At 40.5% G+C, this 135,604-nt stretch overlaps 3 protein-coding genes and 1 non-coding gene across 8 annotated transcripts; 2 read left to right on the top strand and 2 right to left on the bottom strand.

The window, feature by feature from the left end:
• The first annotated feature begins 16,593 nt into the window (after positions 1-16,593).
• Positions 16,594-17,938, top strand: LOC101050060 (actin, cytoplasmic 2-like). The gene has a single exon (XM_010350841.3). The coding sequence runs from the start codon at positions 16,594-16,596 to the stop codon at positions 17,719-17,721; it is 1,128 nt and encodes a 375-aa protein (XP_010349143.2). The 3' UTR covers positions 17,722-17,938.
• A 31,335-nt stretch (positions 17,939-49,273) lies between these two features.
• CSTF2 (cleavage stimulation factor subunit 2) lies at positions 49,274-72,340 on the top strand. Of its 4 annotated transcripts, XM_074392229.1 has the most exons (16): positions 49,274-49,598; positions 50,740-50,818; positions 51,157-51,326; positions 52,197-52,333; positions 52,802-52,921; positions 53,036-53,173; positions 55,561-55,684; positions 56,539-56,613; positions 59,572-59,634; positions 62,318-62,377; positions 63,025-63,166; positions 64,236-64,411; positions 64,676-64,968; positions 68,822-68,932; positions 69,701-69,826; positions 72,133-72,340. In XM_074392229.1, exons 1-15 carry the CDS (start codon positions 49,541-49,543, stop codon positions 69,821-69,823), a joined length of 1,869 nt encoding a protein of 622 aa, XP_074248330.1. In that variant the 5' UTR covers positions 49,274-49,540; the 3' UTR covers positions 69,824-69,826; positions 72,133-72,340. The 4 variants fall into 4 exon arrangements, with proteins under 4 accessions (XP_074248330.1, XP_003940178.1, XP_074248331.1 ...); XM_003940129.4 differs by lacking the exon at positions 56,539-56,613 and having other exon boundaries at positions 49,277-49,598; XM_074392230.1 differs by lacking the exon at positions 62,318-62,377 and having other exon boundaries at positions 49,280-49,598.
• Positions 51,527-51,659, bottom strand: LOC120361954 (small nucleolar RNA SNORA9). Its single transcript, XR_005577979.1, has one exon. It is a non-coding gene; the product is annotated as a small nucleolar RNA SNORA9 (small nucleolar RNA).
• A 2,414-nt stretch (positions 72,341-74,754) lies between the features above and the next one.
• Positions 74,755-110,208, bottom strand: NOX1 (NADPH oxidase 1). 2 transcript variants are annotated; one of them, XM_074392231.1, is made up of 14 exons: positions 108,614-110,207; positions 101,911-102,554; positions 98,643-98,738; positions 92,739-92,849; positions 92,414-92,498; positions 91,917-92,068; positions 91,640-91,821; positions 91,419-91,551; positions 81,874-81,966; positions 80,164-80,399; positions 79,785-79,947; positions 79,292-79,438; positions 78,972-79,096; positions 74,755-75,486 (listed from the first exon to the last, which is right to left on the bottom strand). In XM_074392231.1, exons 2-14 carry the CDS (start codon positions 101,953-101,955, stop codon positions 75,360-75,362), a joined length of 1,695 nt encoding a protein of 564 aa, XP_074248332.1. In that variant the 5' UTR covers positions 101,956-102,554; positions 108,614-110,207; the 3' UTR covers positions 74,755-75,359. The 2 variants fall into 2 exon arrangements, with proteins under 2 accessions (XP_074248332.1, XP_039319842.1); XM_039463908.2 differs by lacking the exon at positions 101,911-102,554 and having other exon boundaries at positions 108,614-110,208.
• Between the last annotated feature and the right edge of the window lie 25,396 nt (positions 110,209-135,604).

The following is a 135,604-nucleotide window of genomic DNA, read 5'->3' as shown; positions in this document are numbered from 1 at the left end:
AACAAGGTGAAACCCTGTCTCTACTAAAAATACAAAAAAACTAGCTGGGCATGGTGGAATGCACCTGTAGTCCCAGTTACTCAGGAGGCTGAGGCAGGAGAATCACTTGAACCTGGGAGGCGGAGATTGCAGTGAGCTGAGATCATGCCACTGCACTCCAGCCTGGGCAACAGAGCAAGACTTTGTCTCAAAAAAAAAAAAAAACTATTGAAATAATAATACTTTTAAAAAAGAATATAGTAGGCTTGCCAACTATTTCACTTCTTTTTTTAATTTTTTTAAATTTTTTATTGCATTTTAAGTTTTGGGGTACATGTGAAAAATATGCAAGATTGTTGCATAGGTACACACGTGGCAGTGTGATTGCTGCCTTCCTCCCCATCACCTATATCTGGCATTTCTCCCCATGTTCTCTCTCCCCAACTCCCCATCCCCCACTATCCCTCTCCTATTTTCCCCTGACAGAACCCAGTGTGTGATGCTCCCCTCCTTGTGTCCATGTGTTCTCATTGTTCAACACCCGCCTATGAGTGAGAACATGTGGTGTTTGATTTTCTGTTCTTGTGTCAGTTTGCTGAGAATGATGGTTTCCAGGTTCATCCATGTCCCTATAAAGGACATGAACTCATCGTTTTTGATGGCTGCATAATATTCTATAGTGTATATGTGCCACATTTTCCCTGTCCAGTCTATCATTGATGGGCATTTGGGTTGGTTCCAGGTCTTTGCTATTGTAAACAGTGCTGCAATGAACATTCGTGTGAACGTGTCCTTATAGTAGAACGATTTATAATCCTTTGGATATATACCCAGTAATGGGATTGCTGGGTCAAATGGAATTTCTATTTTTAGGTCCTTAGGAATCACCACACTGTCTTCCACAATGGTTGAACTAATTTACACTCCCACCAAGTGTAAAAGGTTCCTATTTCTCCACATCCTCTCTAGCACCTGTTGTCTCCAGATTTTTTAATGATCGCCATTCTAACTGGTGTGAGATGGTATCTCAATGTAGTTTTGATTTGCATTTCTCTAATGACCAGTGATGACGAGCATTTTTTCATATGTTTGTTGGCCTCCTGTATGTCTTCTTTTGTAAAGTATCTGTTCATATCCTTCGCTAACTTTTGAATGGGCTTGTTTGTTTTTTTCTTGTAAATCTGTTTTAGTTCTTTGTAGATTCTGGATATCAGCCCTTTGTGAGATGGGCAGACTGCAAAATTTTTTTCCCATTCTGTTGGTTGCCGATTCACTCTAATGACTGTTTCTTTTGCCATGCAGAAGCTGTGGAGTTTGATTAGGTCCCGTTTGCCTATTTTGGCTTTTGTTGCCATTGCTTTTGGCGTTTTGGTCATGAAGTCCTTGCCTATGCCTATGTCCTGAATGGCTTTGCCTAGATTTTCTTTCAGGGTTTTTATGGTGTTAGGTCTGATGTTTAAGTTGTTAATCCATTTGGAGCTAATTTTAGTGTAAGGTGTCAGGAAGGGGTCCAGTTTCTGCTTTCTGCACATGGCTAGCCAGTTTTCCCAACACCATTTATTAAACAAGGAATCCTTTCCCCATTGCTTGTTTTTGTCAGGTTTGTCAAAGATCAGATGGTTGTATGTGTGTTGTGTTGCCTCTGAGGCCTCTGTTTTGTTCCATTGATCTACATCTCTGTTTTGGTACCAGTACCATGCTGTTTTGATTACTGTAGCCTTGTAGTATAGGTTGAAGTCCAGTAGTGTGATGCCTCCCACTTTGTTTTTTTTTTGCTTAGAATTGACTTGGCTATGCGGGCTCTCTTTGGGTTCCATATGAAGTTTAAGGTGGTTTTTTCCAGTTCTGTGAAGAAGGTCATTGGTAGCTTGATGGGGATAGCATTGAATCTGTAAATTACTTTGGGCAGTATGGCCATTTTCACGATATTGATTCTTCCTAACCATGAGCATGGAATGTTTCTCCATCTGTTTGTGTCCTCTCTTATTTTGTTGAGCAGTGGTTTGTACTTCTCCTTGAAGAGGTCCTTTACGTTCCTGGTTAGTTGTATTCCTAGGTATTTTATTCCCTTTGCAGCAATTGTGAATGGCACTTCGTTCTTGATTTGGCTCTCTTTAAGTCTGTTATTGGTGTATAGAAATGCTTGTGATTTCTGCACATTGATTTTGTATCCTGAGACTTTGCTGAAGTTGCTTATGAGTTTCAGGAGATTTTGGGCTGAGATGATGGGGTCTTCTAAATACACAATCATGTAACCTGCAAATAGAGACAATTTGACTTCCTCCTTTCCTATTTGAATGCCCTTTATTTCTTTTTCTTGCCTGATTGCTCTGGCTAGAACTTCCAATACTATATTGATTAGGAGTGGCGAGAGAGAGCATCTTTGTCTAGTGCCAGATTTCAAAGGGAATGCTTTCCATTTTTGCCCATTCAGTATGATATTGGCTGTTGGTTTGTCATAAATAGCTTTTATTATTTTGAGATATGTTCCATCAATACCTAGTTTATGGAGGGTTTTTAGCATAAAGGGCTGTTGAATTTTGTCAAAGGTCTTCTCTGCATCAATTGAGATAATCATGTGGTTTTTGTCTTTGGTTCTGTTTATGTGGTGGATTACATTTATAGACTTGCATATGTTGAACCAGCCTTGCCTCCCTGGGATGAAACCTACTTGATCATGGTTGATAAGCTTTTTGATGTGCTGTTGCAATCAGTTTGCCAGTATTTTATTCAAGATTTTTGCATCTATGTTCCTCATGGATATTGGCCTGAAGTTTTCTTTTCTTGCTGAGTCTCTGCCAGGTTTTCGTATTAGGATGATGTTGGTCTCCTAAAATGATTTGGGAAGCATTCCCTCTTTTTGCATTGTTTGGAATAGTTTCAGAAGGAATGGTACCAGCTCCTCTTTGTATGTCTGGTAGAATTCGGCTGTGAACCCATCTGGACCTGGGCTTTTTTTGGGTGGTAGGCTCTTAATTGCTGCCTCAACTTCAGACCTTGTTATTGATCTATTCAGGGTTTCAACTTCCTCCTGGTTGAGGCTTGGGAGGACGCAAGTTTCCAGGAATTTATCCATTTCTTCCAGGTTTACTAGTTTATGTGCATAGAGTTGTTTGTAATAATCTCTGATGATGCTTTGAATTTCTGTGGCATCTGTGGTGATATCCCCTTTATCGTTTTTTATTGCATCTATTTGATTATTCTTTTCTTTTTTATTAATCTGGCTAGTGGTCTGTCTATTTTGTTGATCTTTTCAAAAAACACGCTCCTGGATTTATTAATTTTTTGAAGGGCTTTTTGTGTCTCTATCTCCTATAGTTCTGCTCTGATCTTAGTTATTTCTTGTCTTCTGCTAGGTTTTGAGGTTTTTTGATCTTGCTCCTCTAGCTCTTTCAATTTTGGTGATAGGGTGTTGATTTTAGATCTCTCCTTGCTTCTCATGTGGGCATTTATTGCTATATATTTTCCTCTACAGACTGCTTTAAATGTGTCCCAGAGATTCTGGTATGTGTGTCTTTGTTCTTGCTGGTTTCGAAGAACATCTTTATTTCCACCTTCATTTCATTGTTTATCCAGTCAACATTCAAGAGCCAGTTGTTCAGTTTCCATGAAGCTGTGTGGTTCTGAGTTAGTTTCTGAATTCTAACTTGATTTCACTGTGGTCTGAGAGACTGTTTGTTATGATTTCCATTCTTTTGCATTTGCTGAGGAGTGATTTACTTCCAATTATGTGGTCAATTTTAGAGTAGGTGCGATGTGGTGCTGAGAAGAATGTATATTCTGTGGATTTGGGGTGGAGAGTTCTGTAAATGTCTACTAGGTTTGCTTGGCCCAGGTCTGAGTTCAAGTCCTGGATATCCTTGTTAATTTTCTCTCTGGTTGATCTGTCTAGTATTGACAATGTGGTGTTAAATTCTCCCACTATTATTGTGTGGTAGTCTAAGTCTCTTTGTAAGTCATTAAGAACTTGCCTTATGTATCTGAGTGCTCCTGTATTGAGTGTGTATATATTTAGGATCGTTAGCTCTTCTTGTTGCATTGATCCTTTTACCATTATGTAATGTTCTTCTTTGTCTCTTTTGATCTTTGTTGGTTTAAAGTCTATTTTATCAGAGACAAAAATTGCAACTCCTGCTTTTTTTTGCTCTCCATTTGCTTGGTAAATCTTCCTCCATCCCTTTATTTTGAGCCTTTGTGTATCCTTGCATGTGAGATGGGTTTCGTGGATACAGCATACTGATGGGTTTGGCTTTTTATCCGATTTGCCAGTCTGTGTCTTTTGATTGGGGCGTTTAGCCCATTTACATTTATGGTTAATATTGTTATGTGTGAATTTGATCCTGCCATTTTGATGCTAGCTGGCTGTTTTGCCTATTAGTTGATGCAGTTTCTTCATTGTGTTGATGCTCTTTACCATTTGGTATGTTTTTGGAGTGGCTGGTACTGGTTGTTCCTTTCTATGTTTAGTGCCTCTTTCAGGAGTTCTTATAAAGCAGGCCTGGTGGTGATGAAATCTCTGAGTAATTGATTGTTTGCAAAGGATTTTATTTTTTCCTTCACTTATGAAGCTTAGTTTGGCTGGATATGAAATTCTGGGTTGAAATTACTTTAAGGATGTTGAATATTGGCCCCCACTCTCTTCTGGCCTGTAGGGTTTCTGCTGAGAGATCTTCTGTGAGTCTGATGGGCTTCCCTTTGTGGGTAACCCGACCTTTCTCTCTGGCTGCCTTTAGCATTTTCTCCTTCATTTCAATCCTGGTGAATCTGACGATTATGTGCCTTGGGGCTGCTCTTTGTGAGGAATATCTTTGTGGTCCTCTCTGTCTTTCCTGGACTTGAATATTAGCCTGCCTTGCTATGTTGGGGAAGTTTTCCTGGATAATAACCTGAAGAGTATTTCCCAGCTTCGATTCATTCTCTCCATCACATTCAGGTACACCTATCAGATGTAGATTAGGTCTTTTCACATAGTCCCATATTTCTTGGAGACTTTGATCATTCCTTTTTACCCTTTTTTCTCTAATCTTGCCTTCTTGTTTTATTTCATTGAATTGATCTTCGACCTCTGATATCCCTTCTTCTGCTTGGTCAATTCAGCTGTTGAAACTTGTGTATGCTTTGCGAAGTTCTCGTGTTGTGTTTTTCAGTTCCATCAATTCACTTATATTCCTCTCTTAAGTTGTTTATTCTCATTAGCATTTCGTCAAATCTTTTTTCAACGTTCTTAGTTTCTTTTCATTAGGTTAGAACATGTTCTTTTAGCTCACAGAAGTTTCTTATTACCCACCTTCTGAAGCCTGATTCTGTCAATTCATCAAACTCATTCTCCATCCATCCTTGTTCCCTTGCTGGTGAGGAGTTGTGATACCTTGTAGGAAGTGAGGTATTCTAGTTTCGGGTGTTTTCATCCTTTTTGCACTGGTTTCTTCCCATCTTTGTGGATTTATCCACCTGTCATCTTTGTAGGTATTGACTTTCAGATTGGGTCTCTAAGTGGACGTCCAGTTTGTTGATGATGAAGTTATTTCTTTCTGTTTCTTAGCTTTCCTTCTAACAGTTTGGCTCCTCTGCTATAGGACTGCTGAGGTCCACTCCAGGCCCTGCTTGCCTGAGGATCACCTGCAGCAGCTGCAGAACAGTAAGGGTTGCTGCCAGTTTCTTCTTCTGCTATCTTTGTCCCAGAAGGATACCCACCAGATGTCAGTCTGAGCTCTCCTTTATGAGGTGAAATCTTTGGATATATGGGGGTCAGGGAGCTGCTTGAGGAGACAGTCTGTCCTTCATAGGAGCTCAAGTGCTAAGCTGTGAGCTCTGTTGTTCATTCAGAGCTGCTGGACAGGTATGTTTAAGTCTGCTGTAGCAGAACTCATAAACGCTCCACCTTTTTTTTTCCCCAGGTGCTCTGTCCCAGGGAGTTAGAGCTTTATTTATGAGTTTCTGTTGTGCTGCTGCCTTTTTTCAGGAGGCAGCCTACTCACTGTCTGCCTGCAGAGGCTCTGCTGAGCTGCTGTGGGCTCCGCCCAGCTGCTATGTGAACTTCCCTGCAATCCTGTTTATATGGGTGTAATTAGAACTGCCTCGGCAATGGTGGCTCACCTCTATAAGGGTGGACTCTCTCTGTAATGGTGGGCTGCCTCAGCAATGGTGGGCTGCCTCAGCAATGGCAAACTACCTCCATGGTGGTGAACTGCCTCAGTAATGGTGGACGCCCCTCCCCCGCAGAGTTGGACCATCCTGGGTTTAGCTGTGCTTGCTGTGAAACTCTCAATCCAGAGCATTTCCAATTGCTGTTTTTTTGTGGGGATGGGACCAGCCAAGCCTGATCACCTGGCTCCCTGCTTCAGAGCCTTTTTTTTTTTAAGTTGAACAGTCAACTGTCTCCCAGGTGTTCTAGTCACCTGTTGAAAAGGCGCCGAGATCCATGTGATTTCCCGTGCAGTGACCCACTGTGCCAGCTGAAACAGTGGCACTGAGATTTGTGGCACTTTTTTGCCTGGGAATCTCCTGGCCTGGCTCCCTGTTTCAGTCCCCTTTTTAATCAGATAAATGGGTGACCCTGCCTTCCTGGAGCTCCAATCACCAGTTAAAATGGTGCCCAGACCTGCGTATTTTGTACAGAGAACCGTCGCGCCAGGGTGCTGGCAAAACAGCTGCACTGGCCAAAGCAGCTATGCCGGCCAAACCAGCTGCACTGGCAACCTGTGGGGCTCCTCCTCCTGGGAATCACCTGGTCTGTGGACAAAAAAAAAACCATCTGGAAATGCAGCGTCCACTCACCCTCCGTGCTTTCACTGGGAGCTGCAATCCTGAGCTGCTCCTAATCGGCCATCTTGGATCCCTCCCCATCTATTTCACTTCTAAGAACACCATAATTCATGGCCAGTGCTGTAGTCTATACAAGTCAGAGTATTCTGATGGTTGCTTTGACTCTGCCATTCATTGTGATAACTATGCTCACCCTGCCTTTGGCAGTTGAGTGCTGCCACTTGGCACATGCTACCCTGGGATCCAGTTACTCTCAAGGCATTTAATTTTACCAATTGAGTGACTGTGGTTCCTACTGCAAGGTCTGGCCTACAGAGAAGAGCAATCACAGAGCTTTTCAAGGATGTTAGGGCTCCACTTAAAAATCTATGACTTGGAACCAATTCAAATGCCCATCAAGGATAGGCTGGATAAAGAAAATGTGGTACGTATACACCATGGAATACTATGCAGCCATAAAAAAGATGAGTTTATGTCCTTTGCAGTTGCATGGATCAATCTGGAAACCATCATTCTCAGCAAACTGACACAAGAACAGAAAACCAAACACCACATGTTCTCACTCATAAGTAGGTGTTGAACAATGAGAACACATGGACACAGGGAGAGGAACATCACACACTGCTGTCTGTTGGGGAGTGGGGGGCTAGGGGAAGAATAGCAGGGGTGGGGAAATTGGAGAGGGATAGCATTAGGAGAAATACCTAATGTAGGTGATGGGGAGTAGGGGATAGAGGCAGCAAACCACCATGGCATGTGTAACAATTCAGCAAGATCTGCACATGTACCCCAGAACTTAAAGCATAATAAAAAAAAAAAAAAAATATATATATATATATATATATATATATATATATATATATATATTTCTCAAAGTATTGGTGAAGGCTGTATCTTCTGAACTCTCCCAAAGTGGGTAAGTAGGTCTTAAATGACAAATCTACCCTAATTACATTCCAATCTCTTTAAGCCTCTCAAGTTCCTCCTGTATGTTAAATCAAGAGATAATAGGCATCTCCAACTTACCCACCATGAGTCATCTTTTGATCCATCTTTTAGCTCACCAACTAAACAATTAGAGCCCTATCTCCCTGAGTTGCAACATTAAATGAAGGCTCTCTGCTTAGTAGGTCAATATCAATAAATTCAGCCTGATTCAACTTTATGTTCCTTCGATTACTATCCCACACCCTCAATATCTATTCCAATGCATGTTCCCCAAATTTCTTCTTATATAAATGGAAAAATTTAAGTGTTTTTTTTTTTTGGAATGCAGTGCACCTCCTCATGGGTCATTACTTTGTACTTCACCTTTAGGGGCCTATTGGGGCTTAAGTCTAGTTATAGGTCTAGAAGTAAAGAGGGGTGGTGAGGGATAGGTCCTGAGAAGAATCTGAATTGTCTTGCTTGACAGCTGCGTTAGGGAATGTCACTACCATTTCCTCAGGCAATGCAAAGTCAATCCCCTCAGACAGAGGTGGAAAGGTAAATGCTGCTGTGGGTAGGGGAGGCCACTGCTGCTAGGGGTGAAGAGGCAACTTCCACTGGCTTCAAAGACTCATGCAAATTTAGGAGCTCAACGTCCCCAGCTTCATCAATCTTCCCACACATCCACATCCAAAATTACGGAATCCCATTCATTCCCAATCAGTGCTCTCACTTTAACAGTAAATACTCTGCAAGACTGGGAGTTCAACCTTTATTGTAATTCAGCCAATTACATAATGAAAATTTGATTTTTAGCAATTTTAGCCCTGTGACTACAGGACATAGGATTCGCCCTCAGGATACACCTAGAAACTCTTAGCTCATGTATGCATTGCTTGAGCCTAGAATTTGAATCTCTGAGCTCATCCTTTTCTTTCATCACTTTGTCCAGTGACATTGGGAGCAACCAACCAATATCATTGTATTCCTTAGTTTTCCACAAATGTTTGAAAGTATCATATACAGAGTCACTAAGTTCTTTGCCCTCTTATAAGTAGTTAATTAGGTATATCCAATACAGACATTTTGATTATCTCTATAAACAGTTCATGCCATGGACCAGGCGTCCCCAAACTTTTCACACAGGGGGCCAGTTCACTGTCCCTCAGACCGTTGGAGGGCCGCCGCATACTGTGCTCCTCTCACTGACCACCAATGAAAGAGGTGCCCCTTCTTGAAGTGCGGCAGGGGGCCGGATAAATGGCCTCAGTGGGCCGCATGCGGCCCGCGGGCCGTAGTTTGGGGATGCTTGCCATGGACTATCATATCAGTGCTTTCTGTACTATTGGAAATAGAGTTTTTAGCATACTCAAGTCTAATCGGATTAATGAGTCAATTCCCCAAACCCGAAAACTGATTCAGGAGACTCATCCTTAAACTTCTCTTCCTCGGGCCAGGCGTGGTGGCTCATGCCTGTAATCCCAGCACTTTCGGAGGCTGAGACATGGATCACCTGAGGTCAGGAGTTCAAGACCAGCCTGGTCAACATGGTGAAACTCCATCTCTACTAAATATACAAAAAAATAGCTGGCGTGGTAGTGGGTGCCTCTAATCTCAGCTACTTGGAAGGCTGGGGCAGGAGAATCACTTGAATCCAGGAGGAGGAGGTTGCAGTGAGCCAAGATCATGCCATTGTGCTCCAGCCTAGGCAACAAAAGCAAAACTTCGACTCAAAAAAAAAAAAAAAAAAAAAAAAAAGGCCAGATGAGGTGGCTCATACCTGTAATCCCCAGCCTGACCAAGGTGGTGAAACCCCATCTCTACTAAAAATACAAAAATTAGCCAGGTGCGGTGGCAGGCACCTATAATCCCAGCTACTCAGAATGCTCAGGCAGGAGAATCACTTGAACCCGGAAACTCCAGCCTGGATGACAGAGTGAGACTCTGCCTCCAAAAAAAATTCTCTTCCTCTAGAACCACTCTTGGCATCAAAATCTATGTTAGTCAGAGTTCTCCAAAGAAACCAAGCCAATAGAATGGAAGGATAGATAAATGATTGATAGATAGATAGATAGATAGATAGATAGATAGATAGATAGATAGGAGTGTTTTGTTTTGTTTTTTTGAGTCTCGCTCTGTCGCCAGGCTGGAATGCAGTGGTGCAATCTCAGCTAACTGCAACCTCTTCCTCCCAGGTTCAAGTGATTCTCCTGTCTCAGCCTCCCAAGTAGGCGAAACTATAAGTGCGTGCCACCACGCCCAGCTAATTTTCATATTTTTAGTAGAGATGGGGTTTCACCATATTGGCCAGGATGGTCTCAATGTCTTGACCTTGTGATCGGCCTGCCTCAGCCTCCCAAAGTGCTTGGATTACAGGCATGAGCCACCATGCCTGGCCGAGGAGAGATTTAATAGGGGAATTGGCTCCTATGATTACAGAGGCTGAGAAGTCCCACAATACGCTGCATATAAGCTGGATAACCAGGGAAGCTGGCAGTTTGGCTTAGTCCAAGTCTGAAGGTTTGAGGACCAGGAGAGCCAATATAACTCTCAGTCTGAGGCCAAAAACTTGAGAACACAGGGAATCGCTGGTATAAGTCCCAGTGTCTGAAGACAAGAGAATCTGGAGTTCTGATGTTCAAGGACAAAAGAAGATGGGTGTCCCAGCTCTGGGAGAGAGAGAGATAGCAAGTTCACATTTTCTCTTTGTTGTTGTTCTAGCTGTGGCTCCGATGATTGGATGGTACCTGCCCATATTGGGTAAGGGCAGATCTTCTTTACTCTGTCCACTGATTCAAAGGCAAATCTCTTCCTGAAACAGCCTCACAGACAAATCCAGAAATAATGCTCTACCAGCTATCTGGATGTCCTTTAATCCAGTCAAGTTGACACCTAAAATTAACCATCACAATATGTCAAACAGCACTTTAGTAAGCTGAGTATCTATTCTGTTTCTAGTGACCCAGTGGTCAATTAGCCATTGTCATAGATTCATGTGGGTCAAAACACTCAGATTACCATTCAGTTGCTGTGTGCCACTGTGATAACAATCCCTATCTTGTCCACCTGACCTTTACCACGCTGGGATCCCATTATTTCTATTTGAGGTCAGGGGACCTAATTTTATTACAGTATCCCTTACCATTATTTCTGGCCTTTAGAGTATAGCCACCATTGAGCTTATCAAGGATGTGGGTGCTCCACTTGCCAATGCATATTTTTATTAATGTGTTTCTATTTTGAAACAATTACAAGTATACAGAAAACTTATGGAAAAGTGGTAGATACAAATGACATTTTTTTCTGGAACCTTTTTAGAATAAATTGCCAACGTGCTGCTCATTCACTTCCAAATACTTAAATGTGTATTTCTGACAAACAAGAACATTCTCTCATATAATCACAAGTCAACCATCAGTATCAGGAAATTAACACTGCTACATTATCACCATCTAATCCTCAGACCCCATTCAAGTTGTGACAATTGCCCATCAGAGTAAAAGGATTCAAGACAGAATTATAAATTGCATTAAGTTGTAATGTACCTTTAGTCCCCTTTAGTCTGGAATGTTTCCTCAGTCTTTCCTTAACTTTTCTGATCTTGAAACTTGTGAACATTATAGTTATTTTGGAGACTGTCCATGAATTTGAATTATTCTAATATTTCTTCATGATTAGATTCATGTTATGTATCTCTGGTGGCTTTGTAATATTTGTCAACTGCATTTTCCAGAATTCTCTTTTCTCTATGCTTCTTGTTAGGGTGGACCACAAAAGATTCCTGTGAGAGATCTGGAGGATGGAAGTGAAGCAATAGCCATTTTGTAGCCCACACATTTGCTGCTTATCTGCTGGCTCACCTTCTTTGTGTGGAGCACATCTGGGCCTACAACTGCTCCACCTTCCCCTAGGTCCTCCTTCAACTCCTTGGACTCCTGAGCCAGGTATGTGTGTAACTCCCAAGTGAAGGGCCTGGCTTCTGCAGGATCTCCACACTACTAAGGTTAGAGGCAACAAGAACTGCCAGGTTGGGCTTGTGTGTTGTAGTTGTCTCTGTTCTCCCCTACTTTACATTTATCTTTCCCTTCCAATGGCCTGGCCTGTGGACTTCAACCTCCACCATCAGATATGAGGATGACAGCTTTGTGTAGACTGCTTAATCATCTCCCACAATAGTAGATGATCAAATATCTGTAACAAATTCCTTGTGACTGCTTCTCTCATGGAACCCTGACTGATAGAGCATCTGTTTTAGGCTGTTCTTGTGTTGCTATAAAGAAATACCTAAGGTTTTGTAATTTATAAAGAAGAGACGTTTCATTGGCTCACAGTTCTGCAGACAGTACCTATAGCATGGTGCCAGCATCTACTTCTGGTGAGGGCCTCAGGAAGCTTACAATCATGGTGGAAGGCAAAGAAAGAGCAGGCATCCCACATGGTGAGTGTGAGCAAGATAGAGAGGGGGATGGTGCCTCATACTATTTTTTTTTTTTTTTTTTTTTTTGAGACAGACTTTCGCTCTCATTACCCAGGCTAGAGTGCAATGGCGCAATCTCGGCTGACCGCAACCTCTGCCTCCTGGGTTCAGGCAATTCTCCTGCCTCAGCCTCCTGAGTAGCTGGGATTACAGGCACGCACCACCATGCCCAGCTAATTTTTTGTATTTTTAGTAGAGACAGGGTTTCACCATGTTGACCAGGATGGTCTCGATCTCTTGACCTCGTGATCCACCTGCCTCAGCCTCCCAAAGTGCTGGGATTACAGGCTTGAGCCACCGCGCCCGGCCCTGGTGCCTCATACTTTTAAACAACCAGATCTCATGTGAACTCAGAGTAAAAACTCATTTATTACCAAGAAGACAGTGTTAAGCCATTTATGAGGGATATGCCCCCATGATCCAAATGCCTCCCACCAGACCCCACTTAAAACACTGGGGATTACATTTTAGCATGAAATTTGGAGAAGATAAATATCCAAACCATATCAGCATCTTTAACAGAAACATCACAGAAGTGATGCTACATCCTTCCTTATCCTATCAGGTGGTGAATACTATTTGTCTCATTATTAATGATGTCCACTTTTACCACTTGATTAAGATGATATCTGCCAGGCTTCTCCACTGTAAGGTTACTCTTTTCATCTTTTGTAATTGATAAATATTTTGTAAGCAAATACCTAGAAATTTACAATAATCATTTCTCATCAAAATTTGGTATTTGCTTATACATATACCTTATGTTCCCAGCTTGCTAAGAGCTTTCTTTCATAGAAAGATGTTGAATTTAATGAAATGTTTGCTCTACATTGCTTGATTAAATATTGAACCAGTATTGAATTTCCAGGACAAATCACATGTGATCGTAGTGTATTACAATTCTTAAATATTGATGGATGGAATTTGCCAATATTTTGTTAAGGATTTTCATGTCTATGTTCATGGAGGATATTGGTCTGTAGTTTTCTCTTTTTGTACTGTCTTTATCTAGCCTTGGTATCAGGGTAGTGCTGGCCTTATAAAAAGAGTTGGGATTTGTTCTTTCCACTTCTATTTTCCAGATGAGATTGTATAGAATTGGTGTTATTGCTTCTTTAAATGTTTAGTAGAATTAGGTGTGCTATGGTTTGGATGTGGTTTGTTCCTACCAAAACTCATGTTAAAATTTAATTGCCAATGTTGGGAGGTGGGGCCTTTAGAGATGATTAGGTCAATAAGGTAGATTAATGTTTTCTCATGAGACTAAGTTAGTTCTCCTGAGACTGGATTAGTTTTCATGGGACTGGGTTAGATCTCAACAAGAGCAGGTTGGTATAAAGTAAGGTTGCGTCTCACATTTTGCCTCTTTTGGATGCCTTCTTCCCCTTCCACTTCACGTGGATTGAGTCCAGGAAAACTATGGGTGCAGGGCTGCCTGACACTAGAGGACCAAACCTCTAGTGTGTCCGGGAGATAGAATGTGGAATGAAAAATTACTTTGGATCTGTAATGTTTGCAGTCTGCTCTGCTGAGTTTCAGACTTGCTTTGGGCCAGTTACTTCTTTCTTCCTGCCTATCTCTTTCTTTGGGAATGAGAATGTTTATCCTATGCCTGTGCCACCATTATATCTTGGAAGTAGATAACTTTTTATTTTACAGGCTCACAGCTGGAAGGAGTTTGCCTTGAGTCTCGGATAAGGTTTTGAATTTTTGAGTTGGTGCTTGAATGAGTGAAGACTTTGAGACTATTGTAATGGAATGATTATGTTTCATATTTGAGAAGGACATGAGTTTTGGGAGTCCAAAGGCAGAATGCTATGGTTTGGATGTGGTTTGTTCCTGCCAAAACTCATGTTGAAATTTAATTGTCAATGTAAACAGTGTTGGGAGATGAAGCCATTTAGAGGTGACTAGGATAATAAGATGGATTAATGTCTATCTCACAAGACTCAGTTCTTCTGAGACTGGATTAGTTCTTGAGGGACTGGGCTAGTTCTCAAAAGGGTGGGTTGTTATAAAGCAAAGTCATGCCTTGAATTTTATCCCTTTAGCATACCCACTTCCCCTTCCACTTCTTTGACAATTGATGATCCAGTATGAAGCCCTCACAAGAAGCTAACCAGATGTGGTTGCCTGATCTTACAATTCCCAGCTTCCAGAACCACGAGCCAAAATAAACCTCTTTTTCTTGATAGATTACTCAGTCTTGGGTATTTTGTTATAGCAACAGAAGATGAACTAACACCAGGGAAACTATCTGAGCCTGAAGATTTCTTTTCTTGGAATGTTTACAGCATAATTCAATTTATTTGACAGCTATATGACAAAGCAGGATATTTATTTCATTTTGGATGATTTGTGGTAGTATGTGGCTTTTGCAGAATTCATTAATTTAGTTGTAAATGTATGTGTGTACAACTACTAATTTAGTTGTAAAATGTATGTGTGTATTATTGTTGATAGTATTTCATTATTATCCTTTTAATATTTGAATGTCTATAGTGATATCCACTCTTTCATTTTTAATACTGATAATTTGTGTCCTCTTTATTTCTTTGTCAGTCATGGCAGAGGTTTACTAAATATATTGATCACGTCAAATAACTAGAATGTGATTTCTTTGGTGTGTATATTGTTTTCTATGTTTAATTTCGTTTGTTTCTGTTCTTATTATTTTCTTCATTTTGTTTGCTTTAGGTTTGTTTTGCATTTGTTTTTCTTAAGGTAGAAGTTTAAGTTTCTTAAGGTAGAAGCTTAGATTGTTGTTTTGAGATCTTTCCTCTTTTATAATATAAACATTTAATGCTGTAAATATCACCCTCAGCACTGCTTTAACTACATACCACATATTTTGATACATTGTACTTTCATTTTTTCAGTTCACAATATTTTATAGTTACTCTTGAGATTTCTTCTTTGACCCATGGATTATTTAGAAATGTGTTGTTTAATTGTCAAGTGTAGGATACTTCCTTGCTATCATTCTGCTATTGACATCTAGTTTATTTCCATTATGGTCAGAGAACACACTGTGTATGATGTTTTATTAATACATGATAATTGTACATATTTTGGGGGTATGTGTCATATTTTGATACATGCATCCAAAGTATAATGAGCAAATCAAGGTAATTAGAGTATCTATCACCTCAAACATTTATCATTTCTTTGTAATGGCAACAGTTCAGATTTTGTCCTATAGTTATTTTGAAATACACAATAATTTGTTGTTACCTATAGTCACTCTACTTTGCTGTTAAACACAACTTATTGATTCTAATTGTATTTCTGTACCTATTAAACAACTACTGTTCATCTGCCCCCACCCTTCCTAGCCTCTGATTACCATCATTCTACTCTCTACCTCCATGAAATCAAATTTTTTAGTTCCCACATATGAGTGAGAACATGAGCCATTTCTCTTTGTGTGCCTGGCTTATTTCACTTAATATAATGACCTCCACAAAGTTTCATTCTCTCTTATAGTTGAATAGTATTTAGCATTCCATTGTGTATATATCTATATATCACATTTTCTGTATCCACTCATCCATAGATGGAAACTTAAATTGATGTTATATCTTGGCTATTGTGAATAGTGCTGTAATAAAAAGGGACATGCAGATTGTTCTTTGGTATACTGATTTCCTTTCTTTTGGCTATATACTCAGCAATGGGATTGCTGGATCATATGGTAGATTTATTTTTAGCTTTTTGAGGAAGCTTTACACTGTTTTCTATAATGGCTGTACTAATTTACATTTCCACCAGCAGTGTAATAGCAGTACCATTTCTCTGCATTCTTATCAAAATCTGCTATTTTTTGCCTTTTTGATAATAGCCATTTTAACAAGGATGAAATGATATTTCACTGTGGTTTTATTTGCATTTCTCTGATGATTAGTGATGTTGAGCATTTTTTCATAAGCCAGTGGTTTCCACTGGCATGAAATATCTTTTTCATACCTTTATTTTTAGTCTATGTGTGGCTTACAAGTGAAGTATGTTTCTTGTAGGCAGCGGATCAGTGAGTCTTGTTTTTTCCTATTCACTCTATGTCTTTTGATTGAAGTATTTAGTCCATTTACATTCAACGTTACTATTCATAAGTGAGGACTTACTCCAACAATTTTATTTGCTTTCTGGTTGTTTTGTCGTCGTCTTTTCCATCTTTCATTTCTTCCTGTCTTTTCTTAGTGAAGGTGATTTTCTCTGATGGTGTAATTTAATTTCTTGCTTTTTATCTTTTGGGTATCCATTGTATGGTTTTCAATTTGAGTTTAACATGAGGCTTGCAAATACTATCTTATAACCCATTATTTTATGTTAATAACTTAACAATGTTTGCATAAACAAATAAGAAAAAGAAAACACTCAGTCGCCACTGCCAGCTCGCCTATGCTCTTGTCTCGCCGCTCAGCTGCCCTCCTCCTCCGCCAGTCGCAATGGAAGAAGAAATTGCTGCGCTCATCATCAACAATGGTTCTGGCATGTGCAAAGCTGGCTTTGCTGAGGACGACGCCTCCCGAGCCGTGTTTCCCTCCATTGTCGGGTGCCCTCAGCACCAGGGCGTGATGGTCGGCATGGGCCAGAAGGACTCCTATGTGGGCGACGAGGCCCAGAGCAAGCGTGGCATCCTGACCCTGAAGTACCCCATCAAGCACGGCACTGTCACCAATTGGGATGACATGGAGAAGATCTGGCACCACACTTTCTACAATGAGCTGCATGTGGTCCCGGAGGAGCACCCTGTGCTGCTGACCGAGGCCCCCCTGAACCCCAAGGCCAACAGAGAGAAGATGACTCAGATCATGTTTGAGACCTTCAACACCCCGGCCATGTACACGGTTATCCAGGCCATGCTGTCCCTCTATGCCTCTGGGCGCACCACTGGTATTGTCATGGACTCTGGAGACAGGGTCACCCACACAGTGCCCATTTACAAGGGCTATGCCCTTCCCCATGCTATCCTGCATCTGGACCTGGCTGGCCGGGACCTGACCGACTACCTCATGAAGATCCTCACCGAGTGCGGCTACAGCTTCACCACCACGGCCGAGCAGGAGATCGTAGGCGACATCAAGGAGAAGTTGTGCTATGTCGCTCTGGACTTCGAGCAGGAGATGGCCACAGCCGCATCCTCCTCCTCTCTGGAGAAGAGCTATGAGCTGCCCAACGGCCAGGTCATCACCATTGGTAACGAGCAGTTCTGGTGTCCGGAGGCGCTGTTCCAGCCTTCTTTTCTCAGCATGGAATCTTGTGGCATCCACGAGACCACCTTCAACTCCATCATGAAGTGTGACGTGGACATCCGTAAAGACCTGTACGCCAACACTGTGCTGTCTGGCGGCACCACCATGTACCCAGGTATCGCCAACAGGATGCAGAAGGAGATCACTGCCCTGGCACCCAGCACCATGAAGATCAAGATCATTGCACCCCCAGAGTGTAAGTACTCCGTGTGGATCGGCGGCTCCATCCTGGCCTCACTGTCCACCTTCCAGCAGATGTGGATTAGCAAGCAGGAGTACGATGAGTCTGGTCCCTCCATCGTCCACCGCAAATGCTTCTAAATGGACTGCGAGCAGACGCATAGCATTTGCTGCATGGGTTAATTCGGAAGTATAAATTTGCCTCTGGCAGATGCATACACCTCATGCTGGCCTCATGAAACTGGAATAAGCCTTCGAAAAGAAATTGTCCTTGAAGCTTGTATCTGACATCAGCACTGGATTGTAGAACTTGTTGCTGATTTTGACCTTGTATTCAAGTTAACTGTTCCCCTTGTTATTTATTTAATACCCTGTACATATCTTTGATTTCAACCTTAGTACATGTGGCTTGGTCACTTTGTGGCTGAGGTAAAAACGTGCTTGTGGGCAGACAAGTCTGGCTTGGCAAGTCTGCATGGCCAGCAGTCTCCTATCTGTGCAGGGTATTGATGTGTCAGGGCTGAGTGCTCTGGGATTGCTCTAGAGGCTGGCAAGGGCTGCCAGTCTGTCAAGGTTGGAAAGTCCAAGCCATGGGACCCAGTTTCCTTTCTTCGCTGCTTTCCTGCCAGGGCACCGTGGGCTGTGACTTGCCTTGAGTTGGAAGCGGTTTGCATTTACACCTGTAAATGTACTCATCCTTTTAATTTATGGAAGGTTTTTTTTTGTACACAATTCTCGATTCTTTAAAGAGATGACAACAAATTTTGGTTTTCTACTGTTATGTGAGAACAACAGACCCCAGCAACGTGTCATTGTGTAAGGAAAAATAAAAGTGCTGCCGTAAAAAAAGAAAAAGAAAACAAACAAAACTTTATGCCTAAACTTTCTCCCGAAACTTTTTATTGTTTCTATTAACAACTTACTGTACTGCCTATGTCTTTAAATGTTGTTGTAGTTATTATTTTTGATTGGTTCATTGTTTCATCTTTCTACTTAAGATAAGAGTAGTTGGCTGAGCATGGTGGCTCACACCTGTAATCCCAGCACTTTGGGAGACCAAGGCAGGTAGATCACCTAAGGACAGGAGTTCAAGACCAGCCTGACCAATATGGTGAAACCTCATGTCTACTAAAAACACAAAAACTAGCTGGGCATACTGGTGTGTGCCTATAGTCCCAGCTACTTAGGAGGCTAAGGCAGAGGAATTGCTTGAACCCAGGAGGAGGAGGTTGCAGTGAGCTGAGATTGCACCACTGCACTCCAGCCTACGTGACAGAGTGAGACTTCATCTCAAAAAAATATATTATATAAGAGTTTAGAGTTTACACACCACAGTTACAGTGTTATAATATTCTAGTGTTTTTCTGTATACTTACTATTATCAGTGAGTTTTGTATTTTTATGTTATTGCTCAGTAATGCCCCTTTATTTCTGATTGAAATACCCTCCTTAGCATTTTTTTTTTTTCAGGACAGGTCTGATGTTGAAATCTCTCAGCTTTTGTTTGTCTGGGAAAATCTTTATTTCTCCTTCATATTTGAAGGATATTTTCACCAGATATACTATTCTAACGTAAAAGTTTTCTTCCTTTAGCACTTTAAATATGTCATGCCACTCTCTCCTGGTCTGTAAGGTTCCCACTGAAAAGTCTGCTGCCAGATGCACTGGAGCTTCATTTGACATTATTTGTTTATTTTCTCTTGCTGCTTTTAGGATTCTTCATACTTGAGCTTTGGGAGTTTGATTATTAAATGACTTAAGATAATCTTCTTTGGGTTAAATCTGCTTGGTGTTCTACAACTTGCATATTGATATCTTCCGCCAGGATACTGACATCTTGTACTTGGATACTGATATATTTACATGGATATTGACATCTTTCTCTAGGTTTAGAAAGTTCTCTGTTATTATCCCTTCGAATAAACTTTTTATCTCTATCTCTATCTCTATCTCTACACCTTCTTTAAGGTCAACAACTCAAATTTGCCCTTTCGAGGCTATTTTCTGAATCCTATAGGTGTGCTTCATTTTTTCATTCTTTTTTGTTTTGTCTCCTCTGTGTGTTTTCAAATAACCTGCCTTTAGACTCACTAATTCTTTCTTTTGCTTAATTTTGCTATTAATAAACTCTGATTCACTCTTTAGTATGCCAATCTCACTTTTCAGCTCCATAATTTCTGCTTGATTTTTTTTTTTACCTATTTCAATTTCTGTTAAATTTCCCTCATAGAATTGTGTATTCCTTCTCTGTATTACCTTGAATTTCTTTGAGTTTCCTCAAAACAGCCATTTTGAATTCTCTGTCTGAAAGTTCAAATAACTCTGTTTCTCCAGGATTGGTCTCTGGTGTCTTATTTAGTTCATTTGATGTCAGGTTTTCCTGGATTGTCTTGATACTTCTAGATGTTTATATGTGTCTGGGCATTAAAGGGTTGAATATTTATTATAGTCTTCACAGTTTAGGCTTGTTTGTACCCGTCCTTCTTGGGACAGATTTCCAGACATTCAAAACAACCTGGGTGTTGTGATCTAAGCTTTATCTACTTTAAGGGGCACCCCAAGCTCAGTAACACTGTGGTTTTTACAGACTCTTAGAGGTACTATCTTGATGGTCTTGGACAAGATCTGGGAAAATTCTCTGGATTACCAGACAGAGACTCTTGTTCTCTTCCCTTACTTTCTCTCAAACAGAGTCTCACTCTCTCTCTGTCCTGAGCCACCTGAAGCTGGAGGTTGAGTGACACAAGCACTCCTGTGGCCACTACCACTATGACTGCATTGAGTCAGACCTGAAGCCAGCACAGCACTGGATCTCACCCAAGGCCTGCTATAACCACCCTCTGGTTACCACCTATGTTTGCTCAAGGCCCTAAGCTATACAGTCAGCAGGTAGCAAAGCTAGCCAGGCTTGTGTCCTTCTTTTCAGGGCCATGAGTTCCCCCAGACCCTGGGCACATCCAGAGGTACTGTCTCGGAGTTAGGGACTAGGGTCAAAAACTGCAGACATCTATTTGGTGTTCTACCGTACTGCGACTAAGCTGGCATTCAAACCACAAGATGCAATCCTTCCTACTCTTCCCTCCTCTTTCCAAAGGCAGAGGTTCCTACTCCATTGCCACCACCAAAGGCCTATGGGGAGTATCGCCAGACTACCACTGATGTTTACTTAAGGCCAAAGGGCTCTTCCGTCAGCTTGTGGTGAATGCTGCCTGGCCTAGGACTCACCCTTCAGGGCAGTGGGCTCTCCTATGGTCCAGGACAGGTCCAGAAATCCCATCCAAGAGCCAAGTCCTGGAATCAGGGACCCTAAGAGCCCACTTGGTGCTCTACTCCCTTGAGGCTGAGCTGGTACCTAAGGTGCAAGACAAAGTACCCTTTACTTTTCCTCTGCTTTTCTCAAGAAGGAGTCTCAAAAACCAGTCTCATCCCATAGCCATCACACCTGGGAATGTGCTGAGTCTCACCTGAAGCCAGCAAATCTCAGAGTCTCAGCAAAGGCCCTCAATACCTTACTTATTTATTTATTTATTATTTTAAGTTCTGGGTATTGTTGCTGGTCATTCAGGGCGGAAGAGCTCTTCAGTTAGCAGGTGATGAAACCTGCCAGGAGTGTGCCCTTCCCTTTAAGGCAGTGGGTTCCCTTCTGGTATAACATATGTCTAAAAATGTTATCTGGGAGCTAGGGTCTGAAAAAAGAGCCTCGTTGCTCTGACTCATGCCATATCCTGCTGTGGCTGAGCTGGTACCCAAGATGCAAGACAAAGTCTTCCCTACTCTTCCTTTTCCTCTCCTCAAGTGGAAGGAAGGGGTCTCTTTTGGAGACACAAGCCGTGCAGCCTTGGGTTAGGAGAGGAGTGAGGCCAGTACTCCTTTAGCCACCCTGACTGGTGTCTCAGTAGGTTACATGATCCCCTGCAGCCCACTGTCTCTGGGCCCAGTTAAGCACTAGGGCTTTCCTAGGAGTTATAGCCCTTGTGGCCCAGACTACCTTTCAAATGTATTTAGAGACCCAGAGCACTTTAGTCCACAGTGGTGAGGCTTGTTGAGACTCAAGTTCCAACTGCTAGGATCAGCAATTACCCTCTGGCTAGGACTGGTTTAAATGCTCCCTCTGTGGGCATACATCAAACTGAGTTTGGTCTGGTTTTCCTTTCTGCTCTAAAAGGATAACACTGAGTTCAAAGCCTCACAATTGCTGTGTTCTTCCTCCCCCAGCACCCAGAGATGCTCCCTCACCACACATCTGCTGCCAGGAGTTGGAGGAGGAGAGGCATTGGCAATTCAAGACTGTTTCTCCTATCTCTTCAGTGCCTCTTTCAGCAATATGAAGTTAAAACCAGGTACTGTGAGTGCTCGCCTGATATTTGGTTCTTATCAAGGTGCTCTTTTGTATAGACACTTGTTAAACTGGTGTCCTTGCAGAAGGAATGATGGTGGAGCCTTCTATTCTTTCATCTTGCTCCACCTCCCTCCTCTGATCTCTATAGGTATTTTCTTTGTGGTTGCCGTTCTAATTACATAAAACAGCTTAAAGTCATAACAATCTATTTTGAATTTACAAAAACTTAATTTCATGACACAAAATATCTCTTTAATATTGCAAATCAATTAACATAGATTTAAAAATACTTTTTCTGCTCGTTTTTAAATGCTAGATAAGATTTTTAAAGTGATCATGTACCTATATTAAAATACTACCTACAAAATTCTACATTTATCTATATACTAGCTTTACCAAGGAATTTTATATTTTCATATGGCTTCACATTGCTGTTTAGTGTCTTTTTTTCTTCAACTTGACAGACTTCCTTCAGCATTTCTTACAGGACAGGTCTAGTGGGATTAATTCCCTCAGCTTTTGTTTATCTCAGAAATTCTTAATTTCTCCTCCATTTTTGAAGGACAGCTTTGTCACATATAGTATTATTGAGTAGCAGTTTTTTATTTCAGAATGTTGAATACATCATTCTACTCTCTTCTATCCTGGAAGGTTTCTGCTGAAAAATCTGCTGACAATCTATTAGAAGTGTACTTTTAAATGACAATTTGTTTTTCTTTTGCTGCTTACAAGATTCTCTCTCTGTCTGTGACTTTTTATAGTTTGATTGTAATGTGCCTCAGTATAGGTCTCTAGATTTATCCTAGCTGAATTTCTTTGAACTACTTGAATAGATATGTCTTCCTCTCCTCTAATAAAGGTAGTTTTCAGTCATTCGTTCTTCAAATAGGATCTCTGTGCGTTTCTCTTTCTTTCCCCCTCAAGGACTCTCATAATGCCCATATTGTTAGATCTGATAGTGTCCCATAAGTCCCTTAGGCTCTGTTCAGTTTTATTCGTTCTTTTTTTCTTTTGGCTCCTCTGTCTAGATAATTTCAATTTCTTGTCTTCAAGTTCACTGATTTGTTCTGCCTAGTCAAATCTGCTGTTGGACCTCTGTGGTGAGCTTTTCAATTCAGTTCTTGTATTCTTCAGTTTCAGAATTTCTGTTTGGTTCTTCTTCATGGTTTTTATATCTGCTGATATTCTCATTTTGCTCATTTTCCTGATTTTATTTAGTTGTCTGTGCGCTCTTTTAATTCACATTGAACATCCACATGACGGTTATTTTTTAATTCTTCCTCTGATAATTTACTTGTATTTACTTCTTTAGGGTCAGTTCTGAATATTAACTTGTTCTTTTGTTGGATCATGTTTCCTTTTTTCTTTGTATGCCTTGTTATCATCTGTTGGGACTTCAGCATTTATGAAACAGCCACCTCTTGCAGTCTTTGGAGTCTGGTCTCATACAGGGAGGATTTCCTCCAATCAGATCAAATAGAGTTCTGGAGGCATGTAAAGCTTTCTGAGGATCCTTCCTGCCTGGGCTTTTGTATGTAAGCTACCAGCTGAGTTTACTGGCTTCTACTCAGGAGCGCCACCTGGTGGCTATCTGTAGTATTGCAGTCTCTCTGGTGGTTTAGTAAGACCTGGGACTGGAGCGCCACCTAGTGTCTATCTGTGATACTGCATACTCTGGTGCATATTTATTTCCTTTTTTCTCAGCGTCCCTCAACCTATTCTAATTTCTGGCAATAATGAATAAAGTTGATATAAAAATTTTGTGAAGGATTTCGTGTGGACATATGTTTTCAACTCATTGAGATAAATGCCTAGGAGCATAAGGTATATTTAGTATTGTAAGAAACTACCAAACTGTCTTCCAAAGTATCTGTACCATTTTGCATTCCCACCAGCTATGAATGAGAGTTTCTGTTCTACATCTTCATAAACATTGGTCTTATCAGTGTTTTGGATTTTAGCCATTCTAATTGGCGTAGAGTGGTATCTCATTGTTGTTTTAATTTTGCAATGCCCTAATTACATATATGTTGAGCATATTTTCATATGCATATTTACCATCTGTATATCTTCTTTGGGCAGGTGTCCATTCAGGTCTTTTGCACGTATTTTCATTCAGTTGTTCATTTTCTTATTGAGTTTTAAGAGTTGTTTATATTTTTTTGATAACAGTCCTTTATCAGATATGTCTTTTGCAAATATTTTCTCCCAGTCTTTGGCATGTCATTTCATTTACTTAACAGTGTCTTTCATAAAACAGAAGGTTTTAACTTTGATGAAGTCTAGCTTATCAATTTTTTCTTTCATGGATTGTGCTTCATGTGTCTTATCTAAAAACTCATTGCCAAACACAAGGTCACCTCTATGTTCTCCTATGTTATCTTCTAGAAGCTTTGTAGTTTTCTGTTTTACATTTATAGGGCCTATGAGAAGGTGATAGAGGTTAAATGAGGTCATAAGAGCAGGACCCTAGTTGAATAAGGCTAATGCCCTTATAAGAGGAAGAGACACCAGTTTTCTCTCTCTTTACCATATGAGGACACAGCAAGAAAGTGTCTATCTACAAGTCAAGAAGTGGGCCCTCACTGGAAATCAAATTGCTGGCACCTTGATCTTAAAATTCCCAGCTTTCAAAACTGTAAGAAATAAATTTCTGCTGTTTAAGCCACACAGCCTACAGTATAAGTTTTAGCAGCCCAAGCAGACTAAGACAGACCCCTTGGCATGTTAATTACAGTTACTTTAAATCTTTGGTCCCATAATTCCAAAATATCTGCCACATCTGAGTCTGGTTCTAGTGCTTGCTTTGTCTCTACAAGACTATGGGTTTTTTTTTTTTCTTTTTAGCATGTCTTATAATTTTTTTGTTGAAAGCCAGGCATAATGTACTGGATAAAAGGAACTGATGAACTGAGGTTGATAGGTGTCTAGAATGAAATTCAGAGGCAACTTAAGAAAGTACTCAAAAAACAAAATTATGGGGGCATGCCAAATGGACACAGGAGCCAGCCTGAAAGAACTTCCAATGGACAAAGTTGTAACAATTTGAGCAATAAAGTAAGTTATTATTCCTTACAGAATAATTCAAAATAATTTACGTATATACTTACCTTCCAGAAAGTGCCACTTAATCCCCCTCAAGCCCTCATAAGTGTGGGCTGGATTTAGTAACTTCCTTTCAAAAAATAGAGTTATGGAAAAGGGGTGAAGTAACTTTACAGTGGAGAAACCTGGCAAACACTACATTGGTTAGCTGAGCAAAGCCTTGATATGGTGTGATTAGAATGGAATATTACTGGGCTGGGCGCAGTGGCTCACGGCTGTAATCCCAGCACTTTGGGAGGCCGAGGCGGGTGGATCATGAGGTCAACAGATCGAGACCATCCTGGCCAACATGGTGAAACCCCATCTCTACTAAAAATACAAAAAAAAATTAGCTGGGCGCGGTGGCACGCACCTGTAGTCCCAGCTACTTGGGAGGCTGAGGCAGGAGAATTGCTTGAACCTGGGAGGCGGAGGTTGCAGTGAGCCAAGGTCGCGCCACTGCAGCCTGGCGCCTGGTGATGGAGTGAGATTCTGTCTCAAAAAAAAAAAAAAAAAAAAGAGAGTGGAATATTACCTTTATGATCTTCCTCTCAAACACTTATAACTCCATTCTAATCATGAGGAAGGCATAAGACAAATTCCAATTGAGGGACATTCCACAAAATACCTGAGCAGTAGTCCTCAACAGGTCATCAAAACAAGTCTGAGAAACTGTCACAGTCAAGAAGAGACTACGGAGAAATGGCAACTAAATATAATGTGGTATCACGGACAGGCTCCTAGAACAGAAAAAGACAAAAGATAAAAATGAAGAAAATGTGAATGAAGTATAGACTTTAGTAATAATAATGTATTGATATTGATTGGTTAATTACTTGTAACAAATGTGCCATACTAATCTACGAAGATAATCTAAAAACAATAACTCTGTGTAGGACCAAAGGAGGGGAAGTAGGCTGATATGGAAACTCTCTGCACTATCCGTGCAACTTTTTGGCAAATTTAAAATTACTCCAAGATACTAAGTTTAAAAAAAAGTCACAAAACCTGGAACAGTTTTATTGTAAAAAATTAAAAATTAAAAAAATGCTTAAAAGAGTCAAATCCCAGTTGTATTCCTTACTGATTGTGTAATCTTGTACAACTCACTCTCTGAGCTTTGGTGTCCTTGTTCGCAAAAGTGATCGAATACTGTTTTTGAGTGACATCTGAAAGAGCAGAGTAGGAAGCTCCAGGCCCTTGTTTCCCCATGGAAACTGTGAAAGGAAATTAAATTTTTGGGACACCAAACTCGTTTAGCCAAAAGAAAAAGTGAAACTGGTAACAGGGTCATGCAAACCTACCTCCCACTTTTGATTCCTCAATAAGTTGGCTACAAGATGAAAAGCTACATGCCTCCCCCATATTTTGCCCACAAGAAATTCCTAGTGAGTTGTTAAAATTTCACTGTGGTAATGCAAAGTGATAGCTTGTCTTTACAGGCACAGTCACCCCTGGCCCACTAGACATAAATGCATATCTGAGTGTTCCCCGCCTCATTTTGTCTGTTATCTTACGTAAAGTGCAGATTCCCCACATTTTTCCTCTGCCCCTTTTATGTCATCTTATTAATGCAGATTCCCTGAGCTAGACAAGGCATGACTATTTTTCCCTACCCTCTCCTTACATGAAAATTGTGTAATTCTCAATAGCCCACCCTTTCCCCTTTAAATTTGGAGCCCTCAAAACGCATCTTCAGAGAATGGTCTCTGGGGTGCATTCTTCATTTTGGCAAATAAATCTCCTAAAACGATTGAGACTTGTGATTTTCTCAGTTGATATCCGGTAACCACGGAGGGATCCTGAGTGAAAGTGACCCGGCCTGAAGTAGCTCACCTCTCAGTGCTTGGCAGTGGCTTAGGCACCTTTTAACCAAGTATCTCTGATCTTCCAGCGTTTTCCAGTTGGGGGTCTGAGGTTTATTTGCTGAAAAACACAACACTCCTTTTTTGTGGGAGTTTGCACTCACTTCCATCAAGGAAGGCAAGCTTGTTTACTTCAGCATCTGTGGAGAGCAGTCTTCAGCTTGGGCCCCCATCACTAGGTAAGAAACTGGTTTGGGATTCTGTGTAGCAATTACGTTAAATGACTGAAATTAGCATTAACAACCAGCTGGTGTTAATTTCCTGCTTAGAGTGCTCAGAAATCATATAATTTGCTGATCATTGTAAGTTTCGCTTGTTTTGTTTCTGTGGGTGTGTGTGTTTATGTGTATGTTTTGGCGCTTTCCCCTATTGGATTTGACGAACTCTGAACCCTCCAGCTGATGACTGTGAAATCTTTCACTCTGAAGAAATAGAGCACCTTGCTCCCCTCAGCCTTTTGAGGCATTCTCAGGCAACTGAGAATCAATCACATGGGGGTGTCTGGGAGAAATGTTCCCTAAGATGTGCAGCAGCTCTAAATAGGTTTACTCCTCAGAACAACATACTTAGCTTCTAATCTCAGCAAGCAGGTGCATATTAAGAATTGACCCCTCCCAAACCTTGAGCCCCTGACATATTGCATGAGGTAGCCGAAACCAGAAACCAGGTCAGAGTGTAATGGTCCTGAAAAGCCAGGTCTGCAAGCAACAGATTTTGGGTCTGACACACATCCCAATTTAGTTAAACCCAAAGGGGAACTCTTAATTATGGAGAACAAGGCCTCTAAGACCCCAGAAGCTACAGAACATAAGTTTCCCCTTTAGAAACTCTAGCAGAGTATATGCAAAATACTTATGGCAAATCATCATGCAAATATTTAACCAAGTGGACCGCTATAACTAAAGCAGATTCTGTTACAATGACCTAAATGAGGATCTTTTGAGATGCTGAAATTAGTGAACCTGCGAACCAGGATGGAAAACAGACACAAAAACCTATTTTCAGTGGTAGGTGGAAAGTAGCAAAACGGGGAAAGATCACCTATGGGAGGGCAACAAGCAACTTAGAAATACCAATCAAGAACTCTCTAATCTTGTATCTTTCTTAAAGAAAACCTCAGAATTCCTTACTTCCTCCTTGGCACCTCCCCACTTCCACCTACGCCCCCACTCTACCCTGACCTCTCTGAACTTCCTGGACTAGATCTGTCCCGTTTCTCCTGCATGTCTAAAGGACGTATTCAACAGAAAGGAGTTGGGAGTCTGACTGCAAAGACCCCACTGCCTGATGATTCCCTGACAGCCCCAATGGCAACATCTTACCTGTAAGATGTGGAAAAGAGGGACCCTGCAGGGACATCTCTCATGATCACCCCATTTTGGGAACAACTGCTAACAGGTAGGGGAACCCTGGTGATTGTTTACCAACCCTGGTCAAAGGTTGAATTCTGAGGCATAAAAAATTTCCTGATCCCCATAAAGATCTAACTGGGTTTAAGAATTGGAGCTCATTATCAGAACCTATAACCCAGGTCATGCAGACTTTTATTGGCTAGTTCACATGTTGGTCTCAGCAGCTAAGGAATGGCTGGAAAAAGCACAACAGTCAGACCCTATAACAGATTTGATCCCTGAAGGCCCAATAGAGCCACAACAACCAGCCCCGCAAAATCCAGAAGACAGGCACAAAGACATGTGAGAATGAGCAACTACTCTATTAAATATCGTTCTTTCAGTGTTCCAAAGGATTGTGGATTGGAATAAAATCCAACAATGCCGCCAAAACCCAAATGAATCAGTTTTAGATTATTTCACACATTTTGATAAAACTTTAAGACAATATCGCAGGATGTTAGCTGATTGCTTTCAAGACAATAAAAATGATACATTATTAAATGCAAATTTCTTAAATTAACTAGATGATGATTTAAGCACTCTTGTAAAATGTAAGTTGAACCACAGTCAGAACTAATGAACTAGTTAACTTAGCTGACCAATTATCCTGCACTATGATAAAAAAGGAAAAACAGAAGATGGCCCAAGTTATGCAGTTACAGCTAAAGCAATTAACTTCTCATGCCTCTCAGTCCCAGAAAGATTTTAAGCTTCCTAGGTCTGAGGACTCTTCCCTCTCAGTCTGTTATGTTTCCCTAAATCCATCTTAAGAGGGACTGCCTTAGGCTGAAACAAAAGAAAAGGCAGAATGCAACTCTGGAAGACAAGGGATGCTCCAAGGAAATACAGGGGTTTCTCCTCTCCAAATATTACCCTGACAAACAAATTGGGAGAGATTAATACAGCAATGAACCATGAGTTTACAACTGCCTTAACTGACATAGTTATGACTATTTCTGATAAATCCCACCTTATTTAGAAAACCCCATTCCTCAGAGTAATGAAGAATTAACATGGTGGGTGTATCTAATAAAATAATCTCATGCATAAGTTCAAAGTTGTACCTTAGGGTTCATCGAGTTCCACTACCCCGTTGCAGGCTCTAAGTGTGACACACTCAGTAGGTCCCAGATGTTTCTAATATGCCCTGGGGCCCCTGTCAATCTTTTGGGCCATGATCTCAACATCCATAATGCCCATATCTCTTTTTCATCAAAAGGTGAACCTTTTTTAGAATTGGAGCCAGGAGATCAAAAATACCAAATTTTAAAATGTCCTGGCAATGTACAATTTAATCTAGCAATGTTAAAATATCACCTTGTGACCAGGAAAATAAAATGGAGACAGAAGAAACTATTAGGGAAAAAGACGGAACATTGGAATATGGAACGGGAAAGAGTAAAACTCCTTTTAGCTTCCCCAGTCTTCTTGTTAACACCAGAAATGGAGCACTTGCTCAAGGATGTCCCCTCCCACTTATGGTCTCAGTGGAATACAGATACAGGGAAAATATTCTCAGCCATTCCAATAAAGGTAGAGATAAACCCAAAGAAACCCCTATCCAACCTTAAACACTATCCTCTGCAAAATGAAGCCATAGATGGAACTGCCCCTATCATACAACAGTATCTGAGAAAGGGGCTCATTTTTCCCTGCACAAGCCCCTGCAGCAGCCCTATACTCCCTGTAAAGAAACCACGCAAGAGAGGATGGAGATTTGTGCAGGACTTTAGGGCAGTAAACAATATCATAATACCTAGGCGCCCAGTAGTCCCCAACCCACAAACCCTTCTATCAGCTATACCCAGTACCAGCCAGCATTTCTCAGTTGTGGATCTCTGCAGTACCTTCTTTAGTGTTCGTGTAGATCCAGACAGCCAATATTTGTTTGTCTTTACTTGGAAAGAACGGTAATATACATAGACTGTAGTGCCCCCAAAGAAAGTCCAACTTACTGTTCCCAAATATTAGAAGCTGATTTCGAGGATTAAATATTTTCCCAGGGCTCAACACTCATCCTCTCTCTGTTCAGACACACTTTCTTCCTCTCAGGAAGATAGTCTATATTTTACTCAAACAGCCACCAAGGGACACAAATGTCTAAAGACAAACCAGCTATGCTTACCTCAAGTTAAGTATTTGGGGCATATTATCTCATTCAAAGGACTGAGTGTTAACCCTGATAGAGTGAGAGGAATTTTAGCTTTCCCAATGCCTGTCACTAAGAAACAACTTGGCAGATTTAGGGGCTTGGCAGGATATTGTAGAAACTGGATACCAAATTGCTCCCTTATGGCTCAACCTCTGTGTGTATACCTAGTTCCTTTTTTACAGTATACACACAGAGGTTGAGTCTATCCCATCATGTGAACTCCAGAGGGACAATAAGCTGTACAACGAATAAAGGAAATTCTGACTAATGCCCCAGCCTTAGGGCACCCAAACTACAAATTGCCTTTCTCCCTTTTCATACACAAAATTAGAGCTACTGCATCCGGGGTACTGACCAGAAATGTGGTGATCATCAGAGACCTATAGGCTATTATAGCCAACAGCTGGACCCTGTGGCTCGAGGGCTGCCTCCTGTGTGAGAGAAATAGGGCCCTTCTGTACAAGTCTGTTGAAGAAATAATTATGGATTCTCCCTTATCATTTTTGTGCCACATTCTCGAGACCCTTCTAAACCCTCATCATATACAACTGTCTGTCAACCAGTTATGAAATTTTGCTTTTATCATCTCCCAATATTACTATTTCTTGCTGTAACAATCTTAATCTGGCCACTCTCTTGCTGGGCCCTTCTGACAAAACCCCTCATGATTGCGTTTTGATGACTGACCGACTTCTCACCCCCAGGACAGATCTCAAGAGATACCACTGGATAATGCTAAGATAGAATGGTATACAGATGGGTCTTATTTAAGAGGAGACAATGGAAATTTTAAAGCAGGATAGGCTGTAGTTTCCTTACTAGCGGTAATTGAATCCAGTCCTCTCCCCAAAGCCAGATCAGTTCAAATGACCGAATTGGTTGCTCTGAGCCGAGCTTGTCACTTGGCAAAAGAAAAGGCTGCAAACATTTACACTGCCAGCGACTATATGCCTTTTGGGGTTGCTCAAGACTGGAATGCTATGGAAAGAGAGAAGATATTTAACCCCGTCAGAACAACCCATAAAAAATGGACAACTATCAGAGCTGTTAGAACCTGTTCTAAAACCAAACATTTGGCAATCATAAAAATCCCAGGTCACTCAAAATTAGACACCACAGAAAGTTGGGGTAACCAATTCGCTGATGCCACAGCTAAAAGAGCAGTATTCAAGCCATCAGCCCTAAGTTGGATAATGGCCATAAAACCCAAAACACTTAAAAACATGTTGAAAGAAACCCAGAACACAGCTCCTACAAAAGGGAAATCTACTTGGAAACAGGCAGGGGGATACTTGTCTCCTGAAACAGAAATATGGTGTGGACCTAATTATTCCATTCCAATAAACCCATTATTCCAGTGGAATGTCAGGTGCCCCTTATGAAATATGTTCATAATCTAACTCACTGGAATCCAGATAAAAAGATATCCTGGTGTAAACAATATTACTGGAAACCATCCTTCACAGTGGCACAAAAAGTTTACTCTCAGCCGAGTGTGGTGGCTCATGCCTGTAATCCCAGCACTTTGGGAGGCCGAGGCAGGTGGATCGCCTGAGGTCAGGAGTTCAACACCAGCCTGGCTAACACAGCAAAACCCCATCACTACTAAAAATTAAAATAATTAACTGGGCATGGTGGCATGTGCCTGTAATCCCAACTACTTGGGAGGCTGAGGCAGAAGAATTACCAGAAAGTAGGAGGCGGAGGTTGCAGTAAGCCAAGATCACATCATTGCACTTCAGCCTGGGTGACAAGAGCAAAAACTCTGTCTCAAAAACCAACCAGACAAACAAGCAAAAAGTTTACTCTCCATGTGTTATTTGTCCCAAATATAACCCAGGAAAACCACTCCATGGGGCCCAGGGTCATTTTCCCCTTCCAGCTGGACCTTTTGAAGTATGGCAGCTTGATTTTATCCAGTGGCCATTATTTCAAAGTTACAAGTATGTTTCAGTAATGGTTTGCATGTTTTCCCATTGGAAAGGGAAAGCTTTTCTCTGCAGCCTGGCCAACATGGTAAAACCCCGTCTCTACTAAAAATACAAGAAAATTACGTGGACATAGTGGTGGGCACGTGTAATGCCAGCTACTTGGGAGGCTGAGGCAGGAGAATTGCTTGAACCCAGGAGATGAAGGTTGCAGTAAGCTGAGAACATGCCATTGCAATCTGGCTTGGACAACAAGAATGAAACTCCATGTCAAAAAAAAAAAAAAAAAAAAAAAAAAAAAAAAAAAAAAACCTGAATGTTGTGTATATATTCCAGATGAATCGAAGAACATAACTCAACTTATGACTGATATGAAAACCCAGATAACCAGCCTATCAGATCCAAAATCCTCACTAATCGATTGGTTGAGTAGTTGGTTTGGATCCTGGGGAACTCGCTCTTGTTACCCAGGCTGGAGTGCAATGGCTCGATCTCGGCTCACCGCAACCTCCGCCTCCTGGGTTCAGGCAATTCTCCTGCCTCAGCCTCCTGAGTAGCTGGGATTACAGGCACGCGCCACCATGCCCAGCTAATTTTTTGTATTTTTAGTAGAGACGGGGTTTCACCATGTTGACCAGGATGGTCTTGATCTATTGACCTCATGATCCACCCGCCTCGGCCTCCCAAAGTGCTAGGATTACAGGCGTGAGCCACCGCGCCCGGCTGGGGCTTTTTTAGAAAAATTTTCTTGCAGGGTTTATCAACAGTGGGCTGGGTGTTGAATGCATAATTTAGTGCTGAATGTGGGCTCGGGTCTGGTTTGCAGAGGCGTGTGTGGAGAAGCTGTGAGGCAAGGCCAGATAATGAGCTCCAGTGATGACGTAATTATCAGACTCGGAGAGAGATGGATGTGTCCGTTTAACCCTCTGCAAGGCAGCGGGCCTTATCAGTTTGCTTGAGTTATGTCGAAACACAAACAGAGAACAAACTGCCGCAAAGTTCGACAGCTTCTTAGTTCTTAGAAAGCAGCAAGCTATTGAGCTGACACATGAAGAACCATACAGTGACATCATCCCAACACCTGGACCAAAGTTCCATATTTTAGGAAGAGCTACAAGCATTATAGCTAGTGTTCATTTCATTAGTACTTACAAATTGCCCCCATATGTAGGGTACAGAGAACCCTTTGAGAAAACAAGATTTTTGTCTATACAAAATATTTGCGTTTTTCTTTCTTCATCTTTTTTCTAGTATGTTAAATTTGTCAATTTCATCTTTGAGGGAAACAGATTAGATAGTTTGTGTTCTGATGGAGAAAACAGCACCCCAAGGACTCAGAAGATTATTTTAACAGTTCAGAACAGATGTGTGTAATATTGGTGCATGTAATACTGTTGAGTGGCACTTGAAAGTCATTTTTATCTTAGTTCATTACTGCATTGAAAAGGAAAACCTGTCTGGGAAAATGCCTGACAGTTTAATTTAAAATTATGGTGTGAGTCTTTGACAACAAAAAGAAAAAGCCTTCCCATCAGTAACACTGGCAATCTTCTTGTTAACCACTCTCCTTAGGGATGATACCTGAAATAACAAGTCATCCTCTTGAGATTTGTTTTAAGTGTAATACCCTGACGAGCGAAGATGTACGTGAAATTGTATTGTGACTGATAGCCTTCAGCTACAAAAAGATAGGACTGAGTTGGTTTAAAGTGTTCTGTTTTGTAAATCATTCCATTTGAGTCTTTCTGATGAACTTGGCTATCCCCAAAATCTGTCATGTTACTGAGGCTCCAAAATGAGCAGAACTAGGCCTGACTAGAGTAGAGCAACGATCCAAAAACATAACTTTCTAGAAGCTATAAATCAAAGTTTTAAAAAGATTTGAGTATATTTGAATATATTTGAGTATGTTTGAATATATTTGAGTATTCAGATCATGAAGACAGAAAGTGCCCTGCCTACTACAAGGACAGACTGATGGGAAATTATATGCCAGGTCAACTTAACCTTTAAGCAGACAATGCTGTAAAAACTAAAGGCTTCTCTGATTTTTTTTATAAGTTTTAATACTGATCTCCTTTTCCAGTGCTGCACACTCCTGTGTTTGGAACTTTAATAGCTTTGCAATGAAATCCTATATCCAGTTTACTGTAATTTAACTGAAGAAAAACACATCCAAATAAAGGTCTATATTAACAGACCAGATAGCATCAGAAATCATGTGACTATTATGATTATCAGAGTATGTCTTAACTTTTTAGAGCAAAATTGACACTGAAAGTTCTAGCTTAAATGTTGATACTTGAGGGGGAAAAAATCACTCAAAACTCAGACTTCAGTGTATACTGAAAGAAATATGTGAAATGTTTTAAATTTGTAAACTCATGATTACTGTTTTAATGATTCAGTTTCCTGAGAGTTTAATTGTAAAACAATTTGCTATTGCAGCTTTAGTTTCAGTATGATGCACCTGTAAACCATGGAGTTTTCCCCATTTGTAAAAAGACAATGTAGATAATTGAATGTTTGATTTTAGAAAGGCCATTAGTTTCTTGTTACACGTTTTGTTAGTCTGGTTTTTGTTGCTTTTGAGTTAAATACTGTTCTTGAAAATAGTTGATGCTATTTTATGTATAACTTTTCCAATAAAAGTTGTGTCATAAGCTGTAAAAAAAACTATTATAGACTGGCTCCAATAACTTTATATGAAGTCTGAAAATAGTCAAAGTTCTACAAGCAACCAAGCAAACACCTAATCAAGAAAAAGGCACAATCAGATGGTAAGAAATTTTGTGACATTTTTACTCAACTGTAGCCCATCCTTCCCTCCTGGCATACCTGAGGAAGCAGCAGCCCTGCTGCTAATTCCCTCCCTGGAACCCCAGAGAGAGGAGAGTGGACTTTACTTGCAACATTCTAACCGGTCAAGGGGCTGCATGAGGTACCAGTCTCTGTTTTACTTTATTCAGAGCTCAGACAGGGAAAAGGAGCATGGCTGGATCCTCAGGCTCAGAAAAAGACACAGGAAATGGTGGGCACTACTCATGAACACTGCAAGGGGTCTACAAACTCAGACACCTGGAGCAAGAGATCAGAGGTAGAGGAATACAATAGAACATCTAAGCCCAACCTCAGAGAAGCAGGGATGAGGCTCTTTAGGAAATTCAGACATTTGTAAGCAATCATGCATTCAAGGGAATTGGGGAAAAAAAAAAAAAAAAAAAAAACCCAGGCCAAGGCAAAATGTATAGCCAGAACAGAACTAAGAAGACCTTAAGACCTCACATGGAGCCGATCCCAAAGCTGACAGCATGCCCTGCTAATTAGTGAAGTTTCTTTATCCACTTGTTGATTGATGGGCATTTGGACTGGTTCCACGATTTTACAATTGTGAACTTTGCGTATGCAAGTTATCTTTTTCGAATAAGGACTTCTTGTCCTCTGGGTAGATATCCAGTAGTGGGATTGCTGGATCAAATGGTTGTTCTACTTTTAGTTCTTTAAGGAATCTCCACACTGTTTTCCATAGTGGCTGTACTAGTTTACATTCCCACCAGCAGTATAGAAGTGTTCCCTGTTCACTGCATCCAACAACATCTACTGTTTTTTTGATTTTTTGATTATGTCCATTCTTGCAGGAGTAAGGAAGTATCACACTGTGGTTTTCATTTGCATTTCCCTGATCATTAGTGATGTTGAGCATTTTTTCATGTTTGTTGGCCATTTGTATATCTTTTTTTGAGAATTGTCTATTCACGTCCTTAGTCCACTTTTTGATGAGATTGTTTTTTTCTTATTGATTTGAGTTCATTGTAGATTCTGAATATTAGTCCTTTGTCAGATGTATAGATTGTGAAGCTTTTCTCCCACTCTGTGGGTTGTCTGATTACTTTGCTAACTGTTACTTTTGCTGTTGAAAAGCTCTTTAGTTTAATTAGATCCCAGCTATTTATCTTTTTATTGTATTTGCTTTTGGATTCTTGGTGGTCATGAAATCCTTGCCTAAGACAATGTCTAGAAGGGTTTAAGTCCTTAATCCATCTTGAGTTGATTTTTGTATAAGGTGAGAGATGAGGATCCAGTGTCATTCTCCTCCATGTGACTAGCCAATTACCCCAGCACCATTTGTTGAAAAAGGTGTCCTTTCCCCACTGCATGTTTTTGTTTGCTTTGTTAAAGATCAGTTGGCTTCAAGTATTTGGGTTATTTCTGGATTCTCTATTCTGTTCCATTAGTCTACATGCCTTTTTTTTTTTTTTTTTTTTTTTTTTTCGACATGAAGTCTCACTCTGTCACCCAGGCTGGAATGTGGTGGCACAATCTCGGCTCACTGCAACCTCCACCTCCCAGGTTCAAGTAATTTCTTGCCTCAGCCTCCTGAATAGCTGGGATTACAGGTACCCACCACCACCACGGCCAGCTAATTTTTATATTTTTAGTAGAGATGGGTTTCACCATCTTGGCCAGGCTGGTCTTGAATTATGGACCTCATGATCCGCCCAAAGTGCTGGGATTACAAGCGTGAGCCACCACGCCTGGCCCTACATGCCTACTTTTTTACCAGTACCATGCTGTTTTGGTGACTATGGCCTTATAGTATAGTTTGAAATCAACTAGTGTGATGCCTCCGCATTTGTCCTTTTTGCTTAGTCTTGCTTTGGCTATGCAGGCTCTTTTTTGGTTCCATATGATTTTAGAATTGTTTTTCTAATTCTGGGAAGAATGATGGTGGTATTCTGATGGGGATTACATTGAATTTGTAGATGGCTTTTGGCAGTATGGTCATTTTCACAATATTAATTCTACCCATCCATGAGCATTCGATGTGTTTCCATTTGTTTATCTCATATATGATTTCTTTTGACAGTGTTTGTAGTTCTCCTTGTAGAGGTCTTTTGACTCATTCGTTAGGTATATTCCTAACTGTTTTATTTACTCATTCATTCATTCATTTATTTATTACAGCTGTTATAAAAGGGATTGAGTTCTTGATTTGATTCTCCACTTGGTCGCTGTTGGTGTAGAAGCTCTTCTACAAATAAGTAGAAGAGTTACTTATTTGTGTACATTAATCTTGTATGCAGAAACTTTGCTGAATTCTTTTATCAGTTCTAGGAGCTTTCTAGAGGAGTCATTAGGGGTTTCAAGGTAAACAAACATAGCATCAGCAAACAGTGACAGTTTGACTTCCTCTTGACCGATTTGGATGCTCCTTTTGTCTTTCTCTTGTCTGACTGCTCTGGCTAGGACTTCCAGTACTATATTAAAGAGGAGTGCTGAGAGTGGGCATCCTTGTCTTGTTCCAGTTCTCAGAGGGAATGCTTTCAACTTTTCCCCATTCAGTATTATTTTTTTATTTTTTGCAACCGGAGTCTCGCCCTGTCGCCCAGGCTGCAGTACAGTGGTGCGATCTCAGCTCACTGCAACCTCTGCCTCCCAGATTCAAGCGATTCTCCTGCCTCCACCTCTGAAGTAGCTGGGACTACAGGCATGTGCCACCACACATGGCTAATTTTTTTGTATTTTTATTAGAGAGGAGGTTTCACCGCGTTAGCCAAGACAGTATTGACCTCCTGACCTTGTGATCTGTCCATCTTGGCCTCCCAAAGTGCTGGGATTACAGCGTGAGCCACCACGCCTGGTCTATTTATTTATTTTTTAAGACGGAGTCTCACTCTGTCACCAGGCTGGAGTGCAGTGGTGTGATCTCGGCTCACTGCAACCCTTCACCTCCCAAGTTCAAGCAATTTTCCTGCTTCAGCCTGCCAAATAGCTGGGACTACAGGCGTGTGCCACCACGCCCAGCTAATTTTTGTATTTTTAGTAGAGACGGGGTTTCAACATGTTGACCAGGACAGTCTCTATCTCTTGACATTGTGATCCACCCACCTCGGCCTCCCAAAGTGCTGGGATTACAGGCGTGCGCCACTGCACTCAGCCTCCCATTCACTATTATGTTGGCTGTGAGTTTGTCATAGATGGACTTTATTAAATTAAGGTATGTCCTTTGTATGCCAATTTTGCTGAGAGTTTTAATCATATAGAGATGCTGGGTTTTGTCAAATGCCATTTCTGCATCTATTATGATGATCATGTGATATTTGTTTTTAATTCTGTTTATGTGATGTATCACATTTATTGACTTCTGTATTTAAAATCATCCTGCATCCCTCGTATGAAACCCACTTGGTCATGGTGGATTATCTTTTTGATATGTTGTTGGAATCAGTTAGCTAGTATTTTGTTAAGGATTTTAGCATCTACGTTCATCAAGGCTATTGGTCTGTGTTGTCTTTTTTCATTACATGCTTTCCTGGTTTTGGTATTAGGGTTATGCTGGCTTCATAGAATGAAATAGGGAGGGTTCCTTCTATGTCTTATAGAATAGTGTCAAAAGGATTGATGCCAATTATCTGAATGTCTGGTAGAAGTCTGTTGTGAATCTATCTGGTCCTGGACATTTTTTGTTGGTAATTTTTTTAATTACCATTTCAATTTCATTGCTTGTTGTTGGTCTGTTCAGGGTATCTCACTCTTCCCGATTTAAGCCAGGAGGGTTTTATTTTTCCAGGAATTTATCCATCTCTTCTAGGTTTTCTAGTTTATGTGCATAAAGGTATTCATGGTAGCCTTGAATGATCTTTTATATTTCTGTGGTGTCAGTAATATTTCCTGCTTCATTTCTTATTGAGCTTATTTGCATTTTCTCTTTTCGTGGTTAATCTTGCTAATGGTCTATCAATTTTATTTATCTTTTCAAAGAACCAGCTTTTTGTTTCATTTATATTTTGTATTTTTTTTTTGTTTCAATTTCATTTAGCTCTGCTCTGATCTTGGTTATTTCCTTTCTTCTGCTGGCTTTGGGTTTGGTTTGTTCTCATTTCTCTAGTTCCTTGAGATGTGACCTTAGATTTTCTGTTTGTGCTCTTTCAGGCTTTTTGACGTAGGTGTTTAGGGCTATGAACTTTCCTCTTAGCATTGCCTATGCTGAATCCCAGAGATTTTGATAGGTTGTGGCATTACTGTCATTCAGTTTGAAGAATTTTTAAATTTCCATCTTGATTTCATTTTTGACACAATGCTCATTCAGGACCAGGTTTGTTGTTGTTGTTGTTGTTGTTGTTTTTACTTTATTTTAAGTTCTAGGGTACATGTGCAGATCTTGCAGTATTGTTACATAACATGCCATGGTGGTTTGCTGCCTTCATCCCCCGTCACCTACATTAGCTATTTCTCCTAATGTTATCCCTCCCCAATCTCCCCACCCCTTACTATCCCTCTCCTAGCCCCGCGCCCCCAACAGACCCCAGTGTGTGATATTCCCTTCCCTGTGTCCATGTGTTCTCATTGTTCAACACCCACTTATGAGTGAGACCATGCAGTGTTTGGTTTTCCATTCTTGTGTCAGTTTGCTGAGAATGATGGTTTCCAGATTCTGTCTCACAGCTCTTAAGGTTCTCTCCTTGGTCTTGGCTTTGGATAACCTGATGACAATGTGCCTAGGTGAAGATCATTTTACAATGAATTTCCCAGGCATTCTTTGTGCTTCTTGCATTTGGCTGTCTAGGTCTCTAGCAAGCCGGGGAAGTTTTCCTCAAATATTCCCCCAACTATGTTTTCCAGGCTTTTAGAATTCTCTTCTTCTTCAAGTACACCAATTATTATTAAGTTTAGTCACTTAACATAATCCCAGACTTCTTGGAGGCTTTGTTCATATTTCCTTATTCTTTTTTCGTGTTTTCTTTAAGGTATTTATTTCCATAAATATTTCTCCCTTTACTTCTTGTAACATTTTTTGGACTTCCTTGCATTGGGCTTCACCTTTCTCTGGTCCCTCCCTGATTAACTTAATAACTAACCTCCTGAATTATTTTTCAGGTAAATTAGGTACTTCTTCTTGGTGTAAATCCATTGCTGGTGAACTAGTATGATTTTTGCGGGGTGTTGAAGACCCTTGTGTAGTCATATTACCAGAATTGGTTTTCTGGTTCCTTCTCATTTGGGTAGGCTCTGTCAGAGGGAAGGTCTAGGGCTGAAGGGTATTGTCCAGATTGTTTTGTCCCACGGGGTGTTCCCTTGATGTAGTAGTCTCCCCCTTTTCCTATGGATATGGCTTCCTGTGAGCTAAACTGCAGTGATTGTTATCTCTCTTCTGGGTCTAGCCACCCAGCTACTCTACCTGGCTCCAGACTGTTAGTGGGGGTTGTCTGCACAGAGTCCTGTGATATAAACTGTCTATGGGTCTCTCAGCAGTGGGTACCAGCACCTGTTCTGGTGGAGTTGGCAGAGGGTGCAATGGACTCCATGAAGGTCCTTAGCTTTGGTGGTTTAATGCTCCATTTTTGTGCTGGTAGGCCTCCTGCCAGGAGGTGCTGCCTTCCAGAAAGCATCAGCTGTAGTAGTATGGAGAGGGACTGGTGGTGTGCATGGCCCTAGAACTCCCAAGATTGTATGCCCTTTGTCTTCCACTGCCGGGATGTATAGGAAAGGACCATCAGATGGGGGTGGGGTTAGGCATGTCTGAGCTCAGACTCTCCTTGCTGCCGCCACTGTGGGAAACAAAGGTGAGATTCCCTGATCACTGGAGTTATGTACCTAGAAGGATTATGGCTGTCTCTGCTGAGTCATGCAGGTTGCCAGCAAAGTTGGGGAAAACCAGCAGTCAAAGGCCTCACCCAGCTCCCACACAAACTGAAGGGCAGGTCTCATTCCCACTGTGCCCCAACCAATAGCCCTGAGTCTGTTTCCAGGGAGAGGGTGAGACAGGCTTGAAAACTTGCTCAAGGCTATCCACCTCCCAGTTGTGAGAGAAAAGGGCTTTAGTTCCTCTCCCTGCCTGTGAAGTCTGCACGCCCAATTCCCACCCTCTATGAGTTCTGGCCAGGAGACTTCTCACCCCATTCAAATTTTTATAAAGTTCAGCTAGAGAATTCCTTCTCCCTCTGTGGAGTTTTAGCCCCTGCTCCCCAGGCTACCCTCCCAATGGATCCCTGTGGTGCCAGGCAGGAATGGGCTGCATGGGTCCCAGCAAGCTCCCAGGTCCTTTCTGCTGCTTCCTCTACCTCTGTATTTCATTTGGCTCTCTAACTTGACTCAGGTCCAGGTAAAGTTGGAAACTTCTCCAGCAAACAGACTTTCAGCCTCTCCAGTGGGGGTGTCTTTGGGAGACAAGGGTCTACCTTTCCCACTTCTGTAGTTAGGGTACTCAGTATTTGGGGTAACGCCTCTATCCTGCAGGAGCACTCTGGTTCTTTCAGAGGATCTGTGGGTCCTCTCAGGATTGCTGGTTTGTTCCTACAGTCGATCTGGAGCTAAAATTCACAATGCAAGCCTCTGAATGCTGCTCTGTCCGTGGCTGCACATCAAGTCCTGCCTCCCATCTGCCATGATACTAAAGGAAAAGTTTTTTTTAATGTCAACAGAGAATTCTACATCTCACAAAACTGCCATTCAGAAATGAGGGACAAATGAAGACGTCCCCAGATAAATAATACTGAACATTGCATGGGAATTTTTAGCCAGAACAATTAGGCAAAAGAAAGAAACAAAAGGCATCCAAATTGGAAAGAAAGAAATAATATTATCTCCGTTTGCAGAGTATATGATCTTACAGGTAGAATACTGTAAATATTTCCCCCAAAAAAACTGTTAGAACTAGCAAATGAATTCAGCAAAGTTGCAGAACACAAAATAAACACACAAAAAAGAGGTATGTATCTATATTGACACTGAACAATCTGAAGAGGAAATGAAGAAAACAATTCAAGCCAGACACGGTGGCTCACGCCTATAATCCCAGCACATTGAGAGGCCGAGGTGGGTGGATCACAATGTCAAGAGATAGAGACTAGACCATCCTGGCCAACATAATGAAACTCCGTCTCTACTAAAAATATAAAAATTAGCTGGGTGTAGTGGTGCGCACCTATAGTCCCAGCTACTGGAGAGGCTGAGGCAAGAGAATCATTTGAACCTGGCAGGCAGAGGTTGCAGTGAGCCGAGATTGCGCCACTGCACTCCATCCAGGGTGACAGAGTGAAACTCCATCTCAAAAAAAAAAAAAGAAAAGAAAAGAAAAGAAAAGAATTCCATTTATAGTAGCATTGAAAAGAATAGTATTCTTAGAAATAAATTAAACCAAAGAGGTGAAAGACTTATACAAAGAAAACTACAAAATGTTGCTGAGGAACTAAAGAAGACTCAAATAGATGGAAAGACATCCCATATTAATGAGTTGGAAGACTTAAAATTGTTAAGGTGTCAAACTACCCAAAGTGGTCTACACATTCAATGCAATCCCTATTATTAAATAAAATCCCAATTACGTTTTTGCAGAAATAGAAAAATCAACCCCAAAATTCATATGGAAATTAAAGGAACTGCAAAGAGCCCAAACAATCTTGAAAAAAAAAAAAAAACTTGGTGGTCTCTCACTTTCTGATTTCAAAACTTACTATAAGCTATAGTAATCAAAACAATGTGGCATAAAGACACACACATAGACTAATGGAGTAATAAAGAGCCCAGAAATAAACTCTCACATATATGTTCAAATGATTTTCAACAAGGATGCCAAGACCATCCAATGGAGAAAAAAAGTCTTTCAACTAATGGTGCTGGGAAAACTGTATGTCCACATGCAAAAAAATGAAGTTGGACCCTCATCTTGCCCCATACAAAAATTAACTCAAATAAGATCAAAGACCTAAATGTAAGAGCTAAAACTATAAAACTCTTAGAAGAAAACAAAGGGGGAATAATTTCATAGTGAGATTTAGCAAAGATTTCTTATATCTGATATCAAAAGTACAGGCAACAGTTTAAAAATATATGAGTTCAACTCCATCAAAATTTAAAACTTTTGTATATCAAAGGACATGATCAACAGAGTAAAAAAGCAACCCACAGAATGGGAGAAAACATTAGCAAATCATATATGAGATAAGGGATTAATATCCAGAATATATAAAGAACTGCTATGGCTCAACAACAACAACAACAACAAAACAAAGAAAAAACCAATCTGATTTAAAAATGGGCAAAGGACTTGAATAGACATTTCTTCAAATAAGTTACACAAATGACCAGTAAACATTATGAAAAGATGTTCAACATCATTAACCATTAGAGAAATACAAATCAAAACTACAGTGAAATACCATTTCACACCCCTTAGGATGGCTATTATAAAAATGTTGGCAAGAATGTGGAGAAACTGGAACTCTTATGCACTGATGTAGAATGTAAAATGGAGCGACCACTGTCAAAAAGAGTATGACAGTTTCTCAACAAATCAAATATGGAATTACCACGTATATTAGTCAGGGTTCTCCACAGAGACAGAACCAATAGGCTATATAGAGAGAGAAAGATACGAGAGGGGATTTATTAGGGGAATTGGTTCATGTGATTATGGAAGCTGATAAGTCCCACAACAGGCTATCTGCAAATTGGAGACCTTGGAATGCCAGTAGCAGGGCCCCATTCAAGTCTGAAGACATGAGAACCTACGGGGCTGCTGGAGTCCAAAGGCTAAAGAGCCTGGAGTGCTGATGTCCAAGGGCAGGAGAAGAGTATATCCCAGCTTCAGGAGAGAGAAAGACCTTTCCTCTGTTTTTGTTCAATTCTGGCTCCCAGCTGATTAGATGGTGCCTGCCCACAATGAGGGCAAATCTTCCCTACTTAGTCCACTCACACTCACATGCCAATATCCTCTGGAAACATACTCACAGAAACACCAAAAAATAATGCTTCACCTGTTCTCTAGTTATTCCTTAATCCAATCAAGTTGACACTTAAAACTAATCACTACAGCATGTGATCCAGCAATTCCACTTCTGGGCACTAACAAAACCGAAAGCAGGGACTCAAAGACGTACTTGTATACCCACGTTCATAGCACTGTCTTTCACAATAGCCAAAAGGTGAAAGCAACTCAAGTGTCCATTAACAGATGAATAAACAAAATGTGATGTCTGTATGTGTGTGTGTGTGTGTGTGTGTGTGTGTGTGTGTGTGTGTATATATATATATATATTCAGTCTTAAATATTCAGTCTTAAAAAGTAAAGAAATTCTGACACATGCTACAACATAGATGAACCTTAAAGACATTATGCTAAGTGAAAGAAGCCAACCATAGAAGGACAAATATTGTATGATTCTACTTATATGAAGTACCCAACGTAGTCAAATTCATAGACACAGAAAGTAGAACAGTTGTTGCTATGGCCTGGGAGGAGGGGATGGGCAGTTAGCATTTAATGGGTATAGAGTTTCATTTTGGGAAAATAAAAAAGTTCTGGAGATGGATGCTGGAGACTGGCGCACAACAATATGAATATACTTAATGACCCTGAACTGTACACTTAAAAATGGCTAAAATGGCATATTTTAAGTTATATACATTTTACTACCAAAAAAAGGTAACATATGAAAACAATCTAATGGGTTTTGTGAGAATCACATGAGAGCCAGGTAGAAAAGCCTTGTAATCTATATAGCCCTCGGCAAATGTTATCTCTTCTTAGTCATTATCACTCCATTGTCCCCAATCTGATATCATTATCCACATGCTTTACCCAGCCACACTTACCCAATAGCACACTGTATGAGTCTGAGTGCTATCTGGTGAATATCCATCTTCATTTTGCTAAACCCTGCATGCCATGTGCTAGCCAACAATATCCTATTGTTCTAATTCTTAAACAAGACAAAAACTCAAAGACTTCCTTCTCGTACCCAGTTTTTCCCAATGATTGGCTTGGAAGCAGTCCTCATTCAGTAATAAAAGGTTACTATGCCATGGCCAAGGATACGGCAAATCTTCCTCCAATTCAGTTGAATGCCCTGGCCTTCTACCAAACGACATATCTCACAACACATCCTTTGAACAGGTGAGCAACTCGGAACCTTCTTTGAAGGAATGGGATTCTGGGAAAAAAATAAAATAAATATACACAGTATGCACTGAGAATAAAATTAATTAGCTAAGAAATAAAGAATGAAAATGCTAAAACATGACCAGCTTTGATGGACTAGACAACTCTCTGTAGAGTAGCCTCAGGGCTGAACCCTCAAATATTCCCAGAAAGTAGAGACATTTCTGTAGAACCAGCCTGATAATGCAGCAGTGCAGAACTTAAGAATGACATTTTGGCCGGGTGCGGTGGCTCAAGCCTGTAATCCCAGCACTTTGGGAGGTCGAGGCGGGTGGATCACGAGGTCAAGAGATCGAGACCATCCCGGTCAACATGGTGAAACCCTGTCTCTACTAAAAATACAAAACATTAGCTGGGCATGGTGGCACGTGCCTGTAATCCCAGCTACTCAGAAGACTGAGGCAGGAGAATTGCCTGAACCCAGGAGGCGGAGGTTGCGGTGAGCCGAGATCGCGCCATTGCACTCCAGCCTGGGTAACAAGAGCGAAACTCCGTCTCAAAAAAAAAAAAAAAGAATGACATTTCTTTCTAGAAAGCAGACCAACTGATATCTTCATCCTGATATTGATCAGGATCTGTGTCAGCATTCAGGTGCTCTCTAGTTACAAGTTTCCTTAGCTCTTGTAGGCGCTGCTAATTGAGGATTTCTCCACACAGGTAATACTATCAGTCTCATCTGACACCGTTTTCATGCAATGACAACTATCTAGAAGTTGCTGCCTTTCCAGATAACCCCTGTGACACCAATGAGGGATTTTATTCCGTGACTCTTTGAAGAGGTTTAAACATGGATCAAACATGAAGTAGTATCTACCCCAGTCTTAGAAATTGAACCTTCTATGCCTGGAATAAAGAACCCAAGTCTCTGTGCCCTCACAGTCTTGAATATCTTTGCTTGTTTCACTTATGTTTACCTCACTCAAGATTCTTAGTGTCATCGACAAGACTGGATAAGAACTCAGGACTTTCTACAAAGTTTTCTGCCAGTGCTCCACAAATCATGACTATGGTCTCACAAATTCTTTGATTCTCCACTAGGTACCCTTTCTCTTCCATTCAAAGCCCCAAATAACATTTATGCTATATATTTAGTCCCGTTTTTTGTAGAAATGCTTCTTTGCTTGTGTTCCCCCTATGTTTTCATACCATACTTATATCGTTAACTGAGGCTCAGTCTTAACACCAACAACAGCATGAAACATCCCACCTTCTATCTTCATTTTGCTATTAACTGGAGGCAAAAGGAATGCTGCCACTCAGGCAGTGTTTCGATGAAGGGAAAGACTCTCACAGACAGGCACCAAGGCAAGAGTCATTAGCACAGAGTCTATAAGTGAAATCTAAAGACAAAAAAGCAAGCACCTGGGATACATCCCTTGCACATACCTCCTCTTTTATAACCAGTAGCGTGAAGTTGGTTGCTGAAGTCATAGAACCAATAGTATATTTTCCACAGATGGCTGATGATAGCAGAACATGCCCTGGCTAAGTCCCCCACCCTTTTTCTTGAGTAGCTCATTGTTATGAGCCACGGACCCAGGAACACCAGGTCACATGTTCTATACTCTTTCCCAAAAACAGTGACAAAATATGCTGAGCCATCCATATTTCCTCAGTTATATTGAGGCAGGAGACATAACAATTAAGCAGTCTGTGGAGCTGGAGAAACCTCGGCTCAAACCATGTCTTAGCCACTTGTTGTGGGACCTAAGGAAAGTTACTGAAACTTCTTTAGACATGTTTATCAATAAAACGGGTAGAGTCGACTGGCTCCAAGATTCCTTGACCCTTTGATGTATTTGTCCTGCCTAATTCCTAAGACTGTGATTATAATGGATTTTACTCTCATAATTAGGTTGTTACATAGCACAGTTGACTTTAATACAGGCAAATTATCTGATGGGCCTTGCCTAAGCACAAGAGCCTTTAAAAGCAGAGTTCTCCCCAGCTGGTCAAAAGAGAGGAAGTCAGAGATTCAAAGCAAAAGAAGGCTTCAAAGTGCCATCACTGGCTCTGAGATGTGGAAACACACATGTAAGGACCAAAAAGAAGCCCCTAGGAGCTAAGAGCCAGCTAAGAAACAAGGACCTACGACCACAAAGAACCAAATTCTGCCAACAAGAAAAATGAGCTTGGATAACATTAGGAGAAATACCTAGTTAGATAACGGGGGGATGGATGTTAGCAAACCACCATGGCACGTGTATACATATGTAACAAACCTGGATGATCTGCACATGTATCCCATAACTTAAAGTACAATTTAAAAAAAAGAAGAAGAAGAAGAAAGATGAGTTTGCAATAAGAACCCAATACCTTGATTTCAGCCTCGTGAGAGCGTAAGCAAAGAACCCACTCGTGTCCACCCAAACTTCTGACTTACACAACTGTGAGCTAATAAATGAGTATTGTTGTAAGCCACTAAGTTTGTGGAAATTTGTTACACAGCAATAGAAAACTAATACAATGAGGACAGAGCAAGTGCTTAATAAATATTAGCTTTTATTATTACTAACTCATTGGGATCAGCTACACAGTTGTAAGAAGGCTAAAGTACAAACTATTTATGCAAGGCTGGCAGTGCAACATAGCCTTCAGATCCAGGGTCCATTTGGTCTAATATGGCTGATATTAAATGTTTCTCAAAGAGAGAGACATTATTGGCATTCAATGGGGGGAGGGGTTCATTGTGCAGAACCGCCCCGGACATGGCGGTCCATTTATCATCTCTGGCTCCTCTTCCCGTAGTAATAGTCATTCCAACAACTGAAAATGGCCCTGTACATTTCCAAACATGCTCCTCTGTAAGGGTTGAGAACTACTGTAAGGGAAATTTCGTAAGAAAGCATCGGTGCCGCCGAGCGCGGTGGCTCATGCCTGTAATCCCAGCACTTTGGGACGCCGAGGCGGGCGGATCAAGAGGTCAAGAGATAGAGATCATCCTGGACAACATGGTGAAACCCCGTCTCTACTAAAATACACACACACACACACACACACACACACACACACACAAATTAGCTGGTCGGGGTGGGGCGCGCCTGTAGTGCCAGCTACTCGGGAGGCTGAGGCAGGAGAATTGCTTGAACCCGGGAGGCGGAGGTTGCAGTGAGCCGAGATCGCGCCACTGCACTCCAGCCTGGCGCCTCGCGACAAAGCAAGACTCTGTCTCAAAAAAAAAAAAAAAAAAAAAGTAAGGAGCCAAGAGCGCCACCTTTTAGGGACTTGTCTGAAAAGGGAAGACGGTAAAATAACCACGGAATTGGAGGCACGGAAGTTTTTTTAATTCCACATGTATTAAAAGTATACGAAATAGGATAAATAGAAAAAATTAAGAAATGCTACTTTACACCATGGAGCATATCACTTCAAGAAGTAAGTCTGGTAAGGATGGAAAGTTTCAGAAGAGTATTCCCATTTCTATGACTGTGGAGTCCCACTTGCAATCACAGTGGCGCTCTTGGCTCCTTCCTTTGCCCCTCCTCTAACTCTGTCTTCCTTAGGTGACCTCTTGCTTTCCTCCAACCTCGGCAGGGTCTGCCTTTTCGGGTTGATACAATGACCTGTCCTGCATGCCATATCCCAGGAGCGCGGGCACCAAAGTGTGGAAAAACAGATCAGTGATGTTTTCTGTTCTGTTTCCAATACTCTGCCTGCCAGAATCCCCCGCCGCACCGCCCCACCACGAACCACATGGAGCCCACAGGCTACCCGAGAACAGACAAAGGTCTGTATCTCTCCCATTTCTTCAGCTATGTTTCTCTCGGTTGGCATGCCCTTTCCTCATCTCACTCCAGACACGCACAGCTTTAGCAAATAATATGCACACTTCTGGGACGGGCCCAAGCATTTCCCTCCCCTGATAGGGCGGAACTAAAAGGCAAGCGCCACAGTCGTCAGCAAAGGACTTCCCTGTTACCATGGTAAAGCCGCTGCTGCCATCTTTACTGTGGTTGACGAGTACTTGCAGCAACCTAAGAGAAAATAACAAGGAAGTCTGCAGGCTGAAAGCCTTCAAATTAGCCTGGACTCAGCTGAATTTGGCTCAAAACGAAGTTATCTCAGGGGTGGGGGTTTACTCCTTCGGTGGACGCAACACTCGCCAGCAGCTAATAGAATGTCGTTAGGGGATGGACTCTGAGTCCGTTACGCCCAGGCACTTCCGGCTCACGCGCCGTACGGAAAGCGTGGTCAGCGCTGGGCTTCTGCTCCGTACGGAAGTGTGCTTTGATGCACCGGAAGCCGACTCAAGAGAGCTATGGCGGGTTTGACTGTGAGAGACCCAGCGGTGGATCGTTCTCTACGTTCTGTGTTCGGTGAGAGGAATTCGTTGCAGCCAAGCAACAGGGAGGGACGCGCCTCTGCACCTCCCATCTCACGAATCGCTACAGTAGCCGCTGGTGGTTCGGGCGTGCAGTTCTCCCTGCCTATCCTGTAGGGCGTCCAACCTGGTGGACTCGTGGGCAAAGAGATGTTCCCATTCTACCGAGGTCTCGTAGCCTTTCCGCAGTATCACTGGGGAAGTTATAGACTAGCGTTCAGCTTCTGTGCGTTTCTCCTTTCATGAGCTTTAATTAAAAGCTTTAATTAAAAGCTTCTCTCTAGAAGAGAAGGTGCATGGCAACAGCTCCTCACTGTCCCGTACTACTTACCACCTTCTGTCCCAGAATACAGACTATATGCCCAGGGTATAGATCCTAGTGTTCACTTCCTGCCCTCTCCTAAGTACTTTCATACTTTGTATCTGTAACATATTAGTTCATCAGTAGTGGTAGCGGCCACCTGGTGTCCTGAGATGGATTGTAAGTGAATGAATGAATGAACTATTAAGACCTCCTCAGAGGAATTTTAAAAAGGATTGAAACTATTCTGAGTTATCTTTTTGTCTGAAATAAGTTGTTATATATTTATTTTTTTTTTAATGTGATTGTTTTAAAGAACCTTTTGAAAGGGGCATGACAAAGTGATTTAGAATAATTTTTAAACATCCTCCACTGCATTCATGGTCATTCTCCCTTAAATGTTATATGTGTGGAAATACATATGAACCTGTTTTTAAAATTATATTAAATAACATTGTTATATTTTGTAGTCACTGATGAGACTTGCAGACTTTAGGTAAATACCAGTGCCTAAGTATTTATTTTCACCAAAGTTAAGGAAAATCTAACACTTGTCAGATCAGTCTGAGAACTAACATTTAAGAATATCTACACATTTTGTATTTAGTCTCAGCGGTGTATTTCCTTTGTTAAGAGGTCTGAAGAAATACAATGGAAGTGGAATTGGAGAACATTATTTTGAGCCAGTTGTTACATATTTGATGATATAAGTAGACAGATACTCTGTTTACTTTCTCACTAAAGATTTAGGTTGTAAACTCAGAATTTATTGTTACTTATTTTCTTAGTGGGGAACGTAAACTCAGAATTTATTGTTACTTATTTTCTTCCTTAGTGGGGAACATTCCTTATGAAGCTACTGAAGAGCAGTTGAAGGACATCTTTTCTGAGGTTGGCCCTGTTGTTAGTTTCAGGTGAGATGTCTTTTTACTTCATGGTGAGAGCTTCTTAAAAATCACCACCAATTTGGCTAGTGGTAATAATGGCAGGTTTTCTTTACTGGTGACTTTTCACATACATTGTATTCTTGTAACAGCTTTATTGAGGTATAATATATATATACTATACAATTGACATTTACTGTTACCTAAAATGTTTTTATCATTAAAAATGTTTCTTAAAATACTTCCGTGAGGCAGTCAGAGCTATAAGGTTATTTATGTTGCAGTGGGCCTAATTAAAGCATGGCAGTGTTAGCAGGAACCCTGTATGTGTGTAACATTTGTTGCTGATACTTGGTTCTGCTCTCCAGATTGGTATATGATAGAGAGACAGGAAAGCCAAAGGGTTATGGCTTCTGTGAATACCAAGACCAAGAGACAGCACTTAGTGCCATGCGGAACCTGAATGGGCGAGAATTCAGTGGGAGAGCACTTCGAGTAGATAATGCTGCCAGTGAAAAGAACAAAGAGGAGCTGAAGAGTAAGTACAAATCCAACTTGTATGCAGTATGAGTTAGTAAAGATGTAACAATTAAGATTTTCCAGTTCTGATAAGTTTTAGAATATGCTGAAATGGTTAGCCACACAGCTTGTTTATTACTTGACTGACATGATGTGCCTGAGTTAGGTAAGTATTACATATATCTTTTTAAAAATATTTTATAAATTCTTTTTTTAAGCAATTCTCTGAAATTTCTATACCCTTGCTCTGGATGGAGCAGGGCAAGGCCTCAAACCATTTCAAAACTGCTCTGGCAAGCACTGTAGGAATGCATAGGGTCACTGCAGACCCAAGCATGCTGGAGTCTTGCTAGTAAGTGTGTCTTTAAGAAACAGGTAAAGTTGACATTAGAAATAATTCAGTTGCTCCAGCCTGGGCAGCAGAGCAAGACTCTGTCACAGAAAAAAAGAAAACGAATTTTTCCGTTGCTAAGGAGTTGATTTCCAGTTAAAGATGAATTCCAATTTATTAAGCCATTAGTAGTACTAACTATGGCATTAGTCATTTCTGTCACTATGTTTCCAGGAATTTTTGAAGTTAGCATGTTTTTCTGTTTTAACCTTTTGTTTCTGTAATGACTTGTCCAAAGAAGTCAGTGTGCCCAGTTCTCTAACTTAGGTTAACATTATCCATCCATGTGATCATGATCCCCAGCTTTCCTCTGAGAACAGAAAATACACTCTCATTTTCCTCCCCAGAAACAAGAGGCTTTCAAATCATTTATTTCTCAGCTCTGGAGAATCTAAAATTATCAGCTGGTTCTTACAGGAGCCCGGAAAATTAGATACTTGAAATGATTTAGCTTTTTGTTTTGCATCCCTAACTTTCTTGTACTTTCTTCTTGATTAGGCCTTGGCACTGGTGCCCCTGTCATTGAGTCACCTTATGGAGAGACCATCAGTCCTGAGGATGCCCCTGAGTCCATTAGCAAAGCAGTTGCCAGCCTTCCACCAGAGCAGATGTTTGAGCTGATGAAACAAATGAAGGTGGGAGGAGGCATTAGGTTATGAATAAAGCAAATCACATCAGGTTTTCAAGGAGTTAATTGATTAGTTCCCTGAGCTCAAATAGAAATTGTCTGTAGACCACCATTTCTTGCACCTTCAATATTCTATATGTACACAATATATTTGACATTTTGTACAAAGAGCTTTCTATTTTTGTACAGAGACACAGCTATCCAAACAATCCAGCTGGGTTTTGTGGCCCATAGATGTCAGATGTAGATATTAAAATTTGGCCTTTTTCCTAAATGACCGTAACACAGTATTTGAAATGCCTCTTTCTTCTCTTGCCTGCCATGACCAAGGTTTTTTTTTTCTCTTTTTTTGTGCCATGCAAAAACTGATGATAAAGAGCCTCTTGAATATTACGTTTCTCAGAGGGGAATGGCTGTAAATCACTATCAGTTTCTAAGTCATATGTATTAAACCTGAATCTGCTTATTTTCTCAGCTCTGTGTCCAGAATAGTCCCCAGGAGGCACGGAACATGTTGCTTCAGAACCCTCAACTGGCTTATGCTTTGCTGCAAGCACAGGTAGTGATGAGAATTGTGGATCCGGAAATTGCCCTGGTGAGTGCTTCTGGTTCTTTTATGGAAATGGTAGGGTAAACCTTGAGTGGGATAGGAACTACCTGATTGCTTTGTTAAACAGACAGCTCCTAGGTTTGTCTTTTCACTTTTTAGAAAATTCTGCATCGCCAGACAAATATCCCAACGCTGATTGCAGGCAACCCTCAGCCAGTCCATGGTGCTGGGCCTGGCTCAGGATCCAATGTGTCAATGAACCAGCAGAATCCTCAGGCCCCTCAGGCCCAGTCTTTGGTAGGTCTTTATCCCTTAACATTTTTTTTTTTTAACAGTCTTAGAATGTCATTTTCTTTTTAGGAGAATATATTGAAAGAAGAATGGTCAGGAACCAGAGATGATAATTTCAATTTCCAGGCATAAAAGCAATTTCCAGGTTGCAGAGCACATGGCATCTGAATGAATATAGATTCGATTCCAACTTTGTAAAACAAAGAGATCCTTCCTGTATGCCCTTTTCTTATAAGCTAACTTTGTGTGTATGTGCATGCCTGGCACTGTGGTTGCTACTTTGTTATTCCATACACATTATCTCATTTAATCCTCAAAGCAACTGTATGAGGTTGGCACTCTTATTATCTCCATTCTTACCAATGAAAAAAGTAAAGCTTGCTTTCAAAGCATGACACAAAACCCTAAAGCCACAGCAAATTGATACATTTGAAAACTAAAAAAATTCCATGTAAAGAAAAAGAAATAAATATCAAAGACATGACAAATTGGGAAAAAGTGTTTGCCACACATGTGAGGACAACAGATTAATAAAGAGCCCATAGTCATGCACAGGAATGTTTATTGCCATATTGTAGTGAAAAATTGGAAATGTCCTAAATGTACATCAATGGAAGAATGGAGAGAATGTGTGGTGCATTCATCCAGTGAAATACTCTACAACAATTAAATAAACTACACGTATCAACATGAATGACTTTGAAAAACAAAATTCCACACAGTAGTTAAGATGAACTAGGATACATGACATCAACACAAATAACTGCAAAACAGTACCATATGGATGTGAAACTAAGTGAATGTGGACACATTCCCAAAATGTAGGATACATATATCTGCATAAATCCCCAAAATATGTTGAGTGAGTTGCAAAAGAATATATTGAGTATGTAATGATTCATTTTAAAACATTAAAAAGAGTCTTAGTGGTCAGCTAAGGAGAAGAGAGCATGGGATGCAGTTGGGAAAGACCATACAGGAGATTGGTTGATTTTATTATTTATTTCCTAAGCTGGGTGGCTATTTTCTATATGATTTGTTTATCTGTAATTTTTCATAAACTTTAAAAGGCCTCCTATAAATTAGTAAGAAAATTACCAATAACCCAGTAGAAAAATTGGAAATGGACATAAATAGTTCACAAAAGTAGAAATGTAAATATATGAAAATGTATTAAACCTCAAAATAAGATATAATAAATTATCATTAATATATATAATGTTACAAAATAAGATAATGTAAATAGAAACTACAATAAGCTACCATTTTTCATCTCTCAGATTGGCAGAGATACAGGGTAGCAGCCAGCAAACATTTTTCTGTAGGTCAGATGGTAAATATTTTTGGCTTTGCAGGCCACGGGATCTGCCACAGCTACTCTGCCATGCTAATATGAAATCAGCCATAGGCAATATGTAAACAAGTATGTGTGGTCGTGTTGCAATACAAGTTTATTTATAAAATCAGGCGATGAGCCTGATTTGGCCCATGAGCCATAGTTTGCCAACCCCTGCTCTAAATAAATAAATACATTTTCAGAGATAAAAAAAAAAAAAAACAAGGCCCAGAGAGGTTAGCTGGTCCAAAACTTGACACAATTATCAGTGGCAAATCTAGTTCTGAGCCTGGTATTATCTGACCTCATAGCCAGTTTGCTCTTAACTGCCTTCCTATACGGCTCTTCCATTTCTTTTGTAGAATTTTGTGTTCCTTAAACGTGTATGCAATTTTTTTTATATAACTTGGCTTTTATTCTTTATTTATTGAGCTCTTTCTATTTCAAGGGACTACTCAGTTTTTTGGGGAATGCACAGATGAAAAGATGACATTCTCTTTCCCTCAAAGAGTTTTAATGTAGCATTAAAAAAAAAAATTTACATTCCCCCAAAACCAGAATTATATCTAAGGACAGGAATGAGAAAACATTGGTTAAATTTTTTTAAAAAATAATTTTTAAAATGTGGACTACCAGCAGTTGTTTTTTTTGTTTGTTTGTTTGTTTGTTTTTTAGGAGTCCCAGGCTCCATTTTTCTTTCTTGGCTTTAGGACATTTTTTTTTTTTTTAACTGTTATTGCCAGGCCCCAATCATGAAGTTAACAATAGGTGCTATGTGCTGTCTTGCCACACAGATAAGACTTGTCAATCTTTACATTGAGAATATGTTCCATCTTAACCGTGTTCTATATAACCAGGTTCATGATGTGTATTGCAGCTTGCTTCTGTGGAGTTAAAAGTGTGTGACAAATCTAATGCTGCATAAGACATGCTATACAAAAATGATGTTTGGTAGTATATTTGGGGCTATTCATTTGAAGAGGACTTTTAAGGTCATAAGACAGTATGTTGAGTATCCACAGAGGCATGTACATACTCTGTTTTTTTTCTTGGTCAGGGTGGAATGCATGTCAATGGCGCACCTCCTCTGATGCAAGCTTCTATACAGGGTGGAGTTCCAGCACCAGGGCAATTACCAGCATCTGTCACAGGACCTGGCCCTGGTTCCTTAGCTCCTGGAGGTAAGTTTCATTTAGTCTTCACCATTTCAGTACTTGCTAAAGTTTTGTCATAGCCACTGTTTCAGTACAGCCAGATACGATAATTGGATCCTTAAGTAAAATTAATACCCAGCTAGAAAGCATATATCCTAGGTGGAGGAAATAGAGTTCTTATGTTAAATCCTATATGTCTAATTATAAGAAGAGAGAGAGGGACAATAAAGTGAAAGAACATAGTAAAACTTCCAAGTTAATGAGGGGGAAAATGGAATGAGTGGAAACTAAATCAAGCCAGCAAAAATAGAGAAAAGGAAAAAAGGAAGGGACAGTATAAAATAAGTAATAAGAAGTGTAGAATAAGATGGAAGGAATAAAAACTAATGTTGTTATTCTGCTAAATATGAATGAACTATTAGATTAAGTTCAAAAGCTCATGAAGAAAACAGACAAAAAAATACAAGGTCACATGTGTTATATCATGTTAAACTGACATAAAATTGTATTTTAACAAACATAATTAGACCAAACAACAAAAGGGAAAAAAGAGAAATTTAAAAGCTATATACATTTATTAAAAGTGTATAGATAGGCAATTAATAAGAGTATTGCTCATATACTTATTCCTTGTTCAACAGTTGTAACTAAGAAGATTGAGTGAAATAATGATCCCCCATATGAAACATCTGTATAAACCCATAATGTATTATCAATATTTAAAGTTTTCTTATGCAACAAACTTGCTTCTTATTAATTTATCTATTCTAGGGTAGATTAGATTACTCAGGATTTTTGTGTATCTATTTTATAATAGAGTTACACTTAGATTGAAATTATCTTTCTTTTTTTTTTTTTTTTTTTTTTTTTTTTTTTTTGAGATGGAGTTTCGCTCTTGTTGCCCAGGCTGGAGTGCAGTGGCGTGATCTCAGCTCACCGCAACCTCCGCCTCCCAGGTTCAAGCAATTCTCCTGCCTCAACCTCCCGAGTAGCTGGGATTACAGGCATGCGCCACCACGCACGGTTAATTTTGTAGTTTCTAGATTAGCACTTCATTTTGCTAATGGACAAACAAGTAAGAACACTGAGAAATTAAATAATAGGATCAATAAACTTCACTTAATATATAGAGGGAACCTTATGTCTTTCGGCTAGAGAATGTACTCCCCACCTTCACTAACCAAGGAACAGTTTTAAAAAAAAATTTACAGTACTTAGCCATAAAATTAACAAATTCAAAGATAGGAAGATTTTACAGAGCATATTCTTTGTTTATAAGCCAATAAGATTAGAAATAAATAATTAAAAGCCGACTGAAAAAAAAACTTTACTTGTAAAATTAAGGAACATACTCTAATCCTTGAATTAAAGAGGAAATAAAAAGAAATATATAACTTAAAGGACAAAATGCATGTATATTTCATACAGAAAAAGTATGGGAAACAGTGAAGGCAGTGCTTAAAGGAAAATGAATATCCTTAAATGCCTATATTAAAAAATAAAGGAACTAAGTACTAGTTGTAAAGAATTTTAAAAAGACAATAAACCAGAGGATACCAAGAAGAGGGAATTAATAAAAGTTGAAAGTAAGCATAAAGGAAATTCAAATAATTAAAATTTCAAGTGATATTTTTGTGAGTTTATAGCATGTATACTTCGGAAGTTATTAAAACTTAAAACCTCACTAAGATTTTTTAGTTAAAATGCTCTTTGAGGCTGAGCACAGTGGCTCATGCCTGTAATCCAAGCACTTTGGGTGGTTGAAGCAGGAGGATCACTTAAGCCCAGGAGTTAGAGACCAGCCTGGGCAGCATAGTGAGACCTCGTTTCTGGGGGAAAAAAAATGCTCTGACAGTGAAGAAAAGAGGGGAAAGAAAGAACCTAGTAGAAAAATGGGCAAAGAAAAATGAGTAGGCATTTCATAGAAGAACACATCCAAATTGCCAACAAAAACAAAGCCATTTACAGTCTGGGTTGCAAATTAAATAACAGTGAGACTTTACTTAAATCTATCAGACTAGCAAAAGTTTCAAAGAGAGACGACACTTAATGTTGGTAGAAAAAATGATACTCATATATGGCTGGTGGACATGTAGAGTTTTTCAGTCTTTTAAGAAAGTAATCTAACATTAAAAATTCATATACATTTTGACCAGAGAATTCCACTCTGGGAATCTAGCTCATATAAATAAAAATGCCATTATGTAATAATGTATAATATTAGAAAGTATGCCCACGTGCCTTTGGCCATTTCTTTCCTTGAATCCTAAATTTTTGTATTGTTTTGGTGATTTATCTAGATAGAGTGAATAGAATGTTAAGTCTAGAAGAGAGCTTTGAAATCATTTAGACCAAGCTTTCATTTGCATGAATGTTCATGAGACAATTCGACTAATGGTTCTCAAACTTTGGTATGTGTTAGAATCATCTGAAGGGCTTATAAAACAAAGACTGCTGGTCCCCGCCCCCAGATTCTAATTCAGTAGGTTAAGGTGGGGCCCCAATAATTTGTAATTCTAACAAATTCCCTGATGGTGCTGAGGCTGCTAGTTCAGACAACTCATTTTCTTTACAGATGAGGAAGCCTGGGAATGTATTGATTTTATCAAATCATTTATTAAGAATTAAAATTACTTAGTAGTAAGGTTAGGGCTAGCACTCAGTACTTTGGCTTCTTAATACATAGCTCTTTGGTAGTTGGCATATTAAATGGAATAGGGGAATGTGATATGTACTTGCTCTTGGAGGGAAGTATTAATGAACAGATAATAGATCAGCTTGTCTTTTCTCCCCACTCACACCATATATTGCTTCTTTGAGGAAAAGAGAATTACAGCTCTATGGAAAGGACCAGACAAGGACTTGTGGTGCATGATTATTCCTTGTATAGCAGTTATCATTTCCCAGCTCGTTAGACCAGTGGTTCTCAGCCCCATTAGACACAGTGACCCCTTTTCATAACAAATATTTTGCAATGACTCTGCTTTGCTGAAATGAAATGCACAAAGGATATAACCTATGTAACATGATTTTAAAAAATCAGTATGGTGTCCTAATTATAAAGAAGTAAAAGGACATTAATTTGTAATACAAAAATTTAATAAGCAAGTGATTAGGCACCACTACACCAGAAAACAAATTTAATAGTCAGATGTTTATACCTATTTCATGAATGTAAAAACTGAAAATGCAAAACAAATACAGGCATATTGTTTTGGCAACTCAGATACCACAAGGACTTTTGACATCAGCTATGTGATGTTCTGAAATGGTAAAATCTCACGTTAAAGTTATTAAACTGCAGTACTCATAATTTACTCAGTAATTGCATTTCTGGAAAATCCAGATAAACAGTACAAGGAACCTTTGTGTTTACAAATACAACAGACTTAGGTTCTGAGTTCAGAAGACTGTAAGTTAGTTCTCATTTGTGTGAATGTTCATGAGACATTTGAAAGTTCAGGACACAGGGTAATTCTTGATTTTGTGGAACTTACACGTTGCAGAACATCTAGTATCCCTGGCACTTTCTCATTCAAAACTAGCCATGGCCCTACAAATCTTGTCACAACCAAAACAGTATACCCACACAACTACAAAATATTCTAGAAATGGTACTGCCTCCCATGAGAGGAGGTCCATGGGTAAGTGACATTGTTTTCCTGTATTATAGAAGAGCTTCCTGCCAAGAGTTTGGTAACCAATGAGATTAATTATTCTTACTGAACTCACTATTCTGTCACTGAAACATAAAGTATACGTTGTAAATATACTAACACACCCCGTCTTCTATCTCATTGCATTGTTGACTATCTTCCTTTGTAGGTTTCTGCTTGTGGAGCAGAATGAAGAAATTTGTAAACTCAGCCATTGTTCTAATTGGTGTTTTTTCTTGTCTACCCTTTTTCTTCTAGGAGGAATGCAGGCTCAGGTTGGAATGCCAGGAACTGGACCAGTGTCCATGGAACGGGGACAAGGTAAATAAATATTAACGTCTGACTAATGTGAATTGGTCTTGGAAATGTTCCACATCCAAGTGTCTAATACGGCAGCCACTAACCACCCATGGCTATTTCAATATTAGGTTAACTAAAATTAAGTAAAATTTAAAACTTAGTTCCTCAGTCACAATAGCCACATTCCAAGTACTCAATGGCCCCATGTGACCAGTGGATACCACACAGGACATTGCAAATACAGAACATTTCTATCATGGTAAAAAGATCTCTTGGACAGTGCTGGTCTAGACTTTCCACCTGGTGATTCAGAACCCAGCTCTACAAGAATTGATAATGAAGCAAGTGGATCCCTTGTTTCCTGACAGTCTAATAATTCCACTGACATGTTCTCTCTCCCTGTATGGATATCTGTTGACTGAGTAAGGAATTTTAATAATGATCATGTAACTGTGTGGCTGAGTATGTAGAAGACTAGATTTAAACCCTAGAGAAAACTAGAGGGGATCATAGGTCTGTAAAGCCTACTTTATAAACATCTGTTGTGCTATGGCTATACTGCTGTCTATAACAGTAGTTGCCGCTCCAAAATCTCCACGGTATTTCTTCATGTTACGGGAATTTGAAGGACAAGAAAGTGTAGCAGTTCAGTTGGAAACAATGTTAGGAGGAGAGATGGTGAGAAGAGAGAAGGAACTGAGTGCATACTCTGTGCCAAGCACTTTAATTTTCGTAGATAATCTTGTGAGTTAGGTGGCAGCACCTTAGTTTTACAGGCAAAAAGTTGGAAGCTAAGAATAAGTTATTTACTCAAGGGGACAGGGAAAGTAAATATTAACGTCTGAGTGATTGGACTGGATTTGATGCTCTTATTTTCTCTTTCAACTAGTAAGTGGCAGAGCTAAGATTCAGAAGTCTTTGGGTCCAAAATCTATCCTCTTTCTGTCACTCCACACTGCCTCTGTTAACTTCCAAATATATTATTCAGTGTCTTCTACTCTTTTTCCTGGGGAATAAGATGATGGGAAAGACTGCTTTGGACAAGCCTAGAAAAGCTTAAGGTTTTTTCTTCTGTGGCATATGGCCTATAAGTAGAACCCATTTGAAAAGCAAAATATTGGCCAGGCACAGTGGCTCATGCCTGTGGGAGGCCAAGGTGGGTGGATCGCTTGAGCTCAGAGGTTTGAGGTCAGCCTGGGCAAGGTGGCAAAACCCCATCTCTATAAAAAATACAAAAACTAGATGGGCAATGGTGGTATGTACTTGTGGTCCCACCTACTTGGGAGGCTAAAGTGGAAGGATCAATTGAACCCAACAGGTTGAGGCTGCAGTGAGACATAATCATACCACTGCTCTCTAGCCTGGGTGACAGAGCAAGACCCTGTCTCAAAAAAATACAAACACACAGACACACACACACACACACACAGACACGCACATTAATATACAAGCCTGTGGTTTGTACAGTGGGCTTGGTTGCTGAAGTAACAGAATTTTTTCTTTTAGATGTCTGACAGCAGGACAAACTCCCTGGCCAAATATCTCATATTTTCTCTAAGCATCCCATGCTTTTGTGCTATTGTATGTCCCCCATCCCCACCCCACCACTGTCAGTAGATCATGTATGTTCTCCAGAGTTTTTACAGTAATGAGAAGGTATTAGGGTTTCAGTCATACTTCTACCTGTCATAGGCCCAGCACTTAATCCGTCAGGTTTTAGCTGTTTAATGCATACTTGCACAAGACATATTCCTTCCTGTTATAGTAATCTTCACCTTTTTACAAAGGGAAATGACTCATGTTTTGAGGGTATTTCCAGGATGTCTTCATGAAGAGACAAAGTAAGATGAGCTTCCTTTTACAGTTTCCTTTAGTACCCAGCAGAGGAAGCAAGAATCTTTTCATGTGTGCCTAGTTTGTCTTACTTTTCCTGGAATCCATGCTGCTTTGCACATTTGTAATGGTGAAAGGAGACAAAGATGTTTCCGAAGATACTTCTTGCTACCCCACCATGTTTGTTTAGTGTTGGTGCTCATGTCATCTCATTAGTCTTTGCTGTTGTCATGATGTTTATCATCAAAGTCTTGCTGTGACAGTATTTCTTGTGGAGTGATACCTCTTTGATCATGTAAAGTTCGTTCATGACATTTCCCCATCTGATACTTTTGTGACAGCAGAAATTGTTGTGCTTTAAAACGTAGCAAAAATAGAATTGCTGTACTTCACTTATGGCCACTTCAGAATGAATCTTGCCTTCCAGAGACAGTGTAGTTTCTTTCATGTTTGTCTTCTGAAACTATGTTTATGTTCTTTGCATAACTAGAAGATTCAAAACTGTCCTTTATATATATATATATATATATATATTTTTTTTTTTTTCCTCTAATGCTATCATAAGGAGACCTAAGGGAAAACATAGTAGCAGAGGGGAAAATGGAAATGTCTGCTTATTCCTGCCTAGATCAAACCAGTGCCCCATGGGATTCCCTTTCAGAAGCTATTTGGTCAAAATGGAACTGTTTCAGAGACCCAAGGGAGCTAGTGTAGTTTAAGGAGATTTTGTAGCCTGGAGCAAGCCAATGAACTCTTGGCTTTTTAACTTATATATGTAAATCTGAGTCTCTGTGTGTATGTGTTTCAGCATGTGTGTGCAAGCTATTTTAAGTGTCTGTTCTTTCTCCTTTTGAACTTAATGCTTACCTAGGAACCCTACAGCACTCGCCCGTGGGACCCGCCGGGCCTGCATCAATTGAGCGAGTTCAAGGTACCCATTGTATCTGTGGGTTTCCTTTTGCTTGTGGTGTTCAGGGTGGGACGCTGAGAGGAAAAGAGCTGCTTGGCAGTCATCCTCGCGTTCAGAACCCAAAAGGGTAGTGTTTTTGGGTTTTTGTTTTTTAATTTTTTTTCTGTCGAGGCCACAAGCCTAAGATTGACCTCTTCACACAGGGCAGAGAACATGGATGATATGGGCATCTGTCCGAGGCTGTACTCCCTCCCTACTGGTGTCAGGAGGCCTGGATGGAATAGCAGTCTGTAAGGAGACAGCGGGTTCTTGCAGAGCCATGGCAGTGTTCACATATGCCAAGACTCTACCTCTCTTTTGTGACTCTGGTCCTTGAACTAAGATTGATTAGAAGGAAAACCAGGAGCATAAGTTTCTTCAGGTCGCAGTGCTAGTCCTTGGCAGGTTGCTCCCCAGTTGGCTCTTTATATAATTCCATCCATACCTCTGACATGGCACAGATTCTGCCTACACCCTGCTTCTGTTCTTGAGCTGCAAGAGGATTCTGCTGTGGTGAGGTTTCACCCACTCTAAGGTGTCTGAATTATGTTGTCAGTGGTATATAGAGTCATTTCTTGTTTTCTTATGTGTCATTCACAGCAGTAACTCCCTGTTTGTTTCCCTGTCAGTGCCGATGCAAGACCCCAGAGCAGCTATGCAGCGGGGATCCTTGCCTGCCAACGTCCCAACGCCTCGAGGCTTGTTAGGAGATGCTCCAAATGATCCACGGGGAGGCACTTTACTTTCTGTAACTGGAGAGGTAGAGCCTAGGTAAGCACTAACATAGAAGGAAACAGTTGAAGAAATTAGAATTGTCCCTCCTTCCCTGAGAACAGTCTTTCTGTACCAGTTGTACCTGTTTGCCTACTTCAGAAGGTAGGTAAATATTCGTGGCCACTGTCCAAGGCTAAGCACTTCTCCTGAGGCAGAACTATGTAGTTGAGTATGTCATTTCGAGCTACTGTATTTTCAGAAATTAGAAATTTTAGTATACATACTTGAACAGGGAAATTTGTAGTAGTGGAAATATTAATAATAGCAGTAATAGGCCGAGTGTGGTGGCTCATGCCTGTAATCCCAGTACTTGGGGAGGCCAAGGCGGGTGGATCACCTGAGGTCAGGAGTTCGAGACCTGCCTGGTCAATGTGGCAAAATCCCGTCTCTACTAAAAATAGAAAAATCAGCCAGGTGTGCTGGTGCACTCCTGTAATTCCAGCTACTCAGGAGGCTGAGGCAGGAGAACCACTTGAATAGGCGGAGGTGGCAGTAAGCTGAGATCATGCCATTGCACTCCAGCCTGGGCGACAAGAGTGAAACTCTTTCTCAAAAATAAATAAATAAATATAATAGCAATCATAATAATTGACATTAATGGGGAATCACGCCTCTGACTCTGCTCTCAGTACTTTACTTACCATCTTATTAAATCTTTAAGACCCTGTGAAATGGATACCATTATTAATCCCATTTTACAGATGAAACTGATGTCTGGAAAGTTAAATATGTCCAATATTACACAGCTAATAAGTGATAGAACCGAGATTTGAACCCATACCGTCTGAATCCAGAGCTCATATTCTTATGCATTGTACTGCAAACTCATACATATAATGAATATTCATTGATTCTTCCCTAATTATGAACCAAATACGAAATTCTAGAATACGTAGATTTATCTCTCTGTAGCTTTTCTTCCATCTGTTTGGTGTTATTTTCTTGTTAGTATTCATAGACTGTTTACATCAGTTCTTTGTTGGATGTTTACTTACTGATCTTCTGGTTGATACTTTGTTGTTTTTCTTGTTCTATTTTAAAATACAATGTTTTTCTCCATCTCCAGAGGTTACTTGGGACCACCTCATCAGGGTCCACCCATGCACCATGTTCCTGGCCATGAGAGCCGAGGACCACCCCCACATGAGCTGAGGGCAGGGCCATTACCTGAGCCCAGACCTCTAATGGCAGAACCAAGAGGACCCATGCTAGATCAGAGGGGTCCACCCTTGGATGGCAGAGGTAAGCAGAGACCACATTGCAAATGTGATAATGAACCCCGCTGTCTTACACTCTAATCTGGGATAAAGAATACTGGAGCAGTAGGTTTGCAAGCATCTTTAAGGTTTATCCACAAATCTGAGAAACCTGGGAAGAGATAATAGTCTCATATATTAATAGCTGAGGGGGCAAATGTGACTAGATTTCTATCTTTCTTGGATTGATCATCATTCTTGCAGTACGTGCAAGTAGCTACACAATGGTTTTCTTATAATTTTCCTTTAGGTGGAAGGGATCCCCGAGGAATAGATGCGCGAGGGATGGAAGCCCGAGCCATGGAGGCAAGAGGGTTAGATGCCAGAGGATTGGAGGCCCGTGCAATGGAGGCCCGTGCAATGGAAGCTCGTGCGATGGAGGCCCGAGCGATGGAGGCCCGTGCGATGGAAGTCCGAGGGATGGAGGCCAGAGGCATGGATACCAGAGGCCCAGTGCCTGGCCCTAGAGGACCTATACCTAGTGGAATGCAGGGTCCCAGTCCAATTAACATGGGGGCGGTTGTCCCCCAGGGATCCAGACAGGTATGTGTAACACTGACTTCTGGCATCCAAGTGAAATCTTGATCTATTCAGGAATTGATTATTGAGCCTGATTATTACTGCCTTCTGACTTGGGCTGTTTCTCAGCTTGTAATAGAGGGAAGACTCGGATCTCCCTGTAGCTTCTCTGTCCCTTACAGTGGTGATTTTCTAGCTATCAGGATTGTAGTTCAAAAAAAAAAAAACAACTTTATCCCACAATAAGTAGCTATTCATTCAGAGAAGAGCCCCTGAAAATTTAGGGGTTAGAAAGTAGTCTTCATTAGGGGTACAAACCAACATCATGTACATAGCTTTTTTCAAAATGTACTTGCCCAGATCTCATCCCAGGTATAACTCAGATCAGTAGGATCTGAGCATGGATAGTTTTAAAAACCTTCCCCAAACGATTCTAATGTGAACCCTGACTTGGAGTCACTGGGTTAGATTATATGAAGAGCTGTTAGTGGCCATTTAGATAATCTTAGGTTTGCAGAGACCTGTGTTAATTTACTGTCATCACATAGCCTAAGTCAACAGTGGAATATGAAAGGCAATTTATTAATGATTACCTTAAAAGGTGTGGAATTGAAGTCTTGTCTCCTCTTTTATTTGGCTCTCTCTGCCTGTGTGTATATGCTGGTCTGTGATTGTTATCACCTCCCTCTTCATCTCCACTTGGTTGTGGAGAGGTGGTATGTGTGTTTCTTCCCTGAGTTTGCACGCTGGCACCTTCATTTCCCTCTAGCTGCTCTACCTTCCTTTTTCCCCCTTCCTCTGTGTGCTTCTCAGAATCTTCTATTTGTTTATGTGTCTTCCTCCCCATGTGTGTGTGTGTATGAGAGAGAGAAAGATAATGGTTGAGCTGGAATGGAACATATCAATCATCTAATTCCCTCAGTTTATAGGTTTGGAAATTAAGGCCCAAGAATTCAGGTGACTTGACCAAATTCACGTAACTAAAAAGTGGCAGAGCAGGGAACGGAACCTGCTACTTTTTCCACTCTACTACTCTGTCCTGTTATCTGCACATTTGTATGTGTGGTTATGTGTCTGCCCCCTCCTCTTTAATATGAAATACAAATAGAGGTTTTTTTGGTATGTGTAGAATAAAACTGTTCCCTATTGTGTTTGAAGTGTTCATGGGCTTTGATTCTTATTGTACCCGCCATGGTCAGTACAGAAATCGTAACAGAAATGGTTTATATGCATTCATTCTGTCATTCAGCAAATATTTATTGAGCACCTGCTATGTACCAAACATAGATCTAGGTACTGGGGATATTGCAGTGTGAACAGAGCAAAGCTCCTTTCCCCTTGGGCTTGCATTCTAATTAGGGAGACAGATAACAAACCAGTAACTACAAAATGCACTTATGTAATTTTACTGGTAGTTCTGTGGTGAAAGACATTGCGAGTGAGGGTTAGAAGAACATTTCTGGATAATATTTTGCTCCTTTCTCTCTGCTAGTGCTTGAATTTATTACCCTAATACTAGGTTTATATCGTTTTCATTAGGAAATTCCATAAAGCCAATTAGATCTGAGACAAGAGAAAATACAATTTTTATCTTCAAACCTTGAAAAAAAGTTTAAATTGATATATTAACTTATAAATATATACATTTGTTCATCTATAAAAGATATACAAAGAACTTAACTTCAAGCCAAATGTGGTGGCACGCAGCTGTAGTCCCAGCACTCTGGAGGCTGGGGCAGGAAGATCATTTGAGCCCAGAAGCTTGAGGCTGTAGTGCTTTCTGTTCGCATCTGTTACTAGCAACTGCACTCTAGCCTGGGCAACATATTAGACTCCCATCTTAAAAAAATATATATCCAGGGTAGAATCTTGTAGTCCCAGCTACTCTGGAGGCTGAGGCAGGAGGATCAGTAGAGCCCAAGAGTTGGAGGCCAGCCTACAAAACATAGTGAGACCACATCTTAAGCTTGCTTCCTCTTCTATGCCTGTTTCCCCTGTGGCCCCCTAGCTGCTGTAGATAATCACTTTTATTAGATTTTTTAATGTCACTTTCCAGAAAATACAAATATATATTCTTATTTTTCCCCTTTCACTGTTCTGTACCGTTTTTTTTTTCCTTCACAACATGTCCCTAATTCATACTTTTAAATTAGATTTTAAAATTAACTCTAGTCCACCTAGTTAGAAACTTGTGGGCAAAAGGCTTATTATTACTCGGATGATTATATAATTTATCATCTAAAGGAGAACATGAAAGAAAGTGCCGTTACTTTACTTGGAGGCAAAAGCAGAAACTGGGACTGTCTTAGGGAAACCAAGATGTATGGTCGCTCTTGCTAGTGCTTACCTGCCTAGAAAGCATACCTAGGAATTTAAAATGGCCATTATTGAGTGGTTAGATCACAATTGCAATACCTTAAATTAAAGCTTCAAAAAGAATATACTCAATTGCAGATTGTGCTGCTATAAACTCATGTAACCAAACACCACCTGTTCCCCAATAAACAATGGAAATAAAAATTTTTAAAAAAATTATTACAGTCATAGGTGTTTCAGATCCATAGTAGCTTGTTAATGTTCAGACTGGTCTCTGGAAACTTGTCTCTGGATTCAGTATTGATAACAAACAGAACAGTGATAGTATTCTAGCAGTCTGTACAAGTCTGTACTCGTGTTTCATCTATCCAGTGTCTTTGGGAAATGAGTTAATGCATGTAAGTGAATGTTCCAGATAATGGAACTTTTCTACCAAGTTTTCTAACTTTTTTAATGAAAAATTATAAGATGTTTTTTATATTTCCTTTCTTCTTAAACAAGATACAAAAAAATAGTTTAATCACTTTTGACTACTCAAGGTCATCATTAAATAGATTCATTATTGTCTATGCTGTAATATAAAACATAGTTATCTCCTGTTTGGTTTCTGGTCTCCTTCACTGTCAGGCTGTCACCTGGCTCTTCATATTGCCGAAGTGGTATCTGCTGCTAACAGTTGTTTATCCATATTTCTTTTATGTTTTGCTGCTTCTAATCTGCTGGGTAAGCCGGTAACAAGTTTGTTAACAATGTGTGTTTATTAAGAGAGTACCTAAGCCCTGGGTGAATGCCTGAGTGTGAACGTAATGCTTGTATAGGGACATTCTAACAGTTATACTCGGTACTCAAGAGATCTTTTCCTTGGGTTCTGGGTAGTCTTGCAAAGGGTCAAACTCATTGAAGATCTTAAATACCAATAAGTATGATATTACTGTACTTTGTTCTTTCACTCAAGTCAGTCATATTTCTTGGTCTGCATTTTGCAGAGAGCATCTTGCCATATGTTCTCTATGGAAAGCTATAAACAGCAAATGTTGGGCTAATAGCAGTCTTTTCCCGGAATCCTTCCCATTGCCTTTCTGCTTCTCTGACATTATGAACAACTCTGCCTCACTTTTGGGATAGGGCCCTTTGGGACAAACTACCTGTGTCTGATTGAACTAGGGTAGGGGGTGGCCCTGTGAATGTAACTTCCCCAGTAGACCAGCATACATTTTTTTCTAGACTCTATCTGCTTTCATTTGTGTTTCTAGGGTGCTGTCAGTTTTCCCTGTGCTTATTTGGCTGAATTTTCATTAATTCAGTGGTATCCAGTTGTGCTGTGTGATATTTGTTGATGATGCTGGAGCTGTTGTAAGCAAATATATCAAACTTGCTAGTTGATCTCTGGCTAAACCCTGCCTTCTGCTATTGCTAACAGTAGAAATGATCTTCAGAGTCATTGATTTACTTTTGTTACTCATATCTGTATAGAGATCGTAAGTTTTCACATTATTACTGAATTCAGGTTGCCTACACATTAAAAATGCCAAAAATCTCTCTTTTCTCTTTGTGCACATAGGTCCCAGTCATGCAGGGAACAGGCATGCAAGGAGCGAGTATACAGGGTGGAAGCCAGTCTGGTGGCTTTAGTCCTGGGCAGAACCAAGTCACTCCACAGGATCATGAGAAGGTAAGCAACACTGTCTGACTGCCTCCTTATGCACAATTCTAGCCTTTTTGATTCCTCTTTTCACAGTTACCATGTGGTGATCCTGGGTCTTCAAAGTCCCTTTGAAGGTGATGTTTATTCTAGCTTAGAACTCTTTTATGATCTTGTTAACCTGAAAATTTGTGAGTCTGGTCCTAAAGTTTCTAATGGATGTAAAGTTCTTTAAGTGGATGTAAATGGCAGCTGATTTTATATTTCAGACTCATCTGCCAATAGCAGGTTTTTCTTCAGGCCAGATAGACCAGAAACCCCACACCCTTTTTCCTTCCCTTTCTACTTTATCCCTAAAAACAGTAGTAGATTCCCCATGATTATACCTCTCTGTTTTTATATTTGACCATTCTGGGGAACTTATGTCTGATGGAAAGGCTAAAATTTGTGAAAAAGAGAGACTTTTCAAACAGGATTAAAACCTGAAGGGTTTCCAGGGCTCACAGATACCATCTTAGTCTCCAGGAGCTTTGAGTTCATGAAGTTGTCTGTTTTGAATCGTCTAACCTTAGGTATTTTAATTTATAATTGTTCTTTTCTTTGTACTTTTTCTCACCAGCCTTTTTTTTTTTTTTTTTTTTTTGGCCTGTGGTTTTCTGTGTGAAATGTTATTCCTTTTTACATTTTGCTTCGTATCCCACTACAGTAGCTTTTTGGACAGAAGCTAGTGGTGGGTTTTTCATTTTGTTTTTTTAGCTGTCATCATTAAAACTCACTACCTTTTTTTCCTCTGCACAGGCTGCTTTGATTATGCAGGTTCTACAACTGACTGCGGACCAGATTGCCATGTTGCCTCCTGAGCAAAGGCAGAGTATCCTGATTTTAAAGGAACAAATACAGAAATCCACTGGAGCACCTTGATAGGTGAGCATACTTAATCCCATCTGAGTAGGACTAGCTCCTTGTCTATGCTGGGTATATACTTTTAACCTTAACCAACAAGATTGTTCTCTCACAGGCCCTCAAACCACTTAGCTAGAGTCTTCTTTACTCTTCAGTAGGTCAGCTCCACTAGGGATAGAGTAAGGCTATAGAATATTTGTACAGTTGTTGAATTGTTTACAGTCTTTCCTAATGACAAAGGTAATATATGATCAGTTTAACAAAAGTAATGGTATATAGAAATGTAGAAAATGAAAGATAAAAAGCCCTGTTTCCTCAATCTCATTCCCCAGACAAAACCTCTAAATATAGTTTGGTGTGTATCCTTCTACAATCAGTTGTATTATCTTATTCCAAACTGTCCTATCAAAATGGAAAACATACAAAGCATTTCAATAAAATGTACAAATATTTTGTTTCCTGTGTTTTATAGTGAATATTTTGATGTTGAACTATTACAGCACATAATTTAAGGTAGTAAATGTCCACCATCACCATCACTTTCTATGTATTTTGGAGATTGCTGTACCCTGCTACCCTTATTTTTCTTGCTCATTATTTAGGCATAAAGACTCCAGGGACCAGGCACAGTGGCTTACCCCTGTAATCTCAGCTTTGGCAGGCTTAGGTGGAAGGATGGATTGAGCCCAGGAGTTCAAGACCAGCCTAAGCAACATAGTGAGACCCCATCTTTGCAAAATTTTTTGGAAAATTAGCCAGGCATGGTGAGATGCGCCTATAGTTTCAGCTACTTGTGAGGCTGAGGTGGGAGGATTGCTCGAGTCCAGGAGGTCAAGCCTGTAGTGAGCCATGATGATGCCACTGCACTCCAGCCTGAGTAACAGAGTGAGACCCTGTCTCAAAAAGGATCCAAGTAACCTGCCTCATAAATAATCATGTGACAACTTGATTACATATACATGTATCGGTGTTTCTTTTTTAAAAAAAAAAAAAATCCCCAGCATTTTGTATTTTATAAACAATTCTTTTTTCTAAAAGTAGTTTAAAATTCACATTGTCCCACTGTCAGGTAGGACATCACAATTTAAATTTCTACTTTTTACCCCATCCATATTACAATTCCTATCCTTATGTTATATAATAGTGAACTCATACTATTAATAATTACCACTCTTAATAAGTCATTTTAATCCATATTTGTAATATCTTTAAACTGCAACTATGCATCATATCTGTATTTAGACTTTAAATGAATTAATGAGAAGCTATCATAGATGGACGGCTCTGTAGACTCTTAGTACCTTAATGTTTTATTCCACAAACCCTGCATATTCTATTTTCTTTTTAGTAAAAGTATAGACTACCTATTATATTCAGAGGAATAGATAAAAAATATTTCTCTTTTACTAATTTACTTTTGCGAGAGAAGGCATTTCCTACAACATGAGAAAATTACTGTTTCTGGATAGTGGAGGTAGAAATGTTTCTGAACGTTCTTTCATTATATATATATTCTTGCTTATAAGATGTTTAATTTAAGGCCTTGCATATTAACCACAGGGCAAGGTTTTTGCCTATTTTTTTTACCTTTTATTTTTAAATAATTATAGACTCAAGGAAAGTTGGAAAAATAGTACAAGGAGTCTCATGTACCCTTCACCCAGCGTAGTACAAAACCAAGAAATTGACATTGGCACATTATTGTTAACTTGACTACAAACTCAGTTTTCACCATTTTTAAAAACCTACCATAGTTTGTATGTGTGTATGTGTGGTTTTATGCACTTTTATGTGGGCAAGAGTTTACTGTGTGTCTGCTGGTGTTTGTGCATACGATGGCTTTCCCGCCATCCTATCCCTAGCTAGTTGTGATTCATCTCTGCCATCACTGACAGGCTTCTATACTATTATCATTAGAGATGAATGGTTCTCAAACAGGGGCAGTTTTGTTCCCTTGGGGACATTAGGCAATGTCCCGAGACATTTTTGGTCATCACACTTTTAAGGAGTATGGCATGCTACTGGCATTCAGTGGGTAGAGGCCACTGAAGCATCCCATAATGCACAGGATGGTCCCTGTCACCGACTTCCCAATAGCAACTAGTGCTCCAGCCCAAAATGTCAGTAGTGCTGAGTTTGAGAAACCCTGCTGCAAGGGATGATTGCTTTGAGGAGGCAGGACTCAGGAGACAGACACCTTGGAAATCTGGTGATTTGACTGTATGCCTGTCCTCCCTCCCCTAGCCTTTTTATTTTTTTCCTGATGTTTTTCCTGAAGAGAGCTTGTTCTTCACTTCTAATGGCTTTCTCCTAACTTTTTCCTACAGGTTTTCAAAAACACCTGGCAAGAAATCTGGAAGTTAATTCTATAATTTTGTTGAAATATTGAAAAAGATGACCTGCATCCTAACCCTTGAATGACTCAAATCAGTGCCAGGTGGAGGACTCCCATCACCTTCTCTCAGAACAAAAGCAATTCATTTCATTGTCTTAGTTTGTATATTTTCTGTGACTTGAAATAAACTTTAAACACAATTTTAGTACACTGCAAATTTATATACATGACCTTTTTGCTTTTAAAAAGCTGAACACTAAGGGTAAAACCTTAGATGTGTTTTCTCCCCTTACTGCAGTATTGTACTTTAACGTATTGCCACAGTTTTGTTTTTACTTTAAGTTAACCATGTATTCTTCTTGATGATTTTTGAGAATTTCTCAGAAGCAGTGTTTTCTGGAACTTGGTTTTTGTTTAGTTTGCTTCCAGTAAGAATTATTATAAGGCTTTGCCCTCTGAAAACTTCCTAGGTCTTCTGAGTCTTTTGGGAGAAAACAGCACGTGCTTAGAGCTATAAAATGGTCAGAAAGCTAACAGAACACAGAGCCTAGCACAGCCATGTGTTTAGTTTAGAAAAATCCAAATATCAAAATGCATTTCTTTCAATAGCAGGTCTGAACATGTATAATTCACAGTTAAGACAAAAATTGTTTAAGCACTGGTTTTAGTGTCTCAGCAACAGAAGAAACTGTTGACATTTACTTGTGTTTTCTTAAACTTATCAGTCTAGGCAGTCAACTTTGAAAGTTTAAAAAGCCACTGAGTTTTCACATGTTCAAGATGAAATAAAAACAAATCAAATGAACAAAATACATTTCATCCTATCTTCCAGGCAATCCCTAACCTGCAGCCCTACCCTGTAACTAAATTTACTCTGGGAACTTAAAACATAGAAAACCCTAAAACTTTTACATTCCTCTCAGTTATTTTAAGTGGACCAAATGTAAAGCACAGTCAGATTGCCCATTAGGTCTGCTCCTGCTTGCTTCCTTGCAGATAGGTATGAACATAATTAGTGCCATTTGCTCTAACCTTTGGGTCTTCTTGCCTAATATTCATTCTCTCTCTCTCTCTCTCTCTCTCTCTCTCTCTCTCTCTCTCCTCTCTCTCCTCTCTCATACACTCCCTCTCGTAGTGGCATTAAGGAGGAACATGGTTTCTCTCCATCAGGCCAACCTCAAGAGGTTAAGAGTTGCCTTAATAATCAGTAAAGTTCTACTGGAACTACTTTTGAGCCAATTTATATTCTTGGAATCCTATCCCCTGGGTTAGGATTATGGTCAGGTGAATTAAAAGCCTGGCATAGGCTTAGAGAATGTAATAGCATATTGCTTACATGTCAAGCAAAAGAATGCAAAGATAATCAACTTTATGAGTTACAATGAAATTGACGGATTTTCTACTCTGATATATAAACATTTATAAGAAATGCTGATTAAAGTATTTCATATTACAATATCGCAAGAAAAACTTCCTCGAAGCAGGTGAGGAGCTTCCTGTGTATCCTGCTCATCCCCAGTTCAACTTGGATGTTGGTTATGCATAGGATTTATTATTTTCGTTATGAATATAATAAATCATGAATTTATGCCTACTTCCATAAATATTCAAGATTTAGAATGTTGATTTCGGCAGTAGTTGTATCTTGAAGTGAGTGTGTCAATATATTTAGACATGGAGGCCAAGAGTGACACCTTTCTCGTTAGGAACTTGTAAGTTTCAAGGAACACTAAGATTCCAAATTAAGGTCATTGAAGATGAAATTATCATTTGGAAAATTATCATTTTCCGAATGCCTTAGTAAACCTGAATTAAATAGCTGAAATCTGGGCGAACAAATTGGCAACAGCAGAGGTATCCCTCCCTACATAAACACCCATCAGTATTTTTTTACTGTTTTAATAGATGAAACACAATCAGCTACAATGAGTTCATGACCTACCTTTATTGTGCTCAGACTAGTGACAAAAAAACAACAACAACAAAAAAACAGTTTTATCCCTCAAACAATAGAGGTTCCTAAAATATTAGAAACAACCATTTGTTCAATCTTGGTCACTTACTGGTAGAAAAAATAGATAATATAATGCTAATTCAGTGGAACCATCCTTATAAATCTATAATGAGTTGAATTGCCTGGGCACAATGAAGAGTGAGGTTTCTCTCTTAAGAGCCCTGAGCTTCTCTCCTAGTGATTCACTGTGACTACTAACATCCCAGAGCCAGTGTGGTCCTTGTAGGCCAAGGTTGGGTAGATGGGAGAAATAAAAAGCATTCTGATAGAGAAAGAAAGCATTTTGATTATGTCATAGCTGAATGATTCCTTAGCGAATAGGTAGGAGTCCACAAAAATCTATTAAAATTATAAATTGTTATTTTTTAAAGTAGACATTAATAAATTCCCTTAATAAAAACAGTGATAAAGAGCTCCTCTTGACTAAATAAGTCATCCTAACATGGAGTTCAAATTTTCACAATTGCTTTTAACAGAATAATACAAGATGATAATGTAACTGACTTGCAATTATAGAACAATTTCAATTACAATAGCATACTTTCTAGATTTTCTTTTTCAAATGGAGAACCCAAAAAGAAGTAACAAAAGACTCATTCATCAAGCAAAGAAGAAAATCCTTTATTTTTTGACAAGCAAAAATAAGAATAAATTGCTGTTCACACTGGATAATACCATATGGAAAGTAACAGTAAAAATGTACACTGTTGGTGTTATATGGGGAAGGGGTTCTTGGTAACTTTGTTTATTATTTATGTTTATTGTTATGTTTTATCATTAATTATTCAATAAATTTTTATTTAAAAAGTCACCCTACTTAGAAATCTTCTGTGGGGGTGAGAGGGGCAAGAGATTACAAACCAAAATTCAGGAGATAGTAACATCTGGAATTGATAAAACTGCCTGGGATTGATTGTATAACTCTCAACCACCAAAGCTCTGCTATCAAGCCTTGCTACAGTCACGGCTGTCCAGAAGTACAGCTGTTTTCCCAAGAAAGGATCCATGGGCTTTAAGAACTTCAGAAGTTTTTACGTTGCTGAAGCTTAAGTGACAAAGTTGAATGCAGTCAAAAAAAAGAATGCCAGGGAGTCAAGGCTTGAGAGGCACATTCTTCAAGTGACTGCTCAAACCTGACCAGACCAAGTAAGTTATTGAAGATACAAAGGAGAGACAATGCCGATTACCATCCTTATGCCTATAATTCAAAAATTTTCTTTGTTGAAGTAGAATTGAACCTTCCTAGGATCTAGACTGGAATATCGGTGACAGCATTTGCGCAGGCTCTTTGCCAAAGCCTGAGGGCCACATAAGAAAACTCCCACTACAGACCTGTAGGAACAGAACAATAGTAAGGGCTAGAATGCAACAATGATAGAATGGAGAAACTGCCTCTGTTAGGTCTCTACTACTTCGAAGAACCTTGAATAAAAATTTGGTTGTTAACTCCCACATTCTTCATGGTAATTGTCTAACCTTCTCTGCGCACAAACCCCAAATATGCTCTCAGCCCTTATCATTCTCAGCACTCAGCCTACCCTGTTTTATTAAGAACACAGATGAGACATAGGACAGTACAGTGGCTAAAGGCCAGACTGTGGAGCCAGTCTGCCTGGGTTCAAATCTCAGCTCTGACATTTATCCCATCTGTGGGAATTTGGCCAAATTTCTTTTTTTATTTTATTTTATTTTATTTTTTTTTTTGAGATGGAGTCTCACTCTGTCACCCAGGCTGGAAAGCAGTGGCATGATCTTGGCTCACTCACTGCAACCTCCTCCTCCCTGGTTCAAGCAATTTTCCTGCCTCAGCCTCCCGAGTAGCTGGGACTACAGGCGCACACCGCCACGCCCAGCTAATTTTTGTATTTTTAGTAGAGACAGGGTTTCACCATGCTGGCCAGGCTGGTCTCAAACTCTTGACCTCAAGTGGTCTACCTGCCTCGGCCTCCCAAATTGCTGGGGTTGCAGGCATGAGCCATGGTGCCTGACAAGGGGAATTTTCTTAGCTTCTCTGTGTTTCAGCTTTCCCACCTGTAAAATGGGGATAAAAATAGTACCCACCACATAGGGGTGTTTTAAAGATTAAATGAGAACATGTAAAGAAATTAGAAAAATACCTGGCTTATAGCGAGTACGTATGTTTTAGCTCCCGTTAAAGCCATCCATTGTGAGCTTATCCCCACCTCAAAATTTCTTCTGGAGAGGTAGTGTTCTTTCTTGCCAAGGCTAATCTTTCCAACTATGCTCTGGATCTCACCCTCTTCTCCCTTCTGTCATACCTTTCTCTCTCTTTTTAAAAAATCTAATTATGGTATAGTTTCTATACCATAAAATTCGCCCATTTGAAGTGTACAATTTGTGCTTTTTAGTATAGCCACAAAGTTATGCAACCATCACCGCTATCGAATTCCAGAACATTGTCATCATCCCCAAAAGAAGCCCCATCCATATTAGCCGTCTCATTTCCTCCCAACTACCCTGTACTACCCAGGACAATCACTAATCTACTTTCTGACTCTGTGGTATGCCTATTCTGAATGTTTCACAAGTGGAATCATAAAATACATGGCCTTTGGTGTCTGGTGTCTTTCAGCATGATGTTGTCAAGGTTTATCCATGTTGTAGTATGTATCAGTACTTTCTTTTTACAGCTGAATAGTATTCCAGTAGGTGAATGTACTACATTTGCTTTATCCATTCATCTTTTGATGGACACTTGGGTTGTTTTCACTTTGGGGCTATTAGGAATAATGCTGCTGTATACATCATGTACAAGTTTTTGTGTAGACATATATTTTCATTTCTCTTGGGTATATAACAAGGAGTGGAATTGCTGGGTCATATGGAAACTATGTTTAACACTTGAAGAACTGCCAAAGAGTTTCCTCCAAGTGTGGTACCGTTTCACGTTCCCACAAGCGATATAGTAGGATTCCAACTTCTCCACTTCCTTGTTAACACTATTGTCCATTTTTTATTATGGCCATCTTAGTCGTCTCCCCTCTTTTGTATATTTTATCTTGTGTACTGGCCCCTGTTCTGTCTATAAATATCCTTAAGCTAAATGAACATTTCCTGACCCTTCTACTCTCCCTACACTATTGACTACACTTCTCTAATATTTGCTCCCTTGGTTTCCATGACACTGCTTCTCTATGTGCTCCTATTTCTTCCCTGGTTTGTCTTTTTCTCTTCCCATATAACCTAGACAGCATTCCGTAGTGCTCTGTCCTTTGCTAGTCTCTCTCTCCTTCTCTCTCTCCCTGACAATCTCATACTCTCTTACAACTTCAGTTACATTCAACACAATTATTAGCATCTCTTATGCTTATATGCTGCTTTACAATTTACAAAGCATTTTTTTAAATATATTGTCTCACTTAATCATCGCAACAACCCTGCAAGTGAGTAGAGCAGGCATTCGCTAATATGACCCTTGTCTTACAGATGAGGAATCAAGATCAGAGGGTTCAGAAGCTCAAGGTCTCAGAAGTAGAAAGTGTCAGAACCAGCATGAGGGCCGGGCACAGTGGCTCACGCCTGTAATCCCAGCACTCTGGGAGGCCGAGGTGGATGGATCACCTGAGGTCAGGAGTTCGAGACCAGCCTGGTCAACAGGGCAAAACCCCATCTCTACTAAAAATACAAAAAATTTGCTGGGCATGGTGGCGAGTGCCTGTACTCCCAGCTACTCAGGAGGGTAAGGCAGCAGAATTGCTTGAACCCAAGAGGCAGAGGTTGCAGTGAGCCGAGATCACACCATTGCACTCCACCCCAGGCAACAGAGCAAGACTATGTCTCAAAAGAAAGAAAGAAACAGAATGAGGACCCAGGATCATCTGAATCCAAGTCAGTAAGTGCTCTGACCACTGCTTTCCTGAAGCCTTTCCTAATCATGCCATGCGGCCATAGACTGTTCTTCCCTCTAGCGTCCGTGAACCTGTTTCACAGAATGCATTATTCTGCCTTGAGGTGGACTGTGTGCATCTCTTATTCAAACCTATGCTCCTTGAGGGCAAGAACCATACCCTATTTCTGTTTCAACCTCCAAAGCTTCTAGAATCGTGAGAGCTGAGCTTATAAGAGGTAACCAAGGCTGGGCTCAGTGGCTCATGCCTGTAATCCCAGCACTTTTGGAGGCTGAGGCAGGTGGACCCCAGCTACTTGGGAGGCTGAGGGAGGAGAATCGCTTGAACCCAAGAGGCGGAGGTTGCAGTGAGCCAAGATTGCGCCATTGCACTCCAACCTGGGCAACAAGAGCGAAACTCCGTCTCAAAAAAAAAAAAAGGTAACCAAGAATGTTTGTAGCACTGAATTGATCATCACCTGCCTACTTGTTGTGGGAATCTCAGCTTCATCTCCTTCCCATTGGAATGGCTGATTTCATAGCACCAGGGTTTTCTGTGCTCTAATACGTCTCAAAACCCTCCAGAAAGATTGAGCTCAGGTGGCTGGTAAACTAGATAATACCCTTGTTACTTTAAGTAGAGATTATTGAGTCCCCTCCTGGCAAAAATGCATTTGAATTGCTCCAGTTCTCTAGTTTGTTTGGTAGTTTAGATCAGAAATGGATCCATTTGCCTCACTGTTTGAATGGAGTTTCCTGGGGCAAAAAACCTCTTTTCATCAATCACAAGATCATGACCCTATCTTTCTAAAATGCCAGATGAAATTTCCTCAGTCTTCACTGAGAATCTAAGAATGGCACAAAAGGTTTCTTCCCCAGAGATCTTTTCCTAAGAGTGTTCAACATGCTGTAATACCTTTCCAAATCCTTAACTCCGCAAGCTCAATTTACTAGAGGAAAATATACTTACTTGGGGTGGGAGGTAGCTATTTTAGAAAACTCATTGTCCCACATTGGTCTCCCAAAGGAAGTTTTCTGTTTCAGACCTGTCAGGATGTCAGTGGCCTTGTCAAAGTTTAATGCTGCTTGACCAACCTGGATTCAGAGGAATAAAAGTTAGAAAAACCAAGCCCTGATAGCTGCCTCTTCTTTCCTCCACCTTTAAACTTGGGTGTGAGTGTGAGAGCAGGTAGAAAATCATAAGAAATAATTTCCAATCCATATGCACTATCCCTTGTCTGATATTCATCTTACGTTTAGCAGGGGAATTGGTGTGTTATTTAAACTCACAATATTGCTGTCCCATCCAGTGAGGAAGAGACGGTAGTTTAGAAAACCCACTTTGCCTAATTCCTCCATCTCCTGTTCCAGGGAAGTCAACAGGTCGTTGAACCAGGAAAAGGCACCTGTCTCCCTGCAGATCCAGTAGAAATAGATCTGAAATCAGCAAGAGAGAGCATAGCCTTACTAAGTGACCTTAAACATCACATTTACAAAGTAGCAAACTTTAGGGAGCAGGAATGTTCAGAGTTCTGACAATTTTCCTTATGAAAGAGCCTTCCAACATCTTTGGGTCAGAGTGATTTTAAACTGCAAATTGAAAAGAACACCCTGCTCTTATGATAAATCTGTAGAAGTGGATGTCCTGGCCAAGACAAGTGATCCCTTATTCTCGTAACTCCAGGGAGAGTTTGCTCCCTTATCAATTGTAAAGAGCTTAGCCCAGAAAGGCAATAGACTTGTCAGACCCAGATCAGGTGAAAAGTGATATACAGGATTATACCTTTTTTGTTTTGAGGTTGTGGTCTGCACACTGGAATTTGTACCAGATGGATTTCAAGATAGAAGCAAAGGGGGTGACCCCAATTCCTGCTCCAACCAGCACAGCCACTTCATACTGGAAAACATCCTCACTGGCTGTGCCAAAGGGACCATCCACTTCAATCCTGGAAGAATATAGACGACAAGGGGCAACTGAAGACTCCCCTCCACCTCCAACCTCAAACATCCTCCCAGAGATATAGTTGTTCCCATGACTGGCTTCTGCCTATTTATTTTAATCTTAGTCTATTGTACTAAACTTAAGGTTCAACAAAGAATTGCTTTCTCTTTTCTGCCAGTCTGCATCCTGGTCTGAGACTCTGCTTGTATCAAGGACCTACCTGGGAATTGTTAAATATTGTTGTTCAAAAGCCCTTATGAGATTTTCTGTCCAGTCCCCTGCTGCTCGGATATGAATGGAGAAGAAATCTTCCTCTGGAGCAGAGGTCAATGTAAAAGGATGCCATTCCAAGAGAGAGATTGAAGGGCAATTAACAAAGATATACTGTCCCACTTCCATGCTGAAGCCACGCTTGTTCATCTGCAATTCTACAACTTTGGATGGGTGCATGACAACCTGTGAATTAAGCACATAGACCAAAGACGGCAAACTCTAATGGCGACAGGGCCAGACAGATAAAGCAAATGAGTGAAGCTGGAGGGCTGGTGACGATGGTGAACTACAAACACAAGTCCTCACTAAAGAGGGCAGCAGCTGCTTAGCTCCAGACAATGGTTGCAGATGGAACCATGGCAGTGTTATCAGGTTTTCTGATTCTTCAAGAGAAGCAAGAAATTGCTTTTAAAAACTCAAACAGAAGCTTCCATCCAGATTTTTAAATACTGGCAACCAATTCAACTTTATAAACAAACATTGTGTACACCAAACAAAATGTATCCGTGGACTAGATCTGGCCCAGGCTGCCTGTTTGCAACCCCTGTCATAGACTTATCCTGATGATTTCTGCAAAACCACTCTTTCCCAGTTCTGTCCTGCACTGGAAGAACTAAGGTATGTCAAACCCAAATTCTTTTTTTTTTTTAAGAGGGTCTCTCTCTGTCGCCCCCAGGCTGGAGTGCAGTGGCACAATCTCGACTCACTGCAACTTCCTCCTCCTCCCAGGTTCAAGCCATTGTCCTGCCTCAGCCTCCCAAGTAGCTGTAATTACAGGCGGGTGCCACCATACCCACCTAACATTTTTCGTATTTTTAGTAGAGACAGGGTTTCACCATGTTGGCCAGGCTGGTCTTGAACTCCTGACCTCAGGAGATCTGCCCTCCTCGGCCTCCCAAAGTGCTGGGATTACCACCCGGCAGGCCCGGCCTCCAAGTTCCTCCTTATCCCCTTTGGGGTGACAACAGAAGAATTTAGTTCTATAGTCTAATAGAAGAAAACTCTTTTTTTTGAGACGGAATTTCGCTCGTTACCCAGGCTGGAGTGCAAAGGCGAGATCTTGGCTCACCGCAACCTCCGCCTCCTGGGTTCAGGCAATTCTCCTACCTCAGCCTCCTGAGTAGCTGGGATTACAGGCACGCGCCACCATGCCCAGCTAATTTTTTGTATTTTTAGTAGAGACAGGGTTTCACCATGTTGACCAGGATGGTCTCGATCTCTTGACCTCGTGATCCACCCGCCTTGGCCTCCCAAAGTGCTGGGATTACAGGCGTGAGCCACCGCGCCCGGCCCCCAGAAGAAAACTCTTACCACAGCAAGAGGAAAGTGCATACTCTTTTTTTTTTTTTTTTTTTTTTGAGACGGAGTCTCGCTCTGTTGCCAGGCTGGAGTGCAACGGTGTGATCTCGGTTCACTGCAACCTCTGCCTCCCAGGTTCAAGCAATTCTCCTGCCTCAGCCTCCTGAATAGCTGGGACTACAGGCGCATGCCACCATGCCCAGCTAATGTTTGTATTTTTAGTAGAGACGGGGTTTTACCATGTTGGTCAGGATGGTTTTAATCTCTCGACCTCGTGATTCACCCGCCTCGGCCTCCCAAAGTGCCGGGATGACAGGCATGAGCCATCATGCCAGGCTGGAAGGTGCATATTCTTTACCTTGGTAATCACAACCTTCTGCTGGGAGCGATAAAACCGGAGGATTCTTTCACAGATATAAAGAATGACCGGTGCAAGGATCCACTTCCAAGACTGCAGAGACAGGGTACAGAATGACATTACACTTTATTTTCTTGTTTAGGACTTATTTGTGTAGCAGTTCATCCTTCATTCAATATTTACTGAGTTCTCCAATGCGTATCTTTTTTTTTTTTTTTTTTTTTTTGAGACGGAGTTTCGCTGTTGTTACCTAGGTTGGAGTGCAATGGTGCGATCTCAGCTCACCACAACCTCTGCCTCCTGGGTTCAGGCAATTCTCCTGCCTCAGCCTCCTGAGTAGCTGGGATTACAGGCACGCGCCACCATGCCCAGCTAATTTTTTGTATTTTTTTTAGTAGAGACGGGGTTTCACCATGTTGACCAAGATGGTCTCGATTTCTTGACCTCGTGATCCGCCCACCTCGGCCTCCCAAAGTGCTGGGATTACAGGCGTGAGCCACCCTGCCCAGCCCTAATGTGTATCATTTTTAAGCCACTAATTTCACCAAATCTGGAAGATGGAAATAGAAAAAATAAACGACAATGGTTTTGTTTGTTAATCTGTTATTCATAAAACAGATCATTTCCTGAAAATTTACAAGTCTGACCAAGCAGCAAGAGAAAAGCACAGAAATAGGACACATGGTAAATACTCATGTTCTCAAATTACATATAAAATTTAATTTTAAGTCCTGGCACAGTGGCTCATCCTAGCACTTTAGGAGGCCGAGGTGGGCAGATTGCCTGATCTCTCGGAGACCCAGCCAGGGCAACATAGCAAAAGCCTGTCTCTACTAAAAATACAAAAAATTGGCTGGGTGTGGTGGTGTGTGCCTGTAATTCCAGCTACATGGGAGGCTGAGGCATAAGAATCGCTTGAACCCTGGAGGCAGTAGAAGTTGCAGTGAGCTAAGATCACACCACTGCACTCCAGCCTGGGCAACAGAGCAAGACTGTCTGCAAAAAAATAAAATAAAATAAGATTTAATTAAAAAATCTAAGACTATCTTCAAGGACAACTTGTCCAATGTAAAAAACCAACAGAGAAAGTAGATGTGAAAATAGAAACAGATAATCAAAAACAAACACAAAAAATGGGAAAGCTGATGCTATTGGGTACATAAAAACTCAGTTCTTATCCATCACCTCCTTTCTCAAGTGCTTAAACATTTAATATAGTAATATTTTTTACCTTGTCTACATTTTTTTTTTAAGTGCAGCTTTTCAGCCAGGTGTGGTGGCTCATACCTGTAATCCCAGCAGTTTGGAAAGCAGAGGTGGGTGGATCACTTGAGATCAGGAGTTCAAGACCAGCCTGGCCAACGTGTTGAAACACCATCTCTACTAAAAATACAAAAATTATCCGGGCGCGGTGGTGGACGCCTGTAGTCCCAGCTACTCAGGAGACTGAGAAAGGAGAATCACTTGAACCCAGGAGGTTGCAGTGAGTCAAGTTCATGCCACTCCACCCCAGCCTGGGTGACAGAGTGAGACTCTGTCTCAAAGAACAATTTTTTTTTTTTTTTTTTTTTGAGACGGAGTTTCGCTCTTGTTACTCACGCTGGAGTGCAATGGCATGATCTCGGCTCACCGCAACCTCCGCCTCATGGGTTCAGGCAATTCTCCTGTCTCAGCCTCCCGAGTAGCTGGGATTACAGGCACGCGCCACCATGCCCAGCTAATTTTTTTGTATTTTTAGTAGAGACGGGGTTTCACCTTGTTGACCAGGATGGTCTTGATCTCTTGACCTCGTGATCCACCTGCCTCGGCCTCCCAAAGTGCTGGGATTACAGGCTTGAGCCACCGCGCCCGGCCCAACAATTTTTTTTTTTTAAAGCAGCCTTTCTATCCCTGAGATCTTTGCAAAGCAGCAGTTTGCTTCTGCATGCACAGGAGCTACTAAAAATGTACTTCCTAGCAATACTAAATCCTGTCCTTTCTTGCACAGTTGCTCAAGTGTGATAACCTTGGGACTGTGTGAAGTGACGTTTCTTAAGTTGGTACAGGCAAATAACTTCCTTGAGTATCTCTAGGGAAGGAAAAGGCAGAGATGTGACAAGTGAAACAGAGTGAACATTATGCAATTCAGTGCTATTTCTTATTTGAAAAAAAAAAATTCCCCAGCTGAATTTGGGGAAAATCATATTTAAGAAACGGATAATAACAATGTGAAAAAAATATTGGCTTCAGAAGTAGTCAGAGTAATAAATATTAAAACAAGATACCATTTTAGTCTCTCAAATTGAAAAACAATTTTAAGTAATAATGTCCAACATTAACTGGGATTCAGAGAAATGGGCGTGTTCACATGGGCATGCAAATTGAACATGAAAATTGAACACACATTTCACTTGGGTGAAAATGCAAATTGGCAACATCTTCCCAGAGAGCAATTTAGCAGTACATCTCAATAGCCTCAAACGCATTCCTTCTCTTTAACCCTGGAACTTCACTTCTAGGAAATGAAGATAAATAATTAAGGTGTGAAAAAGTATTATACATGAGTAAAGTAATGGCCACATGTTTACTTTAAAACATGATTAAAATGGTGTATATCATACAGGTTTTTTGTTTTTATTTTTGTTTTGAGACGGTGTCTCACTTCATGCAGTGATGTAATCTCGGCTCACTGCAACCTCCGCCTCCTGGGTTCAAGCAATTCTTCTGCCTCAGCCTCCTAAGTAGCTAAATCTACAGGCATGCACCACCACACCCAACTAATTTTTTTATTTTCAGTAGAGATGGGGTTTCACCTTGCTGGCCAGGCTGGTCTGGAACTGCTGGCCTCAAGTGAGCCACCTGTCTCAGCCTCCCAAAGTGCTGGAATTACAGGCATGAGCCACCACACCTGGCCAACTATTTTAAAACAAATGTTTCAAGGCTGGGCGTGGTGGCGCACGCCTGTAATCCCAGCATTTTGGGAGGCTGAGGCAGCCAGATCACCTGAGGTCAGGAGTTGGAGACCAGTCTGGCCAACATGGCAAAACCCTGTCTCTACTAAAAATCCAAAAATTAGATGGGTGTGGTGGTGCATGCCTGTAGTCGCAGCTACTCAGGAAGCTGAGGCAGGAGAATCACTTGAACCCGGAAGGCGGAGGTTGTAGTGAGCCAAGATCACGCCACTGCACTCCAGCGTGGGTAGCAGCCTGAGATTCTGTCTCAAAAAAAAAATGTTTCAAAAGAATATTTGACAACAGAGGAAAACATCCATGATATCAATCAAGGAAAAATATCATTTCCTCTAGGTGGTAGAACTCTAAGAAATTTTTTATTTACTTCTAAAATATTTTTGTATTTTCCAAACTTTCTACAATAGATGTATATTATTTTTCTAATTTTTAAATGGGGTGAATATGGAGAGAGTATTTTTTCAATGTTTATGGGGCCAGGCGTGATGGCTCACGCCTATAATCCCAGCACTTTGGGAGGCCAAGGTGGGTGGATCACGAGATCAGGAGTTCAAGACCAGCCTGGCCAACACGGTGGAACCCCCCATCTCTACTAAAAATACAAGAAATTAGCCGAGCGTGGTGGCACGTGCCTGTATTCCCAGCTACTCTGGAGGCTGAGGCAGGAGAATCGCTGGAACCCAGGAGGTGTAGGTTGTGTTGAGCATAGATAACACTATTACACTCCAGCCTGGGTGACAGAGCAAGACTCTGTCTCAAATAAATAAATAAATGTTTATGGAAGAATCAAAGCAATACATTCAGGTGGCAAAACTGGTGTTCTCTCTCTTAGAGAGAGAACGTATTACACGACCAACCAAAGCAAACCCTAAATTTTAAGGATACGAAATAGGCCAAATATAACTTAACTCAGGTTATACATAAGAAAAAGACAGAAGCTGATGTGCCAGGTAAGACAAGGTATTAACCATCTTAGCTAATAAGCTTTGCTAATAAGCCGTAAATAGCTCCCTATCCTAATACAGGTCCCTGGTTATGATCTTACAATTTCCTCTGACTTTAGAAATGAAATGTGCTATTAACATATTCCAGGTAAGTCCTTTCAAAATTACTTTTTTTTTTGAGACAGGGTCTTTCTCTGTCAACCAGGCTGGAGTGCAATGGTGCCATCACAGCTCACTGCAGCCTCAACCTCCTGGGCTCAAGTGATCCTACCATCTCAGCCTCCCGTATAGCTGGAACCACAGGCATGTATCACCATGCCCAGCTAATTTTTTAATATTCTGTAGAGACAAGGTCTTCCTATGTTGACCAGATTGGTCTTGAACTATTGGACTCAAGCAATCCTCCTGCCTCAGCCTCCCAAAGTGCTGAGACTGCAGGCATGAGATACTGTGCCTCGCACAAAATTACTTTTTTTTTTTTTAACTTCTATTTTAGGTTCAGAAGTACATGCGCAGGTTTGTTATAGAGGTAAACTGCATGTCATAGGGGTTTGGTAAACAGATTATTTCATCACCCAGGTAATAAGCATAGTACCCATTAGATAGTTTTTTGATCCTCTCACTCCTCCCTTTCTCTACTCTCAGGTAGGCCCTGGTGTGTGTTATTTCCTTCTTTGTGTCCATATATACTCAATGTTTAGCTCTCACTTATAAATGAGAACAAGTGGTATTTGGTTTTCTGTTTCTGCATTAGTTTGCTTAGGATAATGGCCTCCAGCTCCATCTATTTTGCTGCAAAGGAGGTGATCTCGTTGTTTTCTATGACTGCATTGTATTCCATGGTGTATATGTGCCACATTTTCTTTATCCAGTCTACCATTGATGAGCATTTAGGTGGACTCCATGTCTTTGCAATTGTGAATAGTGCTGCAATGAACACACAAGTGCAGTGTCTTTGTCATAGAATGATTATATTCCTTTGAGTATATACTCAGTAATGGGATTGCTGGGTCAAATGGTAATCTGTTTTCAGTTCTTGGAGGAATTATCACACTGCTTTCCACAATGGCTGAACTAATTTACATTTCCACCAGCACTATATAAGCGTTCTCTTTTCTCTGCAACCTCACCAGCATCTGTTATTTTTTGACTTTTTAACAATAGCCATTCCGACTGCTGTGAGGTGGTGTTTCATTGTGGTTTGGATTTGCATGTCTCTAATGATCGGTGACTTTGAACATTTTTTCTTATGTTTGTTGGCTGTGTGTGTCTTCTTTGGAAAACTGTTTCTTTATGACTTTTGCCCACTTTTTTTGGAGACTTCACCCACTTTGTTATGGGATTGTTTGGTTTTTGTTTGTTAATTTCTTTAGGTTCCTTACAGATGCTAGGTATTAGACTTTTTTTTTTTTTTCTTTTTTTTTAAGATGGGGTTTCACCATGTTGGTCAGGCTGGTCTTAAACTCCCGACCTCAGGTGATCCACCCGCCTTGGCCTCCAAAGTGCTTGGATTACAGGCATGAGCCACTACACCCGGCCGATATTAGACCTTTGTCAGATGTGTAGTTTGTAAATATTGTCTCCCATTCTGTAGGTTGTCTACTCTGTTGGTAGTTGCTTTCGCTGTGCAGAAGCGCTTTAGTTTAATTAGATCCTATTAATCAATTTTCATTTTTGTTGCATTTGCTTTTGGCATCTTCATCATGAAATCTTTGCCAGGGCCTATATCCTGAATGGTATTGCCTATGTTGTCTTCCAGGGTTTTTATAGTTTGGGGTTTATGTTTTACAGTCTTTAATCCATTTTGAGTTGGTTTTTGTATATGGTGTAAGGAAGGAGACCAGTTTCAATCTTCTTCATGTGGCTAGCCAGTTATCTCAGCACCATCTATTGAATAGGGAGTCCTTTCCCCATTGCTTATTTTTGTCAATTTTGTTACAGATCAGATGGTCATGGGTATGTGACATTATTTCTGGGCTCTCTATTCTTTTCCATTGGTCTGTGTGTCTTGCTTTGGGCAGTATGCCCATTTTAATAATATTGATTCTTTCTATTCATTAGTGTGGAATGTTTTTCCATTTGTTTGTGTCATCTCTAATTTCTTTGAGCAGTGTTTTGTAATTCTCATTGCAGAGATCTCTCACCTTCCTGGTTTGCTGTATTCCTAGGTATTTTATTCTTTTTGTGATATTGTGAATGGGATTGCATTCTTGATTTGGCTCTCAGTGTAGGTGTTCTTGGGGTATAGCAATGCTACTGATTTTTGTATATTGATTTTGTATCCTGAAACTTTGCTGAAGCTGTTTATTAGATCTAGGAGCTTTTGGACATAGACTATGGGGTTTTCTACGTATAGGATCATATTGTCTGCCAGTGGAGATAGTTTGACTTTTTGTCTTCCTATTTGGATGCCTTTTATTTCTTTCACCTGCCTGATTGCTCTGGCCAAAACTTCCAGCACTATGTTGAATAAGAGTGGTAAGAGAGTGAAACCTTGTCTTGTTCCAGTTTTCAAGGGGAATGCATCCAGCTTTTGCCCATTCAGTATAACATTGGCTGTGGGTTTGCCATAGATGACTCTTACTATTTTGAAATATATTCCTGCAATGCCTAGTTTGCTGGGAGTTTTTCATATGAAGGAATGTTGAATTTTATCAAAAGCCTTTTGTGCATCTACTGAGATAATCATACGGTTTTTGTCTTTAGTTCTCTTTATGTGATGAATCACATTTATTGACTTGCATATGTTGAACCCTACTTGCATCCCAGGGATAAAGCCTACTTGGTCCTGGTGGATTAGCTTTTTGATGTGCTACTGGATTCCATTTGACAGTATTTTGTTGAGGATTTTTTCATCTATGATCATCAAGGATATTGGCCTGAAGTTTTCTTTTTTGGGGTATCTCTGCCACATTTTGGTATCAGATGATGCTGGCCTCATAGATTGAGTTAGGGAGGAGACCCTCCTTTTCAATTTTTTGCAATAGTTTCAGTAGGAATCGTACCAGATTTATACATTTGGAAAAATTAGGCTGTGAACCTATCAGGTTCAGGGCCTTTTTTTGGTTGTAGGCTTTTTATACTGATTCAGTTTTGAAACTCAATATTGGTCTGCTCGGAGATTAAATTTCTTTGTTGTCTTGTCTTGGGATGTTGCATGTGTCCAGGAATTTATCCATTTCCCTTATTTTATTTTATTTTATTTTTTAGTTTATGTGCCTAGAGGTGTTCATAGTAGTCTCTGAGGGTTTTTTTTTTTTTTTTAATTTATTTATTTCTGTGGGGTCAGTGGCAATATATTTGTCATTTCTGATTGTGTGTATTTGGATCTTCTCTCTTTTTTTCTTTATTAGTGTAGCCAGTGATCTATTCTTTATTTGTGTAGCTAGCAGTCTATCTATCTTATTATAAAATTACTTTCTAAATAGGTAATACACGTATATGGTACAAAATCTGAAAGTACAACAGGATATACAGTAAGAAGCAAATCCTCTGGCCCCTCCAGATCCCCAGAGGCAATGTTATTATTTTGTGAATTCTTCTGGAGAACATGCATTTAAGTGATCTTTTCAATGGGAATGATAGGGGACTATACACACTGCCCTGCTTTTTACATTTAACATCTTAGGGACTGGTCCCTATTAGTGTCTGTGGTGCTGTCTCTTTCGTTTTCCTCGTTGCAGACTATTCCATTGCATAAAAGTCACAAAAGGTAAGTAGTGCCCCATTGATGGACACTTGTTTCCAAACGTTTTTCTATTAAACACTGCTGTAATGAATAACTTAAGGCATGTAACTTAACATATATACAAGTGTATTTGTGGAATAAATTGGAAGTCAAGTTTTAAAGCTTAGTTGCTACTGCCAAATCACTCTCTACAAGCAGTTGTATAGGTTTACATCTAACCAGCAACGCATAAGAGCATTTCTCTATACTCTTGCCAATACCATACATTAGCAGGTTTTTTAATCTTTGCTAATCTGTTAGGTTAACAGATTCTCCTCGTTTTATTTGGCTTTGTTTCCATGATAACATTAAGCATCATTCCATATATTTAACATCAAGATAGATCTCCATTTCTGAGATCATTCTGTTCATATTTTCTACATCTTCTTTAATCATGTTGTTAGACCTTTTTTTATTGATTTCTAGGAGTTATTTATATATTAAGAAATTAGTCCATGGCCTATAAGTTGTAAATACTTTTCCAACTTGGTAATTTGCAGTCTGTCTTAATTTATAATGGGGATTTTTGTTAGTTTTTTTTTTTTTTGAGACAGGATCTCACCATCACCCAGGCTGGAGTGCAGTGGCATGATTACAGCTCACTGCAGCCTCAACCTCCCAGGCTCAAGTAATCCTTTAGCCTCACCCTCCTGAGTAGTTGGGCATGCCACCATGCCCAACTAATTTTTGTATTTTTTGTAGAGATGAGAGTTTTGCCATGTTGCCCAGGCTGGTCTCAAACTCCTGGGCTCAAGCAATCCACCCACCTCAGCCTCTCAAATTGCTGGGATTACAGGTATGAGCCACTGTGCCCAGCCTAACGGGGATTTCTTGTGCCACGCAAAAGTATCTCTTCTTTTATGGCTTCAGGTGGTTTATCTTATTTATAAACATGTCCCCCAACTTCAGTATTAGAAAAAAATCTCCCATGTGGTCTTAAGGTGCCTTTATGGGTTTGTTTTACATTTAAATTGTTGTTCCATATATCCTTGATCCATAGTTTAGTGCAAGACATGAAATGAAGATACAGCTTTTTTTCACAGATGATGATCTTATTGTACCAAAAATTATTAATCTATCGTTTTCTTGATGAATTAAAATGCCAACTTTAGAAGGCTTTTTGTTTTATATATATTTTCCTGTTCCAGATGAGGACTAAGCTATTGCTCTTAATCCTGAATCTGATTTAAAGAACTTAAACATTCTCAGAGCACTTTGAGGTACTACAAATCAGCCTCCCCTTCCATTTACTCCTCAATATAACCTATTTTGTGAGCAAGCAAAGGTAAATCATAACACCCACAATAATTACCCTGGGGCACACCTTGAGTTTCCTAGAACCCAGTTTCATAATCACCCAGTATCTAACAAAAATTTCCAAGCATATTCTTAGAACACCAAAGAAAGCCCACTTCAAGAATGCTTTATCTCTTCCTAGAATTTGACTGGAATATCACAGCTGAGCGGAATCCAAAAGGCCTGGGCTTATATCTAAGCTCCACTACTTACTTACTGTAAGAGCTTGTCACTTTTCTTAATCTCTTGGAATCCTGTCCTTTTGTTTCAAAATTTAAGCAAAAAAGAAGTACATATCTCATAGGTTATTGCTATATATAAATTAAATAATCCATATTATGCAGCAAGGCTGGAAGATGATAAACACAATTAATAATGTGTTTTATCATTATTACCTTTGCAGAGGGTCTCACAACATGCAAGAATTCTTAGTTTTTTCTCTTCAAGATCCCCTTCTAATTGCCTGTTGCCAATGATACTGGAAGTTTCTTAAAGGTGGGAACCCCATCGATAGCCTTCATAAGACCCAGCACAGGACTGAGCTAATAATAATGATGATAACAACAATAAAAGTAATAATAACAATAACAGCTCCTAACAAGAGTCTATCCTTGCCCATAGGGCTCTTACCTCAGGGGGGTGCCCTTCAAACTCGGGGCGCCTGCAGTGGGAGTCACGATCATCCCACATCTCAAAAGACTCTGCACACTTGCAAGGATGACTCTCATTCATGCTCTTCTCTGTTTGACCCCGGACAATTCCACTGAAATAGACAAAGAAGGACGGTTTGGAACAAAGAATTATTCAAGGTTGGGGGCTGGGGCATGAGAATGAGGGTTTGAAGAACTTACCCAATGCCGTGAATCCCTAAGCCAAGGATATAGAAGATAAAAACGTGGTGAGTATACCAGAAGACCTCAAAATAACTCCTCCGGATGAACTCGGTAGCTGAAGCTACCATGAGAATCAAGGCTATTGTCATGATCACTCCGGTGAGACCAGCAATGCTGGTGAATGTCACATACTCCACTGTCTGTGAAAGGAAAAATGTCAGCCTGGCACAATGTCCACCTGTGCATTTCCTGCTTATGACCATATCTCAGGTGCTTTGCTAGTAACTCAACTCACCATGTTTGGGGACTGGATGGGATTTAGCCAAGAATCCCCCTTTTTCTCATCATGAGATAGGCTGGAGAGAATGGAGGCAAGGGAGCCATCCGTGGCCTGTCGGCTTCTGCTGTAGTAGTCAAAGTTAAACAGGTGTGCAATGATGTGAATAGCTAAATGGAAAGACGAAAAGAAATGTTAAGAGGCATCTCAGCAACATCATGGCAGGTGTGTCCCACTAGACTAGAAGAATCCTACATTATAGTGCTTAGCAGAATGCTGAGTGCAAAGAAGGTGCCCAATAAACCCTTGATTGCAGAACGATCCAAGATCTTTTTTATACTTACTCTGTTCCCAAAAGAATAGAACATAAGCTCCATGAAAATAGGCCAAGAACAGTGCCTAACAAATAGTGCCCAGTGCTCGATAAATATTTTTTGAATGTGCATATGGATGGATGAATGAAGCATGATTCTGAATGCCCTGGAGTCTGCAGATTCAGGGCTTGCCTGAGTTACCTGTATGTAGGCAGATCATATAGGCCACCAGCTTGTGGAAGGTGAGGTTGTGATCCAATTGCTTTCTCAGTGTGCGGCTGCAAAACTACAAATGTAAAGTGATCATGGTCAGATGTCTCCAGCCAGCTTTATTAAATTCATCAACCCATAACCAACATGTCTTGCACATAGCATGCCAATACTCACCCACCCTTACCCACCCCCTTAGCTACCGAAGGAGACCTCTGGCTTCCTTTCCTAGGAGCATGATGTTGGGCTGTCCTACTGAGGAGTCCAGGTCTCCTTCTCTAATGTGAATGTTGACTTAGGAGTGGTTGGGACTCACTGAGCAGGTGCCCCTCACGAAGGACAGCAGATTGCGACACACGGGAAGCAGGATCAACATGCTGTTAAAATTCAAGCAGAGAGCAGAGGCTCGGGCACAGGCCAATGTTGACTAGAGTAGAAGACAAAAAGAGACCATCAGCTGCTTCGTGTGAGCCGCTGACCCAGCCACTCATCCGAGGCCTGCAAATGAACAGGGCTCCAGCTACCTCCCCTCTCAGTAGCTAGCACGATAAGGCCAGGCTCTGTTTGCAAAATGCATAAAATATGCTGAATTTAATATTGAATTGAGAAATTCCCATGACAGTAGTTAGGAAACGTTTGACTACATTTATTAACATGAAAGAGAATCGGATTTAATGATTACATGTTAGCAAATACATTCTACGGATGTAACATTTTGTTTAATACTCTTAATTATAATTTTATTATTTGTCACTTTTCAAAGAGTCTTAAGGATCTGGCTCTATTGCCCAGGCTGGAGTGCAGTGGCAAGATCTCGGCACACTGCATCCTCTGTCTCCTGGGCTCAAGCCATCGTCCCTCCTCAGCCTCCCGAGTAGCTGGGATTACAGGTGCGCACCACCATACCCAGTGAATTTTTGTATTCTTGGCAGAGACAGGGTTTTGCCACGTTGCCTAGGCTGGTCTAGAACTCCTGAGCTCAAGGGATCTACCTGACTTGGCCTCCCAAAGTGCTGGGATTAGAGGCGTGAGACACCATGCCTGGCCAAGGATTATATATATACCTTTATTTGCATTTTAAGCAAAGCTCATATTTAGAGGTATAATTATGGATGGCATTTTATTCTTTTCTGTATTTTCTAATATTGCAATTATAAGCACATAGTAGTTGTATAATAAAAACACTTAAAATTTTTAACCACTTCTATTTAAGATGTCTTTAAAAATTGAACAAAGTTAGTCAAGACTAGGAAACCTCTTAGAGTAAAATTTTTAAACAGGTAGATATTTGAGAAGGGACAGCTTCAGAGAAGCACAATTTTAAGCTGATTTCCTTGCGTGGCCAGGCAGCATAAATCAAGAACAACTTGCTCCAGCAGTAGAAGCTGCTAGCAAAGCAGACAAGGAGTCAATGCTTCAAAGAAGTATTTAGCCCAGAAAAACAGGCCTTACTAGGTATAAGCTGGACAGAATATTAACCCCATGGCAGCTTAACTCTATGGCAGCTAAATCTGACTTCTCAACTCCGTACAACTGGCCTCTGAGTCTACTACATGAACTTGGGACTGCTATGGAGTGTGACAATGTAGTAGCAGAGGAGCTGGCAGCAGCAGCCAGGCAATTTTTGTTGCACTTCAGCTGACTGGCCAGCCTTACACTGTGTGCCTGTCAAAGACTTTCTAAAAGGAGGGGTATAGGTTAAGGGTAGCATTTCTTAGCCTTTTTCTAATTATCTATGAAGCACAAAATTGATTTTTCTTATATCGTAAACCCAGGACAGCCTGACATTAACTTAAGCCAGGACAAGGTCTGTCTAGCATCCACAATGGCTAAGAATGTCAGGCAGTGTGGTGAACAAAAGCTGCCCTACTGTTTTCCATTTCTGGCTTTTCCACATGACCTATGTTTTATCCCTCTGCTGAGTCACGCTCCGACTGTTTTTAGTACAGACAGCCTGTTCTGTTTCTGAGTAAATTTCCTCTGCTCATCTCAGAGATCCTGCATATCCACATTAGTTCCCACTACTTGCTTATTTGAATCACAGAGATTTCTTAAAGCTAAAATTGGCAAGTGAATTGAAAATACAGGACTATAATTTCACAGTTCCATATTCTGTGGTGGCTATCTGTATAGGATGGATTCTTTTTAGAGAAAACATTTTTTCCTCATTGCAGCACATTTAAATATGCCAATGTATGTTCATTTCTCTAGATCCACACTCACTGGTGTTATAATTGAACTCCTGCTGTCATTAGTGCATCATTGACTATGGATTTTAACTTCTTCCTCTGCTGCTTATCTGCTCTACTTCACAGGGAATCAAATTGCTCTCTGTATTTTCCCAAGGTGAGGATGAATTTAAGAAATAACCTGTGGAGTGTTTAAATAAATTATGGTACATCAATGCAATGAATTGTTATTCTCTTTTTTCTTTTTATTTTTTGAGATGTTGTTTCACTCTTGTTGCCCAGGCTGGAGTGCAATGGTGATCTCGGCTCACTGCAACCTCCGCCTTGAGGGTTCAAGCGATTCTCCTGCCTCAGCCTCAGCTGGGATTACAGGCATGCGCCACCATGCCTAGCTAATTTTGTTTTTTTAGTAGAGATGGGGTTTCTCCATGTTGGTCAGACTGGTCTCGTCTCGAACTTCCCGACCTCAGGTTATCCACCTGCCTCGGCTTCCCAAAGTGCTGGGATTATAGGCGTGAGCCACTGCTCCAGGCCTGAATTGTTATTCTCTTAAAAAAATGAGAGCTCTATGCAGTGATGCAGTGGTGGTAAATTTTTTTTTTTTTTTTTTTTTGAGATGGAGTTTCGCTCTTGTTGATTTTTGAGGGGAGGGGAAATTCCTGATTTCCAGCATTTGCCAATTTTGATGATGTAACTACTCCCACCATGGCAGATTTCAAGATACTAACTTGATGTCATTGAACACCACTGAATGCAGAGTTGGGAAGAGATGCACACAACTGGCATTGCAAGCCGATATGAGCTGGTTTCAGCACACCACTGGTTAGGTAGTCACAGGAAAAGATATCTGAGGCCGGGCACAGTGACTTACGCCTATAATCCCAACACTTTGGGAAACCAAAGCAGATGGATCACTTGAGGTCAGGCATTTGAGACCAGCCTGGCCAACATGGTGAAACCCTGTCTCTACTTAAAATACAAAAAATTAGCCAGGCCCTGTGGTACGCACCTGTAATCCCAGCTACGCGGGAGGCTGAGGCAGGAAAATCACTTGATCCCGGGAGGCGGAGGTTGCAGTGAGCTGAGATTGCAACACTGCAGTCCAAGCTGGGCAACAGAGTGAGACTCCATCTCAAAAAAAAAAAAAAAAAAAAAAAAGAAGAAGAAGGAAAAGAAAGATATCTGAGATATGGTAACATAAACAATTTCCAGCCAGTATCTACAAAGTGACCCTTTTTTTGCTTAAAACAAAAAAGCTGTGTGTCCTATTATATGTGTTTACCAAAACTCATAGAACTGTACACCAAAAACCAGCAAATTTTACTGTATGAAAATTAAAAAGTGAATAAACAATCGTACCCACCTCAAAAACAAAACCTATTTGTGAACATATGTCAGTGTGTGTGTGTGTGTGTGTGTGTGTTTGTGTGTCTGGGGAGTGGGATGAGAGGGTGATTTTCACATTTTCACTTCTATTAGGTTGGTGCAAAAGTAATTGCGGTTTTTGCAAATAGTTTCAATAGCAAAAACTGCAATAACTTTTGCACCAACCTAATATATGGTTTGATCTCATTGAAAGCAGCATTTTTGATAATTTATTTATTTTTATTTTTATTTTTATTTTTGAGACAGAGTTTCACTCCTGTTACCCAGGCTGGAGTGCAATGGCACAATCTCGGCTCATCGCAACCTCCGCCTCCTGGGTTCACGCATTTCTCCTGCCTCAGCCTCCTGAGTAGCTGGGATGACAGGCACGCGCCACCATGCCCAGCTAATTTTTTGTATTTTTAGTAGAGACGGGGTTTCACCATGTTGACCAGGATGGTCTCGATCTCTCGACCTCGTGATCCACCCGCCTCGGCCTCCCAAAGTGCTGGGATTACAGGCTTGAGCCACCGCGCCCAGCCGATAATTTATTTTTTTTAAATAGGGCTTTAAAAAATAAAATGTCCTACAGAGTGGAATAATTGACATTGGAGACTACAAAAACGGGAGGGTGGGGAGGGAGTGAGGGTTGAAAAATTACCCATTGGGTACAATGTTCACTATTCGGGTGCTAGGTACACTAAAATCCCAGACCTCATCACTACACAATATATGCATGTAAGAAGCCTGCACTTGTGGCTGGGCACGGTGCTCATACCTGTAATACTCGGCCTTTGGGAGGCCAAGGTGGGAATATCACTTGAGCCCAGGAGTTTTGAGACCAGCCTAAGCAACACAGGGAGACCCTACCTCAACAACAAAAAAATTTTTTTTAACTAGCCAGGCTTGGTGGCACACACCTGTGGCCCCAGCTAATCAGGACACTGAGGTGGGAGGATGGCTTAAGCCTGGGAGAGTCGAGGCTGCAGTGAGCCATGATCCTGCCACTGCACACCAGCCTGGGTAACAGAGAAAGACGCTGTCTCAAAAGAAAGAGAATGAAAAGAAAGAAGGAAGGAAGGAAGGAGGGAAGAGAGGGAGGGAGGGAGGGAGAGAGGGGAGAAGGAAGAAGGGGGGAGGAAGGGAAGGGAGGAAGAAAGAAGAGAGAAAGAGACCTGCACGTATAAACAATTTTAAAATAATTTTATAAAAAATGAAATGTCCACGGGACATCAGCATAATTGATTTCTCTGCTGCTGACATTTGGGTCGTGAAGTAATCAAGTTGTTAATAACTAGTCACATTTGTTGCATCATTCTCTTAGTAAAAAGCTATTTTTAAAGCAAATTAATACCTCCTTTGGAGTTAAAGTTTCTAAAGAAGGATCGAGGATGAACATTTAAAATGGAAAACAGCAGGGTGAAATAAACCATGAACAGAACATTCAGATTAGTTGTGATCTCAACATGGATTCTTTGATTATGGAGAGAAAAAGGAAATTTGTTAAAAGGACAAGCTGTCTTTAAACATGTATATTGGGAGGATACTAAAAGCTACTGAAAAAAAAAAAAAACCACTGTCAAGATGAAAGTGATTTAAAATCTCCTACCTGCTATTGCATGATAGACTAGAAGTAGCAGTCAAATACACTCTTCTAACCAGACAGTGTCCGGGTTCCTCACCCTGTGAGAGAACTGTCCTCAACTCCATGCTTCCTTCTAGTCACCTCCACACCCATGCGTCCTACCCACTCCCTCCTGCCCTCTTCTGTTTTTGATCTGCCACTCCCCCAAGTTTCTCCATTCTGTAACCTTGACCTGAGCCCTCCTTTCTTCAGGCTTTGAATTCTGTAGCACCCATGAAACTCTTCTAAGTATCCCTCCTATTTCATAGAGCGGTATGTTTCCATTACAGCAGTGGCTTTCATGTTGTCTTTGTTTTTTCTTTTTTGCTTTCCATCTTTTTAAAAAAGCAAACTCGGCTGGGCACTGTGGCTCACGCCTGTAATCCTAACACTTTGGGAGGCCGAGGTGGGTGGATCACCTGAGGTCAGGAGTTCAAGACCAGCCTGGCCATCATGATGAAACCCCTCCTTTATATTTAAAAAAAAAAAAAAAAGCAAACTCTTCTTAAAAGTGTGAGCAGGTGCTCATAGATAGATACAGGCTGCTTTGGTTGAAACAGGGGCAGGAGCAAAAGCACTACCCAGTTAACCTTCTTCTCATGCCTTGTAGGAACACCTGAGTTTCTGGAAACCAGTTTGAAAACCACTGCCTAATAGTTTTCTTTATTGAACGTTTCCTTTATTAGGTCTTGGGAGTGTGCCTTAAATGGGGTTATCAGATTTACTAAATAAAAAATACAGGATGCTTATATATTACAATATAATAATGGAAATTTTAAAAAATACAGGATGCTAAGCTAAATTTGAACTTCAGATTTTTTTAAATCAATATTTTAGTATACCTGTGTTCCATGCAATATTTGGAACATACTTATATCAAAAAATAATTTGCCATTTATCAGAAACTCAAAGTCAGTTGGGCATTCTGTACTTTTTCTGGCAACCTTAGCCCTGGAAGATATCAGGGCACTGGGTCACAAAGAAGCTGAAATCGGAGTTAAGAAAAAAATAGAGATTTTATCCATACAATCGTGATACTCACCCCAAGGATTTTTCTTGTATAGTAGTACTTGTCGGCCTTCTCATATTTCAGGAAAGCATCCACAAACAGGAAAACATTCAGCCCCAACCAAACAGCCTAGAGGAAGAATAAAACATGCAAAGAATACAGTGAAATTTGGGTATGGGAAGGAGTAAATACGGGATAGGGATAGGAATAGCAGGGATAGGAATAGTGTCGCCATTTTGGCTATTTTGTGTTTACCTGTTTTCATTTTAAATGAGTACAATCCTGCCAGAATCTAACTGACTTTCAGAGTGAGTTAGCACTTTGAGACATGCATTAGACCAGAGCAGAATCAGCAAACTGAGGCCCGTGGCCCATTACCTGTTTTGCAACAGCCTGCAAGTTCAGAATGGTTTTTATATTTTATATGTTCACATTTTCTAATGGTAGAGAAAATCAAAAGAAGAAGAATATTTTGTGGCATGTGAAAGTTGTATGAAATTCAAATTTCAGTGACCATAAATAAAGTGGTATTGGAACTTAGCCACTCCTACTCATTTCTGTATTGTTTATGGCTGTTTTTGTGATACAATGAAGGAGTAGAGTAGTTGGGACAGAGACCATATGGCTTGCAAAGCCTAAAATATGTACTATCTAGCTTTTTACAGAAACATTTGCCAATTCGTGGACTAGACCATTGAAACTGTTGCACCTAAAAGATAGCAAGAAGTGAATAAATGGATATCTGAAGAAACAAAGAACAAATTTAGCATCTATAACAATACTCATCTGAAAAGAACTAAACCATTCCAGATGGGCCTGCCTTTTTAATTACACCCTGACACACATTTTCCTGTTTTCAGATTGTGAATATTTTTTTCAGATTAATCTATTGCTCCTTTGGAGTCATTTGAGCTCTTAAGACTGCTTTTGCCTTTCCCAAGTTCTATGTCTGTATTGGCTAAAGGTGAAATTTGGAACTCACTGCCCATTAATGGCTTTGGGGACCAACCAACTGGTCTCTAGCCCAAGTTTGGGGATGCTACTCTGTAATTCGACAGGTCTCCAGGGTACTGGGATGCCTCTAGTATATATCCCTCGACCCATTATGAGTCAGAACCATCTCAGCACAAGAGGCAAAGGGCCTTTAGTCCAGGGCATGGCCTATTCACATTCCTTAGATTTAGACCACTCACACACCTTTAGTACTATAGCATAGTAATTTAAAGTGTGATATTGGAGTCAAGGTGTAGCATTACCAGTTAACAGCTCTGTAATCTTAGACAGACATGTGATTTAACTTTTCTAAACCTCAATTTCTTCACCTGTAAAATGAGGATAATAACAGGACCTACTTTATGGTAATGCTATGAGGCTTACGTCAGATAATGCGTGTAAAGTGATTAATGCAATGCTTGGTGCTTAGTAGGAGATCAATAAATGCTAGCTACAGAGTTGTGTCACTACTGAACCGGCTTTACCAATCAATTTCTTCCTGCCTCCTTTGCTTGAATACCCTTTTCCAGAGCTGAGTGTCTGCCAGAGAAATGTCTTTGAAAGAAAAGAAAGTCAACAGCCACAGATACCTCAAGAATTTGGAAGACAGAAGAGAGAAACTTCTTTAGAGGGAGCAGAAATATTTCTGGATCACAAAGAGACACGGGCAAATAACTCTGTCATTTCCTCCACTGTGAACTAAAAAGAAGGTAAACTACAAGACGTGGGAAGAAGGAGGAATAAGACTATTTTTAAGTAATTTGTTTTTTATTAAAAAAGTCAGTGCATGGGAGTATATGTCAGAGATAATGAGAAGTCTAAGCTTGCCAGCTGGATTGGTAGGGGATGAAAATTCAAACCTAGAGAATTAAATGTGAGTCACCATCATGGCTGGTAAACTCTCCCAGCAAAAAATAAGACAGGGAAAAAATGCAGGCAAACATAAATTTTAGAGCTAGAAACACCTTATATTTGTATCTAATCTAGTCACTGTATTAATCTCCTACTCCCCTCCCCTGCCCAGTCCCCCCAACGCCCCGCCCCCACACACATAAGACCTGAAGTCCAGAGAGTATAATTTTATCAAGATCACCCAGTTAGTAGCAGAATTCAAGGTACTTGTCAGGTTCCCCTTCTCCTAAACTAGTGTTATTTCCATTATAGTGCAAAAGGAACTCAATATAAAGCATTTTGAGCATTTAAAATATGTCATGGGATAACCCGACAAAATAAGCATCTTTGTTCAATATAAAACAAACACTCCTCCAGGGAAACTCCACATATTTTTTCCTGGAGCACCTGGCGGGGGCGTGGAGAGGGGTGCGCGTCAGGGAACCAGGAGAGAAAAGAAGCATCACATCTTCTCTTTTCTCCTGTTTTGTGGCTCAGAAATGGAAGAAGGATAGTGGAGAGAAGTGTTAAAGTGTTAGGAGAAAGAGATTGTACATACATAGGGTGGTGAAGGGATTCTGGTCTGAATGTCATGGAGGAGCCGGGTTTGAGTGACGCTTCTTCAATCAATTCATTGTGTGACATCTAGGTCTTATTTTCCTTTGTACAATCAATAAGTTGGTTTATATCTGCACTATGCAATGCCACAGCCACTACCCACATGTGGCTTCTGAGCACTTGAAATGTGGCTAGTCCTGAGATGTGTTGTGCGTATAAATACACATCAGATTTCAAAGACTCAGTAAAAAATAAAAATATATAAATTATCTTATTAATATTTTCAATATTGCATACTGAAAAGATTTGTTGATACGTTGGGTTAAATGAATTATATTGCTAAACATTAACTTCACCTGTTTCTTTTTACCTTTTCAGTGGAGGTAGTAGAAAATTCAAGAATTCCTGAAATACCACAGGGGGAAAAGAAAATTCAGGAATTACATTATTATGTGGTTTGCTATATTTCTAGTGCGTAGTGCTGGGCCATATGATCTCTAAGATCACTTTCATCTCAAACATTCGGTGATTTTATGAAATCTTGATGGGGGCAGTATAGGAAAGATAGAGAAATCAGCACTCACGGTAGTAGTTAGAAGTAAGATGGAAGAGAAAAGGAGATGACAGAAAATGAAAACAGATTGAAATTCCAAATACTGGTGATTTGACAATATGAACAATTGCATATTATTTGTCTCTGTCTTCTCATCTGACCTAGAGTTGCATTTTTAAACTAACTGGTCTTGATGAACCCAGTAATTGGCATGGAATCTTTCCCTTTCAAATAACTTTACAAATATTAACAAACATGATATCTCCTTAATCCTTCCTAATTAGTAGGAAGTCAAAAATCACTTACCAGAAACAAAACTGAAAACCAGTGGTTAACCACCCAGTTTCCCATTGTCAAGAGGTGGTTTGTAGCCCCTCTAGGCAGCAGGGAAGATTCAGCAATCCGGATTCTGGAGAGGTCCTTCAGGAATGGGACGTTTGTCCAGCTTAGGGGCTGTGAGTCTTTAAGATGTGAAAAATGTACACCTACCCCAAGAGCTCCCGGGAATGAATAAGTTTATTCTGCTTTCCTTCTCTGGACGGAACTGTGCTACCAGCTTAGATAGACCAGCCCTACTTATAAGAGCCACTGGGGTTTTCCCTGTGGGGTTTTTACCCCTTCAGGAAATTGCAATCTCCTTGGGTGAAAATATTCTCTCTCATCATCTTATCAACATGACCTAGTGTGAAGCACTGCCTTCCTAGATAAGAGATTTGCTGAAGTTTCTCATAAAAAAAAAAGATAATTAGTCTGGGCCTATAAACAGATTACTGCAGGAGAAGTAGGGAGGGAAGGGAGTGTGGTAAGGAAGCTGTTTCAAGATGGACTTTCCAAAGTGTTGCTACGTCTGTCAGCTGCCATTTGGACCTCAGTCTGAAGTATACCAGTTCCCCTGGAGGATGATCCATGGTTGACATATATGATGATGGCTTTGGGGAGAGCTTGACTGGCTGGAAGGACAAGTAAAAAGAAGGGCCAAATAGAATAAGAGAAAATTTAACAAGTATAAATGTACACTTTGCTTCAAAATAAACAGAGGCAGAAGAATGGAGACGATTGTCTTCTAGTATGAATCGTCAAAAGAATGAAATCGTCAGCCGGGCGCGGTGGCTCAAGCCTGTAATCCCAGCACTTTGGGAGGCCGAGGCGGGTGGATCACGAGGTTAAGAGATCGAGACCATCCCGGTCAACTTGGTGAAACCCCGTCTCTACTAAAAATACAAAAAATTAGCTGGGCGTGGTGGCGCGTGCCTGTAATCCCAGCTACTCAGGAGGCTGAGGCAGGAGAATTGCTTGAACCCAGGAGGCGGAGGTTGCGGTGAGCCGAGATCGCGCCATTGCACTCCAGCCTGGGCAACAAGAGCGAAACTCCGTCTCAAAAACAAACAAACAACAAAAAAAATGAAATCGTCAAAAGAATGGAGACGACTGTCTTCTAGTATGAATTGTCAAAAGAATGAAATCATCAAAAGAATGGACACGATTGTCTTCTAGTATGATAGATTAACCAGAGTTGTATGTTCAGCTCTGGGCACTAATTTTTTTTTTCCTTTTCTAAAATGGTGAAATATACACGGAAGAGTATGTAAAACATATATATGTAACTTAAAGAATAATTTTGTCATTGTACTCTAGGTTCTGGGGTACATGTGCTGATCATGCAGGATTGTTGGATAGGTACATACTTGGCCAGGTGGTTTTCTTCCTCCATCTTCGTCGTCCCCACGTCACTTGCAACTGGCATTTCTCCCCGTTATTGCTCCCAGCCTCCCCTCCCCCTGCTGTCCCTTCCTTAGCCCCCACCACCGACCCCAGTGTGTAATGCTCCCTTCCCTGTATTCATGTGTTCTCATTGTTCAACACCCGCCTATGAGTGAGAACATGCCGTGTTTGGTTTTCTGTTCTTGTGTCAGTTTGCTGAGAATGATAGCTTCCAGATTCATCCATGTCCCTACAAAGGACACGAACTCGTCATTTTTTATGGCTGCATAGTATTCCATATGGAAAACAAATTGCTCCAGCATCACTTTTGAAAAGTACTTTTTTTTTGAGACAGGGTCTCATTCTGTCACCCAGGCTGGAGTACAGTGGTATGATCTTCATTCACTGCAACCTTCATCTCCCGGGTTCAAGCGATTCTCACGCCTTAGCCACCTGAGTAGGTGGGACTACAGCCATGCGCCATCGTGCCTGGCTAACTTTTGTATTTTTAGTAGAGATGGCTTTTCACCATGTTGGCCAGGCTGGTCTTCAACTCCTGGCCTCATGTGATCTGCCCACATAGGCCTCCCAAAGTGCTGGGATTACAGGAATGAGCCACTGGGCCCAGCCATTTTTGAAAACTACTTTCAAAAATATACTTGCTTTGATGATCTAAAATGTCAGTTCTATTATATATGAAATGTCTATATACACATCATTTTGTTCTGGAGCTCTCCATTCAGTTATTCCATGCTACTGCCCTAATGACTAAGTCTTGACATCTGATAAGACAACTTTTGCCACCTTGTTCTTCTCTGGCTATTCTTGGCTTTTTGTTTGTTTGGTTGTTTGGGGGTGGTTCTGCATTTTGTTTTTATTCTTGGCCTTTTTCATTTTCATGTAAATTTTATAATAAAATTCTTGCATCTCCTTTGTCATATTTACTTCTATGAACTTTATATGTTTTCATGAGTTGTAAATTATATATTTTTATTTTTATTTTTAATGATGGCTGTTAAAGATACAATTTGTTGTTGTTGTTGTTGTTGTTGTTGTTGTTGTTGTTTTTGAGACGGAGTTTCACTCTTGTTACCCAGGCTGGAGTGCAATCGCACGATCTCGGCTCATCGCAACCTCCGCCTCCTGGGTTCAGGCAATTCTCCTGCCTCAGCCTCCTGAGTAGCTGGGATTACAGGCACACGCCACCATGCCCAGCTAATTTTTTTGTATTTTTAGTAGAGACGGGGTTTCACCATGTTGACCAGGATGGTCTCGATCTCTTGACCTTGTGATCCACCCACCTCGGCCTCCCAAATTGCTGGGATTACAGGCTTGAGCCACTGCGCCCGGCCTACAATTTGTTTTTACTTACTGATTTTTATGTCCAGCAACATTGCTAAACTCACTTATTAATTGTAATAATATTTCTGTATTTTGTCTTAGATTATCTATGAACATGGTCATATTTTTTGCTCTAAACACAGCTTTGTTTCTATTTATTTATTTATTTTGAGACGGAGTTTCACTGTTGCTGCCTAGGCTGGAGTGCAATGGTGTGATCTTGGCTTACTGCAACCTCTGCCTCCCAGGTTCAAGTGATTTTCCTGCCTCGGACTCCTGAGCAGCTGGGACTACAGGCACCTGCCCATGCCCGGCTAATTTTTGTATTTTTAGTGGAGATGGGGTTTCACCTTCTTGGCCAGGGTGGTCTTGAACTCCTGAACTCAAGTGATCCACCCGCCTCGGCCTCACAAACTGCTGTGATTACAGGCATGAGCCACTGCACCCTGCCTTCTTTTTTCTAATTCTTATAACTTTTATTTCTTTTTCTTCACTTACTGAACTCACTAGAACTTCTAGTACAATGTTGAACAAAGGTAGTAATAGGGATCCCTTTGCATAATTCCCAATCTCAAAGGGATTCTTCCATTTCACCCTTAAATAAAATGTTTTGTGTAGGTTTTGTGGATATCCTGCTACATATTTCTATTTTACTTTAGGCACAAAAGCAAATATTTATTAAAAATAGAAAAGAAATCATAGCACATTTTTAACGGATTTATTGAGGTATAATTTATAGGCTATAAAATGTTCCCATTATAAGAGTATAGTTCAATGCACAGCACATTTTATATTTATTGTTAAAAGCTGAAAAATTTCTTCAACATCACAAAACCTATAAAAATAACATTTTAATTAGGTGCCGAACACACCTGCAATTTAGTATCACAATGCCAAGTGAAATTGGCACAGTGGGGAGTTTTCCTGGAAACCATTTCTACACTAAGGCAGCTATCCATCAGTTAACTAGATACAGAAGTGTCAGTGAACCACATAATGTATTTCCTCCTAAATTCAAACTAACTATACAACCAACACAGCAACCTCTTAGCTGTATTCCAGAAGTGCTCATGGCCACTCCAGCATCACTTGACCTGAGGGGAAGTGTGACAGAGGGAAGTTGGAGTGGTAAGAAACACTCTAGAAAATATCTTACACTTGTAAATTTTACAAAAACACTTGCCCGTGACCAAGACCACATCTTAAAAGAAAAACTAAAGCCTTTCCATGGAAGGGTGACCAGGACAATATAATGATTTGAAAGCATCCTATTTCAGGAGCATTTAAAGCAGGCGTCTCCAAACTACTACGGCCCGCGGGCCGCATGCACCCCCCCACCCCCGAGGCCATTTATCCGGCCCCCCACCGCACTTCGGGAAGGGGCACCTCTTTCATTGGTAGTCAGTAAGAGGAGCACAGTATGTGGCGGCCCTCCAGCGGTCTGAGGGACAGTGAACTGGCCCCCTGTGTAAAAAGTTTGGGGACGCCTGATTTAACGAATGTAGGGAATTGGGCCTGGAAAGAGGTTTATCAGGGACATGAGTTTATGTACATTTTTTAAAAGAAAATTTAGATTATTTTGTATGTGACCCAAGGAGTCAACCAAGGAATGGAGGCTCTAAAGTAACGCTCTTTTGGTCAGGCATGGTGGCTCACACCTGTAATCCGACCACTTTGGGAAGCCAAGGTGGGCAGATTGCCTGAGGTCAGGAGTTTGAAAGCAGCCTGGCCAACATGGCAAGACCCCATCTCTACTAAAAATACAAAAATTAGCTGGGCATGGTGGTGCACGCCTCTAGTCCCAGCTACTCAGAAGGCTGAGACACTTGAATCTCTTCAACCCAGAAGGCAGGGGTTGTGATGAGCCAAGGTTGCGCCATTGCAATCCAGCCTGGGTGACAGAACAAGACACTGTATCAAAAAATAAAAATAAAATAACACATTTTTGTCCAATATAAAGCAGAATTTTCCAACACAGGTGTTCAGAGAAGTAAAGAGGTAATGAGTTTCCTATTATTTGAGACTCTCAAAGAAAAAGGGACAACACCTTGTCAGCACGTGGATGGTTAACTAAATGTCCCTTAAGTATACTCCAACATTGGGCCGGGCGCGGTGGCTCAAGCCTGTAATCCCAGCACTTTGGGAGGCCGAGGCGGGTGGATCATGAGGTCAAGAGATCGAGACCATCCTGGTCAACATGGTGAAGCCCCGTCTCTACCAAAAATACAAAAATTAGCTGGGCGTGGTGGCACGTGCCGGTAATCCCAGCTACTCGGGAGGCTGAGGCAGGAGAATTGCTTGAACCCAGGAGGCGGAGGTTGCGGTGAGCCGAGATCGCGCCATTGCACTCCAGCCTGGGTAACAAGAGCGAAACTCCGTCTCAAAAAAAAAAAAAAAAAGTATACTCCGACATTGAGATCCTGTGATTCATAAAAGAATGATCTATAATCTGGATGACAATTTATATATTACCTAAAGAATTATATATGCCATGCTGATTGGAATCTTGTGTCTGTGAGGTAAGGCCCCCATTCCCAATATCAGAGTACTAGGAAGTCCGTTGATAAGTTGGTGATCACAGAATCTGAGCTAAGATAGCCAGATGATACTAATGGAATGTTACTGTTAAGCTGCAGCAGCAAGCTCAGTAGGCCTATTTCTTTCTTTCTTTTTTTTTTTTTTTTTTTTTGAGACGGAGTTTCGCTCCTGTTACCCAGGCTGGAGTGCAATGACGCGATCTCGGCTCACCGCAACCTCCGCCTCCTGGGTTCAGGCAATTCTCCTGCCTCAGCCTCCTGAGTAGCTGGGATTACAGGCACGCACCACCATGCCCAGATAATTTTTTGTATTTTTAGTAGAGACGGGGTTTCACCATGTTGACCAGGATGGTCTCGATCTCTCGACCTCGTGATCCACCCGCCTCGGCCTCCCAAAGTGCTGGGATGACAGGCTTGAGCCACCTCGCCCGGCCCCTTTCTTTTTTTTTTTTAATTGCATTTTAGGTTTTGGGGTACATGGGAAAAACTAGGCCTTTTTCAAAATAAGATTACACCAGCAAATTCAACTAACATATTCATGCCCCAAATCTGAAACCTCCCTCTCCTGGGCAATGCTGGATACACTAAAAACTTCTCACCATCAAGACATTTATTCACCAACAAACATGAAAAAAAACTCGTCATCACTGGTCATTAGAGAAACGCAAATCAAAACCACAATGAGATACCATCTCACGCCAGTTACAGTGGCGATCATTAAAAAGTCTGGAAACAACAGATGCTGGCGAGGATGTGAAGAAATAGGAATGCTTTTATACTGTTGGTGGAAGCGTAAATTAGTTCAACCATTGTGGAAGACAGTGTGGCAATTCCTCAAGGATCTAGAACCAGAAATACCATTTGACCCAGCAATTCAGCATCCCATTACCGGGTATATACCCAAAGGATTATAATCATTCTGCTATAAAGACACATACACACATATGTTTATTGCAGCACTATGTACAATAGCAAAGACTTGGAGTGATAGACCAGATAAAGAAATGTGGCACATATATACTATAGAATACTATGCAGCCATAAAAAGAATTGAGTTCATGTCCTTTGCAGGGACATGGATGAAGCCAAAAACCATCATTCTCAGCAAACTAACCCAGGAACAGAAAACCAAACACCACATGTTCTCACTCATAAGTAGGAGTTGAACAATGAGAACACATGGACACAGGGAGAGGGGCCATCAAACCCCCCCCCCCCTCCACCGCCGGGGCCTGTCAGGGGGTGGAGGGCAAGGGGAGGGAGAGCATTAGGACAAACACCTAATGCATGCAGGGCGTAAAACTTAGATGATGCAGCAAACCACCATGGCACATGTATACCTATGTAACAAACCTACACATTCGGCACAAGTATCCCAGAACTTACAGTAAAACAAACATAAGTTAAAATAAATAAATAAAACTTCTCACCATCAACCTTCCTTTTTTGTAAATTCTCCAAGAACTGCTTTCTTTCTGTTGGCTCTAGACATTATAATAGACCCCTCCACCCTGTATTGTTTCCCTTATCTTAATGTTTGCATTTCCCAGGTTTATGGGCGCGTTGATTAAATTTGAGGTTGCTTCCTGGAGATCTCTAGGGAGTAGTTAAATGTCATCAGTAACTTATTCACAGTCTCACCATAGACTGCAGCTTTTGGAAAGATTTCCTGTAGACGGTTGATTCCACCCATGGTAGGCGGATTCTTGCAAATTGTAAACACAGAGCCCTTCCCTAACTTGCATGTTCTGTCTCCTTCTTGATCACTTGTGTCTGTCCTCATTTGTCCCAAATTTGCCTTTATAGTTACAACTTTTATACTCCTCTTCCAGGAATTAATATGTAACAGAGAGTGTTGAATTACTTAACAGTTTAAACATGTGCTTAGGACATCAGAAAAAAGGGTTTTAAGAATTCTTTTAAGAATTTATAAAAGAATTTGAAGGTTGGTATTTCAAAAACAAACATTTAAGTAGTTATGGGAGAAAATGGTAGTGTGTTTTACTTATTTTATTGTTTATAATTACTTTTAATTTGAATCCATAGGAGTTGGTGTTGAGAGGACATTCGTTTCTTTTTAGATCTTAGAGCCTTTAGATTAAAACCTGGTCTTGATTACAGTGTCCAAAAGTGAAACATCCCATAATAATAAGATGGACTGATACATGTGGAATTATTTGAAATCAATTATTTTTACTCTGTTGGAGCAGAACCAGACCTCACTGAAGTAGCACCTCTTAAAGCAACATGGACCTCCAGCTCCCCACTCACTATTAATGTTGCCTTGGAAAAGTCTAACTTTGCTCAGCCTCAGTTTCTTCACCTGTAACTTAGCATACTGGTCCCTCTTGGAGAAAGTGTCCAAATTGTAGCCTATATTGTCAGGTAGAAGGCAAAGTGGTGGTACGGAAGAGATGGTAGAGCAGTGTGGTGTCATGGTTAGAAACAGATTCCAGAGCCAGTCAACCTAGGTTTGAAGCCTGCCTCATTATCCATAAAATGGGTTGTTGGAAGAATTAAATGGGTTAAAGAATGGAAAGCAATGAGAACACTGCCTGACGTATAAAAAAACTCCACAGTTGCTTGCTACAATGATGATGATGATGATGAGCCCTAAGAAAATATGAGCAGAGGACGTAAACCCAGTGGTACTTTCTTTCGCCATTGAAAAGGGAAGCAGAAACTATAAATCAGAGACCATTATTATATAAACTGTAAGATTATTAAACTTTTGTTACTGCCTTATGTCTGTTGGGTTTACCCTGTTTTCTCCAGGGTTTAGCAAACTTTAAATGAGCCTTTGTGCTTGGCTTCAGTAGTAGCAAGAAACTTAGAAGGTGCAGAGTTTGTGTCTCATTCTGCAGCTAGGCTTGGGGAGATAATTACCAAAAGGAGAAGACAGCCAGGTTTCCTCACGGCCATAAGGAAGAAAGAACACTGGGGTGGCCCTAGGCCTGGAAAGGGGCCTGGGGACTCAGTGATGGAAAGGTTTATGTAGTTTCATGTTCTCGCTACTTCCCTCACAGCGCTGCGGTGTGAATCAAATGAGCTGGTACGTTTAACCATGATTTATAGGCTGATAAGTGTCATGGAGACATCAATAGAATAGCAGTGAGTACTTTCATGTTACATCTGCTACTTTGGAAATCTGCCATCGAAAGTGTATATGTGAGACTTATTCAGCTCAGAAACAATATGCAAGTCTTGCCTTTTCTTTAGGACTGATTAAGTTCTGCTTCTTCCAGGAAGCCTTCTCTGACCACGTCAGTCATCACACCACACTGTCTTCTAAATTTTTGTAGCCATGACATAGCATGAGTTCCTCATCTTCTTACCTCTCTCATAGCCTGTGAAACCTACCATTGTTATTATTTACCCTTTTCTGAACAAGTCCTATCTTGTCCAGATTGTCCCTTAAGACAAAGCACAAAGCTCTCTATGCACAGTAGATGTTCTAGAAACATTTTTCATGTGGTGGTGTGGAAGGCAGAATAGTAGCCCCCTAAAGATGTCCACATCCTAAGCCCTGGAACCTGTGAATACGTTACTTTGCATGGCAAAGGGGAATGAAGGTGGAATTAAGATTTCTAATCAGCTGAGTCGAAAGTACGGAGATTACTGTGGATTATATCTATCGGTGGCCTAATGTAATCACAGGGATCCTTAAAAACGGAAGAGGGACACAGAAGTCAGTGATGAGATGTGAGAACATGACCCAGTATTACTGACTTCGAAGATAGAAAAAGGAAGCCAGGAGCCAAGGAATGTGGGCTGGAACGTCTCCCCGCCAGAGCCTCCAGAAAGAAATGCAGCCCTGTCAGCAGCTTGATTTTAACCCAGTGAGACCCGATGCAGAATTGTGACATCCAGAACCATAAGATAATAAAAAATATGTGTTGCTTTAAGCCACCAAGTTTATAGTAATTTGTCGTAGCAGCAATAGGAAAGTAATACAGATGGTTAAAGACTTTCCTGCAACCATATTTACTGGCTCTGAACTGACTACTCTGCCTGGGAAAGAAGATAGGCTGGGCACAGTGGCTCACACCTATAATCCCAGCATTTGGGGAGGCCAAGGTGGGCGGGTCACTTGAGCTCAGGAGTTCGAGACCAGCCTGGCCATCATGGTGAAACTCCATCTCTACTAAAAATACAAAAAATTAGCCAGGTACAGTGGAAGGCACCTGTAATCCCAGCTACCTGGGAGGCTGAGGCAGGAGAATTGCTTGAGCCCTGGAGGCAGAGGTTGCAGTGAGCCGAGATCACTCCACTGCCTTCCAGCCTGTGACGCAAAGTAAGACTCTGTCTCAAAAAAAAAAAAAAAAAGATAAAGTCACAAGTTTTCAAAGCTAAAGGTTGACAATGTACAGTCCCTCCATCAACATAATGTGCTGTGGATAAATGAGTTAGAACTATTTTGGTTGCAAGCGAAGCAGTGATTGGCCTTTAAAATAAGGAAACGCAACTGCTTTAAAAAAACAAAAACCAACAAACCCTTTTCCTTTGTTGTATTAGGAGCACTTAACACATTCTTAGGGGAAGGGACCTCTCCCAGAATAGAATGCAAGTATTTGCCCTCCCTTCCAGAGAATACAAGGTAAGACAATCTGAATTTTGAAGACTGAGCCCTCTTTGCAGTTAAGAAAAAGATTTTCATGTTTGACTTTGGACGCTGCTTTGAAGCTCTTCACCGTGAGTCATCAAGGTCTCTCAGAAAAAAAAAAAAGAAAAAAGAAAAAAAGAAACGAAAAAGATAAATTGGTTGTTTCTCTTGCTTTGTAATTTCAACTCCTTTGGACGTAACTATGAAATAACTGGTCATCTGACAGTTTCATGGGTCCATTTCTAAAATAAGATAATGTTGCTTTCAATGAGACCAGAGCAGATGAGAGGCAGAGCAAAGAGTGTAAGCAGGTCAGGCTGGCAGTTACCCAGGTTGTATATATATATATTTTTTCTGAGAAGTTAGAAATTCTATGCTTCCTCTCCAACCCACTAAAAAATAGCCTTTTCATTAGTGTGTTATAAGGCAGAAAAATTTTACCATTTGGAATTTTTCCTTTGAGAAAAGCCTTGTTCCTGAAAGCCATAGTTAAATTCCATTGTTACCTTGTGGTGGTGGAGGGATGAGCAGGCTTGATCTTCTGTCCAATGGAGAAAGAGAAATAACGCATTAACCCATGACCACCTGTTACTCATTATTTTTTTTTATTTTTTTTTTTTGAGACAGAGTTTCACTCTTGTTACCCAGGCTGGAGTGCAATGGCTCAATCTCGGCTCACCGCAACCTCCGCCTCCTGGGTTCAGGCAATTCTCCTGCCTCAGCCTCCTGAGTAGCTGGGATTACAGGCACGTGCCACCATGCCCAGCTAATTTTTTGTATTTTTAGTAGAGACGGGGTTTCACCATGTTGACCAGAATGGTCTTGATCTCTTGACCTCGTGATCCACCCGCCTCGGCCTCCCAAAGTGCTGGGATTACAGGCTTGAGCCACCGAACCCTGCCACTCATTATATTTTCACAGAGGGTAGGGTCCAGAGAGAAATGAACTTAAGAGAGGTAAACTTGAATGTGAGGTAAAATCAGAAAGATTTGTAACAGGGGCAGCTGATAAGAATCGATAGTTAGAATGGGCTACTGCAGCAGTGGACATTGAAAAACAGGGCATTTGGAGGTGGGCTGAGGCCAAAGTGGGTGCCTAAATGGGGAAGCTTGAAGACCCATTGGAACCATCCAACAACGCCCTCCCCTGACTTACTGAATCAGAATTTTCACTTTAGTAGGACCACCAGGTGGATTCATACCCATATTAAATTTGAGATGCATGGCACTAAGGCAGGCGTCCCCAAACTTTTTACGCAGGGGGCCAGTTCACTGTCCCTCAGACCGTTGGAGGGCCACCACATACTGTGCTCCTCTCACTGACCACCAATGAAAGAGGTGCCCCTTCCTGAAGTGCAGCGGGGGACCAGATAAATGGCCTCAGGGGGGGCGCATGCGGCCCGCGGGCGTAGTTTGGGGACGCCTGCCCTAAGGTGTCTGCAACCCACAAGGGCTTAAAAACTACTGACTTAAGAAGGTTTCGAAAAAGATTAAATAGGCCGGGCGCGGTGGCTCAAGCCTGTAATCCCAGCACTTTGGGAGGCCGAGGCGGGTGGATCACGAGGTCAAGAGATCGAGGCCATCCTGGTCAACAAGGTGAAACCCCGTCTCTACTAAAAAGACAAAAAATTAGCTGGGCATGGTGGCGCGTGCCTGTAATCCCAGCTACTCAGGAGGCTGAGGCAGGAGAATTGCCTGAACCCAGGAGGCGGAGGTTGCGGTGAGCCGAGATCGCGCCATTGCACTCCAGCCTGGGTAACAAGAGTGAAACTCCGTCTCAAAAAAAAAAAAAAAAGTTGGAACCTGATCTCAGAAAATTGTTCAATTAAATTCTTTCCTCTGTTCATTTAAAGATTTGTCTTTTAAGAAAGTTTTTAAATGTGTTTTTAAAATCAACTTTCCTCTCCTCCCTTGCTTAAATCTCCACAAACCACAAACAAGCTTACTTTCTTTATTGCAGGAAAAGCCTGAATTTACTTGGATAAACATCAAAGGTTCCTGTCAGAGTCCTCTTGATCGTTAAGAAGGTACAAAAGCAAACCAAAATTAAAAATCCCCAAGAGATTTTGTTTAGATATCAGTTTGTCTTCGTAACTGCCGTTAAGTCATACAAGAGCAGGAGGTCATTAAGTTCACCACCCTATTTGCAGGCAGCTCAGAACTCGAAGTGGAGAATCCTTGTGTAAAAAAACCTCTGAAGAACAAAACATAGTCATTGCTCTGACTTAAAGTTCTTACGTTTAGAAATCTGTTGGAAGTCAGCTTAGGCCGGGTGCAGTGGCTCACGCCTGTAGTCTCAGCACTTTGGGAGGCTGAGGCGGGTGGCTCTCCTGAGGTCAGGAGTTGGTGACCAGCCTGTCTAACATGGTGAAACCCCATCTCTACTAAAAATACAAAAATTAGTCGTACATAGTGGCGTGCACCTGTAGTCCCAGCTACTCGGGAGGCTGAGGCTGGAGAATCGCTTGCACCTGGGAGGTGGAGGGTGCAGTGAGCTGAGATTGTGCCCCTGCACTCCAGCCTGGGAGACAGAGTGCAGCTCCATCTCAAAAAAAAAAAAAAAAAGGTCAGCTTACTTCTTTAGCTTTTTCTGAGCCAGTTAGTCTAATGGAAGGGATAACCCTTTTCTCTCTAACAGGTGGTCCAGCCAGGCCCATTAATGTGTGCCTATCCAGCCTGAAAAGAGCTGGCCAAGCTGGTGATGAACATTCTTTGAGTAAAGATTGACAATGTATCACCATCTTGGAACTCACCTCTCTTCACTCTAATTTTTGATACCATTAAGTAATAAGTACAAGAATAGATAAAAACGTTAACTGTGGGAGAGAGGAGAAACATTATTTTACTGTTTTATAATTGTTCTCTTAGATCGGTGTAGTTTATTTCAAAGGGGGAAAACGAATGTCTTTAGGAGTATGAAATAAGCTCTATTTTCTCAGTAGAAACTTAATTCTACTGGATTTTTTAGAGACTCAATTGGAGAACAAAGTGAGAGTTCATTTATTCAATGTTCATTCAACATTTATTAAATATTTACTTTTGAACAGGCATTATGTTAGGAGCTAATGATACAGAAGTAAGTAAGATGAACAAGTTTCTTGTCCTCAAGAAACATATTCTGGTGGGAGAGACATATAAAAACAACTAAAAATAAACATATTTCAGGTAGTAACTAGTGCTATGAAGAACACTGAAACAGGAAAGGGAGTAGGGAATGATGTGTGTGTGGTAGAGAGGCTATTTTAAATAGAGTGATCAGGGAAGGCCTTTTTGAGAAGATGGCATATGAAGATAAGATATGTATGCTGAGAAGGGAACAGCCAGGCTTCTTCAGGGTTCTAGATAGAAAGACTTGCCATGTACAAAGGACCTGAAATGAAAATCAGCTTAGTGTGCTAGAGGAACAGCAAGAAAGCAAGAGTTATGAGTTGAATCGTGTCTCCCAAAAATTCATATGTTGAAGATATAACCACTAGTGCCCTAGAATATGACCTTATTTGAAAATAGGGAACTGGCTGGGCACAGTAGCTCATGCCTGTAATCCTAACACTATGGGAGGCCGAGGTGGGCTGATCACATGAGGTCAAGAGTTCGAGACCAGCCATGGTCAACATGGTGAAACCCCATCTCTACTAAAAATACAAAAATTAGCTGGGCGTGGTGGGGCATGACTGTAGTTTCAGCTACTCGAGAGGCTGAAGAATGAGAATTGCTTGAACCTGGGAGGGGGAGGCTGCAGTGCGCCAAGATTGCACCACTGCACTCCAGCCTGGTGACAGACCGAGACTCCACCTGAAAAAAAACAAAAACAAAAAAAAAAAAGGAAGAAAGAAAATAAGTACCTTATAGATGCAATTAGGATGAGATCATACTGGAGTAGGGTAGGCTCCTAATCCAATATGACTGTGTTCTTATAAAAAGGGGGAAGGTTTTTTTGCTTATTTATTAAAAAAATTTTTTTAGCTGGGCGCAGTGGCTCAAGCCTGTAATCCCAGCACTTTGGGAGGCCGAGGCGGGTGGATCACGAGGTCAAGAGATCCAGACCATCCTGGTCAACATGGTGAAACCCCGTCTCTACTAAAAATACAAAAAATTAGCTGGGCATGGTGGCGCGTGCCTATAATCCCAGCTACTCAGGAGGCTGAGACAGGAGAATTGCCTGAACCTAGGAGGCGGAGGTTGTGGTGAGCCGAGACCGCGCCACTGCACTCCAGCCTGGGTAACGCGCGAAACTCCGTCTCAAAAAAAAAAAAAAATTTTTTTTAGAGACAGGGTCTTCCTATATCATCCAGATTGGTCTTGAACTCCTAGGTTCAAGCAATCTTCCTGCATCAGCCTCACAAGTAGCCATGACTACAGGTGTGAGGCACTGTGTCTGGCTAAAAAAAAGGGGAATGTTTGAATGCAGACATGCACATGGGGAGAACATCATGTAAAGATGAAAGCAGAGATCAGGGTGATGCTTCTATAAGCCAAGGAACACCAAAGATAGCCAGCAAACCACCAGAAGATAGGAGACAGGCATGGAACAGATTCTTTCTCACAGCCCCCAAAAGAACAAACCCAGGTAGGTGTGGTGGCTCATACCTATAATCCCAGAAATTTGAAAGTCTGACGTAAGTGAGTATCTTGAGCCCAGGAGTTTGGGATCAGCCTGGGCAACATGGTGAAGCCCATCTCTACAAAAAATACAAAAATTAGCCAGGTGTGGTGGCACATGCCTGTGGTCCCACCTACCTGGGAGGCTGAGGTGGGAGGATCACCTGATCCCAGGAGATTGAGGCTGCAGTGAGCCGTGATTGTGCCACTGCCCTCCAGCCTGGGCGACAGAGTGAGACCCTGATGAGAAACAAACCCTGCCTCCAGAAGTATGAGGCAACACATTTCTGGTATTTAAACCACTCAATTTGTGATACATTGCTATGGCAATCCAGTATTGCTGGAGAGAAGTGAGAGTAGGTGGGGAGAGGTGAGTTCAGAGAGGTAGATAAAAGTCAGATTACCTAGGGCTTTGCAAATGGACCTAAACTCATTGTTTTTGGTAGAATTAGGAAGCCTCTGAAAATTAGAGGTAGGCAAGGGCCATAGGTCACCTCTTCTACGACCTCCTTACTAGGTCAAATATTATAATGAAGGTAATTGTCAGACTGAATTTTATGACACATATAGTTATTATCAGTCAGGGACCAAAACAGTCATATGGTCTCTCCTTGGAAAGTGGGTCAAGTATAGGTTGGTGCAAAGGTAATTGCGGTTTTTGCCATTAAAAGCAATGACCAAAACCGCAATTACTTTTGCACCAACCTATACATGCTCTCTGATCTTTAGGAAGTCCTGCAAGTTCTTTGCATAAAAAATCCACATGAAGCAGATGGCCTAAGATTATGGTAACAGGATCAACTTATCTTCTGGTCAGAACAGGAAAATCTTCTATTAAGTGATACTATTTTTTTTTAATTGTACTTGTTTATTGCTGTGTTACAAATTACCGCCGATGTGTAGTGGCTAAAAACAACATTTATTATCACTAGGGACATCTGAAAAACTGACTTTATATAGGATCACACAAAGTCTGAAGCCTAGATGCTGCTCCAGAACATGCTGAGCTGTTGGGCTGGCTGGACAGATTTTTATCTTTTATTCATGCAAGCATGGAGGTACATGGACAAATTTCTAGCCAGCCCACATATTTTTAACCGAATTCACTTCGCCAATTAAATATTACTTCTTACATCCTTTACACTAATTAATGGACTCTCTGGTACAAGGTTTCCTCCCCTGAGGTTCTGTGAATATAATCCAGGGGGTCTTTATGGACTCTGATGGGAAAAATTACACTTTTATTTTTATTCATTTCTAACTGAATGTAGTCGACAAATCACAGTCTTATTATCAGTGTCTGCAACTTTCTCACCAATATATATCAAAGATATTTTCACATCACATTATAGCTGTTGCCAATATCTCATGAAATCAGTTATGCTCATCACTGTTTAAAAATCGTGATGAGGTCGGGCGCGGTGGCTCAAGCCTGTAATCCCAGCACTTTGGGAGGCCGAGGCGGGTGGATCACGAGGTCGAGAGATCGAGACCATCCTGGTCAACATGGTGAAACCCCGTTTCTGCTAAAGGTGCAAAAAATTAGCTGGGCATGGTGGCGTGTGCCTGTAATCCCAGCTACTCAGGAGGCTGAGGCAGGAGAATTGCCTGAACCCAGGAGGCGGAGGTTGCGGTGAGCCGAGATCGCGCCATTGCACTCCAGCCTGGGTAACAAGAGTGAAACTCTGTCTCAAAAAAAAAAAAAAAAAAAAAAAAAAAAAAAAAAAATCGTGATGATTATAGACCTGCTGTAGATCTTGTTATTTGTTAGGTTAATAAAAAAGAACACACAATATTGTTAAAATGTCCATGTTACCCAAGGTGATCTACAGAGCCAATGCAATTCCTATCAAAATTCCAAGGACATTTTTTGTAGAAATAATTAAAAAAAAATACTAACATACTCATGGAACCACAAAAGGCACAGAATAGCCAAAGCCATCCTGAGCAAAAAAAACAAAACCGGAGGAATTATGTCATCTGACTTCAAATTATACTATAGAGATATAGTAAGCAAAACAGCATGGTAATGGCATAAAAACAGACATATAGACTAAGGGAGCAGAATAAGAGCCCAGAAATAAATCTATACATTTATGGTCAATTGATCTTTAACAAAGGTACCAATGGGGAAATGGCAGTCTCTTCAATAAACGATGTTGGGGGCCAGGCATGGTGGCTCATGCCGGTAATCCCAGCACTTTGGGAGGCTGAGGAAGGTGGATTACTTAAGCCCAGAAGTTTGAGACCAGCCTTGGCAATATAGTGAGACCCTGTCTCTATTTATAAAAGAAAGGAAGAAAGAAAGAAAGAAAGAAAGAAAGAAAGAAAGAAAGAAAGAAAGAAAGAAAGAAAGAAAGAGAGAGAGAGAAGGAAGGAAGAAAGGAAGGAAAGAGAAGAAAAGAATTTTAAAAATTAATGATGTTGGGAAAACTGGATATCCACATGCAGAAGAATGAAATTAGATCCCTTTCTTACACTATACTAAAAACAAAAACAAAAACAAAAACAGAAACCTCAAAATGGATTAAAGACTTAAACATAAGGCCTGAAACTGCAAAACTACTAGAAGAAAACATAGTGTAAAAGCTTCTTGACGTTGGTCTAGACAATAAATTTTTGGATATGACCCCAAAAACATGAGCAAAAACAGACAAATAGAATTGCACTAAACTAAAATGCTTCTGCACAGCAAAGGAAATAATAAACAAAGAGAGACAATCTACAGAATGGGAGAAAATATTTGCAAACCATTTATCTGATAAGGGGTTAATATCCAAACTATGTAAGGAACTTAAACAACTCACTAGAAAGAAAACAAATAATTAAATCGTTTGAATGAATGAATAATACCTAGTATTTGATAGTACAACAGGGTGACTATAGTCAGTAATAATTTAATTGTACATTTTAAAATAACTAAATGGGTATATTTGGATTATTTGTAACACAAAGGTTTAATGCTTGAGGGGATGGATACCCCATTTTCTATGACGTGATTATTACACATTGAATGCCTGTATCAAAACATGTCATGTGCCTCACAAATATATATATATATATATATATATATATATATATACCTACTATGTACCCATGAATATTAAAAATAAATGTAAAAAAACAATTTACAATGAGCAAAGGATCTGAATAAACATTTTCAAAAGATGACAAACAAGTGGCCAACAGGGATATAAAAAAATAATGTCCAACATCACTAAACATCAGGGAAAGGAAAATCAAAACCACAATGAGATATCACCTCATACTTGTTAGGATAGGTGTTTTCAAAAAGAGGAAAGGTAACAAGTGTTGGTGAGGGTATAGAGACAGGGAATCCTTGCATACTGTTAGTGGGAATGAAAATTAGCATAGCCATTATGAAAAACAGTATAATAGTTCCTCAAAAAATTAAAAACAGAATTACCATGTGATCTAGCAATCCCAATTCCAGGTATATATCCAAAGGAATTGAAATCAATACATTGAAGGCATACCTGCACTCTCACATTCATTGCAGCATTCTTCACATTAACTAAGATATGGAATCAACTAAGTGTCCATCAATGGATAAACGGATAAAGAAAATGTAGTATGCACACGCAACAGAACATTATTCAGCTTAAAAAAAAAAAAAAAAAAGAAGAAGGAAATCCTTTCATTTGTGACAACATGGACACCAAGGATATTACACAAAGTGAAATAAGCCAGGCACGGAAAGATAAATACTGCATGGTCTCTCTTATGTGTGGAATCTTAAAAGTTTGAACTAGTAAAAGCAGAGAGTAGAATGGTGATTACCAGGGACTGGGGTGGGAGAAATGGAAAGATGTTGGTTAAAGTGCACAAAGTTTCAGTGAGGATGAATTCGTGCTGGAGATCTATTGTACAGCATGGTGACTACAGTAAATAATAATGTACTATATACTTGAAAATTGCTAAGAGAGTAGATCTTAAATGTTCTCACCACACAAAAACGATAAGTATGTCACTGTTGGTGGGGATGTAAATTAGTATAACCTCTAGAAAAAACAATATGCAGATATCTCCAAGAAAATGTGGTACAGATACACCATGGAATACTATGCGGTCACAAAAAAGACCAAAATAATGTCATCTGCAGCAACATGGATGCAGCTGAAGGCCATTATCCTAAGTGAACCAACACAGAGGTAGAGTATCAAATATCACATGGTCTCACTTATAAGTGGAAGCTAAACAAATGGCACACATGGACATAAACATGGGGAAAATAGACTCTGGGGACTCCAAAGGAGGGAGGGTGGGAGAGAAGGAAGGGGTAAAAAATTACCTACAAGGGACAATGTTCAATATTTGGGTGATATGTATATTAGAAGCCCAATCTCACCATTACACAGTTAATTCCCATGTAACAAACATGCACGTGTACTACCTGAATTTAAAATAAAGTTTTTAAAAATATATATGAGATAATTATATGTAAATTAGTTTGACTTAGTCATTTCACAATACATACAGATATCAAAACATCATCCTGTACAGCAAAAATATATACAATTTTGTCAATCATACCTTGATAAAGCTGAAGGTGAAGAAATACATGTTAATGTCATACATCGTATCTTTAATATTTTGATAACGGCATATGAATGCATTTGTGGTTTTTTTTTTTTTTTTTGAGATGGAGTTTTGCTCTTGTTACCCAGGCTGGAGTGCAATGGCGCAATCTCGGCTCACCGCAACCTCCGCCTCCTGGGCTCAGGCAATTCTCCTCCCTCAGCCTCCTAAGTAGCTGGGATTACAGGCACGCGCCACCATGCCCAGCTAGTTTTCTGTATTTTTAGTAGAGACGGGGTTTCACCATGTTGACCAGGATGGTCTCGATCTCTTGACCTCGTGATCCACCCGCCTCGGCCTCCCAAAGTGCTGGGATTACAGGCTTGAGCCACCGCGCCCGGCGCATTTGTGTTTTGTTTTTCAGCCTGTTGTCCAGGCTGAATTGCAGTGATGTAACCGTAACTCATTGCAGCCTCCTCCACCAGGGCTCAAACGATGACAGGGGAGTCCTCAGCCTCCCAAGTAGCTGGGACCACAGGTGCACAGCACCACGACTGGCTAATTTTTAAATATTTTGTAGAGAAAGCGGGGAGGAGTGGGATGGGGTTGGGGAGTGGTCTTCCTATGTTGCCCAGGTTGATCACAAACTCCTAGCCTCAAGCAATTCTGCCCCCTCAACCTCCCTGCTGTAATTACAGGCTTACACAATTGGTTTTAATTGTAATCCTATGTGTTTCATTTTGGGTATTAAAAGCATGACTCTGAAATGGGTTCACCAGTTAGACAAAGGGGACCATGGCAAAAATAAGGTATAAGAATTTCTGACTTAGTGCGGGTTCAGATAGGAAAAAGCGAACATCTTGGGGTATAATTACTTCTGGGAGGTGAACACCTGAGATCCCTTTCAAATGCTAACTAATCACTCCTGAGTATGTATTCCTAATTAGAAGAATTCAAATATTAACCAACCACCCCCAGAGTGTGGATTAAAACTAATTAACAATGAATTATAAAAATTGTTTATCAGTATGAATAAACATTACTTCTCCTCTACTTCACAGTACATACTAAGTCCACCCCTTCTTCCTACCTCCACTGCCCCCAACCTAGGCCAGTGTTTCAAAAGATCATTTTGTAGACAGATACAATATTTCATTAAATAATTAATTCATGAATCCAAAATGTCATAGGTTGTAAAACTCATTATTCTTTTCTGCACCCAGAAAGAAAATTTGCTGCCAGTTAAATTATGACATATTTATTATTAATGGTAAAATTCATCCTAATTTCAGAGGTGATTGAAAGTGAAAAAGATATGCATTTTAGAATAAATAAAATAAGGTATATCACACAGCTGATACTGAAGTATTTTGAATCAAATAATAAACAGTATATATTGCACCTACACAGTATAGCATGGTAAGGAGTTTGGATTTGATTTTCTTCACACTTAGGATAAGTCGACATCTCTGTCCTCAAACCTGCTGACCTGCCACAAGATGGCGAGAGCTCCAAGGAGACACAGGGAGAGGCAGTGAGTGGAAGTGAAGGCCTCCACCACAGGCGAAAGATCAACAACAAAAAAACAATGACGGGTTTGTCTTGTGGGGCTTCCACTGGGTCTATTTCAATCTTGGTAATAATGAACAGAAAGCAAGTACTTTAGAGAAGCAGAAAGATGCACATTTGATGTTCTATTCTGCCTTGTATATACTGGGGTATACTCTCCAGACACAGGTTCATGGGCAAGATCACTTAGTGTAGGCAGCTGACAACGTAGACTTATTAGCAATCAGGCTGTCAGGGCTGTTTAACATGTTTCAGAATCTTCCTCAGCCACAGGCAGCCAGGCAAACTTGAGAAGTGGCTCATAACAAGACAAGGCTTGCCACAAAGGGTTGCTCCTTCCTGCTAGGCAACCCATTTGTTTTTAGCACAAGGTATGTAAAGGGAAAATAATAGGATGTGAGCTGTGGTATATTTCTGTGGGATGAGTGGTGAGCCAGGTGAAGTCTCTCCCAGGCTATAAAACTCAGAGTTACCAATTTGATCCACACTGGCTCTGTGGAAAGATGTAAAGAGGCCTGGATTCTCTCACACATTGCTGCTGGGAATGCAAAATGATATGGCCCCTATGGAGGAGAACTTGTCAATACATAGAGCAATCTCGCTTCCTGGAATCTATTCCAAAGACATACTGTAAAAAAATACAGAATGACATATGCTCAGTGCTATTTACTGGCATTATTCATAATGTTGAAAGACTGAAAAAAATCCCAATATAACCACATAATGGAGTAATACACAGTTATAAAAAAGAATGAAGATAATCTTCATACATTCACATGGAATGATCTCTTGATATATGAAGTGAAAAATCAAGGTAAAGAACAGTTTTTTTCATGTATCATCTTTTGTGTTCAGAAAGGGAAATACACACATACATGTGTGGTTATACATATATTTACTTACATTTTTAACTAAGAAACATTAAACTTATGAACCAAAATCTTACAAAACTGGGGGAAAGGGGGAACAGGATGAGGTAGTAGGAATGGAAGCTAAATTTCTCTGAATGTATCTTGTTATCTAGTTTTATCTTTGGAAGCATAATTAAAAATAAAATTAAGCGGCCAGGCACAGTGGTTTATGCCTGCATTAAATCCCAGCATTTTGGGAGGCTAGCGCAGGAGAATTGCTTGAGCCCAGGAGTTTGAGGCTGCAGTGAACTGTGACTGCACCACTGCGCTCCAGCCTGGGAGTGACACACTATATCAAAAAAAGTTTTTTAATTTTTAAATAATATTAACTCAAAAGGAAAATTAAAATCAACTAATATACCTATGCAACAATCCTGCAAGATCTGCACATGTACCCCAGAACCTAAAGTACAATTTAAAAAAAAAAAAACTGAAACAAATAAACTTCACTGTATATCAAGTTGGTGGCATAATCATACAAATAGAATACCTTTAAATTACTTTAAAACAATATTTTGACCATACATCTTTAATGATATATGATCTAAGGACAAAATGAACCACAAAGGAATCTTAAACTGCTTTCTATAGACTTACTGTTAATAGTAATATTGGTAGTGTTATGTTAAAATTATTATCAGTTTGTTTAGAATTAAGAAATAAGTATGAGTTTAGTATACTTAGAAACAAAGATTGTCAGGGTAAAAGATAAAAGACACAAGTACAAGATTTTTAAAATTAGGTAAAACCCTGTACCATTCAATTTGAATTGGAAATAGCTTTATAAACTCATATTTTTCATGTTTAAATATACCTTTTTCAGCTGAATGTGTTGGCTCACTCCTGTAATCCCAGCACTTTGGGAGGCTGAGGCAGGTGGACCACATAAGGTCAGGAGTTCGATTAGCCTGCTCAACATGGTGAAACCCTGTCTCTACCAAAAAGTACAAAAATTAGCCAGGTGTAGTGGCACGTGCCTGTAGTCTCAGCTACTTGGGAGGCTGAGGGAAGAGAATTGCTTGAACCCAGGAGATGGAGGTTGCAGTGAGCTTAGATCACAGTACTGCACTGCGGCCTGGGTGGCAGTGACAGAGCAAGACCGTCTCTGTAATCCCAGCACTTTGCGAGGCCAAGGCGTGTGGATCATGAGGCCAAGAGATCGAGACCATCCTGGCCAACATGGTGAAGCCCCATCTCTACTAAAAATATAAAAATTAGCTGGGTGTTGTGGCGCACGCCTGTAGTCCCAGTTACTCAGGAGGCTGAAGCAGAAGACTCACTTAAACCTAGGAGGTAGAGGGTGCAGTGAGCTGAGATCGCACTACTGTATTCCAGCCTGCAACAGAGCAAGACTCCAACTCAAAAAAAAAAACACACAAAAAAAACTCAGTCTCAAAAAACCCCCCATATATATATATATATATATATATATATATATATATATGCATATATATGAATATGTGTGTGTGTGTATATATATATATATATATATATATATATATATATGTTTTTTTTTTCTAGCTCTTTCCACTGAAAAGCCTAGAAGCAATGACAACTCAAGAGCAAAAAATACCTTTCGCACCCAGGCTTTGGTCTTTCAGTACCATTTCCCACTGAAAGGAGACAGAGTCCTTTGGAGAAATTGCTATCCAGGTCGGGGTCAGTAAATGTATGAGATGAGCCCAGAACATCTTGCAGCAGAAAGTAAGGAAGCTATCAAAGGTTACTGGAATTCTGCCAAAAAAGCAAGGAACCAACTTGGAGGGGATTCTACTGGCCAATGATAAGACAATTTGTGCATAAAAATGATGAAGGGACATCTGATTTTGACTCAGGCATGTTAAGAGTGGCATTGTCATCCTTACAAAAAATTAAAAACCAAGGTCACTAAAAATGGCAGTGTAGATAGTTCCAGGGTTCTGTACTCTATAAAGGTAACTAATAAGCTGTCAAACTGTCAGAAGCAACTTTCACAATACTCTGGAATCTAGTCAACAATTTACACCAATGATGTTCGGAAAGCTTAATAAGGAAAGAAGCTGCTACGTTGTAATAACGGAAGAGTTTGGCATTTAGAATTGCCTGTCTGCTATCCCTTACTCACCAGATCAGTGGCAGCTATGAAATGGCAGCCTACATTCTGGGTGCAAGTAGCTTTTGCTAGGGGAAACAACACAGACCTATTCTCAAAGAATTATGGATGTGTATTTTGACCTGCTTGGTGGCTCCCTGAAAGAAGGGTCCAAGGGCTTGCCTTTTTTTTTTTTTTTCAACTGGCTTGAAATGTTCCAAGGTCTGGGGCAGCTTACTTTGAGGATTTGCCAAAAGCATTTCAAGTCAAAGGTACTGATCACAGCAGCCTTGGCAAGAGATGGCAGTTGGGACAAGCAATAGACAGACTGAAAAGCATAGGAAGGAGGAGGCTGGGAAAGGAGATACCTAGGGGAATAAGGGATTTCAAAAGCTCTCACCTAAACCAAAAAAATGAGAAGGCCATGCGCATGCCCAGGGCTGAACACATGCTCTGTAAAGGTTGGAGAGAACCTTAAGCTTTCACTGATGGCTAACCATCAGACAAGCAGAACATTCACGAGGCACTGTTGCAAATATGTTGGCAAAGCATTGAAGGACTACCCCCCAAAGAAGATCCAATCGACAAGGCCTAGAAGAGCATTATTTTCTCTTCTCTTTTTTTTTTTTTTCCGACTCCTGGAACTAAGAAGAAAACTTCATCAAAACACTTGCTGACCACTAGGCTAATGGAACATAGACTTAATGGTCACATGAAGTAAAGAAATCAGACTTCAACAAGTAGTATAGAAAAGTCACTGAACAAACAAACAACAATCCACAACAAGCAGAAACAAAATCCTCCCATAGAGAAGAATCCGAGTTCCAGAGTTCCAACTTTTAATACTCAAAATATCCAGTTTGCAACAAAAAAAATTATGAAGCATGCAAAGAAATAAGAAAGCATGGCCCATACATATACAAGAATAAAGAAATGAATGAAACTACTCCTGTGGAAGAACAGGCAGTGGAATTACTAGCAAAAGATTTTAAATAAACTGTCTTAAGAGAATACTACCAAACATTTGGGGAAAAAATGATACCCACTCCCTCTAACCCTTCCCAGAAAGTAAAAAAAAAAATGAAACAATTCCTAACTTACTTTATGAGGCCAGCATTACCATAATACCAAGTCCAGACAAAAGCATTACAAGAAAACAACAGACAAATACCTCTCGTGAACATAGATGCAAAAACTCTTAACAAAATATTAGCAAATTTAATCCAACAATATGTAAAAAGGATAATACATCAAGAACAAGTGGGATTTATCCCAACAATGAAAGTCTGTTCCATCATTTATAAATCAATTAATGTAATTCATCAGATTAACAAACTAAATAGAAACCATATGATCCTATTAATAGATACAGAAAAAAGCTGACAAAATCAAAATCTAACATCCATTCATGGTAAAAATGCTTGACAAACTAGGAATAGAGGAGAGTTTCCTCAACTTGATAAAAGAATATCTATTTTAAAAAAATTAAAACCTACAACTAACACCATACTTCACAGTGAGAAACGTGGAGCTTTCTGCTAAGATCAGAAACAAGGCAAAAAACAAAAAAACAAACAACAACAACAAAAGGCAAGAATGTTTCATTTCAGCACTGCATTCCAACTTACTGGAAGTCCTAACTAATGCAATAAAGCAAGAAAAGAATATAAAATGCATATGGATTGGGAAGAAACAAATAAAAGTGTCTTTGCAGTGAACGTAATTGTCTATGTAGAAAATCTGAAATAATTGACAAAAAAATCCTACTGGAGCTGGAACTAATAAACAATTATAGCAGAGGTGTAGGATACAAGATTAACATACAAAAGTCAACTGTTTTCCTATATACCAGCAATGAACAAATAGAATTTGAAATTTAAAACACATTATCAAGGAACATGATTGCTGGATTGTATGGTGAGAGTCTATTTAGTTTTGTAAGAAACTACCAAAACTGTCTTCCAAACTGGCTGTACCATTTTTATTCCTACTTTCAGTTAATTAGAGTTCCTGTTGCTCTACACCCTCATCAGCATTTGGTATTATCAGTGTTTTGGATTTTGGCCATTCTAACAGATGTGTAGTAGTTTTTACTTGCAATTCCTTAATGACATATGATGTCATATTTCTTTTCATGTGCAATTTTACATTAGCACCTCCAAAAATAAAATACTTAAATATAAATTTAACAAAATATGTACAAGTTCTATATAAAGAAAACTACAAAACTTGGACGAAATATATCAAATAACTAAATCAATGAAGATTATTGTTCATGGACAAGAATAATCAATATTGTCAAGCTGTCAGTTCTTTCCAACTTCTTCTATAGCTTGAATGCAATCCCAATCAAAATTTCAGCAAATTATTTTGTGGATATCGATAAACTGATTCTAAAGTATTTATGGAGAAGCAAAAGACCCAGAATAGCCAACTTGATATTGAACAGGAAGAACAAAGAGGTTGACACTACCCAATTTCAAGACTTACTGTAAAACTACAGTAATCAAGACTGTGTGGTATTGGCGAAAGGGTAGACAAATAGATCAATGGGACAGTAGAGACAGCCCAGAAATGGACTCATGCAAATAGTCAATTGATGTTTGGCAAAGGTGAAAATGCTATACCATGGAGCAAAGACGATCTTTTCAACAAATAGTACTGGAATAACCAGACATACGCATGCAAAAAAAAAAAAAAAATGAACATCCAGATCTAACACTCTTTAAAAAATTAACTCGAAATGGCTCAGAGACTTAAATGTAAAACACAAAATGATAAAACTCCTAGAAGATAACATAGGAGAAAATCTAGATGACATTGGATATGATGATGACCTTTTAGATACAACACCAAAGGCATGACCGATGGAATAATTGATAAGCTAAACTTCGTTAAAATAAAAAACTATTCTACAAAAGACAATGTCAAAAGAATGAAAAGACAATCCAGGAACTGGGAGAAAATATTTGCAAAAGACATATCTGATAAAGGACAGTTATCTGTAATATACAACAAGCTCCTAAAATTCCACAATAAGCAAACTAATCCTGGTTGGGTGACGTGGCTCACACCTGTAATCCTAGCACTTTGGGAGGCTGAGGCAGGTGGATCACCTGAGGTCAGGCGTTCAAGACCAGTCTGGCTAATATGGTGAAACCCCATCTCTACCAAAAACACAAAAATTAGCCAGGTGTGGTGGCAGGCGCCTGTAATCCCAGATGCTTGGGAGGCTGAGACAAGAGAATCGCTTAAAGCCAGGAGATGGAGGTTGCAGTGAGCTGAGATCACATACCACTGCACTCTAGCCTGGGCAACAGAGCAAGGCTCTGTCTCAAAGAAGAAGAAGAAGAAGAAGAAGAAGGAGGAGGAGGAGGAGGAGGAGGAGGAGGAGGAGGAGAGGGGGAGGGGGAGGGGGAAGGGGAGGGGGAGGGGGAGGAAAGAAGAAAAGAAGAAGAAGAAGAAAAGAAAACTAATCCAATTAATAAACAAGCAAAAGACCTAAACTGACACCTCATCAAAGAAGATACACAGATGAAAAATAAGCAAAAGAAAAGATGTTCAACATCACATGTCATTAGGAAATTGCAAATTAAAACAACAGTGAGATACCACTACAAAATTAATTTTGCTGTGAACCTGAAACTGCTCGAAAAGATAAAGTTTGTTACTTTTAAAAAAAATGCAACATTTTAGTCATTGAGTAAAAACCTCGTAGACAAAGTTAAAAGGACAAGTGAATGAAAGGGAAGAAATTTGCACTGATTGGCATTTAAAGAATTAGACTATATAAAGATTCATAAAAATTTGTTTAAAGCACACTTATTGAAACAGAATAAAGAAATCTATGTAGACAACCTCATTAGAATACATGAAGATTCATAACAATTTGTTTAAAGCAGACAGATTGGAGTAGAATAAATAAATCTATGTAGACAACCTCAAAGGAGGTACGAAAAACTCCAAGAACTAGTAAGTGACTTCAACGAGGTCACAGAATACAAGGTCAATATACAAAAATCAATTGCTGGAATTCTGCTTCTGGGTAAATGGAATAGATGTCCAGTTCCCTGTTCTTCCCACTAAGTACAACTAAAAACTCTGGACACAACAACACAAGAAGACTCTGAATGGTGAAGATAAGAAGGCAGACAGGGTAGAGATCTCAGTACCCAAGGAACTACATGACAGTAGGCTATTTGGGTTTTCTTTTTGCCTCACATATTCTAAACTTGGAGCTAAAGGAGCTGGCAACCCAGAAATGCCAATGGGTGTGGACAAACAAAAAGCCCCAACAAATTCCTGCTCTCTCTAGCCAATGGATCAGGAAAAGGGCACTCTAGCAAGATGGAAAACTTTTAGGCAATAACTGCTCTATTCCAGCCAAACACCACAGAAAGAAATGTGTGGCCCAACTCCATCATGCCAGCAAAAACTGAGTGGGCAAACTAAACTTCTACCATCAGTTGCATAATTCAATACAGTCAATCCAATCTATCATTTGTATAATGCAATACTAATTAGTTAATTTGTATTTATAACCCAAAGTACAAAATAAATATCCATGAGCCCATATTGATACAAATAAATGAATGAATGAATAAACAAACAGGGAAGAGCACATTAATCTCCCATACAGAAGAATTCCAAATAACTTATGTAGATACTGCCTCTTCAAGGAGGTGGAACTTAAATCCCCATCCCTTGAGTGTGAGCTGCCCTTACTGCTTTGTTTGCCAAGAATGTGGAAAGGTGGGTGTATTAGTCTGTTCTCATGCTGCTATAAGGACTTATCTGAGACTGGGTAATTTATAAGGAAAGAGGTTTAATTGACTCACAGTTCTGCAGAACTAGGGAGGCCTCAGGAAACTTAGAATCGTGGCAGAAGTGGAAGCAAACACATCCTTCTTCACATGGTGGCAGCAAGGAGAAGTCCATTGAGAAGTGGGAGAAAAGGCCCTCATAAAACAATTGGATCTACTGAGAACTCAATCATTATCATGAGAATAGCATGGAGGTAATCACCCCCATGATTCAACTATCTCCCATGGGTCCCTCTCACCACACATGGGGATTATGGGAACTACAGTTCAAGATGAAATTTGGGTGGGGACACAGCCAAACCATATCAGTGGGGAAATAAGTTTACAGCAAAGAAATCTGGCAAACACTTCCTTAGCCTTGCGATAAAGGTTAACATCATCAGTGATAAGTCACATAGATAGCATGTAGACTTGATACAATGTTATGAGAATGGTGTTTTATATCTGTGGTCTTCATCCCCAAAAGACATAACCCCATTCTAATAATGAAAAAAAAATCCTATTATACAAATCCTATTTGAGGAACAGTCTACAAAATACCAGACCAGTACCCCTCAAAACTGTTTAGGTCATCAAAAATAAAGGAAGTCTGAGAAACGATCACAGACCAGAAAAGGATAAGAAGACATATGACAATTAAATGTAATATGGTCTCTTGAATAGGATCCTGGGACAGAAAAGGGGCATTAGGTAAATAAAAAATAGTGAAATGCACTGGGGCCTGTCGGTGGGGGTGGGTACGGGTGGGTGGGAGGAGGGAATGCATCAGGAAAAATAGCTAATGCATGCTGGGCTTAATACCTAGGTGGTGGGTTGGTAGGTGTAGCAAATCACCATGGCATGCGTCTATGCAACAGAACTGCACATCCTGCACAGAATGTAACTTTAAAAAGATTAGCGAAATGTGAATAAGCTATGGAATTTAGCTAATAACAATAATTATTAATGATAACTATTAATAACATAATTGTCACAACTATGTCTTAGTTTGTGACAAATATATCATTAGTAATGTAAGATGTTAAGAATAGGGGAAACTGAGTGAAGGGCAATTAGAAACTCTCTATCATCTTTGTAACTTTTATGTAAATTTAAACCTATTCTAAAATTAAGTTTATTAAACAAAAGTAGTGACTGCATTGGATTGAAGCACATTCACAGTGATGCTAACAATAACACCTTTGTCGATCACCATTGAATGTTGCTAAGGAATCAATTTGTTACTCACAAAACTAATATAGAGAAAACAATGAAACATTTACCCTGCCTTTTCTGTATACATTGTGACGCAGAGTAAGCAAATAACTGATGAGGAAAAGTTCCTATTTACAGAAGAATTACAAGTAATACATGCAGAGGAAATGTTAACATTAGAAAAAGCAACCATTTTGCAATTCCTTAATAAAATAATAGATCTAGGCAATGATTAGTAGGCAAAAAGTTGAGAAAGATCTTTGCAAAGGGGAGATAGGCTGGCATCACCTGAACTCACTGGTCAATATTAGCATCAGTCTAAACAAGATATGCAGACTTAATGTACCTCATAATGTGATGCAGTAGGAAGTACATAGCACTATCAGTTATCCTTGTCTAAAAATTTACACTGACTCTAATCAAATCTCTAGGTCTACGTATTGATTCATAGGAAACAAAGCACAAGTTAAACAGTTTCACAAGGTGCCAGGCATGGTGGCTCATACTTGTAATCCTAACATTTTGGGAGGCTGAGGATTGCTTGAGGCCAGGAGTTCAAGACTAGCCTGGGCAATATGGCAAGATCCCACTTCTACAAAAAAAAATTTTTTTTTAATTAGCTGGGTGCAGTGGAACATGCCTGTGGTCCCAGCTACTTGGGAGGCTGAGGTGGGAGGATCACTTGAGCCCAGGAGATCCAGGCTGCAGTGAGATGTGGTCACACCACTGTACTACAGCCTGGAGTCACAGAGCAAGACCCTGTTTCCAAGGGATGGCGGTGGGGGAGACCCAGTGACATAAAAAGGGAGGATGAACTATTATAGAATAAGAGAGAATTAAGAGGCCTTATCAAATAAGTATCATGGGTGGACCCTTGTTTGTTTGTTTGTTTATAGGCAGGGTATCTTTCTCTGTGACCCAAGCTGGAGTGCAATGGTGTAATCATGGCTCACTGCAGGCTTGAACTCCTAAGCTCAAGTGATCTTCCTGTCTCCATCTCCCAAAGTGCTGGGATTACAGACGTAAGCCACTGCACCTGGTACGTGGGCCGTGTTTGGATCCTGATCTGAACAAACCAACTGTAAAAAGATATTTTGAAAACAATTGTGAAAATTTGGATGTGAACTTGCAATTAAGGAATTATTGTTAACTTTGTTGGATGTGATGATGGCATCATGGTTGTGCTTTTGTAAATATCCTTATCAGTTTTTATCAGTTACTGATGCATACCAAAGTAGTTTCTGTGACATTTTCTTTAAAATCTTCCAGCCAGATGAAAAGAAATAATGACTGGAGACTAGACAAAATAAGATTGGCAAAATGATAATTGTTGAGGCTGGGTAACGGTACATAGGGATTCATTATATTTTTCTCTCTTATTTTGTGTACAATTGAACATTTTTATAATAAAAAAGAGGTCTAGACTAGGTGTATGAGACCTGGATTACATTCTCTAATTTGTCCATAATTGACTGTGTGATTCTGGCCAGGTTACTTCATTATAGTACTGCAACTCTCTCCTCAGTAACACGGAAATAATAACTGGTTAAAATTTATTACGTTCACCATACACCTAGAATTATACCAAGTAGTACAAAGGAATAAAAGAACTGTACATATCTCACCTATTCTCCCACCTATTCTTGAAGCATCAGGTTTGGGGAGGTGGAGCAGGCGGAGAGGAAACAGGCCCTTTGGAGATGTAGATTATTATAAAGAAGAAAACTATCACCTCTAATCCCACCATGCAGCAATGACAAATAATGATCTTGGTATTTATACATCCTCCAGACATTTTTCGGTCAATACAATATATATATGTGTCTTTTAAAAATTTTAGACTAAACTGTATGTGTTCTTTGTAGCCTGGCTTGTATGTAGCATCATATCCTCTGGGTAATTATATTAATGTATATGAAAGTATTGTACATATGTAAGCCTGATCTAGTTTAATTTTTTCTTCCCGGGCCGGGCGCGGTGGCTCAAGCCTGTAATCCCAGCACTTTGGGAGGCCGAGGCGGGTGGATCACTAGGTCAAGAGATCGAGACCATCCTGGTCAACACGGTGAAACCCCGTCTCTACTAAAAACACAAAACATTAGCTGGGCGTGGTGGCGCGTGCCTGTAATCCTAGCTACTCAGGAGGCTGAGGCAGAGAATTGCCTGAGCCCAGGAGGCGGAGGTTGCGGTGAGCCGAGATCGCGCCATTGCACTCCAGCCTGGGTAACAAGAGTGAAACTCCATCTCAAAAAAAAAAAAAAAAAAAAAAAAAAAAAATTTTTTTCTTCCCACGGCTGTGGGAAGAAACTACAACCAGCCTTTTAATGAATATGTACCATGTATGCAAAAGGATACTTATCTCTGGTTTGAACTCTTGCAGCCGATCTCCTGGCTTCTCGTTTTGCCCTGCTCTAATTCATCCTCCACGCAAACACCAAAATGATCTTCTTGAAATAGCCCTAAGGAAGTTAGCTTCCCTACTTGAAAACCTTCAATGCAAGAGGTTATGTGCTATTCAATTCCATTTATATGGCATTCGCAAAAAGACAAAACAGACCAAAATTACCCGGGTGTGGTCACACACACCTGTAGTCCCAGCTACTCGGGAGGCTGAGGCAGAATTGCTTGAACTCGGGAGTTGGAGGTTGCAGTGAGCCAAGATCTCGCCACTGTACTCCAGCCTGGGCAACAGAGCAACTCTGTCTCAAAAAAAAAAAGACAAATTGATAGGAACACAGAACATATCAGTGGATGACAGGGCTTAGGGATATGGGAAGGGTGTGACTATGAAGGGCTAGCACCAGGGAATTCTATGGGATATCAGAATTGTTCTGTGGCGTGATTGTAATGGTGGTTACATAAATCTATACATGTGTTCAAATTCATAGAAGTGTATGTTATCCCACACTCTCAATTTTCCTACATGATAATTTTTCTAAAGCTTTCAATAGTTCTCTCATTGCTTGTAGATTTAAATTCAGGAGTTTGGGCCAATATATTGAAAGCCTTCCATGGTTCCCCCCAACTCTGCCCTCATTTCTCACTGCCCCTTATCCCTAATGCATACTGTATTCCAACCATACTGTAACTACTCGGTGATCAGTGAACAAATGTCATGACCTTTGACACTTCTGTGTCTTTGCTTGTAATGTTCTCTCTGCCAAAATGCAGCCCCACCCACCATCACCAATGGAAACCCTACTTATCCTTCAAGGCTTAGTTCAAATCTCACATCCTCTACATCAGGCATCCCCAAACTACGGCCCGCGGGCCGCCTGCGGCCCCCTAAGGCCATTTATCCGGCCTCCCAACGCACTTCAGGAAGGGGCACCTCTTTCATTGGTGGTCAGTGAGAGGAGCACAGTATGTGGCGGCCCTCCAACGGTCTGAGGGACAGTGAACTGGCCCCCTGCGTAAAAAGTTTGGGGACGCCTGCTGTACATACTTCATCATCTCCTCAATCAGAATTGAATCTCTTTCCCCAGTGCTCCCACAGCACTTGGTTTAGATTTCACTGCCTAACTGTGTTCCAATAATTAGGCAATAAAACCCCAAACCTCACTTAGAGGTATCCATCACACAAAACATTTGCATTCCTTCCATTCCTGTCTCGGTAACCAATGCCCCACTGGCTTCCAGGCCAGGCCACACCAATAAGCCTTAGATTTGCCCTGTTATTTACCTCCCCATCCTTCAAACCCCAGCTTTTAACTTCATTCTTAATTAAATAAGTTTCTGCTTTCCTGCTCTGGTGCTGAATTCCTGGTTTGGCCCCCTAAGTACATGATTCTTCCATGCCACTCCCAAGGAAGCTCAAGTTTTCTGACCTGGCTGTGCCTGTTTAATCCTACTTTCCGGGCTGGGAGACATGGAAGCTTGTCCAGCAGGTGTTGATATCTGAGGGCAGAGGCTGGAAGAAGGAATGTCTTATTGGGAAGTGAGCCATTCCAATGGAGACAAGCAAGTTGGAAAGACAAGTGAGGCAGGTAGAAGTTGGTAAACCAGAGAAGCAGAGCCAAATGGGTCAGGAAAGCCTGAAGGGCTGGAACCCAAAGCTAAGAACATAAGCACATGGAGGGCAGGGAACCATGTAGAGAAGGCTAAGCCATGAGC

Source organism: Saimiri boliviensis, chromosome X (genome assembly GCF_048565385.1).
Source record: "Saimiri boliviensis isolate mSaiBol1 chromosome X, mSaiBol1.pri, whole genome shotgun sequence".
Lineage (NCBI taxonomy): Eukaryota > Metazoa > Chordata > Mammalia > Primates > Cebidae > Saimiri > Saimiri boliviensis.
Note: the sequence above shows the minus strand (reverse complement) of the source record. Positions and strands in the feature narration are given on the sequence as shown.

What these genes read in the sequence shown, in the direction of transcription:
- NOX1 (XM_074392231.1), bottom strand. Translation starts at nt 101,955, where the DNA reads ATGGGAAACTGGGTGGTTAACCACTGGTTTTCAGTTTTGTTTCTG. An exon ending in AGAAGGTTGTGATTACCAAG is followed by an intron (nt 80,400 to 81,873) that starts GTAAAGAATATG and finishes CTTAATTCACAG; the next exon opens with GTTGTCATGCACCCATCCAA. An exon ending in ATAGCTACCTCCCACCCCAA is followed by an intron (nt 75,487 to 78,971) that starts GTAAGTATATTT and finishes CTGTTCCTACAG; the next exon opens with GTCTGTAGTGGGAGTTTTCT.
- LOC101050060 (XM_010350841.3), top strand. Translation starts at nt 16,594, where the DNA reads ATGGAAGAAGAAATTGCTGCGCTCATCATCAACAATGGTTCTGGCATG.
- CSTF2 (XM_074392229.1), top strand. Translation starts at nt 49,541, where the DNA reads ATGGCGGGTTTGACTGTGAGAGACCCAGCGGTGGATCGTTCTCTACGT. An exon ending in TGGTTCCTTAGCTCCTGGAG is followed by an intron (nt 55,685 to 56,538) that starts GTAAGTTTCATT and finishes TTTTTTTTTGAG; the next exon opens with ATGGAGTTTCGCTCTTGTTG. An exon ending in ATCAATTGAGCGAGTTCAAG is followed by an intron (nt 62,378 to 63,024) that starts GTACCCATTGTA and finishes TTTCCCTGTCAG; the next exon opens with TGCCGATGCAAGACCCCAGA.